The 138,733-nt window shown below is 39.9% G+C and overlaps 9 protein-coding genes and 1 long non-coding RNA gene across 12 annotated transcripts; 3 read left to right on the top strand and 7 right to left on the bottom strand.

Moving 5' to 3' along the window:
- Positions 1 to 10,553: 10,553 nt before the first annotated feature.
- LOC146510276 (tripartite motif-containing protein 16-like) lies at positions 10,554 to 13,995 on the bottom strand. The gene has a single exon (XM_085174174.1). It carries the CDS (start codon positions 13,523 to 13,525, stop codon positions 11,924 to 11,926), a length of 1,602 nt encoding a protein of 533 aa, XP_085030300.1. The 5' UTR covers positions 13,526 to 13,995; the 3' UTR covers positions 10,554 to 11,923.
- A 25,928-nt stretch (positions 13,996 to 39,923) lies between these two features.
- Positions 39,924 to 44,937, bottom strand: LOC146510275 (E3 ubiquitin/ISG15 ligase TRIM25-like). Its single transcript, XM_085174073.1, has one exon. The coding sequence runs from the start codon at positions 41,732 to 41,734 to the stop codon at positions 40,076 to 40,078; it is 1,659 nt and encodes a 552-aa protein (XP_085030199.1). The 5' UTR covers positions 41,735 to 44,937; the 3' UTR covers positions 39,924 to 40,075.
- Positions 44,938 to 48,282: 3,345 nt separating this feature from the next.
- On the bottom strand, positions 48,283 to 53,284 carry LOC146510274 (uncharacterized). The gene has a single exon (XM_085175890.1). The coding sequence runs from the start codon at positions 53,282 to 53,284 to the stop codon at positions 48,668 to 48,670; it is 4,617 nt and encodes a 1,538-aa protein (XP_085032016.1). The 3' UTR covers positions 48,283 to 48,667.
- A 7,468-nt stretch (positions 53,285 to 60,752) lies between these two features.
- LOC146510273 (tripartite motif-containing protein 16-like) lies at positions 60,753 to 62,672 on the top strand. Its single transcript, XM_085175898.1, has one exon. It carries the CDS (start codon positions 60,765 to 60,767, stop codon positions 62,415 to 62,417), a length of 1,653 nt encoding a protein of 550 aa, XP_085032024.1. The 5' UTR covers positions 60,753 to 60,764; the 3' UTR covers positions 62,418 to 62,672.
- Positions 62,673 to 67,485: 4,813 nt separating this feature from the next.
- On the bottom strand, positions 67,486 to 72,508 carry c10h5orf24 (chromosome 10 C5orf24 homolog). The gene is made up of 2 exons (XM_085175900.1): positions 72,198 to 72,508; positions 67,486 to 70,040 (listed from the first exon to the last, which is right to left on the bottom strand). Exon 2 carries the CDS (start codon positions 70,035 to 70,037, stop codon positions 69,414 to 69,416), a length of 624 nt encoding a protein of 207 aa, XP_085032026.1. The 5' UTR covers positions 70,038 to 70,040; positions 72,198 to 72,508; the 3' UTR covers positions 67,486 to 69,413.
- Positions 72,509 to 72,618: 110 nt separating this feature from the next.
- ddx46 (DEAD (Asp-Glu-Ala-Asp) box polypeptide 46) lies at positions 72,619 to 86,451 on the bottom strand. Its single transcript, XM_085175895.1, has 23 exons — positions 86,302 to 86,451; positions 85,972 to 86,130; positions 84,474 to 84,596; positions 83,985 to 84,072; positions 83,643 to 83,811; positions 83,194 to 83,435; positions 82,667 to 82,777; positions 82,337 to 82,502; positions 82,099 to 82,219; positions 81,728 to 81,903; positions 81,396 to 81,517; positions 79,989 to 80,067; positions 78,977 to 79,059; positions 78,596 to 78,760; positions 78,301 to 78,463; positions 77,751 to 77,944; positions 77,488 to 77,625; positions 76,989 to 77,138; positions 76,611 to 76,838; positions 76,167 to 76,385; positions 73,831 to 73,975; positions 73,357 to 73,430; positions 72,619 to 73,237 (listed from the first exon to the last, which is right to left on the bottom strand). The coding sequence occupies exons 1-23, from the start codon at positions 86,316 to 86,318 to the stop codon at positions 73,190 to 73,192; spliced, it is 3,180 nt and encodes a 1,059-aa protein (XP_085032021.1). The 5' UTR covers positions 86,319 to 86,451; the 3' UTR covers positions 72,619 to 73,189.
- Positions 86,452 to 86,797: 346 nt separating this feature from the next.
- On the bottom strand, positions 86,798 to 94,246 carry camlg (calcium modulating ligand). Its single transcript, XM_085175899.1, has 4 exons — positions 93,912 to 94,246; positions 91,961 to 92,403; positions 91,758 to 91,823; positions 86,798 to 90,005 (listed from the first exon to the last, which is right to left on the bottom strand). Exons 1-4 carry the CDS (start codon positions 94,060 to 94,062, stop codon positions 89,814 to 89,816), a joined length of 852 nt encoding a protein of 283 aa, XP_085032025.1. The 5' UTR covers positions 94,063 to 94,246; the 3' UTR covers positions 86,798 to 89,813.
- Positions 94,247 to 97,216: 2,970 nt separating this feature from the next.
- On the bottom strand, positions 97,217 to 122,236 carry LOC146510269 (protein transport protein Sec24A-like). Of its 3 annotated transcripts, none has more exons than XM_085175892.1 (24): positions 121,835 to 122,236; positions 118,331 to 118,954; positions 112,519 to 112,704; positions 112,211 to 112,288; positions 111,648 to 111,710; positions 110,899 to 111,062; positions 110,286 to 110,473; positions 109,939 to 110,041; positions 108,226 to 108,349; positions 107,949 to 108,058; positions 107,494 to 107,606; positions 106,437 to 106,555; positions 106,052 to 106,107; positions 105,634 to 105,840; positions 105,062 to 105,185; positions 104,583 to 104,741; positions 103,640 to 103,813; positions 103,295 to 103,405; positions 101,566 to 101,741; positions 101,189 to 101,326; positions 100,919 to 101,023; positions 100,280 to 100,372; positions 100,040 to 100,143; positions 97,217 to 98,959 (listed from the first exon to the last, which is right to left on the bottom strand). In XM_085175892.1, the coding sequence occupies exons 1-24, from the start codon at positions 121,893 to 121,895 to the stop codon at positions 98,845 to 98,847; spliced, it is 3,495 nt and encodes a 1,164-aa protein (XP_085032018.1). In that variant the 5' UTR covers positions 121,896 to 122,236; the 3' UTR covers positions 97,217 to 98,844. The 3 variants fall into 3 exon arrangements, with proteins under 3 accessions (XP_085032018.1, XP_085032017.1, XP_085032019.1); XM_085175891.1 differs by having other exon boundaries at positions 108,226 to 108,352; positions 121,835 to 122,235; XM_085175893.1 differs by lacking the exon at positions 112,211 to 112,288 and having other exon boundaries at positions 108,226 to 108,352; positions 121,835 to 122,235.
- Positions 122,237 to 124,046: 1,810 nt separating this feature from the next.
- Positions 124,047 to 136,859, top strand: sar1b (secretion associated, Ras related GTPase 1B). Its single transcript, XM_085175256.1, has 7 exons — positions 124,047 to 124,223; positions 127,547 to 127,622; positions 132,354 to 132,473; positions 132,763 to 132,828; positions 133,011 to 133,114; positions 134,692 to 134,823; positions 135,103 to 136,859. Exons 2-7 carry the CDS (start codon positions 127,565 to 127,567, stop codon positions 135,217 to 135,219), a joined length of 597 nt encoding a protein of 198 aa, XP_085031382.1. The 5' UTR covers positions 124,047 to 124,223; positions 127,547 to 127,564; the 3' UTR covers positions 135,220 to 136,859.
- On the top strand, positions 127,629 to 132,032 carry LOC146510268 (uncharacterized). Its single transcript, XR_014876513.1, has 2 exons — positions 127,629 to 131,054; positions 131,094 to 132,032. It is a non-coding gene; the product is annotated as an uncharacterized LOC146510268 (long non-coding RNA).
- Positions 136,860 to 138,733: the final 1,874 nt, after the last annotated feature.

Below are 138,733 nucleotides of genomic sequence, written 5' to 3'. Positions count from 1 at the left end.
ACACCCAGCTGAGATATACCGAGTTTTTAGTTAATAGCTCTTTGAGAATCACCTTGTTGGTGTAAAATTCCTACTTTATGTTATTTTATGTTTGTTACATGCAGACAACGCTGTGAGCTAACCATGAGTTTGGTGTCTTTTAAGCGCTTGAATGCTTCAAAATGGTCAGGTACAAGAACTGTATGGTGTTATTTTTGTGCCTCTATTCTAATCCAGTGGAGTGGTTTAAACTAGATTAAACCAACAATGGTCTGAAAAAATTTAATATTTTAAAATAACACACTAACCAAAAATGGGTTTAGCTACATTCTGGACCATGTTTCTGGAAAGCAGTAGCTAGCGAGCTGATTGGAGACCAAAACAGCCAATCAGAATTTTTGCATCCAAGTCTGTGATTGGTTGGTTTTGAGGCACATTTATAAGTGTACAGAGAGTGCGCACAGAGCAGAGATCTCTGCGAGAGCGGCTGTTATTGTGTCTGTATATGGATAATAGCAAACACTGAAATACATTTCCTGCACGCAGCAGTAACTTCTGTTCGCTCAAATTAAACTTTTCTCCAATCAAAATAATTTTCTCCTCAAAATGCAACATTTGCACTCACACAATTTTTTTACACGTGCTCAGAATAGCGGCACAACAAAAACGCCATAGAACTGGACTGAAAATGAGAGAGAGAAGCCGATGACCGAAGAAAAACTCTGACAGATGCTCAGAAAGTGGAGAACTACGGAGCCCCCCAGGGGACATGGGAGGAAAAAAAATTAAGACGCAAAAACTTTTGCGAGATCTCACAAAACAAACTCGGGATCTTGCAAAAGTTTTGCGACATCTCCCAAAAGTTTTAGCCGCATTCTTCGGAGGCCGCCAGCTCGAAGCCGACCAGGAGGTCGAGGCACGATGTGCCGGAAAACCGAGCAGGTATCTGACGTTTACACAACTACATTCACGCCTCAAAATATCTTAAAAGTGTATTTTGTGACCCAGAAAGAGTAATATTACAACTAAGTAGCTGCCGCCATTGTTGGAATTCAACTTTTGCGAGATCCCGAGTTTGTTTTGCGAGATCCCGAGTTTGTTTTGCAAGATCTCGAAAAAGTCCGTCTTAATCTTTTTTTTTCTCCCATGTCCCCTGCGGCGGCTCCGTAGAGAACTGTTGCTCGGGAGCACTTCTAGAAAACTAACAGAAGGTCTGTGGAAGCAAAATATAAAGAAATGAGGATACAGCTCGACGCTGTACAAGCGCTCATTAACACCGTGTCCAGCCTCTGCGCTTTGAACCTGACAATGGAGACCTCTTTGTCTTAAAAATGTAACCTTTTTTTTATTTTTTAGGTTTTTTTATGTGTAAAAATTGATGGTTCATGATTAATTCATCTGAAAGGCGGCTTAGAAAAGCTACTGGAAGCTGAAAACTGGAGAACCTAAAAATCACTCTGATCAGTTTAATTCAGCTCATATTTATTTATAGATGTTTTTATGGTGTTCAGAGTTCATCTGTAGGTTTGAAATATAAAGAGCACGCTCAGAAACACTGACCTCATCAGAAGTCAAATACAGGACACACATGCAAATCATAAATCATAAAATACCATTTAAGAACGTAGTTTATGATTAGTAGTATAAGAAAACTAGAAAAATTCAAATGTAAAGAAATACTGGAAATAAATTGATTTATTCATGATGCCGTGAGAGGTGATAAAGCTGCTGCTGAGGCGCTCGACTCGTCTTCAGTGGGCTTAAATAAAAAGGATGGTTTAAAGCTGGAGGTGCAGATTTACTCATAATTAACATTCAGTATTTGGATATTTAATATTTCCTGACACAGTTACAGCGGTGATACTGTTGCAGGACTTTAAGGACTTATTTAAAAGTCCTCTGATTGGTTTTAAAGTGTTTTCACTCACCTGAGTCCTCTGCTAAAAAAAAAACAGGCAATAAAGGAAGCTCTGAAGCACCTTTTTTAGCTGTTTCTGGACCCTCAGCCAGCTCTTCGGGGTCACTTCACTGAGAAACCTTCCTGAAAAGCTGAGTATGTACCCACGGCCCACAGAGCGCTTGCTGGCCTGTAGTTCAGCAGGTCTCATAGCGAGCGGAGGGAAAACACGAATAAAAGCTGCTGTTGTTTCTATGAATCCTCACAGAAGAGCTCAAAGCCTCACATGTGCAGACTGAGCTCTGCAGTCCAGGCCTGCCGCCACATGCACTTCCTGCTTTGGCCCCATGGTGGGTCCAGTTCACCACGTGTTTCGTCCCTCTGCTGGATGCAGCTGGTAACTGCAGCGTACATTCAAATCACCACCAGAGAGGCAGGAGTGAGCACGTCATGTGCACGTGCTCAAAAGCAGATGAAATATTCGACACTGCACACCAGAAATTTGATTGGCTGCCCCACCAAAAATTTTGATCTCAAATTACTAAACCCGTGGTTGGAAATGATAGGGGAGGACAAAAATCACTCTTTGTTCCTGCAGGGGGTGCTCTTGAGTGACTGCAGAATGAATAGGGCTCTATGGAGCTGTAAATCGTGTGTGGTAAACAGCCTTCTGGAAGTTTTCATCTTATCAGTTACAGAAGAGGCTGGGACAGCAGATTCAGTTCCACTTTTAGCTTTCTGCTGATTTTAAAGATTTAAATTGAAGTTTAAAATAAATAAAAAAAATTCTGTGACAGCACCACTTTAGTGCTTTACAACATCCTTCATTCTGATTTGAAGCGTGATGCGATCATCTGTGAAGATGTTCACTTCATCAAACACACGATCCACCCAACTTAATGGTATCCAATTAGAGGAGCTATAAAATTAAAATGATCTTCCTGTATGCTTTTATTAAGGAGGATCTACACAGACCAGAGCTGTGCTTTGTATCAGTCTGTAAACACATGTTAACCTGGGAGAACTGCTGGAGCCTCCAGTGGCCTTCAGAGGAACTGCAGTTTTTTTTGGACTTCAGGTTTTTGGTGTTTTTGTGCTTCTTTTATGCTATATTTTGGTAATCCTCCTCACAACCTCTGTTGTGTGCCCCTTTGTGGTTCCTCACTCTCCTTTATCGATCCTCGGCTCAGTCCTCATTACTTTCACCTGCGTTTGTTTCCTAATTAGCTCTCAGTGTATCTACAGTCCTGCTGTCTTTGCTCCTCATCAGGTTTTGAGATTTTAATTTTATTTCTGCTAAGCCCTGCTGTGAATATGATTAAAGTTCACCTGTATGCATGAATATTTCTTATATTTGCTTATCATGCTTGTTATGCTTCCTTACATGTAAATCCTTTGCCTTGTTGAAAGATGCTCAATATTCCTGCCTTGGCTCTATTTTTAGACTTGGAAATGTAGATGCTGTGTACTCAGGAGTCAGAGTCGGTCGCCATGTTTAAACCCTGACAAGTATTTTTACCTGCTGAAAAGGAGACGGAGAGCTTCGAACATCAACCAATGGCTCGGAAAAGAAAATCCAAGCAAGACACCGTCAACGAACGTTCAGTTAAAGAGACAGCTGCAAACATTTCCTTTAACTTTCACACATCTGGAAAAAGGAATGGAGAAAAATAATAATAATAAAAAATCTGTGTACGCACATAAAGAAAATGTTACGTTTTGTATATTTATTTAATCTGTTCAGATTCTTGAATTTGAATCCACACTTTGAAGAAATCTCTTTCAAAACAAGACCAACAGACACACAAAGGAAGCAACGTCATTACACACATGACCAACATGACAAGAAGACGCACAATCCAGAAAACATCTGCCTGTCGAAACGAGAACCATCCAAAGCACCAACGCCATCCTTCAGCTCGCTAACAAAGTCATAACCAATATCATTTCCTTAATGTTGTCAATACAAACTTGGGCTACGTTCCCACTGCAGGCGCATCAAATCCAACTTTTTTGACCCTATGCCACCCATATCCGATCATCATAAGAACTGTCACTATACAGAGATGTGCTTCTGAATGTGGACGATGTGTCTTCTGCTGCAGTGATGCAGTTCTGCTTGTGTTGAGTGATGTAAACAACTGATCGATCTAAACTCTTTAAATGTCAAAATTGATCATTAGATTTTTTTTTTTTATGACACAACAGTGGTGAGTGTTCCCACCTTCTGCTCTTTGTAACTTAACGCGAGCTTTCTGTTGTCGAGTTTTGGACATGACTTTGGAGAATATCTTCGCAGTAGCAATTGACCACAAAGTAAAGCTACCGAAAATGTACAACCCCACATCCGGTCTCTACGGAAGAGGATTAGGACCACTGGGAAAAAACAGAATTGAGGTCAGTATTTAACAATAACACTAACTGTGGATCTGTGGATCTGTGGCTTCGATGGATTTGTTTTTAAAAGCTTGTCTTTCATACAGAAGATAGAAAAGATCCATAAACTTTTGTTATAATCCAAGAAAAAAAAAAAAAAACCTAAACTAAATACGCGATAGTGAGGAAACTGATGAGGAAATACAATAATTTAATGTAAATATTAATGACTGAAAACCATGCGATTACACATCGCAGCTCTTCCTCACCGATGGGCCGATACTGACCCATCATTTATCGATGTTGGCTGAAATTTGTTTACTTAAATGTTCAGAAACTTTGTGAAAAAGAGCTCAACTATTATGAAACGGACTATTTTCATGCCAAAGAGATTCCCGTTACTCCGGGATTTAATGGGATGGAAAAATCTACCAGGTCGTCACCTCAGTCATCGCTGTCATCGTTCACAATCAGTTCCTCCATGATTTTCTGGTCATATTCTGGATATTTGTGTCAGACTTCACGGCGTACATACCCCGCTTTATTTTTACATCTCCTTAACCTGGTTTGTTGCTCTGCTTGAAGAGTTTACGACTGTATTTAGCAGTCTGCACAGTGTTTGGAAACATTTTATGGTAACACGCTCTCTTTCTGCCAATATGTTGACTATTAATCTTGATTTCTGCATTTTCTGCAACGTCATCTTGTTCTCTCGTCGGTATGGTGCTTTTTACTTTGCTTAAGACACTTATGTGTCTAATATTGAGGTTGCAGTATTGCAATCAGTGCTTTTACAAAAATCACTGTAATTATATTATAGCGATATCTAAGAGTGGCACTACTTTTTTTGCAACATAAATAAATTTGTGAAATTGTTTTTCACCTATGCTGTCACAGTACTATTTGATACTGGCTCGCAAGTGAACATCATTGATAGATCATGGAAGGAGACGTTCATTCCCCAATATGCAGTGAGGCCCTTACAAGAACTTCTTGATCCTGGGGAAAGCCTTGACCTGTGTGCAGCAAATGGACAGCCAATCCATATGATGGGTGGGTGGAGCTAACAGTTAATCTCCCGGGGAACACCAATCCCAACCTTACAATGGAAGTACCCTTCCTAATCAGCCAGCTCCCCCTCCCCCAGCCAATACTGGGAGCTAATGTCCTCCAAGGGATGATTAATAGTCATAAGTGTGATGCAGATGCACACACTATGATCCTCAGCCTTCTCTGCAAAGCCCTAGGAGTGGAGGAAGAACAGGCAAGAGCCATGGTCAACTTTATCAATCTGCAGAAAGAGTCAAACCACAGTATAACCACCATTAGGGTAGGGAAGGAAAATGTTTATGTTCTACCTGGTAAAACGGTAAATGTGCAATGTAAAGTACTATCTACCTTTGACATTTCCAACCCTGTTGTCCTGTATGAGCCACTAGAGGATAGCGCCATGCTAGAGCAGCTTAGTGTGGGAGAAGGATTGCTAGAAATCAGTAACAACAAACAACCATTTGTTAGAGTGCCAATTTACAACCACACAAACTACTTGGTTTGTCAAAATTCACTCTGCCAAAGAGGTCCCAACTTGGCTCCATCCAACATGTTGCCAAAGTTCTTGAGCTAGGCGAAGAGATGGGGTCCAACACAAGCTTGTGTATTGAAGGCTGAAGTTAATGTGGCCTCTCCTGGTACTCCCTCTGCTGACCTGTGGCGGCCACCGGTTGACCTCAGTCACCTTAGTTCAGAACAACAGAGAACAGTCGAGAAAATGCTGAATGAGGAATCAGCTGCTTTTGCACGGGACAGCAGTGACATTGGATGTATACCCTATCTCCCAATGTCAATTAGACTCAAAGATGACACCCCAGTCCAAAAGGCTTATGCGTCAGTCCCAAAGCCGTTGTACAGGGAGGTTAAAGAATATATTCAGGAGCTGCTTGTGAAGGGGTGGGATTGTAAAATCACACTCACCATATGCTGCCCCTATTGTTTGTGTGAGGAAAAAAAGACGGATCATTGCGCCTGTGCATTGATTACCGGCTCCTCAACAAAAAGACTGTGCCAGATCAGCACCCCCTCCCCCGCATACAGGACCTGATTGACTCACTCGGAGGCTACAGATGGTTTTCCATCTTAGATCAGGGTAAGGCTTACCACCAAGGCTTTATCGCGGAGGGGTCCAGACATCTGACTGCATTCACCACCCCACGAAAAGTATAAAGCTGTTTAATATGTGAGTGTTAATGACATGTGAAATAGAAGGAAGTTGCCCATGTTATGCAAAAGTGAGTTTCATCTTCAGTGTGCTGTAAATGATGTGTGTTTATTTTTGCTCAATTTCAGTATTCAGAACCGGTACAGTTGTCCACTTTAATTTCAACCAGATATGAGTGTGGTTTACTTTAAATACAGTTGAATATTGCTGTAAATTCACTGTAGATTACAGTGGCTTTCAATTGCTTAAGCAAGAGCATGTGTGTATTTTTGCTTTGCTTTCACTGAGTGATCACATGAAGCACATGTAAAATAGTGGATAGTGTAGAGTGTGAATCCATTTATTTTTCTACTTGTGGAAAATGGACAGATATGGACACTGGGACTGAAAGAGTCATGCACACATGGATATTGTTAATGTTGTTCATGTTTATTGAAACTTGAATAAGAGATGCAATCTGAGAGGCAAACCAAGTGCACTGTCTTCCTTGCTCCTGAACTTTACCTGTATTTGCAGGGATTTCTTCTTTGTTATTGTGGCACCATTCCTTGGGCCCGTAACAAGTGTTTAGTGTATTTTGAGCTAAAAAAGACTGAGAATGTAAAATTATCATTGAGCACCTATACTCTAAAACAGGTGTGAACCAAATGTAACTAGAAAAAGTTGCATTTACTGCGAAAATGCAGTGTGAATGCTGTTATAGTGGAATCTGCTGAAAACAGCTCAAGAAGCTGAACTATCTGCTGAAAAGATGTGAAGAAGCAGAAGTTTCTGCTGAAAAGAAGTAAAGAAGAAGAAGTTTCTGCTGAAAAGAGGCGAAGAAGCTGAACTTTCTGAAAAGAGGTGAGGAAGTTGTAATGTGTTTATAAGCTTAACAGCTGATGTGCTGATGAGACATGACTAATGGTGAAAAGTTATTTTAAGTCTTTTAATCTTTTAGTCTTTTAATGTCTTGAAACATACAGAATATACAGGTTACAGGTCAAGCATTTAACCCTTTAAGACCTACCATAGAACCAAGCCCGCCAGAGCTTATATTATATTTTTGCTATACATCAATACAACCATTACAGCCTAAATTTTAATAATATGTCTGCATTAAGTGCATAGTCATTACATAAATTGCAAAAAAGTGCAATAAACTACAAAAAAATGTAAAATCGTTTTCGTTTTTTTAACATATATTTCTAGTTAGAGAAATTTAAGAGGCTTATCCCTCAAAACTGTAAATACAAAAAAGTTGCACAAAATAGTTTCCCACCACAGGAAATTTATTTTGAGTGTCTTCATAGTTTTATTTTTGAAATACACCAATTTTTATATACTGCAGGAAAAACGAAAATAAATATTATAGTGCAAATTTGCAAAAAAGCAGCATATGCATCAAAATAAACTATTTCCAGCAGTGCAATATGAGTCCTAAGCATCCCAGAAACGACACAGAAAGTCATAAAGTCAAACATAACTTTTAAGAACACCAATAAAGGCTCATGAGGCCCTGATGGTAAAAAACTACATTTCCGCAAAATTACGTCACTTCCGGTTTCGGGCAGGTAATGGCGGACATGCAAAAGTTTGCGCTGACGTCTATTCTAACGTAGGAAGTGTTATGAACAGCTGATCGGATCAGCAAAGTGTGTTTCTGGAATATTATGTTTTTGTTGCTGCAAGTGCTTTTTATGCAGTTTTTGCAAAGCTATCTGTGGAAGGAAACTGTGACCGAAGACAAGCTGATGGCGTAAGATGTAAGTACAACTCCTCCGGTTTCATATGCAAAAAAAATTATTGCGCTAGCTTACGTGGTTGCAGTGCTACCAGGATTTAAAAATAGTTACGCAAAACGGAGCGTATCCTCTCCGACCGGCTTTAAAGGGTTAACATGTAAATAACAAATACAGGCCTAATTACCTATTAGAATGCAACTTTCCAATCTCTGTTTAGGTAAATGTATTATGGATAAAAGATGCTTTGTTATCCCAATAACAATAAAAACTTTTTTAAAGTGCTGTTCTTTCTAGTAATCATAACTGGGTTTCACAAGGGACATATCCATCTCAGGCGTAGAAAGCCAAACATTTCTTTGTAAGATTGACATGATGTAATCATCACATGCGGATTTCTGGTTATAAAACGCAAACAACTGCAAATGAATTATACTAGTGTAGGGACCCTTCATGTCATATTTCCCCACACCTTAAAATTAGGGAGGATTCCTATGATGCACTGAGCATTTCTTCTTCACTCTGTTGACTCCCTTTTTGTTCCCGCACCACTTGTTACAGTCTAGCTGAGTAGCTGACTGTGTGAAGTATGAATAGTAGACCCAAGTGCAAACAAAATGGAACATGGAATGTAACTTGAGACAAAAAGCGAGCCGTTTAAAGTGGCTGATGGAGAAATGCAAAGTAATGCATAAGGCAAACAAAGACGAGAATAAACAATTGAAACTGGGAAAACTAAAAATAAACACGAAACTTGGTGTAGATACAAAAATACCTGGACCATGGAGACATGGCACAAAAGACAACAGACGACCTGACACTGAAAAAAGGAGGACAGAGGACTTAAGTACACAGAAATATAATCAGAGGATGGGAACAGGTGGAAACACAACTGGGATAAATCAGACCTAATGAGACAAGGGGAAGAAAAACTAGATACACTGCATACTGGACAGAGACTTTCACAGTAAAACAGGAAGCAGAATGGAATGCAGACATGACATCACGAACTTAACATAAGACACGCAAACATAAAACAAAGGGCGAGGGAAACTCAAACAGGGGTAGAAGACACAAATTGAATCTAAAAAACAATAAACTATAATGGCAACTTAGGCATAGTAAAAATTAACTTAGATAACCTAAAGGACTTAAACATAAACCATAAACATCAAAATAAGCCAAAACTCAAAACTCAGACAAAAACCCAGGGGCCATGGAGAGGTCAGGGTGGTCAATGAAAGTGTAAGGAAGAGGACTGCCTTTCTATTATTTATATTATAATCTGTATAAAATCATTCAGTACCCTTGTTTCAGGTCCTGCACAGCTGCTGCTCATTAAAAATTGTGGTGGTTGTCTGTGAAAAGGAAAAGGTTGCGATTCAGAGGAAATAAAGTTTACCAGTAAGGAGAATTAATGCAAATGTGTGTGTGCAGGTCTAGAATTAAAGGGGGGTGCAAAGAAGTGATTGTAAGATGTGATTACTCACCTTTCTCTCTTGTGTACTCTCCAAGGTGTTTGGGCAAATGTTTCCCTGAGGGTCCAGACACCCTTTAAAGGTTCCGGGAGAGACCATGGGTTAAGAGAGTGTGGGGAATCTTTTGTGCTTGGGTTTTGGGGTATTTATAATAATGTTTGGCGTAAGATTAAAGTGTAAAATATTTATTAATATGAAAATGTGAAATGTATTTATACATGTATTTATTCAAGTTGATGTGTTGTATACTGTGGTGGAAGGTTGGGATTTAAGAATTTACCTGTGTGTGGAATAATGCTTTAGTCTGTGACAGCTGAAGGTATTTAAGGCTGCCAGTTGTCATTAGGGGAGTGAATTGTTTGTAAGGAGAGCTGTAAGACAAACAAATACTACTTGTCCCCCTGCTCTTGCCTTGATCCATCTCACTGTGATTCCAGCTGCTAAGGGGCACCCTGTTACAGAGAGAAAGAACAGTGGTGCTAAAGAGCAGTAGCATTGAAAAAAATCTGCTGTTGTCAAAGTGCATTTGTGGCGGGGCGTGGCCTGCGGTGCCGCGCAAAGGAGGCGGGCGCACCTGTACGGCATCCGCAATCACGCCCCGCCGAATTAAATATTGTACTGGGTCCTGTGGTTGGGGTTGTTGTTGTTATGTTGAGCTGGCAGCGGGAGAGCTGCAGCTCTGGGAGCGTTGTGAACAGCAACCGCGTGAGCCAATAAAGTATGCTGCAAAGCATGAATTTCCACCCGGGTCTGCCGTGTATGTTTACAGCATTATTCCACACTTATTAAGGTGTTTTTTTCACTTTCTATGTTTGACACATAAAACACAAAAAAGGAAGGAAAAGTTAAAGAAATTAAATCTTTTTGTTAATTATTTGATCTGAAGCTTATGGAAATTTCCTGTTTTGCAACTTATCATATGACTGTGATAAGAGAGGGTGTGCCTAATGCCTGGGGTAAAGAGTCTGTAAACAGAGGGAGGCTTAGACAGGTGTGCTTAATTCCAGGAAAGGGAGTAGTCAGAGTGCTGTGAAACTGAAAGTTACTTTTATAAGATATCTTTTTTTTCTTTTACAAAAGTAGCTTTAAGGTTTCATTCGGCTTCATCTGGGCATCGCTCTATAAGTCGACCTGCTTTGGAGGCGCTGCAGTTTCACACTCTTTGCCTGCCTGCACGGAGCTACTGATAATAGACACAACAACATGAAAGTATGACTCAAGCCCACCTTTTATCAAGTTTAGAGTGCCAATGATGTAATGGTGTGGTGAATATGTTCTTGGCACACTTTGGGCCCTGTAATATTTAAACCCCTCAACCTACCTAAGTAGGCAACTCGCCATATTGTCAATATGGAGCAGAATTCTTAACAAATATATCAGTTTTCCATCTGATACATCAGACAGACATATTGCTAGTAATGGATCTAAATGATCACCAGTTCCAAAAATCTGTTATATCTGTAAAATCCTCAATCAATCCAAAGCCACTACAGCAAAATTTACATGAATAACTACATCTTGAAATAATGATCCGTACATTGAAATATCTCATTTTCATTTTCCACTTTGCTAGTTTACTTCCTGCTTTTCTTATTATGAAAACTTTTTCTTCTCTTATATTTAAATTTCTTTCCAATTCAACTTTTACATCCATATTTTCCCACTTAAATTAGTGTAGACCTACAGTATGTATGTTTTTAAGGTTATACTTTCTTAAATTTCATCATTATTTGACATTATTGAATGCTCCACTTTAAATGTCTCTTAACAAAAGTTTCCATCCATCATGTTAGTGATATTTTATTTCTTGAAACAGGAAACTTTAGTGTACATTGCTCACTTTATTTTACAAACAGCAGTAAATAAAAAAAGGTTCATGAAAACATAACTGAAATTAAACATTTACAATCATTTTCCACCAATTTAAATCTAAAAATGAAAAGTACATTAAAAATGCAAACACCATAATAACCCTGAATCAAACACATCTGATATATAATTACTTTTTCTGTATTTTTAAACATACTGAAGTTATTTTCATATCAATTTATATTTGTGTGAGTTTTTCCTGCTAACATTACAACAAAACAGTGGTTAAATATAAACTATATAAGAAAAATATAGATTTGCCAAATAAACAGTTTTAACTGAATAGCTGGTGAAAACAAGACAATCAAAGAAATTAAAGAATACACTTATATCCATAAAGATTCATCTCTAACAGGTTAAACACATCTCAACATGGCATCAAATTTTACTATTTTATGTTTATTCTCTTCTTGAGCTCACACACCTCAGCAGTGTGTCCAGCCTTTTCTGCAAGCCACAGTCCAACATGGAGAGGCTGAGTGAACCTGGTCTGGACTCTGTGGAGAAGATTCATGGTCTCAGTGATGCTGTAGAAAGAAAGAGTTCCTGCCCTGTGATCCAAATATACTCCTATTCTGGAGGACAGGTGGCCTGGGATGGGAGTGGGAATGTTGTTGTGTTTGAATTCATAACCGCTGCCTGAAACTGTTAATGACCAGGATTTGTCATTCAATCCAAATCCACATTCCTCTCTGGTCCCTCTACGGCCGATATCCTTGTATGCAACAGCTACTCCAACCATCCCGTTGCACTTCACCTCCCAGTAACAGCGTCCAGTCAGACCCTCTCTGCTCAGGACCTGCCACCATTCAAGGAATTTGTCTGGATGACTTGGATATGACTGGTTTCTACTCATCAGTGTTACTTTTCTGTTGCTGTCACTCAGTGACAACAGTGTGTGTGCTGTATTTGGATCTAGAGTGATCTGACAAGAATATTTCAAAAATTGGTCTCTGGTTTTGGGTTCTCCTTGAGGCAGTAAAATATCTGCTTTGGTCGTTCCAACTGAGATTTTGGGCCATTCATCACTGAGAAGAGCCTTCACTTTATCTCTGGTCCGTGACACAGATGCAGTCACATCCTCAAAGTACTGCAGAGTAAGATTGTTGTAGGTGGGTACGTTTGTAGATGCACTCAGATGTGACAGTGAGGAGTAGTTTTTCAGAAAATGGAGGTGATCCTCTGTCAGTGAGAGCTGCTGCAGTTCAGTGTTTCTCCTCCTCAGATCTCTGATCTCCTGCTCTATTTTTTCCTGAAGCTCTTTGACTCTGTTCTGTTCAGATTTTTGTTTGGATCTGATCTTCTGCTTCACCTCAGAGCTCTTTTTCTCAATGAAACTGATCAAATCTTTGAAAACTTTATCACATTCTCTGAAAGCTTTATCAGCAGAAAGATTGATAGCCTCCACTTTTCGATGAATTATCTTCACATCTTTCTCTCTTTCCTGAATTCTTTGAAGAAATTTTTGCCGATTTCTTCCAAGCCCTTTCTGCTTCTCGGCTCTTTCTGCTGCAGCTGACACTGTGACGTGGTCTTTGTGTTCATCCATTAAGCAGAGATAACAGATACACTGCTGATCAGTGCGGCAGAAAATCTTCATCTCCTCATCGTGGCGAGGGCAGATGTTCTCCTGAAGCTTTGAAGTGGCTTTGATGAGCTTGTGTTTCTTTGGTGGAGATACGTTGTAGTGAGGCTGAATATCGACATCTTCAGGTCCACAGACATGATCAGATGAAGCTGTCAGATGTTCTGCTTTCTTTAGGTCCTCCACTAAGTCAGCTAACATGGTGTTCTTCACCAGGACAGGCCACGGTGTGAAAATCTCTCTGCACTGAGGGCAGCTGTGTGTTACCTTCTCATCCCAGTAGTTTTTGATACAGTCCATGCAGTAGCTGTGCCCACAGGGAATAGTGACTGGATCCTTTAGAAGTTGCAGACAGATGGAACAGCTAAATTTTTCTTGATCCAGCGGAATCAGTTGATGCGCCATTTCTCTTCCAGATAAATTAAGTTTCACTTTCCCTTACTAAAGAAAAGCTCCATTCAATGCCTTCTGAAACTGAGACACTGATCCGTGGTGTGTGGTGTTTTCAGCGCTCCCATTTGATCACATGGTGTTTAGATCCATATTTTAACTGGCTGCTGAGTGAAAGGGGAGGGAATGAGTTTGCCTTGATCCAGCTCAATTACTTGCTGCGCCATTTCTTCTCCCCTCACATGACATCTTACTTTCTGTTTCCAGATAAAAGCTGTTTCATGCAGAGACACTCACCTGAGTAGATGGAAATGTTCTATTTTGCATCTTATCACATGACCGGCAGATCAGTAAAGTCTGAAGTAAATACTCTATAAACAGGGAGGGGCTTAAAAAGGTGTGCTTCATTCCAGGAAAGGGAGTATTGGTGTAAAACTGAAAGTGTTTTAGATATAAACAGAATTGTAATTGTATGTTTACATTGGAAAGTGTTACTCACTCAACAATTCACTAGGAATACAATTAGCAATACTAAATATTAGTAATGTTCAACACTGATCCCTTTATGCCTTTATACCTTTGTAGAGAAACATTAAATTGACTCAAATTTATAAGAAAAATGGACTTGTAATTGTCAAAAAATAAACATTTTAGTACATTTAATGTAGATTATATAATTTTAAATACTGGGAATGGATCAGAATAGACTGGAGCCAAAACAAGTTTAGAATAAGCTTAACAGTTGATGTGAGACATCACTAATGCTGAAGAGTTCTTTTAAGTCTGGCTTGAAACATACAGAATATACAGATTACAGGTCAAGCATTTAACATGTAAATAACAAATATGGGCCTAATTACACTCCCACCAGGTTTATATCTGGGACTCTCCACGACCTTAGAACTGAAGAAGCCTCTCGGATGAGAGGTGAAACGTCTTCAAGTAACTTAAAGAAGTCCAGACGCTTTTCTTTGCAAGCTCCTTTGAAAATGAAAAGATAAAATCATACTGTTAGAATAAAGATTAATGCAGAATGGGGAAGGACAGAACATCGGCAAAACTGAAAAAATATACTGCAAACTCTGTAAATACTACTCTAAAACACAAACAAAATAATCCAAAAATAATAATCCAGACTCCAGAAAACTCAAAACACAGGAATCAATATATATGGCTACAGCTGAATCAAAACTACCAACTCATCCCAGAAACTAAATAACAAAGAATAATAATAAACAAAACAAAACTGTGAGACAAAAACCCACGGGCAATGACAAGTTCAGGCCTGTCAATGATAGAAAAAACAGTGGTGCTAGAGGGCAGTAGCATTGAAAAAAATATCTGCTGGTGTCAGAGTGAAGGGCACATTATTCCACACTTAAGTTTATCAACTTTTTGTTTTTCATTTTCTTTGTTTAAAACACAAAACACAAAAAATGAATAAAGAGGAAAAGAGAAATAAAACAAATATTTTTGTTAATTATTTGAGCTAGAGCTTATGGATATTTCCTGTTTTTCAACTTGTCACATGACTATGTTAAGAGAGGGTGTGCCTAACGCCTGAGGTGAACAGTCTGTAAACAGAGAGGTAAATAGACGAGTGTGCTTAATTCCAGGAAAGGGAGCAGTCAGATTGGTGTGAAACTGAAAGTAACTTTTATAAGATTTCTTTTTTTCATTTACAAATATAACAAATAAAAAAACATAACATTGGGGTTTTGCCCACGCGAGACATGCTGCTGTGCAGTCCTCCAAGATCTTTAAGGTGCATTGCTGGAATTCATTCACTTTTATTTATATAACGCCAAATAACAACGGTTGCCTCAAGACCCTGCTGTAAGATGGAGAAAACAGAGAAACCCTCAAAAATAAGAAGACCCCCTATGGCAGGGGTGTCAAACTCAAATACACAGTGGGCCAAAATTCAAAACAGGAACAAAGTCGCGGGCAAACATTAATATTTATTGGAAAAAAAGATCTTCCTCTAGATATAAGAATGAGTCTCTTCTTATGGACTCAAATACGTTTTGCTGGAAAACTGAATATGGATCAAGCAAAGCTTAATACTAAACAATATATATATATTAGCTGTATAATACCAGTAGGCCAGCTCTGATAGTAAGAGCGGGCCAGAGTTTGACACCTATTACTTATGGCAAAGTTACAGTCTCAATGTTATTCTTTATTTTTTCTCAGTGTCTTCTTGAGGGACAGTATGTGTATATGTGTACGTGATATTAAATAAATGTTTAAGTGCAGGTTATTGTGCAGACTCAGCACAGAGCATCAAAGAGGTGATTTGTAGTGTGTCACATCAGTGTGGTGGCAGCTGTCCTGGCAGCCATTTTTGGAATTCCATAAGATACTATGATTCATATCAGTATGTCACACATAGAAGCATCATAACATCAAGAAAACTGGGCAGTTAAAGGATTTTTCTTTTTACATAAAAAAGAAAAAAATGTTTGATGATCTGAAATGTTTAAGTGTGACAAACATACAAATAAATAGGAAAACGCTCTTCACACCATTGTCATATAAAAGACTTACTTCCTTCATTCTGTTCATTGACCCCATTGTGGACCACTAAAATTTTTTATACTATGTAGTATATACCTTATTTAATTTATTTATTAAATTTTGGGTTTGTTTTGTTTTTTTGCACTACATTAGACAAGATCAAAATAGAGTCGTCAAAAATGACAACAGCGTTGGCATTTTTGTTATTTGTGTTTTGTAATCTTTATAAAAACCTAGAAAAGATCCACCTCTTAATCTTTGGTATCTGGCGAGGCGCTGTGGACATCCAAGTTTGTGATAGTGTAGATTTTTCAAATCAATACCATGGTTGCATCTACTGAAAATCTCTGTGAAGCTTAAATCTCAGTGACCTTGACTTCAAGGTCAGAGGTCAACTTTTCTGAAAATCAGAGGAGTTTCACATTTATAACACAGGTATGTCTACTGGGAGGCTGAAGGGTAGCACTATATATTTATAAACAATCAAAAACAACAATTTATTTCCAATTTGTATGGAATTTATTTCTGTAAACATGGTGTTTTAGGTCGGATTAAAGGACTGATGTGATGGTAAGGTGTCCGCTGCTCTGCTTTGAATATTGGTAGGCTTTTTTTTTTTTTTTAATTTTCACAAGAATTGCCAGTTCCCCTAGAGTTTTGGCCACCCCAGCAATCAGAAGATTCCCTATGAGCAAGCATTTAGCGACAGTGGGAAGGAAAAACTCCCTTTAAAAAGGAAGAAACCTTCGACAGAACCAGGCTCAGGAAGGGACAGTCATCTGCCACGACTGGTTGGGGTGGGGGGAGTAGAAAATTTAAAAAAAAAAAGCCAAAGTGATAATTATTGGAGCAGCTTAATTAATATTTCCAGTGTAATTTGCTGTTAATATCCTTTTCCAACCCCAGTTTGTGTTTTTATTACTTTTGTCCAGGGTGGAAGATACCATGCTGGAGATTGACTCTGTATGGTTTTTCAATGTTGATACTTGGGAACCTGTTGGAGAGGCCAGGGTTGAAAAAGGGATGCCGTAGAACCTGAGAGGGTGTTATCCGCTGGTGTGCATCCAAGGCCAACATCTCTTTAATTAGGCTGACAAATAAGCGTTGGCCATCTTCTGGTCCTCGTCTGAACATCATTATTTGTTCGAGGTCATCCAGACATGTCAGTTGTATGTATCTTGTCTCCAAAGATTCATATCCTGTCTCGTATTTAAATTGTTGGGCGGTCTTAAATGTCCAGTGTTGTTGGTTGTAGTTGTAGTTGTCTTTTGTGAAATAGTCTTCAGTGTACACGCCAGGATCGAGAACATGATCTGGTGGCTGACCCTGAGTCTCTATGATGAATTTCAAAACATCATAATATTTTTTTCCAGGGTAGAGTGGCACCCCTGTAACAAGCTCAACAGCCACCAGCCCTAGAGACCACATGTCACATGCTTCGTTATAAGGAAGGCCAAGCATAACCTCAGGTGCACTATAACCAACTGTCCCCACACGGTCACCAGGCATCACTGCAGACGCAGGACATGCGAGGCCAAAGTCTATAAGTCTGACTTTGACTGGAGACTCCCAGCGATTTACAACCATGATGTTTCCAGGTTTGAGGTCAGCGTGCACTATTCCCAAAGAACCCAGGTGGGACAGAGCATTAGTGAGTTGACCTAAAATTGGCCTGACTTCGCTTATGGGGAGACGCCGGTTATTCAGGTCCCGTATGTAGTCCCACAGGCATTGATCAAGGAGTTCAAATTTCAGGCAAACCCGCTCTCTGTCAAGGAAAAAGCCGTTCCATTGAACAATGTTGGCGGCATCTGGATCCAACCTTCGCAGCTGCTCCAGGATGAAAATTTCCAGTTTTGCCTGTTGCAGAATATCAGGGCGGCTCTTGTTCACCTTAATAGCCACAGCTTGGTTGGTTTTGGTATCACGGCATTTGGCTACAATACCAAAGCCCCCTTCTCCGAGGAAAGCCTCTACCTTGTAGTGGTTTCCCAAAATGCTCCCTTCAACTATTTCAACCTCATCTGAGCTGAAGGATGGGCTGGCTGACGTGTGGACGAATACTTGCTGAGAAAATTCAACCGAGTTTTGAAAACTGCAGTTGATTTTCTCTGATCTCTTGCATTTCAAGTTTGAAGGGTGCTGAAAGACCACAGGGTTTTGTGGTCTTTCAGCACTCATGTCAATGCAAGGGGAACTCTTAGGGTTGAAAAAGGGATGCCGGAGAACCTCCGACGGTGTTATGCGCTGGTTTGCATCCAAGGCCAACATCTGTTTAATTAAGCTTACAAACAGACGTTGGCCATTTTCTGGTCCTCTTCTAAACATCATTACTTGTTCGAGGTCATCGAGACGCGTCAGTTTTATGTATCTTGTCTCCAGGGACTCATATCCTGTCTCGTACTGAAATTGTTGGTCAGTCTTCAATGTCCAGCGCTGTTGGTTGTCGTTGTCTTCAATGAAATAGTCTTCAGTGTACACGCCAGAGTCTAGAAGATGATCTGGTGGCTGACCCTGAGTCTCTATGATGAATTTCAAAACATCATAGTCTTCATTTCCAGGGTAGAGTGGCACCCCTGTACCAAGCTCCACAGCTACCAGCCCCAGAGACCACATGTCACTTGCTTCATTGTAAGGAAGGCCAAGCATAACTTCAGGTGCACTATAACCAACCGTCCCCACACAGTCACCAGGCATCACTGCAGACGCAGGACATGCGAGGCCAAAGTCTATAAGTTTGACTTTGATGGGAGACTCATGGCGGTTTACAACCATGATGTTTCCAGGTTTGAGGTCAGCATGCACTATTCCCACAGAACCCAGGTGGGACAGAGCATTAGTGAGCTGACCTAAAATTGGCCTGACTTCGCTTATGGGGAGACCCTGGTTTTTCCGGTCCCCTATATAGTCCCACAGGCATTGATCAAGGAGTTCGAACTTTAAGCAAACCCGCTCTCCGTCATGGAAAAAGCCGTTCCATTTAACAATGTTGGCGGCATCTGGATCCAACCTTCTCAGCTGCTCCAGGATGAAAAGTTCCAGTTTTGCCTGTTGCAGAATATCAGGGCGGCTCTTGTTCACTTTAATAGCCACAGCTCGGTTGGTCTTGGTATCACGACATTTGGCTACAACACCAAAGCCCCCTTCTCCAAGGAAAGCCTCTACCTTGTAGTGGTTTCCCAAAATGCTCCCTTTAACTATTCCAAGCTCATTTGAGCGGAAGGATGGGTTAGCTGACATGGTGAAATGTGTCGGCTTGGTCAGTGAATTGCTAAGTAACGCGAAATTCTCTCAAAACTCTCCAAAAGGGTTTGCTTACTGTCAGGTCAAGGTCCGTTGAGCAGCAAAGTTTAACAGAGCAAAGCTCCTATTTAAGGGTTTTTTCTCTCATGACATCACAGGGGACATCACAGAAGATGATGACATCACAGGGGATCACAGGCATTCTATTTTTTTTTATCAATGGCATTCTATTTTTTCAGTTGAAACACTGAAAAAAAAATAGTGTTTCAACAGGGCAGGCTGGCGCCCTGTGGGAGGCAGAGGTGATAGGGTAAGGATGCAGAGGATAAGAAAAGATCTTATCTGTCAGCTCATCAGCGAGCAGCCGCAGAATCACAGGTGCAGCTTGGCAGGGGATGGAGAGTGAAGACAAAATCAACAATGACTTATGGCAGGGGTGTCAAACTCAAATACACAGTGGGCCAAAATTCAAAACAGGAACAAAGTCGTGGGCTAACATTAATATTTATTGAAAAAAAAATCTTCCTCCAGATATAAGAATGAATCTTTTCTTATGGACTCAAATACGTTTTGCTGGAAAACTGAATATGGATCAAGCAAAGCTTAATACTAAACAATATATATATATTAGCTGTATAATACCAGTAGGCCAGCTCTAATAGTAAGAGCGGGCCAGAGTTTGACACCTATTACTTATGGCAAAGTTACAGTCTCAATGTTATTCTTTATTTTTTCTCAGTGTCTTCTTGAGGGACAGTATGTGTATATGTGTACGTGATATTAAATAAATGTTTAAGTGCAGGTTATTGTGCAGACTCAGCACAGAGCATCAAAGAGTTGATTTGTAGTGTGTCACATCAGTGTGGTGGCAGCTGTCCTGGCAGCCATTTTTGGAATTCCATAAGATACTATGATTCATATCAGTATGTCACACATAAACACATTGTATTGAATGATACAAAAACAGAATCTTATGAGAATTATAACATTCTGCTAACATTCTGTCCACATTTGATAACCTGCTTAGTGATGTGAAATCATCATCAATGTGTGTGGGCAAAACAGAAGCAACTTTCAATTTCTAACTACAAATCCATTCTCTCTTCTTTCTTTTTGTCTTTATCCCACTCTAAAAGTTGGATGTAACAGTGAGACCAAATTCACAACCCAATAGAAACAGATCCAGGTACATTTACTGCAATATTCAAACTGATTACAGGCTGCTGGCCATTGACATGTAGTATCCTTTTGACTTGAAGTCACCTGGAACTGTAGCTGTGCTGTAAACAAATAATAAAGCACAGTTTGACCAGAATAAGAACTAGAATCTTTAGCACACTAAGATAATAAAATACACAAGCTATTTGGCTGTTAACTGGCAATAAGCCAGAGGACTAATGGCCCAGAAGGCCCAAATGAAACTAGTAATGTCCAGACATCTAGCCTATATTACTTAATATTCATTAACCTATTTAAAAAGCACTTTTGCTCTGTTTCAGGTAAAGTGTAAATCTGCACCTCTGATTTGTGTGATTACATTTTCTCTTTGTCTTTTTCTGCTGCAGCAGCCAAAGTCTGATTTATTAATGACAAACCAGTGGCAGAAGCATCATAACATCAATAAAACTGGACAGTTAAAGGACTTTTCTTTTTACATAAAAAAGAAAAAAATGTTTGATGATCTGAAATGTTTAAGTGTGACAAACATACAAATAAATAGGAAAACGCTTTTTCACACCATTGTCATATAAAAGACTTACTTCCTTCATTCTGTTCATTGACCCCATTGTGGACCACTCAATTTTTTTTATACTATGTAGTATATACAGTGGGGCAAAAAAGTATTTAGTCAGCCACCGATTGTGCAAGTTCCCCCACTTAAAATGATGACAGAGGTCAGTAATTTGCACCAGAGGTACACTTCAACTGTGAGAGACAGAATGTGAAAAAAAAATCCATGAATTGACATGGTAGGATTTGTAAAGAATTTATTTGTAAATCAGGGTGGAAAATAAGTATTTGGTCACCTCAAACAAGGAAAATCCCTGGCTCTCACAGACCTGTAACGTCTTCTGTAAGAAGCTTTTCTGTCCCCCACTCGTTACCTGTATGAATGGCACCTGTTTGACCTCATCATCTGTATAAAAGACACCTGTCCACAGCCTCAACCAGTCAGACTCCAAACTCCGCCATGGCCAAGACCAAAGAGCTTTCGAAGGACACCAGGAAAAGAATTGTAGACCTGCACCAGACTGGGAAGAGTGAATCTACAATAGGCAAGCAGCTTGGTGTGAAAAAATCAACTGTGGGAGCAATCATCAGAAAATGGAAGACATACAAGACCACTGATAATCTCCCTCGATCTGGGGCTCCACGCAAGATCTCATCCCGTGGGGTCAAAATGATCATGAGAACGGTGAGCAAAGATCCCAGAACCACACGGGGGGACCTGGTGAATGACCTGCAGAGAGCTGGGACCAAAGTAACAAAGGTCACCATCAGTAACACACTACAACGGCAGGGAATCAAATCCCGCAGTGCCAGACGTGTTCCGCTGCTGAAGCCAGTGCATGTCCAGGCCCGTCTGAAGTTTGCCAGAGAGCACATGGATGATACAGCAGAGGATTGGGAGAATGTCATGTGGTCAGATGAAACCAAAGTAGAACTTTTTGGTATAAACTCAACTCGTCGTGTTTGGAGGAAGAAGAATACTGAGTTGCATCCCAAGAACACCATACCTACTGTGAAGCATGGGGGTGGAAACATCATGCTATGGGGCTGTTTTTCTGCCAAGGGGACAGGACGACTGATCCGTGTTAAGGACAGAATGAATGGGGCCAAGTATCGTGAGATTTTGAGCCAAAACCTCCTTCCATCAGTGAGAACTTTGAAGATGAAACGAAGCTGGGTCTTCCAACATGACAATGATCCAAAACACACCGCCCGGGCAACAAAGGAGTGGCTCCGTAAGAAGCATTTGAAAGTCCTGGAGTGGCCTAGCCAGTCTCCAGACCTCAACCCCATAGAAAATCTGTGGCGGGAGTTGAAAGTCCGTGTTGCTCGGCGACAGCCCCAAAACATCACTGCTCTTGAGAAGATCTGCATGGAGGAATGGGCCAAAATACCAGCTACTGTGTGTGCAAACCTGGTAAAGACCTATAGTAAACGTTTGACCTCTGTTATTGCCAACAAAGGTTATGTTACAAAGTATTGAGTTGTATTTTTGTTATTGACCAAATACTTATTTTCCACCCTGATTTACGAATAAATTCTTTACAAATCCTACCATGTGAATTCATGGATTTTTTTTTCACATTCTGTCTCTCACAGTTGAAGTGTACCTCTGGTGCAAATTACTGACCTCTGTCATCATTTTAAGTGGGGGAACTTGCACAATCGGTGGCTGACTAAATACTTTTTTGCCCCACTGTACCTTATTTACTTTATTTATTACATTTTGGGTTTGTTTTGGGGTTTTTTGCACTACATTGGACAACATCAAAATAGCATTGTCCAAAATGACAACAGCGTTGGCATTTTTGTTATTTGTGTTTTGTAATCTTTATAAAAACCTAGAAAAGATCCACCTCTTAATCTTTGGTATATGGCGAGGCGCTGTGGACATCCAAGTTTGTGATAGTGTAGATTTGTCAAATCAATACCATGGTTGCATCTACTGAAAATCTCTGTGAAGCTTAAATCTCAGTGACCTTGACTTCAAGGTCAGAGGTCAACTTTTCTGAAAATCAGAGGAGTTTCACATTTATAACACAGGTATGTCTACTGGGAGGCTGAAGGGTAGCACTATATATTTATAAACAATCAAAAACAACAATTTATTTCCAATTTGTATGGAATTTATTTCTGTAAACATGGTGTTTTAGGTCGGATTAAAGGACTGATGTGATGGTAAGGTGTCCGCTGCTCTGCTTTGAATATTGGTAGGCTTATTTTTTTTTAATTTTCACAAGAATTACTAGTTCCCCTAGAGTTTTGGCCACCCCAGCAATCAGAAGATTCCCTATGAGCAAGCATTTAGCGACAGTGGGAAGGAAAAACTCCCTTTAAAAAGGAAGAAACCTTCGACAGAACCAGGCTCAGGAAGGGACAGCCATCTGCCGCGACTGGTTGGGGTGGGGAGAGTGAAAATTTAAAAAAAAAAAAAAGCCAAAGTGATAATTATTGGAGCAGCTTAATTAATATTTCCAGTGTAATTTGCTGTTAATATCCTTTTCCAACCCCAGTTTGTGTTTTTATTACTTTTGTCCAGGGTGGAAGATGCCATGCTGGAGATTGACTCTGTATGGTTTTTCAATGTTGATACTTGGGAACCTGTTGGAGAGGCCAGGGTTGAAAAAGGGATGCCGTAGAACCTGAGAGGGTGTTATCCGCTGGTGTGCATCCAAGGCCAACATCTCTTTAATTAGGCTGACAAATAAGCGTTGGCCATCTTCTGGTCCTCGTCTGAACATCATTATTTGTTCGAGGTCATCCAGACGTGTCAGTTTTATGTATCTTGTCTCCAAAGATTCATATCCTGTCTCGTATTTAAATTGTTGGGCGGACTTAAGTGTCCAGCGTTGTTGGTTGTAGTTGTAGTTGTCTTTTGTGAAATAGTCTTCAGTGTACACGCCAGGATCGAGAACATGATCTGGTGGCTGACCCTGAGTCTCTATGATGAATTTCAAAACATCATAATATTTTTTTCCAGGGTAGAGTGGCACCCCTGTAACAAGCTCAACAGCCACCAGCCCCAGAGACCACATGTCACTTGCTTCGTTATAAGGAAGGCCAAGCATAACCTCAGGTGCACTATAACCAACTGTCCCCACACGGTCACCAGGCATCACTGCAGACGCAGGACATGCGAGGCCAAAGTCTATAAGTCTGACTTTGACTGGAGACTCATAGCGATTTACAACCATGATGTTTCCAGGTTTGAGGTCAGCGTGCACTATTCCCAAAGAACCCAGGTGGGACAGAGCATTAGTGAGTTGACCTAAAATTGGCCTGACTTCGCTTATGGGGAGACGCCGGTTATTCGGGTCCCGTATGTAGTCCCACAGGCATTGATCAAGGAGTTCAAATTTCATGCAAACCCGCTCTCTGTCAAGGAAAAAGCCGTTCCATTGAACAATGTTGGCGGCATCTGGATCCAACCTTCGCAGCTGCTCCAGGATGAAAATTTCCAGTTTTGCCTGTTGCAGAATATCAGGGCAGCTCTTGTTCACCTTAATAGCCACAGCTTGGTTGGTTTTGGTATCACGGCATTTGGCTACAATACCAAAGCCCCCTTCTCCGAGGAAAGCCTCTACCTTGTAGTGGTTTCCCACTCCCAAATGCTCCCTTCAACTATTTCAACCTCATCTGAGCTGAAGGATGGGCTGGCTGACGTGTGGATGAATACTTGCTGAGAAAATTCAACCGAGTTTTGAAAACTGCAGTTGATTTTCTCTGATCTCTTGCATTTCAAGTTTGAAGGGTGCTGAAAGACCACAGGGTTTTGTGGTCTTTCAGCACTGATGTCAATGCAAGGGGAACTCTTAGGGTTGAAAAAGGGATGCCGGAGAACCTCCGACGGTGTTATGCGCTGGTTTGCATCCAAGGCCAACATCTGTTTAATTAAGCTTACAAACAAACGTTGGCCATTTTCTGGTCCTCTTCTAAACATCATTACTTGTTCGAGGTCATCGAGACGCGTCAGTTTTATGTATCTTGTCTCCAGGGACTCATATCCTGTCTCGTACTGAAATTGTTGGTCAGTCTTAAATGTCCAGCGCTGTTGGTTGTCGTTGTCTTCAATGAAATAGTCTTCAGTGTACACGCCAGAGTCTAGAACATGATCTGGTGGCTGACCCTGAGTCTCTATGATGAATTTCAAAACATCATAGTCTTCATTTCCAGGGTAGAGTGGCACCCCTGTACCAAGCTCCACAGCTACCAGCCCCAGAGACCACATGTCACTTGCTTCATTGTAAGGAAGGCCAAGCATAACTTCAGGTGCACTATAACCAACCGTCCCCACACGGTCACCAGGCATCACTGCAGACGCAGGACATGCGAGGCCAAAGTCTATAAGTTTGACTTTGATGGGAGACTCATGGCGGTTTACAACCATGATGTTTCCAGGTTTGAGGTCAGCATGCACTATTCCCACAGAACCCAGGTGGGACAGAGCATTAGTGAGCTGACCTAAAATTGGCCTGACTTCGCTTATGGGGAGACCCTGGTTTTTCCGGTCCCCTATATAGTCCCACAGGCATTGATCAAGGAGTTCGAACTTTAAGCAAACCCGCTCTCCGTCATGGAAAAAGCCGTTCCATTTAACAATGTTTAATAAAGCCAAGGGGACAGGACGACTGATCCGTGTTAAGGACAGAATGAATGGGGCCAAGTATCGTGAGATTTTGAGCCAAAACCTCCTTCCATCAGTGAGAACTTTGAAGATGAAACGAGGCTGGGTCTTCCAACATGACAATGATCCAAAACACACCGCCCGGGCAACACAGGAGTGGCTCCGTAAGAAGCATTTGAAAGTCCTGGAGTGGCCTAGCCAGTCTCCAGACCTCAACCCCATAGAAAATCTGTGGCGGGAGTTGAAAGTCCGTGTTGCTCGGCGACAGCCCCAAAACATCACTGCTCTTGAGAAGATCTGCATGGAGGAATGGGCCAAAATACCAGCTACTGTGTGTGCAAACCTGGTAAAGACCTATAGTAAACGTTTGACCTCTGTTATTGCCAACAAAGGTTATGTTACAAAGTATTGAGTTGTATTTTTGTTATTGACCAAATACTTATTTTCCACCCTGATTTACGAATAAATTCTTTACAAATCCTACCATGTGAATTCATGGATTTTTTTTTCACATTCTGTCTCTCACAGTTGAAGTGTACCTCTGGTGCAAATTACTGACCTCTGTCATCATTTTAAGTGGGGGAACTTGCACAATCGGTGGCTGACTAAATACTTTTTTGCCCCACTGTACCTTATTTACTTTATTTATTACATTTTGGGTTTGTTTTGGGGTTTTTTGCACTACATTGGACAACATCAAAATAGCATTGTCCAAAATGACAACAGCGTTGGCATTTTTGTTATTTGTGTTTTGTAATCTTTATAAAAACCTAGAAAAGATCCACCTCTTAATCTTTGGTATATGGCGAGGCGCTGTGGACATCCAAGTTTGTGATAGTGTAGATTTGTCAAATCAATACCATGGTTGCATCTACTGAAAATCTCTGTGAAGCTTAAATCTCAGTGACCTTGACTTCAAGGTCAGAGGTCAACTTTTCTGAAAATCAGAGGAGTTTCACATTTATAACACAGGTATGTCTACTGGGAGGCTGAAGGGTAGCACTATATATTTATAAACAATCAAAAACAACAATTTATTTCCAATTTGTATGGAATTTATTTCTGTAAACATGGTGTTTTAGGTCGGATTAAAGGACTGATGTGATGGTAAGGTGTCCGCTGCTCTGCTTTGAATATTGGTAGGCTTATTTTTTTTTAATTTTCACAAGAATTACTAGTTCCCCTAGAGTTTTGGCCACCCCAGCAATCAGAAGATTCCCTATGAGCAAGCATTTAGCGACAGTGGGAAGGAAAAACTCCCTTTAAAAAGGAAGAAACCTTCGACAGAACCAGGCTCAGGAAGGGACAGCCATCTGCCGCGACTGGTTGGGGTGGGGAGAGTGAAAATTTAAAAAAAAAAAAAAGCCAAAGTGATAATTATTGGAGCAGCTTAATTAATATTTCCAGTGTAATTTGCTGTTAATATCCTTTTCCAACCCCAGTTTGTGTTTTTATTACTTTTGTCCAGGGTGGAAGATGCCATGCTGGAGATTGACTCTGTATGGTTTTTCAATGTTGATACTTGGGAACCTGTTGGAGAGGCCAGGGTTGAAAAAGGGATGCCGTAGAACCTGAGAGGGTGTTATCCGCTGGTGTGCATCCAAGGCCAACATCTCTTTAATTAGGCTGACAAATAAGCGTTGGCCATCTTCTGGTCCTCGTCTGAACATCATTATTTGTTCGAGGTCATCCAGACGTGTCAGTTTTATGTATCTTGTCTCCAAAGATTCATATCCTGTCTCGTATTTAAATTGTTGGGCGGACTTAAGTGTCCAGCGTTGTTGGTTGTAGTTGTAGTTGTCTTTTGTGAAATAGTCTTCAGTGTACACGCCAGGATCGAGAACATGATCTGGTGGCTGACCCTGAGTCTCTATGATGAATTTCAAAACATCATAATATTTTTTTCCAGGGTAGAGTGGCACCCCTGTAACAAGCTCAACAGCCACCAGCCCCAGAGACCACATGTCACTTGCTTCGTTATAAGGAAGGCCAAGCATAACCTCAGGTGCACTATAACCAACTGTCCCCACACGGTCACCAGGCATCACTGCAGACGCAGGACATGCGAGGCCAAAGTCTATAAGTCTGACTTTGACTGGAGACTCATAGCGATTTACAACCATGATGTTTCCAGGTTTGAGGTCAGCGTGCACTATTCCCAAAGAACCCAGGTGGGACAGAGCATTAGTGAGTTGACCTAAAATTGGCCTGACTTCGCTTATGGGGAGACGCCGGTTATTCGGGTCCCGTATGTAGTCCCACAGGCATTGATCAAGGAGTTCAAATTTCAGGCAAACCCGCTCTCTGTCAAGGAAAAAGCCGTTCCATTGAACAATGTTGGCGGCATCTGGATCCAACCTTCGCAGCTGCTCCAGGATGAAAATTTCCAGTTTTGCCTGTTGCAGAATATCAGGGCAGCTCTTGTTCACCTTAATAGCCACAGCTTGGTTGGTTTTGGTATCACGGCATTTGGCTACAATACCAAAGCCCCCTTCTCCGAGGAAAGCCTCTACCTTGTAGTGGTTTCCCACTCCCAAATGCTCCCTTCAACTATTTCAACCTCATCTGAGCTGAAGGATGGGCTGGCTGACGTGTGGATGAATACTTGCTGAGAAAATTCAACCGAGTTTTGAAAACTGCAGTTGATTTTCTCTGATCTCTTGCATTTCAAGTTTGAAGGGTGCTGAAAGACCACAGGGTTTTGTGGTCTTTCAGCACTGATGTCAATGCAAGGGGAACTCTTAGGGTTGAAAAAGGGATGCCGGAGAACCTCCGACGGTGTTATGCGCTGGTTTGCATCCAAGGCCAACATCTGTTTAATTAAGCTTACAAACAAACGTTGGCCATTTTCTGGTCCTCTTCTAAACATCATTACTTGTTCGAGGTCATCGAGACGCGTCAGTTTTATGTATCTTGTCTCCAGGGACTCATATCCTGTCTCGTACTGAAATTGTTGGTCAGTCTTAAATGTCCAGCGCTGTTGGTTGTCGTTGTCTTCAATGAAATAGTCTTCAGTGTACACGCCAGAGTCTAGAACATGATCTGGTGGCTGACCCTGAGTCTCTATGATGAATTTCAAAACATCATAGTCTTCATTTCCAGGGTAGAGTGGCACCCCTGTACCAAGCTCCACAGCTACCAGCCCCAGAGACCACATGTCACTTGCTTCATTGTAAGGAAGGCCAAGCATAACTTCAGGTGCACTATAACCAACCGTCCCCACACGGTCACCAGGCATCACTGCAGACGCAGGACATGCGAGGCCAAAGTCTATAAGTTTGACTTTGATGGGAGACTCATGGCGGTTTACAACCATGATGTTTCCAGGTTTGAGGTCAGCATGCACTATTCCCACAGAACCCAGGTGGGACAGAGCATTAGTGAGCTGACCTAAAATTGGCCTGACTTCGCTTATGGGGAGACCCTGGTTTTTCCGGTCCCCTATATAGTCCCACAGGCATTGATCAAGGAGTTCGAACTTTAAGCAAACCCGCTCTCCGTCATGGAAAAAGCCGTTCCATTTAACAATGTTTAATAAAGCCAAGGGGACAGGACGACTGATCCGTGTTAAGGACAGAATGAATGGGGCCAAGTATCGTGAGATTTTGAGCCAAAACCTCCTTCCATCAGTGAGAACTTTGAAGATGAAACGAGGCTGGGTCTTCCAACATGACAATGATCCAAAACACACCGCCCGGGCAACACAGGAGTGGCTCCGTAAGAAGCATTTGAAAGTCCTGGAGTGGCCTAGCCAGTCTCCAGACCTCAACCCCATAGAAAATCTGTGGCGGGAGTTGAAAGTCCGTGTTGCTCGGCGACAGCCCCAAAACATCACTGCTCTTGAGAAGATCTGCATGGAGGAATGGGCCAAAATACCAGCTACTGTGTGTGCAAACCTGGTAAAGACCTATAGTAAACGTTTGACCTCTGTTATTGCCAACAAAGGTTATGTTACAAAGTATTGAGTTGTATTTTTGTTATTGACCAAATACTTATTTTCCACCCTGATTTACGAATAAATTCTTTACAAATCCTACCATGTGAATTCATGGATTTTTTTTTCACATTCTGTCTCTCACAGTTGAAGTGTACCTCTGGTGCAAATTACTGACCTCTGTCATCATTTTAAGTGGGGGAACTTGCACAATCGGTGGCTGACTAAATACTTTTTTGCCCCACTGTACCTTATTTACTTTATTTATTACATTTTGGGTTTGTTTTGGGGTTTTTTGCACTACATTGGACAACATCAAAATAGCATTGTCCAAAATGACAACAGCGTTGGCATTTTTGTTATTTGTGTTTTGTAATCTTTATAAAAACCTAGAAAAGATCCACCTCTTAATCTTTGGTATATGGCGAGGCGCTGTGGACATCCAAGTTTGTGATAGTGTAGATTTGTCAAATCAATACCATGGTTGCATCTACTGAAAATCTCTGTGAAGCTTAAATCTCAGTGACCTTGACTTCAAGGTCAGAGGTCAACTTTTCTGAAAATCAGAGGAGTTTCACATTTATAACACAGGTATGTCTACTGGGAGGCTGAAGGGTAGCACTATATATTTATAAACAATCAAAAACAACAATTTATTTCCAATTTGTATGGAATTTATTTCTGTAAACATGGTGTTTTAGGTCGGATTAAAGGACTGATGTGATGGTAAGGTGTCCGCTGCTCTGCTTTGAATATTGGTAGGCTTATTTTTTTTTAATTTTCACAAGAATTACTAGTTCCCCTAGAGTTTTGGCCACCCCAGCAATCAGAAGATTCCCTATGAGCAAGCATTTAGCGACAGTGGGAAGGAAAAACTCCCTTTAAAAAGGAAGAAACCTTCGACAGAACCAGGCTCAGGAAGGGACAGCCATCTGCCGCGACTGGTTGGGGTGGGGAGAGTGAAAATTTAAAAAAAAAAAAAAGCCAAAGTGATAATTATTGGAGCAGCTTAATTAATATTTCCAGTGTAATTTGCTGTTAATATCCTTTTCCAACCCCAGTTTGTGTTTTTATTACTTTTGTCCAGGGTGGAAGATGCCATGCTGGAGATTGACTCTGTATGGTTTTTCAATGTTGATACTTGGGAACCTGTTGGAGAGGCCAGGGTTGAAAAAGGGATGCCGTAGAACCTGAGAGGGTGTTATCCGCTGGTGTGCATCCAAGGCCAACATCTCTTTAATTAGGCTGACAAATAAGCGTTGGCCATCTTCTGGTCCTCGTCTGAACATCATTATTTGTTCGAGGTCATCCAGACGTGTCAGTTTTATGTATCTTGTCTCCAAAGATTCATATCCTGTCTCGTATTTAAATTGTTGGGCGGACTTAAGTGTCCAGCGTTGTTGGTTGTAGTTGTAGTTGTCTTTTGTGAAATAGTCTTCAGTGTACACGCCAGGATCGAGAACATGATCTGGTGGCTGACCCTGAGTCTCTATGATGAATTTCAAAACATCATAATATTTTTTTCCAGGGTAGAGTGGCACCCCTGTAACAAGCTCAACAGCCACCAGCCCCAGAGACCACATGTCACTTGCTTCGTTATAAGGAAGGCCAAGCATAACCTCAGGTGCACTATAACCAACTGTCCCCACACGGTCACCAGGCATCACTGCAGACGCAGGACATGCGAGGCCAAAGTCTATAAGTCTGACTTTGACTGGAGACTCATAGCGATTTACAACCATGATGTTTCCAGGTTTGAGGTCAGCGTGCACTATTCCCAAAGAACCCAGGTGGGACAGAGCATTAGTGAGTTGACCTAAAATTGGCCTGACTTCGCTTATGGGGAGACGCCGGTTATTCGGGTCCCGTATGTAGTCCCACAGGCATTGATCAAGGAGTTCAAATTTCAGGCAAACCCGCTCTCTGTCAAGGAAAAAGCTGTTCCATTGAACAATGTTGGCGGCATCTGGATCCAACCTTCGCAGCTGCTCCAGGATGAAAATTTCCAGTTTTGCCTGTTGCAGAATATCAGGGCAGCTCTTGTTCACCTTAATAGCCACAGCTTGGTTGGTTTTGGTATCACGGCATTTGGCTACAATACCAAAGCCCCCTTCTCCGAGGAAAGCCTCTACCTTGTAGTGGTTTCCCACTCCCAAATGCTCCCTTCAACTATTTCAACCTCATCTGAGCTGAAGGATGGGCTGGCTGACGTGTGGATGAATACTTGCTGAGAAAATTCAACCGAGTTTTGAAAACTGCAGTTGATTTTCTCTGATCTCTTGCATTTCAAGTTTGAAGGGTGCTGAAAGACCACAGGGTTTTGTGGTCTTTCAGCACTGATGTCAATGCAAGGGGAACTCTTAGGGTTGAAAAAGGGATGCCGGAGAACCTCCGACGGTGTTATGCGCTGGTTTGCATCCAAGGCCAACATCTGTTTAATTAAGCTTACAAACAAACGTTGGCCATTTTCTGGTCCTCTTCTAAACATCATTACTTGTTCGAGGTCATCGAGACGCGTCAGTTTTATGTATCTTGTCTCCAGGGACTCATATCCTGTCTCGTACTGAAATTGTTGGTCAGTCTTAAATGTCCAGCGCTGTTGGTTGTCGTTGTCTTCAATGAAATAGTCTTCAGTGTACACGCCAGAGTCTAGAACATGATCTGGTGGCTGACCCTGAGTCTCTATGATGAATTTCAAAACATCATAGTCTTCATTTCCAGGGTAGAGTGGCACCCCTGTACCAAGCTCCACAGCTACCAGCCCCAGAGACCACATGTCACTTGCTTCATTGTAAGGAAGGCCAAGCATAACTTCAGGTGCACTATAACCAACCGTCCCCACACGGTCACCAGGCATCAGACTGCAGACGCAGGACATGCGAGGCCAAAGTCTATAAGTTTGACTTTGATGGGAGACTCATGGCGGTTTACAACCATGATGTTTCCAGGTTTGAGGTCAGCATGCACTATTCCCACAGAACCCAGGTGGGACAGAGCATTAGTGAGCTGACCTAAAATTGGCCTGACTTCGCTTATGGGGAGACCCTGGTTTTTCCGGTCCCCTATATAGTCCCACAGGCATTGATCAAGGAGTTCGAACTTTAAGCAAACCCGCTCTCCGTCATGGAAAAAGCCGTTCCATTTAACAATGTTTAATAAAGCCAAGGGGACAGGACGACTGATCCGTGTTAAGGACAGAATGAATGGGGCCAAATATCGTGAGATTTTGAGCCAAAACCTCCTTCCATCAGTGAGAACTTTGAAGATGAAACGAAGCTGGGTCTTCCAACATGACAATGATCCAAAACACACCGCCCGGGCAACAAAGGAGTGGCTCCGTAAGAAGCATTTGAAAGTCCTGGAGTGGCCTAGCCAGTCTCCAGACCTCAACCCCATAGAAAATCTGTGGCGGGAGTTGAAAGTCCGTGTTGCTCGGCGACAGCCCCAAAACATCACTGCTCTTGAGAAGATCTGCATGGAGGAATGGGCCAAAATACCAGCTACTGTGTGTGCAAACCTGGTAAAGACCTATAGTAAACGTTTGACCTCTGTTATTGCCAACAAAGGTTATGTTACAAAGTATTGAGTTGTATTTTTGTTATTGACCAAATACTTATTTTCCACCCTGCAACATGTTGCTGTAATCTGATTACTTGAAAAAAGTAATCAGATTACAGTAGTAATCTGATTACTTGGAAAAAAGTAATCAGATTACTACTGTAATCTGATTACTGGAAAAAAGTAATCAGATTACTACTGTAATCTGATTACTTGGAAAAAAGTAATCGGATTACTACTGTAATCTGATTACCTGGAAAAAAGTAATCGGATTACTACTGTAATCTGATTACTGGAAAAAAGTAATCGGATTACTACTGTAATCTGATTACTTGGGAAAAAGTAATCAGATTACTACTGTAATCTGATTACTTGGAAAAAAGTAATCAGATTACAGCAACATGTTGCTGTAATCTGATTACTTGGAAAAAAGTAATCAGATTACAGTAACATGTTGCTGTAATCTGATTACTTGGAAAAAAGTAATCAGATTACAGTAACATGTTGCTGTAATCTGATTACTTGGAAAAAAGTAATCATCTGATTACTTTTTACAGTAACATGTTGCTGTAATCCCTGTAAATTAAGGGATTACTATTGCAAAAAAGTAATAAGATTACTGTTACTTTACCGTAAGTACTCTTCATTACTGCATTACTAAACTGTCGTGATTTTGTTTGTGAGAGTGTCTCATGACAATGACGTACGAGCGGCGTCCGTGGCAGCAACAGACGTGTGCAGATCAACAATGGATAATGTGGAGTGCAGGAGAGAGGACGACCGTGCAGCATTCACAGCGTGGAAGTACTGACATTGGTTTGAGTTCGGTTCTGTAAAAAGTGTCAAAAACATTAGCGTCTGCTGTGCACTCTGCATGGGAAGAAAACTTTCTACAGCGAAAAATAAAACACCGAGCGCGCTGCCACGGTGAAATTCACAGAGAAACCCCCGGATCCCCCCACTGACATGACCGCTGCAGCACCGGGCAAACCTTCACTAATGGGGGTGGAAACATCATGCTATGGGGCTGTTTTTCTGCCAAGGGGACAGGACGACTGATCCGTGTTAAGGACAGAATGAATGGGGCCAAGTATCGTGAGATTTTGAGCCAAAACCTCCTTCCATCAGTGAGAACTTTGAAGATGAAACGAAGCTGGGTCTTCCAACATGACAATGATCCAAAACACACCGCCCGGGCAACAAAGGAGTGGCTCCGTAAGAAGCATTTGAAAGTCCTGGAGTGGCCTAGCCAGTCTCCAGACCTCAACCCCATAGAAAATCTGTGGCGGGAGTTGAAAGTCCGTGTTGCTCGGCGACAGCCCCAAAACATCACTGCTCTTGAGAAGATCTGCATGGAGGAATGGGCCAAAATACCAGCTACTGTGTGTGCAAACCTGGTAAAGACCTATAGTAAACGTTTGACCTCTGTTATTGCCAACAAAGGTTATGTTACAAAGTATTGAGTTGTATTTTTGTTATTGACCAAATACTTATTTTCCACCCTGATTTACGAATAAATTCTTTACAAATCCTACCATGTGAATTCATGGATTTTTTTTTCACATTCTGTCTCTCACAGTTGAAGTGTACCTCTGGTGCAAATTACTGACCTCTGTCATCATTTTAAGTGGGGGAACTTGCACAATCGGTGGCTGACTAAATACTTTTTTGCCCCACTGTACCTTATTTACTTTATTTATTACATTTTGGGTTTGTTTTGGGGTTTTTTGCACTACATTGGACAACATCAAAATAGCATTGTCCAAAATGACAACAGCGTTGGCATTTTTGTTATTTGTGTTTTGTAATCTTTATAAAAACCTAGAAAAGATCCACCTCTTAATCTTTGGTATATGGCGAGGCGCTGTGGACATCCAAGTTTGTGATAGTGTAGATTTGTCAAATCAATACCATGGTTGCATCTACTGAAAATCTCTGTGAAGCTTAAATCTCAGTGACCTTGACTTCAAGGTCAGAGGTCAACTTTTCTGAAAATCAGAGGAGTTTCACATTTATAACACAGGTATGTCTACTGGGAGGCTGAAGGGTAGCACTATATATTTATAAACAATCAAAAACAACAATTTATTTCCAATTTGTATGGAATTTATTTCTGTAAACATGGTGTTTTAGGTCGGATTAAAGGACTGATGTGATGGTAAGGTGTCCGCTGCTCTGCTTTGAATATTGGTAGGCTTATTTTTTTTAAATTTTCACAAGAATTACTAGTTCCCCTAGAGTTTTGGCCACCCCAGCAATCAGAAGATTCCCTATGAGCAAGCATTTAGCGACAGTGGGAAGGAAAAACTCCCTTTAAAAAGGAAGAAACCTTCGACAGAACCAGGCTCAGGAAGGGACAGCCATCTGCCGCGACTGGTTGGGGTGGGGAGAGTGAAAATTAAAAAAAAAAAAAAGCCAAAGTGATAATTATTGGAGCAGCTTAATTAATATTTCCAGTGTAATTTGCTGTTAATATCCTTTTCCAACCCCAGTTTGTGTTTTTATTACTTTTGTCCAGGGTGGAAGATGCCATGCTGGAGATTGACTCTGTATGGTTTTTCAATGTTGATACTTGGGAACCTGTTGGAGAGGCCAGGGTTGAAAAAGGGATGCCGTAGAACCTGAGAGGGTGTTATCCGCTGGTGTGCATCCAAGGCCAACATCTCTTTAATTAGGCTGACAAATAAGCGTTGGCCATCTTCTGGTCCTCGTCTGAACATCATTATTTGTTCGAGGTCATCCAGACGTGTCAGTTTTATGTATCTTGTCTCCAAAGATTCATATCCTGTCTCGTATTTAAATTGTTGGGCGGACTTAAGTGTCCAGCGTTGTTGGTTGTAGTTGTAGTTGTCTTTTGTGAAATAGTCTTCAGTGTACACGCCAGGATCGAGAACATGATCTGGTGGCTGACCCTGAGTCTCTATGATGAATTTCAAAACATCATAATATTTTTTTCCAGGGTAGAGTGGCACCCCTGTAACAAGCTCAACAGCCACCAGCCCCAGAGACCACATGTCACTTGCTTCGTTATAAGGAAGGCCAAGCATAACCTCAGGTGCACTATAACCAACTGTCCCCACACGGTCACCAGGCATCACTGCAGACGCAGGACATGCGAGGCCAAAGTCTATAAGTCTGACTTTGACTGGAGACTCATAGCGATTTACAACCATGATGTTTCCAGGTTTGAGGTCAGCGTGCACTATTCCCAAAGAACCCAGGTGGGACAGAGCATTAGTGAGTTGACCTAAAATTGGCCTGACTTCGCTTATGGGGAGACGCCGGTTATTCGGGTCCCGTATGTAGTCCCACAGGCATTGATCAAGGAGTTCAAATTTCAGGCAAACCCGCTCTCTGTCAAGGAAAAAGCCGTTCCATTGAACAATGTTGGCGGCATCTGGATCCAACCTTCGCAGCTGCTCCAGGATGAAAATTTCCAGTTTTGCCTGTTGCAGAATATCAGGGCAGCTCTTGTTCACCTTAATAGCCACAGCTTGGTTGGTTTTGGTATCACGGCATTTGGCTACAATACCAAAGCCCCCTTCTCCGAGGAAAGCCTCTACCTTGTAGTGGTTTCCCACTCCCAAATGCTCCCTTCAACTATTTCAACCTCATCTGAGCTGAAGGATGGGCTGGCTGACGTGTGGATGAATACTTGCTGAGAAAATTCAACCGAGTTTTGAAAACTGCAGTTGATTTTCTCTGATCTCTTGCATTTCAAGTTTGAAGGGTGCTGAAAGACCACAGGGTTTTGTGGTCTTTCAGCACTCATGTCAATGCAAGGGGAACTCTTAGGGTTGAAAAAGGGATGCCGGAGAACCTCCGACGGTGTTATGCGCTGGTTTGCATCCAAGGCCAACATCTGTTTAATTAAGCTTACAAACAAACGTTGGCCATTTTCAGGTCCTCTTCTAAACATCATTACTTGTTCGAGGTCATCGAGACGCGTCAGTTTTATGTATCTTGTCTCCAGGGACTCATATCCTGTCTCGTACTGAAATTGTTGGTCAGTCTTCAATGTCCAGCGCTGTTGGTTGTCGTTGTCTTCAATGAAATAGTCTTCAGTGTACACGCCAGAGTCTAGAACATGATCTGGTGGCTGACCTTGAGTCTCTATGATGAATTTCAAAACATCATAGTCTTCACTTCCAGGGTAGAGTGGCACCCCTGTACCAAGCTCCACAGCTACCAGCCCCAGAGACCACATGTCACTTGCTTCATTGTAAGGAAGGCCAAGCATAACTTCAGGTGCACTATAACCAACCGTCCCCACACGGTCACCAGGCATCACTGCAGACGCAGGACATGCGAGGCCAAAGTCTATAAGTTTGACTTTGATGGGAGACTCATGGCGGTTTACAACCATGATGTTTCCAGGTTTGAGGTCAGCGTGCACTATTCCCACAGAACCCAGGTGGGACAGAGCATTTGTGAGCTGACCTAAAATTGGCCTGACTTCGCTTATGGGGAGACCCTGGTTTTTCCGGTCCCCTATATAGTCCCACAGGCATTGATCAAGGAGTTCAAATTTCAGGCAAACCCGCTCTCCGTCGTGGAAAAAGCCGTTCCATTTAACAATGTTGGCGGCATCTGGATCCAACCTTCTCAGCTGCTCCAGGATGAAAATTTCCAGTTTTGCCTGTTGCAGAATATCAGGGCGGCTCTTGTTCACTTTAATAGCCACAGCTCGGTTGGTCATGGTATCACGACATTTGGCTACAACACCAAAGCCCCCTTCTCCAAGGAAAGCCTCTACCTTGTAGTGGTTTCCCAAAATGCTCCCTTTAACTATTCCAAGCTCATTTGAGCGGAAGGATGGGTTAGCTGACATGGTGAAATGTGTCGGCTTGGTCAGTGAATTGCTAAGTAACGCGAAATTCTCTCAAAACTCTCCAAAAGGGTTTGCTTACTGTCAGGTCAAGGTCCGTTGAGCAGCAAAGTTTAACAGAGCAAAGCTCCTATTTAAGGGTTTTTTCTCTCATGACATCACAGGGGACATCACAGAAGATGATGACATCACAGGGGATCACAGGCATTCTATTTTTTTTTATCAATGGCATTCTATTTTTTCAGTTGAAACACTGAAAAAAAATAGTGTTTCAACAGGGCAGGCTGGCGCCCTGTGGGAGGCAGAGGTGATAGGTTAAGGATGCAGAGGATAAGAAAAGATCTTATCTGTCAGCTCATCAGCGAGCAGCCGCAGAATCACAGGTGCAGCTTGGCAGGGGATGGAGAGTGAAGACAAAATCAACAATGACTTATGGCAGGGGTGTCAAACTCAAATACACAGTGGGCCAAAATTCAAAACAGGAACAAAGTCGCGGGCTAACATTAATATTTATTGAAAAAAAAATCTTCCTCCAGATATAAGAATGAATCTTTTCTTATGGACTCAAATACGTTTTGCTGGAAAACTGAATATGGATTAAGTATTTGGTATGGCTTTGCGGGCCAAATGCAATTAGGCTGCGGGCCACATTTAATTAGGCTGCCAAATTTGGCCCGCGGGCCAGAGTTTGACACGTATGCCCTATGAGCAAGTGGTTTGGCAACAGTGGGAAGGAAAAACATCTTTTTAATAGGAAGAACCCTCCAGCTGAAGGGCTTGTGTACACACAAACCCTGAAGAAATTCATCATTTTTTTTCTAACCACGTGGATGGAGAGCTTTAAGGTTTAATTCATCAGGCTATCACTCCACGACAAGATCTGCTTTGCAGGTGCTGCAGTTTCACACTCTTGGGTAGCTCTTTACCTGCCTGCAGGGAGTTACTGATAACAGATACAACAACATGAAAGTATGACTCAGTCCTGCCTTTTATCAACGGTTCAGAGTGCCGATGATGTAATGGTGTGGTGAATATATTCTTGGCATGCTTTGGACCCTGTAATACCAACTGAGCATTATGGAAAAAAATCAGCCTAACTAAGTAGGCAACTCTCCATATTGTCAATATGGAGCAGAATTCTTAACAAATATATCAGTTTTCCATCTGATATATCATACAGACATATGGCTAATATAGAGTAATGGATCTACATGATCATCAGTTCCAGAAATCTGTTAAATCCCTTTTTGAAAATCTTTTATGAAATGAAGTAACCTTGAAGAATCCCAAAATATTCGTGTAAAATCCTTAATCAATTCCAAAGCCCCTACAGTAAAATTTACATGAATTACTAAATAATAACGGCTACATTGAAATATCTTATTTTTATTTTCCACTTTGCTAGTTAAATTCCTGCTTTAAATTTTGCCTTATTATGAAAACTCGTCTGTTATATTTAAATTTCTTTCCAATTCAACTTTTACATCCACATCCTCCTACTTAAATTAGTGTTGTAGAGCTATGTATGTTTTTAATGTTATACTTTTTTAATTTCATCATTATTTGACACTATTGAATGCTCTATTTTAAATGTCTCTTTACAAAGTTTACATTCATCATGTTAGTGATATTTTATTTCCTGGAACAGGAAAGTTTAGTGTACATTGCTCACTTTATTTCACAAACAGCAGTAAATTAAAAAAAAGTTAATGAAAACATAACTGAAATTAAACATTTTACAATCCACCAACTTAAGTATAGAAATAAAAAGTACATTAAAAATGCAAACACCATATTAACCCTGATTCCAACTTATCTGATACATAGTTATTTTTTTCTGTAATTTTAAATACACTGAAGTTATTTTCATATGAATTTATATTTATGTGAGTTTTTTCTGCAAATGTTACAACAAAACAGTGGAGAGAAATATAAACTATATAGGAAATATAGTTATATATAATATAATATATTGTTTTGCCAAATAAACCGTTTTATCCAAATAGCTATTGAAAACAAGACAATCAAAGAAATTAAATGTTATTCTCATATCTATAAAGGTTCATCTCTAACAGGTGCAGGATAGATAAACACATCTCAACAAGTAGCACATGGCATCAAATTTCACTATTTTGTGTTTATTCTTTTCTTGAGCTCACACACCTCAGCACTGTGTCCAGCACTTTGTGGAAGCCACAGTCCAGCATGGAGAGGCTGAGTGAACCTGGTCTGGACTCTGTGGAGGAGATTCATGGTCTCAGTGATGCTGTAGAAAGAAAGAGTTCCTGCCCTGTGATCCAAATATACTCCTATTCTGGAGGACTGAGGGCCTGGGATGAGAGTGGGAATGTTGTTGTGTTTGAAGTCATAACCGCTGCCTGAAACTGTTAATGACCAGGATTTGTCATTCAATCCAAATCCACATTCCTCTCTGGTCCCTCTACGGCCGATATCCTTGTATGCAACAGCTACTCCAACCATCCCGTTGCACTTCACCTCCCAGTAATAGCGTCCAGTCAGGACCTGCCGGCAATCAAGGAATTTGTCTGGATGACTTGGATATGACTGGTTTCTACTCATCAGTGTTACTTTTCTGTTGCTATCACTCAGTGACATCAGTGTGTGTGCTGTATTTGGATCGAGAGTGATCTGACAAGAATGTTTCAAAAATTCGTCTCTGGTTTTGGGTTCTCCTTGAGGCAGTAAAATATCAGCTTTGGTCGTTCCAACTGAGATTTTTGGCCACTCATCACTGAGAAGAGCCTTCACTTTATTTCTGATCTGTGACACAGATGCAGTCACATTCTCAAAGTACTGCAGAGTAAGATTGTTGTAGGTGGGTACGTTTGTAGATGCACTCAGATGTGACAGTGAGGAGTAGTTTTTCAGAAAATGGAGGTGATCCTCTGTCAGTGAGAGCTGCTGCAGTTCAGTGTTTCTCCTCCTCAGATCTCTGATCTCCTGCTCTATCTTCTCCTGAAGCTCTTTGACTCTGTTCTGTTCAGATTTTTGTTTGGATCTGATCTGCTGCTTCACCTCAGAGCTTTTTTTCTCAATGAGACTGATCAAATCTTTGAAAGCCTTATCACATTCTCTGAAAGCTTTATCAGCAGAAAGATTGATAGCCTCCCCTCTTCGATGAAGCATCTTCACATCTTTCTCTCTTTCCTGAATTCTTTGAAGAAATTTTTGTCGATTTCTTCCAAGCCTTTTCTGCTTCTCAGCTCTTTCCACTGCAGCTGACACTGTGACGTGGTCTTTGTGTTCATCCATTAAGCAGAGACAACAGACACACTGCTGATCAGTGCAGCAGAAGATCTTCATCTCCTCGTCGTGGCGAGGGCAGATGTTCTCCTGAAGCTTTGAAGTGGCTTTAATGATCTTGTGTCTCTTTATTGGAGCTACGTTGTAGTGAGGCTGCAGGTGATGCTCACAGTAAAAGGCCATACACACCAGGCAGGACTTGGAGGCTTTCCGCTTCCTCCCAGAACAGGCCATATCTCCAGGTCCAGCATAGGCATGATCAGGTGAAGCTGTCAGATGTTCTGCTTTCTTTAGGTCCTCCAGTAACTCAGCTAACATGGTGTTCTTCACCAGAACAGGCCGCGGTGTGAAAATCTCTCTGCACTGAGGGCAGCTGTGTGTTTCCTTCTCATCCCAGTAGTTTTTGATACAGTCCATGCAGTAGCTGTGCCCACAGGGAATAGTGACTGGATGCTTTAAAAGTTGCAGACAGATGGAACAGCTCAATTTTTCTTGATCCAGCTGAATCGTTCGCTGTGCCATGTCTCCTCACTGTAAATAACGTCTCCCCAGATAAAAGCTGCTCTTGTCTCTTTTATATAGAGACACTGAGTGTGGAAATTTCCTGTTTTTCCACTTATCACATGACTGTGATAACAGAGGGTGTGCCTAACGTCTGAGGTAAACAGTCTGTAAACAGAGAGGGGCTTAGAAAGGTGTGCTTCATTCCAGGAGAGGGAGTCATCAGATTTGTGTGAAACTGAAAAGTTTCATGTTTTTGATTAAGATGTATTTGTATGTGTTTCCAGTCTTTGTGAAATACCTACAGGCTGGTTGGTAGGTTGGAGCCCATTGGTTTTCCTTACTTATTTGCAATGTATATTATGGGGTTATTTCATGTTTTATTGTTCTATTACTGAAAATGATGAATTCAATTAGTATTGTCTGTATTTTCTATCTGTTAATGTGACTTTTGTATTCTGATTTAAACAAGAAAACAAGCCTCTACAGCTGTTGATGGGGTCATTTAGAGGATAATTTTCACTGTAAGGTTTTAATTGTTTTTTTTAAGAATTCGATTTGTTCAGAATAATAATAAAGAATAATAAAGGACCTTTAAATATATTTGTACTTTGTCTTGAGCTCATTTTGCCACACACACCACATATGAATAATGGCAGTCACTTAGTTTTTGCAGTAGTTTTTAATACAGCTCATGCAGTAGATGTGCCCACAGGGAATAGTGACTGGCTCCTTTACAAGTTGCAGACAGATGAAACAGCTCAGTTTTTCTTGATGCAGCTGAATTACTTGCTGCGCCTTTTCTCCTCATTCAAATGGTCTCTCTTTTCGTCTCTTAATGCCGAGACACTGAACTAAAGCATATGGAAATTTTCTGTTTTGCATCTTATCACATGACTCTGTAAAAGAAGAGGGTACACGTAAACAGTGCAGGGAGGAGCTTCCATCCAGGTACTCAGATTGGTGTGAAACTGAAAGTGTTTCGGATGAAAACAGAATTGTAATTGAATGTTTACACTGGAAACTGTTACTCACTGTTTATCTACCCGCTGTTGTCAAATGCTTGTTCATAGTGAGTGAAGCAAATACAAATAAAACTGAATTTAACTGAACCTGAAGTCATCATGGGCATGAATTTGGACCTTAAAGACTTCAGTAACTTTTCAACTTCAAACTTTTCATTCATTTGTTAAATCCTGGCAACACATGTCACATTTTTTTAAAATTTTCAATCTGTGTTCAGATCACACCACAAAACTGAAACTGCTCTCATCAAAAACACAAACTACCTCCTCACTGCTGCAGACTCTGGCCATATAAGTATCCTCACTCTCCTGGGCTTATTACATTGTACTTAACTCATTTATAGGGCGATCGTCACTGAAGAGTTGGCAGTTCGTCTTGTAATTGGAAGGTTGCTGGTTCCAGCCCCGGCTCGGACAATCTCGGTCGTTGTGTTCTTGGCCAAGACTCTTCACGTACCGCCTACTGGTGATGGTCTGAGGGGCCGATGGCGCGATATGGCAGCCTCGCTTCTGTCCGTCTGCCCCAGGGCAGCTGTGGCTACAACTGTAGCTGCCTCCACTACTGTGTGAATGTGAGACTGAATGAAGAGTGGAATTGTAAAGCACTTTGATGGTCTTGATGAGCGCTATATAAATACAATCCATTATTATTATTAATGCTTAGCGTTCATCTTCCAGCTTCACTGTGTTTCTATTATTCTAACCATAGCTGTGTGGCTAGCTCTAAAAATACTACTCTAAAACACAAACAAAATAATTAAAAAATAAACCAGACACCATATAACTCAAAACACAGGAATCAAAATATAGCTACAACTGAATGAAGGAAGACTACCAACTCACCCTAGAATCTAAATAAAAAAGAATAAGGAACACTGGGACAAAAAAACAGGGGCCATGACAAGTTCAGGCTGGTCAGTGATAGAAAGAACAGTGGTGCTAAAGGGCAGTAGCACTGATGTCAGAGGAAATGGCACATTATGTCACATTTATTACGTTTATTTTCTTTTTATTTTGTTTTTTTGACACACAAAACATAAAAAAGGAAGCAAGAGGAAAAGAAAGAAACAAAATCTTCTTTTTATTATTACACTGTACTCTGTCCAGTTAGCAGTGTTCTTATATGCTGTACGTTTACAACACAACTGTTAGTGTCAGGACCAAAGCTCTGAGTAGTAAACACTACTGAGACAGTGTTTAGTGTATTTTGAGCTACAAAAGATTGAAAATGTAAATCACAAGAGAGGATTGAGCACCTTTACTCTAAAACAGGTGTGAACCAAATGTAACTACTTTGCCGTAACAACTTATAATAACTAAGGATTATCTATCATCATGAAACACACAAACACACCCTCCATCAAACCACCCATCCATTGTGACTCTGTAAAAGTCCAAAGTCCATCAAAGTCCATTCAGTGTAGATATATTTATATTTTCCCCTTTCATTAAGTAGAAAGAAAATCTTTCAGACTTTTACAGTCATTGTGAGGAGACATGGAGCAGCAAATGACTCAGCTGGATCAAGAAAAAATGAGCTGTTCCATTTGTCTGGATGTCCTTAAAGATCCAGTCACTATTCCCTGTGGGCACAGCTACTGGATGAGCTGTATCAAAACTACTGAGATGAGAGGGAAACACACAGATTTTCACACTGAGGCCTGTCCTGTCCTTCCACAAAGCGCTGGACACACTGTTCAGTTGTGTGAGTTCAAATAGACAGGAGAGCATAAATTGTGAGAGTTTAATCTCTGTATACTGCCATGCAGTTGTTAGAGTGTGTTTGTCTACACTGCATCTATTGAAGATCAAACTTTTTAGATTTCATCTTTGTTTCTGTTGGCAAACAACTGTTGTTTCTTTCAAATAAATAATTTTTTTTGCTAACAAGATATCGATTTAAATGTAATAGTAAACGTTTTTTGTGACAGCAGCAGGAAAATGTATCTACTGCACCTTCTCAACAGACATATTACATGAGAAATACCAATTGGTTGCAAAATGACAACAACAAAAAGATTTATCATAAAAACCCAGGAGAGAAAAAACTGTTATGTATAAAATATATTGATTTGTTTGAACGGACAGTGGAGTTGTTCTTGTCTTTTTGTTTGATGTAATTATCGTAGAGTAAAGTCAGTAATATTTAGCCAATAAAATTTGCTATATAACAAAATCATGTACAAGAGAAATCACTGATGTATAGTTATTTTTATCCCAGAGAAATCAAATCTTTTGCAGTTTTAATGTATAAAAATTTTCATGGGAATTATTTAATTATTTAATTAAATTATTAATTATTTAATCTTTTTTTTTTTTTTGAGGGAAAACAGTTTTTTAAATTCAATTCCATTTTAATTGATTTCAGTTTTTATATATAGCACCAAATCATAACAACATTTGCCTCAAGGTGCATTATACTCTACAATAACACAGAGAAAACAGAGAAAGCCCAAACAACAGATGGCACCCTATGAGCAAGCAGTTTGGTGACAGTGGGAAGGAAAAACTCCCTTTTAACAGGAAGAAACTTCCAGCAGAGGCAGGCTCGTGGAAGGTCGGCCATCTGCTGCCACGATTGGAGGTGAAGGGAGAAAGACAGTAAGACATGCTGTGGAAGAGAGCCAGAGATTAATGTGATCATAGTTAAATGCTGAGTCATGTATAAACACATAATGAGTGAAAAGATCATCATCAAGATTTCTTATTTTTGCTTACATACATAGTGAAATGCTGATATTTAGCTTCCCAACAATTTCTCCTCCCTGGCTTGAACTCAAAGCTGAAGGATTTCTGCTCAAATCAGACATGAAACCAATCATAGCTCTGTCATAAAATACGTAACCATGCAGTAATGGTTTTATTATCAAACGTGTAAATCATTTCTTTTGACTGTTCAAATCATGTGCTGGGAAGATAACAGAGAATGCTGATTAAAGGTTGAAAGGAGAGTGGTTACAGAGGGTAGAGGAACGCTTATTTTCTTGATCTGCTGACGTGTGTGAATAGTATATTGCTATCAGGTAAAAGCAAAAGCCCAGATGAGCAGGTATGAAAGTAGCAAGACCTTTAACTTTAACTTATGTACATTTACACGCTAAAAAGATGAAGAAGAACAATATGTTCTTTGTAGTATAAATTAATATAGAACTGGCAATCAAAATCCAGATCAGAGCCATGGTCAAATGACAATACCTGCGCCATTTGAGTGCAGGAGAGCTGAACGGAGGTGGAAAAAGGACAGGTTATAGGTTTCTCTTGAGTTCTAGTTTATGGTGGTATCAGAAAGGTGTGAAAGCTGCTAGGTAAACATTTTTCTCTGATATCATTGTGTCTAACTCTCACAAACCCTGTGTCCCTTTTAACACACTCAGCTTGGATCTTAATGTTCATGAACCTTCACAGCTAGAAGCTTCCAGCGTAGTTTGAGATAAATTTCTCCACTTTCTCCACAGAAGGTTGGAAGTGCTAGGGCCCTTGACTCATCATCCTCTTATGATCTGCCCATCTTAATACCCTGTTTGGCTTTCTTTCACCACTTTGAGCCTGTCTCCCTCTTTTTTTTATAGCAGCTGGTTTCCAGTAGCCATCAGGCTCCCCATTTGATGTCGTTTCTCCTTGACTTCTTAAGGAAATCTTTCCTACCCTTGGTCTGTTTATCCCAGCCAGTGTTGGGGAGTAACAGAATACATGTACCGCTGTTACGTATTTAAAATACAAAATATGAGTAACTGTATTCCGTTACAGTTACCGTTTAAAAAGGTGGTATTTAGAATACAGTTACTTTGTTGAAATAAATGGATTACACGGCGGTACTTCCCTATTTCATATTGTGGTGGGTCAGGACTGTTTGGGTTTTGTTTGACAGCTGTGATGTTCTGTTGTTCCAGGTGGCAGCGTTTCGGTTACCATGGTTACAGGGTGACGCTCTCTCTGTGCGTGTTTCCTGGGTGAGAGAGGCCTTTTTGTTGTTGTTGTGCTAAGCTAATAGGCAGAATGCTACAGGTATAGCTCTAAAGAATGTAGCATCATAGGCAGTGTAGTCCGTGCTGCAGGGAGAATGTACGGTGACCCCTAGAGACAAAGCACGTACAAACTCCAAAACACTTGCAAACTCCAAAACACTTGCAAACTCCAAAACACTTGCAAACTCCAAAACACTTACAAACTCCAAAACACTTGCAAACTCCAAAACACTTGCAAACTCCAAAACACATGCAAACTCCAAAACACATGCAAACTCCAAAACACATGCAAACCCCAAAGCACATGCAAATTCCAAAACACAACGGAAGTGCTCCAGGAAACTAGGGGCAGTGTTGAGCTCGATTTGCAAAATAAACGGCAAGTTTGTCTGTATGGGACGGTAGCGAGCTAACTCCCTGCTAACTTCTAACTCCGTTAAATTGTGTTTTCATGGATGTCTGGATGTTAAACTTAATTGTTACGCCTGGTAGAGCAGCCACACTGATCATTTTATTACAGATGAGAGAATTTAGACAGTTTTTAACTCTCAGTAATGCTGCAGTGATCATTTGACTTAGGGACTTGCAGCGGAGTTTGAGCCCAGACATGGGCAATGACCTCAGACTTAAAGACCGGACAGGAAAACATTTTTATTATTCTCGAAAATCCCCCCAGACGCTCCGGACGGAACGTGAAAAGTGGACATGTCCGGGGAAAAGAGGACGTTTGGTCACCCTAATCCAGCGGTCCCCAACCCCCGGGCCTCGGACCGGTACCGGTCCATAAGTCGTTTGGTACCGGGCCGCGAGAGTTGAGGCTCAGGTGTGAAATGTATAGTTTTCAGGGTTTTTATCGGTTTTCAGCGTTATTTTGTTATCGTTTTTATCGTTTACTCGGTTTTCCTTGGTCTTTTCACGTGTGTTATGAATAAATTTTCTTTTTTTCGGTACCGGTACGAGTTTTATTTTGTTGTATTTGTGTACGACACCTTAAAGGCCGGTCCATGAAAATATTGTCGGGCATAAACCGGTCCGTGGCGCAAAAAAGGTTGGGGACCGCTGCCCTAATCAACTTACCTATGTCACTATACTTAAAAATATGTAGAATTCTAATACCTGGGAATACCTTAAACCTAGCTGTGGAATGCACAGGGTTCTCAGGGAGAGCAATATTGAGAGACCTGTAGCTTGCTACTGTCAACAACCTTCTACTACATAGCAGCATTTCTTATTTAGCTTTCTGTTTTTCTTCTTTTTTTCCACATATAGTGTACATACAGTGTAATGACTGTGAATGCTTGGTGGGATGCTCCTATGCTGGTAAGGAGATTACATTTTAGGACTTAAACCAGACTCTAAGGAATTGCTGTGTCTAATTTTGCGATGCTGCGATTAACAAACTGGGTTCTGTTTGGAGGTTGAAGAGGAACTTTCCCTCACGACAGCCGTCAGTGCCACAGTTTATCTCATGCAGCGCAGTGTTAATTTTAAAATGATCAAATACTTTAGACAATGTATATTCTTCAATGACAAAAAAATACAAGTGTTCATTTAAGTAAATAAACAGAGCCGTAAGAGATGTTTTTCAGAAATTGTTTTCTTTATTTTTATTTGCAACTAACAAATTTTTAAAAAATTTGTAGTTTTTGTTGTGCTCTCTATTATGTGAACCCCTCACCTAATTTGTTATGTTTTTTAACAAATTAAACCCCAACAATCAAATGATCCCCTGTGAGCAAGCACTAGGCACAGTGGAAAGGAAAAACTCCCTTTAAACAGGAAGAAACCTTTGACAGAACCAGGCTCAGGAAGGGGCAGCCATCTGCCACGACTGGTTGGGGGTGAGAGGCAAAAGAAAAGAAAAATGAGAGCACAAGTTAGCTAAATGTTGCTCATGTTGTCTAACATGAACAACGTATGGTTTACTGGACTGTGGATGAAAAGCAGTCCATCATTACTAGTCTTTAAAAGGGAACTAATCCATCAGCAAGGTAGCAATATGGCAATATGACAGAGTTAAATAGGCAATCACTGCCAAGCATTGAAAAGCCCCAGTAAGCTGCAGGTATAATAAGGCCTACTGCGGCAACACCTAAACCTATTTTAAGTAGGCATTTGGCACCATGATGCCATGAACCACTAGTCGGAACCACGTCAGGAGATGGTTCTGAGACAGGAGAATCAAGCTCTTCAGGTTGAAGACCAAGATTCTCCTGTGTCGGGACCACATCAGGAGGTGGTTCCAAGGCAAGAAAAAAAAGCTCCTCAGGTTCAGGAGCAAAATTCTCCAGCTGCAGAGCCTCCAAAGATTCCACCCGTGACTGTTTTTCGTCCTGAGCCTGGCTCACCCTACACTGAAGAATACATATTTCTTTTTTCAACTCAACTATCTGTTCTGTCTTGTGATCTATTTCGCTATTCTGTTTTTCTATTATCTCATTTTTTGTTGTTGTTTCAATATGAGCTTTTTCCACTTGGTGCTCAAGTCTCTCTAACGCTTCCTTGAGATCTGCGTTCTCTTTCTTTTGTTCGTTTCTCTCACTTTCAATCAGTGACAGCTGAGCAGCAATGCTGCTGTTCTGCTTGAGGAGATTTTCTTCTTTTTCCAGAAAGTCATGGTGCATCGTCTGAACGGTGTTAACCTGTTCCTGCATTTTAGCCTCCAGAGATTCCACCTGTGACTGTTTTTCGTCCTGAGCCTGGCTCACCCTACACTGAAGAATACATATTTCTTTTTTCAACTCAACTATCTGTTCTGTCTTGTGATCTATTTCGCTATTCTGTTTTTCTATTATCTCATTTTTTGTTGTTGTTTCAATATGAGCTTTTTCCACTTGGTGCTCAAGTCTCTCTAACGCTTCCTTGAGATCTGCCTTCTCTTTCTTTTGTTCATTTCTCTCACTTTCAATCTGAGACAACTCAGCAGCAATGCTGCTGTTCTGCTTGAGGAGATATTCTTCTTTTTCCAGAAAGTCATGGTGCATCGTCTGAATGGTGTTAACCTGTTCCTGCATTTTAGCCTCCAGAGATTCCACCTGTGACTGTTTTTCGTCCTGAGCCTGTCTCACCCGACGCTGAAGAGTACATATTTCTTTTTTCAGCTCAACTATCTGTTCTGTCTTGTGATCTGTTTCTCTATTCTGTTTTTCTATTATCTCTTCTTTTTTTGTTATTTTATGGTGAGCCTCTCCCACTTGGTGCTCAAGTCTCTCTAACGCTTCCTTGAGATCTGCGTTCTCTTTCTTTTGTTCATTTCTCTCACTTTCAATCAGTGACAGCTGAGCAGCAATGCTGCTGTTCTGCTTGAGGAGATATTCTTCTTTTTCCAGAAAGTCACGGTGCATCGTCTGAACGGTGTTAACCTGTTCCTGCATTTTAGCCTCCAGAGATTCCACCTGTGACTGTTTTTCGACCTGAGCCTGTCTCACCTGACATTGGAGATTGCATATTTCTTGCACCTGCTCAGCTATCAGTTTCTGGTTTTGCACTATTTCCCTATTCTGTTTTTCTATTATCTCATTTTTTGTTGTTGTTTCAATATGAGCTTTTTCCACTTGGCACTCAAGAGTCTCTAAAGTTTTCTCGAGTTTTGCATTCTCTTTCTTTTGTTCGTTTCTCTCACTTTCAATCAGTGACAGCTGAGCAGCAATGCTGCTGTTCTGCTTGAGGAGATTTTCTTCTTTTTCCAGAAAGTCATGGTGCATCGTCTGAATGGTGTTAACCTGTTCCTGCATTTTAGCCTCCAGAGATTCCACCTGTGACTGTTTTTCGTCCTGAGCCTGTCTCACCCTACACTGAAGAATACATATTTCTTTTTTCAGCTCAACTATCTGTTCTGTCTTGTGATCTGTTTCTCTATTCTGTTTTTCTATTATCTCTTCTTTTTTTGTTATTTTATGGTGAGCCTCTCCCACTTGGTGCTCAAGTCTCTCTAACGCTTCCTTGAGATCTGCGTTCTCTTTCTTTTGTTCATTTCTCTCACTTTCAATCAGTGACAGCTGAGCAGCAATGCTGCTGTTCTGCTTGAGGAGATATTCTTCTTTTTCCAGAAAGTCACGGTGCATCGTCTGAACGGTGTTAACCTGTTCCTGCATTTTAGCCTCCAGAGATTCCACCTGTGACTGTTTTTCGACCTGAGCCTGTCTCACCTGACATTGGAGATTGCATATTTCTTGCACCTGCTCAGCTATCAGTTTCTGGTTTTGCACTATTTCCCTATTCTGTTTTTCTATTATCTCATTTTTTGTTGTTGTTTCAATATGAGCTTTTTCCACTTGGCACTCAGGAGTCTCTAAAGTTTTCTCGAGTTTTGCATTCTCTTTCTTTTGTTCGTTTCTCTCACTTTCAATCAGTGACAGCTGAGCAGCAATGCTGCTGTTCTGCTTGAGGAGATATTCTTCTTTTTCCAGAAAGTCATGGTGCATCGTCTGAATGGTGTTAACCTGTTCCTGCATTTTAGCCTCCAGAGATTCCACCTGTGACTGTTTTTCGTCCTGAGCCTGTCTCACCCGACGCTGAAGAGTACATATTTCTTTTTTCAGCTCAACTATCTGTTCTGTCTTGTGATCTGTTTCTCTATTCTGTTTTTCTATTATCTCTTCTTTTTTTGTTATTTTATGGTGAGCCTCTCCCACTTGGTGCTCAAGTCTCTCTAACGCTTCCTTGAGATCTGCGTTCTCTTTCTTTTGTTCATTTCTCTCACTTTCAATCAGTGACAGCTGAGCAGCAATGCTGCTGTTCTGCTTGAGGAGATATTCTTCTTTTTCCAGAAAGTCACGGTGCATCGTCTGAACGGTGTTAACCTGTTCCTGCATTTTAGCCTCCAGAGATTCCACCTGTGACTGTTTTTCGACCTGAGCCTGTCTCACCTGACATTGGAGATTGCATATTTCTTGCACCTGCTCAGCTATCAGTTTCTGGTTTTGCACTATTTCCCTATTCTGTTTTTCTATTATCTCATTTTTTGTTGTTGTTTCAATATGAGCTTTTTCCACTTGGCACTCAAGAGTCTCTAAAGTTTTCTCGAGTTTTGCATTCTCTTTCTTTTGTTCGTTTCTCTCACTTTCAATCAGTGACAGCTGAGCAGCAATGCTGCTGTTCTGCTTGAGGAGATTTTCTTCTTTTTCCAGAAAGTCATGGTGCATCGTCTGAATGGTGTTAACCTGTTCCTGCATTTTAGCCTCCAGAGATTCCACCTGTGACTGTTTTTCGTCCTGAGCCTGTCTCACCCTACACTGAAGAATACATATTTCTTTTTTCAGCTCAACTATCTGTTCTGTCTTGTGATCTGTTTCTCTATTCTGTTTTTCTATTATCTCTTCTTTTTTTGTTATTTTATGGTGAGCCTCTCCCACTTGGTGCTCAAGTCTCTCTAACGCTTCCTTGAGATCTGCGTTCTCTTTCTTTTGTTCATTTCTCTCACTTTCAATCAGTGACAGCTGAGCAGCAATGCTGCTGTTCTGCTTGAGGAGATATTCTTCTTTTTCCAGAAAGTCACGGTGCATCGTCTGAACGGTGTTAACCTGTTCCTGCATTTTAGCCTCCAGAGATTCCACCTGTGACTGTTTTTCGACCTGAGCCTGTCTCACCTGACATTGGAGATTGCATATTTCTTGCACCTGCTCAGCTATCAGTTTCTGGTTTTGCACTATTTCCCTATTCTGTTTTTCTATTATCTCATTTTTTGTTGTTGTTTCAATATGAGCTTTTTCCACTTGGCACTCAAGAGTCTCTAAAGTTTTCTCGAGTTTTGCATTCTCTTTCTTTTGTTCGTTTCTCTCACTTTCAATCAGTGACAGCTGAGCAGCAATGCTGCTGTCCTGCTTGAGGAGATATTCTTCTTTTTCCAGAAAGTCATGGTGCATCGTCTGAACGGTGTTAACCTGTTCCTGCATTTTAGCCTCCAGAGATTCCACCTGTGACTGTTTTTCGTCCTGAGCCTGTCTCACCCTACGCTGAAGAATACATATTTCTTTTTTCAGCTCAACTATCTGTTCTGTCTTGTGATCTATTTCTCTGTTCTGTTTTTCTATTATCTCTTCTTTTGTTGTTATTTTATGGTGAGCCTCTCCCACTTGGTGCTCAAGTCTCTCTCTCTCTTCCTTGAGATCTGCGTTCTCTTTCTTTTGTTCATTTCGCTCACTTTCAATTTGAGACAACTCAGCAGCAATGCTGCTGTTCTGCTCAAGCAGAGATGCTTCCTTTTCCTGAAATTCATGGCGCATCATCCGAAAGGTTCTAAGCTCTGCTTGCAAATTTTTATTCTCTGCAACAATTTGAGCTTCGATGTCATCTGACTGTTGAGTCACTTTTTCAAGCTCAACCATGCTTTCCCTAAAATGGAAATTCCTTTCATGCGCATCTGTACTATTCTGTTCACGCTCATTTTTAAAGCGATAGTAATTTTTTTTGTAATAATTCTTTTTGCGCTTTAGGGTGCTTAACTCCAACTGGAGTTCTTGTATTTTCATTTGAAGCTCCCTAGGCTCCGATATTTCTCTCTCCATCATCCCATACAGTCTTTGTGATTCCTCTCGAATCTCTCTCTCAGACTGTGAATTATTAAATGTTTCGTGTGACATTTCTTTAAACGTTTAATGCAAAGTGTCGACAAGAAAAAATGTTTGCTTAATTGTTTAAGTTTAAAAATAGTCCCTTTCTGAAAGGTTTCTGGTTTGCAAAACACAACTCGCTGTTTCTGAAAATGTTCCAAGTAAAACTGTGTTTGCGAAGGTGAAGAGGGGGTATTTAAGGACTTTTGTGGCCGCGAATTTGACGTCAGCGCTCTTTGAGCCTTTGATCCTTTGTTCGATCACAGGACAGCTGTGCGTAATTCTGCGCATGCTCAGAATATACCCATTGAGATGCGCGGTTTTGTTTTGTTTTGAATTTTTTTAAATACCCTGAAAACAGTCCAAACAGTGTTGCCAACTTAGCGATTTTGTCGCTATATTTAGTGAATTTTCAAACCCCCTTAACGTCGTTTTTTTTTCTAAAAAGCGACCAGCGACAAATCTGGCGACTTTTTCTGGTGTTATTGGAGGCTTTTTTATGACGACTTTTGACGTGAAAGCGCTTGTTGCTCTTACTCTCAACAAGCAGCGGGTGCTGCCGTGGGCACCTCGCTCGTGCCAAAGCGCTCACAGGCGGAGGATAGTCCTCCTCCAGCCGCTATCGGGGCAGGAGATGTTCACGTGCGTCCAAACTGCACGAGCAAAGCCGCCGTTCCCGCACTGACTGTAACGCAGTCAATTCTTCTTTTACTGTTATGCTGTTTTGTGGATCACAAGGTTTAAAACTACTTGTAAACACACACACACACAGTAACTCCACCCTAACCTGCAGCTGCAGCGCAAATAACAACGAAAATTGTTTGTAAACGTGTCCTGGAGTTTACAGGTGTAGACTGTGCAACAGCTTCCAGGTCATTTATTCTGCCAATATGGCAAGAAAGTCATAACTGCTTCTAGCACTGTCTACATCAGGGGTAGGCAACGCCAGGCCTCGAGGGCCGGTGTCCTGCAGGTTTAGTCTCTGTCGCGCTTCTCTCAACCATGATACTAACCGCTGGAAACGTGTCATACAACTTTGTTTGACAGAAATGAAGGAAAACATATTTTGTTCATTTGTTTGTTTGTTTCTACAAGAGCTTTGTGTGATTTGATAAGTATCTGAGGTTAAGACCACAGGACAGTAAAACATGATTTTTGGGCTTCATTTCTGTACTGAACAGTCATTTAAGATTAGTTAGTAAATAACAATTAGCTAATGTTGTTCATGAGACTAAAGTCATATCACTTTGGTAATGTAAATATAATATGGCCAATATTATAGTTATTATATTCATCATTATTAGCTATTATAGCAGTGAACATGAACTCTGTGTCAAATACTGAGCCTCAGTACAGATTCAAGTTGCAGTTATTTATAGGTCTTATCACCTTAAATCTTCACTCAAAGACAAGTATCTTTGACAGTGCATATATAGGTGTATCATATATAAGAGAGAAATGTTGTTCCTTCAGTATGTTGGCATTACTAAATTTGGCTCATTGCTTACATACGTGTGTAAAAAGAAATTATATGAGCTGTGATAACTGTTTCTGATAAAATGAAGAGTAGACTGATATATTGAATATTCCTTTATTGGGTGAGAAAATCAGACCATGTCATAACTGCTTTAAGTCATACAGAATAGATATCAGAGCCTTAAACAGGCTGACTTCTGCTAAATGGGTCAAACTGGGCAGAAAGTATACAAACACATAGCATCATTATAGAATATGATGTAACACTATAGATCAACTTACCTCAGAATATATAAAGCATATAAACAATTACAGCAATATGATGCAACAAACACAGCACTGCTACTAATCCAAAATACTCAAAGCTTCATAGAACTGAAACAAACATTTATTTTTAGGTCCATTCAGCTGCTGATACATACTTTAGGTTTCTGAATATTAAACTTGTTTCTTCCTTTCATAGTGTGTAACTTGAAGGCCCTGAGTACTTTCTCCCACACTGCAAACACTGGAATGATAAAATTATTTGAACATTACCTAATAAGACTGATTCAGGACAGACAATTAGTTATGTTAAACTTTCCTAGCAGTCCTTCACAAACAGGGAACAGTCTGTCTATTCTCTCCATCTGTCAGCTGCTGCTGGCTCTTCCTCCTCCTCTTCCTCACACACTGCTGAGTCCTGGTGGATCATCAGGGGTGCAAAGCCTCACAGATGATGTGCAGCAGTGAGTCCCTCAGTCTGTCCTCACTCTGGACACTTGCAGTTGTCACACATGGAAATCAAATGCGTGATAAGCTGCAGGATTCAAACACAAGTGTAACTTATAAATACATGTTCATACTTTTATTCCACAATCAGAGAGAAAGAAAAAGAGAGAGAGTGCAGGACAGACAGACAGGTGACAGTCTCAGGTGTATACACTGCTACAAAACAGCACAAAAGAAGGAGGACTGTGTTATTACGAAACAAGAAGAGTTCCCAGATGGTACAGTGGACACATGTGTGACTCCTGTGATTAAAGCACCTTTCTTTCAGCTTAACGAGTGAACCGTCAGCTCGTTCAAACACACGTTAAAGTCCTTTTGGCTCGACACCACCGAACAGAGGCAGCAATATAACATAGCTAACATTAACAGTGCAGTGAATCCTGCTTGTGCCGTGATATTCAGGACTGCAAACCGAGCAGCATCACTGACTTTCAGCCTGTTGTGTTTGTGGATATATGACTGAGTTTAATTATCCATAAAATCATCACATTCTCTGTAAGATTAAAGTCAACTATTGAACGGCTATATTTTGGAGTAAAGGCTTTAAAACCAAGTTAGTACAAACATCGCTAATGTCACATAACTTTCCCGACATGTGGCCAACAGTAATGTTTTAATGTTCTTCATTATAAAAAACATTTGCGCATAAATAAGTGACATAATATTCAGTACTTACTTCTGAAAGTTTACTCCTCGGCGGCTTCCGCCGTTTTTTTCGGCAAAATTATCCACACCACAGCCGCGCTATGAAATCTGGGATATGTTGGGCCATGAAGGCTACACTGACCCATTCTTAAAATTCAGGAAAATTAAGGAGGACGCATTTGAGGGCCGCATTTCGAGCAGCCTTTGAATTGGGACAGCCTTCGTCGTGTCGCTGTGACGTAATCGGCCTTAAAATGCGGCCTTTAATGCTGCAGACCCCAAATGCGGTCATTGGTACATCCTGGCTTGTGTAGTTACTAGGTAACAAAAGCTCAACACTGCCCCTAGCGTCCTGGAGCACTTCTGTTGTGTTTTGGAATTTGCATGTCCTTTAGGGTTTGCATGTGTTTTGGAGTTTGCATGTGTTTTGGAATTTGCATGTGTTTTGGAGTTTGCATGTGTTTTGGAGTTTGTACGTGCTTTGTCTCTAGGGGCCACCGTAAGAATGGACTGCCATACCCGTTATGTGTCTGTGAGCGAGGGAGGTAGAAAAAGTAAAAGTACGAGCTGTCATCGAGCAGAAACGGGAGCTGGAAGCATGTAAATATAATAATAACCACTGCAGCCAAGAAGAGTGCCTGACGAGCCCAGTTGTAAGTAAGCTATTAAGACTCGACTGTACACCGTGTTCGTGTTTTAGCTAGTTGTAAACAGCATGATAATATATTAAGTAATCCAAAGTATTCAGAATACGTTACTCTCATTGAGTAACGTAACGGAATACGTTACAGAATACATTTTGGGGCATGTATTCTGTATTCTGTAATGGAATACATTTTAAAAGTAACCTTCCCAACACTGATCCCAGCAGACCCATCTCCAAATTGTCATACCTCTCTGATAGAAGTTTCTATGTCAGTATAGATAGTTTCTCCTCCACATCTGCTGTTCTGCCCTAGGGGGAGACAGCGGATGTGAAGATCTGAGCTTTAGAGAAGATCCTTCTCTAAAGCTCGATTCTCACATGAACACTGTGGTAAAATCCTGCTTTTTCCAACTGAGGCAGCTGTTAAAGATCAAGCCTCTTTTGGTCAAACGCAACCTTGAAAGAGACATACATGCTTTTATAAGCTCTCATCTCAACTACTGCAGTGCACTTTTCATCCAACTCACCCAGGCCTCCATTGCTCACTGTTACGGCCCTAGCAGGGCCTCCTCCTGAAGGTGCCTGTGTGGGCGTGTCCCACCACCTCTTCTGCCTGAGGTGCCACCTTTCCCTTTTGTGCAGCTGACTCTCGTCAGTAATCAAGGAGATGTAAGCCCAGGGAAAGGTGAGCTCGGGGCCAGAGTGCCATTAGTGTGGTTACAGCTAGTGAGCTGAGTGTGTTGCTGTGTTTGCAGCTAGTGAGCTGCACTCTTTTTGACTTTGTGCTTTATTGACTAACATTTGAGTTTTGTTTATTTCTTTAAATGGTGATAGCGGCTTGTCTGTCTCTTTTAGTTGAGCTACTTTAATAAAACTCTTTAATTTACCCTCATGCCTTTTTTGTCTCCTTTTTCTGACCCGGACACTTTTTGTTACCTCCCCCTCACCGCCTAGACCCCTCAGGGGAACGTAACAAATGGGGGCTCGTCCGGGATCGTTGAAAAGGGAGTTTTGAGTTGGAATTGGTTTTTGATTATCTTGCTTTTTTTCACCTTTAGAGATTCAACTTCCCAGTTAAGTTAGGTGAGTGTCCAGCTGAGCTTATTAAGTTCTTCCTTCAGGCACTTTTTTTGTTGTTTTGCCTTTTTTATTTTCGGAGTAATCCTGGGTGGGGATTAGTTCCCTGTTGGGGGTAGGCGATTCAGGGCTCCGGTCGCTGGAGTTTTGCCTTTAAAGTTGCCTCGAGCCCAGCACGCTCCAGAAGATAGGTAGGTAAAGTTTGTTGTGCTTAGGAACTGGGTAAGTTGTCTTTGTTAATGTGTGTGCAGCAAAAGGTAAGTTGGTCAAGAAGAGTAAGTTGTTCGGTTACCATTAATTGTTGGCTAGCCTGTGAGAAAATTGGCACAGGTGTGTGGTAGTTTTCTTCAGGCTGAAATGGCGTTCCAGTTGAATCAGCTGGAGCTGACGAGCACTGGGCCTACATCTGTTGGTGAACAGGTGTCCAGAAGCTCATTTGTGAGCAATAACATCCACCTGGTTCCAGTCTTCTGTGAATCCAGTGTTCAAAGCTTTTTCAGTGTATTCGAACACATAGCAACTGCACTGCAGTGGCCTCAAGATGTGTGGGGGGTGATGTTGCTGTGTAAGTTGACAGGTAAGGCTCAAGAAGCTTGTTCCAGTCTGTCTATGGAGGACTGCTTAGTTTATGAAAAGCTTAAAAGTGCCGTCCTCCAAGCCCATGAACTCATACCTGAAGCCTATAGGCAGCACTTTCGAGGTTTGGAGTTGGCACAGGGTCAGTCCTATCTTGACTTTGCTAGGGACAAGGCGAAGCTTTTTGATAGGTGGTGCTCTGCAAGCCAGGTTAACGACTTGGGGTCGTTACGTGAGCTTGTGCTGGTAGAGGACTTTAAGAACACAGTGCCTGAGTGTGTTGCTTGTTATTTAAGTGAACAGAGGGTTTCCACTTTACAGCAGGCTGCCATACTGGCAGATGAGTTTACCCTAACTCATAAAACAAATGCTGTAGAATGTGATACCCCTCTGTGCCATAGTACATCTTGGCGAGGTAAAAGTGGGCCAGCTAACAAGGCTGAAAAAGTTGTGGTTTCAAGACCCAAAACAAAGCTTTGTTTCTTCTGCCACAAACCTGGACACTTTGTTGCTAACTGTTTGAGGCTGAAACTCAAACAGAAAGCCCACTCAAAGCAAAAAGGGCCTGCTTTGAGAAAAGTCAGTCGTGGCTCTCAAACCGACAAGGTTGCCAGGCCTACTAAGAGGCTAAACTTGGAGCACAATTGGTCAGTAGCGCCCTGTAGTAAGTGTAAGAGGTCAACTAGCCCTGAGCTGCTGCTGGTTGACAATGTCCCAGTTCCTCAAAATGACCTGCAGGTGGACAGATCATGTATAACCCCACCACTCAGACTTGTATCCCTGACTAACAAACATGCCTGTACCCGTGACCTGAGCAATCGTCTGAAAACTGTTGCAGTAAGGTCTTCTGACTGCCTGCTGTGTTCTCCACATGTGATGGCTCAAAAAAGCCCTGGCTATCACAGGAGACATTGTTTTGAGGGTCTGCGGCCACCTTCAGTAAGCATTTTGAACCCATTGAGATGGGGTTGGCAGCTTCCGCAGGCAATGCCTAACCTTTGCTATGGGGTTTGGTAGGTGGAAAGCCTGCAATTTGTTAAGGAGACGGTTACGGACTTGATTTGTAGTTTTGTTTATCATAATCATTTGACAAACCACAGGTTTGTATTTATGGGAGGGGGTGTTACGGCCCTAGCAGGGCCTCCTCCTGAAGGTGCCTGTGTGGGCGTGTCCCACCACCTCTTCTGCCTGAGGTGCCACCTTTCCCTTTTGTGCAGCTGACTCTCGTCAGTAATCAAGGAGATTTAAGCCCAGGGAAAGGTGAGCTCGGGGCCAGAGTGCCATTAGTGTGGTTACAGCTAGTGAGCTGAGTGTGTTGCTGTGTTTTCAGCTAGTGAGCTGCACTCTTTTTGACTTTGTGCTTTATTGACTAACATTGAGTTTTGTTTATTTCTTTAAATGGTGATAGCGGCTTGTCCGTCTCTTTTAGTTGAGCTACTTTAATAAAACTCTTTAATTTACCCTCATGCCTTTTTGTCTCCTTTTTCTGACCCGGACACTTTTTGTTACCTCCCCCTCACCGCCTAGACCCCTCAGGGGAACGTAACACTCACCTTCAGCTGATGCAAAACGCCACTGGTGGATTTTTATCTTGTGCAAGTAAGAGCTCCTTCACTCACCGTTTTAAAACACACTTTTACTCCCTGTCCTGCAACCCAGTGTCAGATGTCTGTGATCTTATGTTACTTTTATGTACTTGTTTATTGTTTAACTCCTCTTTTCTGTTTCCATATCTTTTACCTTCTGGTGTGTGCTGTTTGTCTTTTGTATTTGATATCATTTTACAGCACTTTGGTTTGCCCTGTTGTTGTTTTTATGTGCTTTATAAATAAAGTAGTACGGTAACTGTATTTGTTTTAATTACATACTTACAAGTCACCATTTTAGAAAATACAAGATCAAATCAAAAATGAATTACAAAAATACTTATATATTTGCCTTCAGTTAGCTGTATTATAATATAAAATACTTAAAAACATAACTATTGGAAAAGGAGTGAGCATCTTTACTCTCCAGGCAGAACAAAGCAAGTAACATGTTGAATATTTTCATGTTTTGAGACAGGTGAGTTCACATGAAACAACTACTTCACCTTAACTCAAAAAATATATACCTAAGATCGTCTACAATCATTCACCGCACAACCCTTCCCTTCTTGCCCTGCTATCAGAATCAAAGTCCATTCAGTGTAAATATCTTTGTACCCTCCCCTTTCACAGACTTCCCTCAAAAGGACTTTGGGTTCGAATTTCAGTTCATATTTGCATTCTTGTAACGGAAAGGAAAGCTTTCAGACATTTACAGTCATCGTGAGGAGACATGGCGCAGCAAGTGATTCAGCTGGATCAAGAAAAATTGAGCTGTCCAGTCTGTCTGGATCTCCTTAAGGATCCCGTCACTATTCCCTGTGGGCACAGCTACTGCATGAGCTGTATCAAAAAATATTGGGATGAGAAGGTAACACACAGCTGCCCCCAGTGCAAGAAGACTTTTACACCGAGGCCTGTCCTGGTGAAAAACACCATGTTAGCTGAGTTAGTGGACGACCTAAAGAAAGCAGGACTTCCAGCTGCTTCATCTGATCATGCCTATGCTGGACCTGGAGACATGGCCTGTGATTTCTGTTCTGGGAAGAAGCTGAAAGCCTTCAAGTCCTGCCTGGTGTGTATGGCCTCTTACTGTGAGCAGCACCTCCAGCCTCACTACAACGTAGCTCCACTAAAGAAACACAAGCTAATCAAAGCCACTTCAAAGCTTCAGGAGAACATCTGCCCTCGCCATGATGAGGTGATGAAGATCTTCTGCCGCACTGATCAGCAGTGTATCTGTTATCTCTGCTTAATGGATGAACACAAAGACCATGTCACAGTGTCAGCTGCAGCAGAAAGAGCTGAGAGGCAGAAAGATCTAGCAGGGAATCGACAGAACCTCCAGCAGAGAATCCAGGACAGAGAGAAAGATATGAAGGTGTTTCAGGAGGAGGTGGAGGCCATTAATCTTTCTGCTGATAAAACAGTGAAGGAGAGTGAGGAGTTGTTCAAAGACCTGATCAATCTAATTGAGAAAAAAAGCTCTGAGTTGAAGCAGAAGATCAGATCCAAGCAGAAAACTGAACAGAACAGAGTCAAAGAGCTTCAGGAGAAGCTAGAGCAGGAGATCAGAGATCTGAGGAGGAGAGACACTGAACTGCAGCAGCTGTCACTGACTGAGGATCACCTCCATTTTCTGAAAAGCTACTCCTCACTGTCACATCTGAGTGCATCTACAAACGTACCCACTATCAGTGTTCAACCTCAACAGTACTTTAAGGATATGATGATGGAAGTGTCACACCTTAGAAATAAACTACAGGCCATTTTGAGTAAAGAGCCGGCAAACACCTGTCAGAAAATGACTCAAGTGGATCTAAAAGAGCCCGTAACTAGACATGAGTTTTTGAAATACGCCTGTCAAATCACACTGGATCCAAAGACTGCAAATCCATATTTATCTCTGAGTATGAGCAACAGGAAGGCAACGCTGACGCAAGTCGAACACTTAGTTTCCATCCATCCAAAAAGGTTCTTACCATGGTGGCAGGTGATGAGTTCTGATGGTCTGACTGGATGTTGTTACTGGGAAGTAAAGTGGAGTGGTAAAGTTTTAATTGCAGTTGCATACAATGACATTTGTAGAACAGGAAACAGGACTGAATGTGGATTTGGAAATAATGAGAAATCTTGGGCACTAGAATGTGAGAACGGTAGTTATGTTTTCAGACACAACAGCATTTCCACTTTAATCTCAGGCCCTCAATCCTCCAGAGTGGGAGTGTATTTGGATCACAGGGCAGGTATTCTGTCTTTCTACAGCATCACTGAGACCATGAATCTCCTCCACAGAGTCCAGACCAGGTTCACTCAACCTCTCTATCCTGGTTTTTGGCTGTCAGCATTTGTTGGAGACACTGTTGAGTTGTGTAAGTTAAAGTAGACCGGAGTGATGGCTGATCTGTGGTGAACAGTAAAATAATATATGCTGAGATGTGGCTGCACTGCTGAGGTCAAACTCTGTGGGTGAGAATTTAAAAAAATTGAAAAATACTGCATTTATAAAAGCAGGTATACTTATAACATATGCAGATTTTATAAGAATAAAACTTGCATTAGAAAGTATTTTGATTTATTCATTTAAATAAACCTATTAATTTCTCTGACCACAATCATCTCCAAAATGAATGTATTATAATGTAAGAAAATGTCATTATAATTTATATATTAATTAATTTAATGTCTATATTTGTTGCTTGGTATTTCATATGCTGTGTATTCTTCTTGTATATATTATAAAGCTGTTTTAATGATATTACAAAATCACAGCAGTATTAAATGTAAATTTAAGCACGTTTAATTTAAGCCATTCTGAATAATGACCAAATTTACTTTTGGTAGCTATAATGTTAACACTAATGCTCTCAATCTTTACAAATGCAGGATTTTTAATTGTTATAGAGTATATTTAGTGTAAAAGCTCAGGTTATTTTTTCTTCCACTGAGCAAAACGGTCCAGTTTTGTGTAACCTGCACAGCAGAAGAGCCACACCTGAGGGTAATGGGAATATTTAAAGTTGTCCAATTGTCCTGTCCATGACCATTTAAAATAAATCTTTGATTCGTTCCACTTTTATGATTCTCAATCTCTTTACTTTTATTTTAATATAACAAATAAGTAAAAGGTCATTTAATCCGAAACAGCACACATGTAACAAAAGTAAATAAAAGTAAACATTTCACCAGACAGTGTTACTTTCAGATTTATTACACAACTTGTTTAAACATTCCACAACAATCATGCAGGAATAAAATGGGAATTATACAAAGCTTTACACGCTTCTCCAATCACACTTCAGGAATAACTGGACTTCTGATCATTGTCTCAAAAACACTCAAAATGTGAGGTAATTTTTAAAAATCATTATCTACAGACGAAAGACCGTGTGTTGACTGAATGCTGAAGAGGGTGAAAGAAACAAAAACACTCATTATAGGGTAATGAAGTCAGCAATTAACTATACATAACTGTGCACTGCGTCAGCATTGAGTTCATTTGGAATATTAAAGTTTAAAATGCCAGGAATGTCAACAAATGCACCATCAATTCCTTATCCCTTATTTGATGTCCTCCTTAGAAGTAAAAAAAAACATTACACATCAGAAATTATTAACATAACACCTTGTCCTTTTTTCTTTTGTACAACAATTCTACAAAAGAAATAAAAGCTACAGTAAAACAGACGCACAAAGAAAGTCAGAGCGCTCTGGGATCATTGGACGTTTATCATTTCATTCCCTTAAATTCTTACCATTCAGAAAAAATCTGTAAAGGTGCAGAAAGTGTCTTACCTAAATTCTGACTTTGAAAGGTCAAATACTTGAGAGTCAACCATAAGCATCTCTAATCCCAGCCTCAGCATATATCTATACTTAAAAATATCAAAGCTTGAGATAATTAAGATAACGGTTGTTATAATTACCTTCTGTTCTTTTAACGCCTGTAACACAAAAAGCTTCCTGTCTTTTTTTAAGAGCTGAAACATGTTTTGAGGGTTTTCCTTAGTCGCATACACTATACACACTTTATGGACAAACGTATTGAGCCACAACTTTCAGTCTTTCAGTCTCATTGCCACAGGTGTGTAAAATCAAGCACCTACCCACACAGTCTGCCTTTTGTGAAAGAATGAGTCATTCTGAAGAGCTCACTGTATTCAATGGTAGTGCTGTGGTACCTCTGTAACAAGTCAGTTTTCACGCTAGATATATTCAACAATCAGCTGTAAGTGGTTTTATTGCAAAGTGGAAGTGTTTAGGAACCACAGCAACTCAGTCATGAAGTAGTAAGAGCAGAGGAGGCATAGTGTTTAACAGTCACCAACGCTCTGCTGAGTCTGCCGCGCTCCAAAACTCCTCTAGCATTAACATCGCCACAAAAAGCTGAACTGGGAGTTCAAGGCGTGGGTTGCCAAACACAAAAAGTCCCTTTAGATATAACATGCAGGTGACCAACCTTTTGTCTATATATGTATGTTCTAACACAGCAGTTTTTTTAAAATACTCATTAAACATGGGCAGCACGGTGGTTAACACTGTTGCCGCAAAGCAAGAAGGTCCTGAGTTCAATTCCACCATCAGGCCAGGGTCTTTCTGTGTGGAGTTTGCATGTTCTCCCCGTGTTTGCGTGGGTTCTCTCCGGGTACTCCGGCTTCCTCCCACCGTCCAAAGACATGGACTTAGTGGAGATAGGTTAATTGGTTAATCCAAATTGCCCATAGGTGTGAATGTGACATAATTATTGGAATTCAATCCAGATAACAGTTTCCCCCTTACTTGCTAAAAAAAAAAACGCATATGAGAGCTCAATAAAAATTTGAATATGCCTGATGAGGATTTTTTACACATAATCTGGGTGTTTAGCGGTGAAATACTGTTGTTATTAACAGATTTTAAAAAACGCAAAGTTTCCAAAACCCCACTGTCTATGTGCAAATATCTAGCTTTTAGCCGCTAATAGCAAACTAGCAAGATGTAAAAGTCTATTGGAGCTGCTAAAAGTGAACAAAGCAAATTTTGTATGTGTGTGTGTGTTGCACATGAGGCAAAACATACAGTCATCCTATAATCTGAAGAAACACAGTTCACTTTTTCAGTAAGTTGCAGATGTTATAAGAACAGAAGTTACCCAGAAGATTGAAGAGCAGTAACAAAAAGCCATATTTCACAGCTTTTACTAAAAGGTGACTTAAACATGTTATAAGCAACCTTAACATGTCTTCAAATCTCCCTTTAAGTCACTGTGAGCAAACTTCACAATAGCCATTGTGTATGCTCTTATTTATGCTTTTTCCGCTGTGTCATATATCAAAATGTCTGCTGTGAGAAAAGCTCCCCAGTTATGTTGATCCTATCAGGGTTAGAAACAAATAATAACAATTTAACAAACACTTTAGCCACAAATACTGTGTAAAAAAAAAAGTCAGATCATGAGAAAAACAGGCACCATATCCACCATAATCTCAATGGAAAATATCAGGTAAATATCAAACATGACTATATAAGAATTATGGATAAAAAGAAGTCTAATTTTGAAGCATATAAATAGAAAACAATGAAAAGTAAAGTTTGTATTATCAACGTGTACTACTTTACAGTGTGCTCATTTTAAACACATACTCTCCCAGATGTAACAATGTAACGATAAAGCCAAACAATCATCTTTTATGGGTTAGTGGTTTGTTTGTTTTTTAACTTCCATTTACATTTTCATGCTCCGGCTGTTTTGTGAGGTTGTTCGAGTATTTTTAGATCAAGTCAGATGAGATCATATTCTTTGGTAAAAGGAGGGTGAAGAGGATGTTTGTATGAATTACCTCTGATAACACTACGCACGTCAACAAACCAATGATAAAAGGCCTTATACACAAGTTTAAAAATACAATGATAAAAAGTGATAGTATCAAAGTTTCCACAGTACAATACATACAACAGATTATTGCACCAAATGTAACTATTTTAAATGTTATCATAGCAGAGCGACTTAGTGACACTGTTTCACTTTCTCCACTCTCTGGATTTAAATCCACCCATAAATGAATAATACAATTAAAAAGCGAATGTTCAGTAGGGAACGTTTTAAAGACCAAAAATTATTATTTGGTGAATGATTAAATAAAGAAATTATAGTGGCAAGTAGTTACATAGCCAATCGGTCATTTTGTATCAAAATTCTCATTAACTATATGTGTATTACACATGTTGTAAAGTCACAAATATTAAACCAATAAAGCTTTGTGCATCTTACATTTACACTAAACTGTCATTTCAGAAAACATCGCTTTCGCCTACGGTCGGCTTCAAGTGCGTTACAGGGTTATGGTAATATACCTAAAAATGCACAAACCTTAAACAATAAGCATGATCGGACTTTGTCATCGCTTAAAAAATAATGAGCTGCTTAAACTTTTCCTTTAGGAAAGTTACATTTTAAGTGATGATTTGCTGTGAGTCTCACAGCAGTGATGGTGTGATCACCAAATGTTGCTATCAGCTCGTCTTTCCTCTGGAGGAACAGCGCCCTCTCTCTGCAGATTTCCCACTAAAACCTAGAGGCCTGTAGTGGGAGACAGCCTCATTAGATGGTCTCATTTGTTTACTTTCAGCATTTTGTCCATACACTGCCTGGCCAAAAAAACAAATTTTACAAAGCAAAAAAAAAGAAAAATTTTCATCCATCATTTTTCATCAAGAATGTTGGAAGGGTCGAATTATTGGCCTCTTTCAAGCAAAGAAAACAACTAAAGAGACTGATAAAACGACTAAAACCGGGTAGGGGCTTTCCAAGTTCTCATTACAATAAGGCAGTAAGAACAGAGTAAAAAGAACAGGACTAAGCAAAACCAAAAAGGTTTTGTTTAAATAAAATAAATCTTGATTTGTAGATGAGCTGTTAGCTTAGTGAGCTACACCTCCTACTCAGCTGCAGCTGGAGCCTTGTTGGCTGGACTGATGAAAAGGGTAGAAAAGGGTTCAATTTCGTAGGAAGTATAAAGATTGGACTCAGCAATGGAAAAATTGCCAGATTTAACCCTTTAACGCCTATTGTTTCATATTACATACATTCAGTTTTTTGTGAGTTATATCATCAGTGTGATTTTTTTTCCCAATAACAAACCTAAAAAAATGCATTTTTAAGTATTTTCTTTGAAGCCAGATGTAGCAAACACAATATAAATTAAAAGTCATATATAGAAATTAAAATGTAATTCATTTTTCAAACAAATTTGCTAGATAGTTCAATAAACTCTCCATTTTCAAAAAATTCAAAGAACTTTCTAGCAATTATTTCATATTTCAGGCTTTCATAACCCTCCCAAAGCATGCAACTGTGTACAGACAAAAACGTGGTGACGCTGCATAAGCTTATCGAAACAATGCCATGGTGAATGCAAGCTGTCATCAAAGCTAAAAAGGCAGTGCAAGATATTATTAGATTTTTTTTGACAGGCAGTGTATTTTCTGATCTGTGAGCAAGGATGCCAATAAGACTTTTGAGTCTTTAGCTGGGTAAGTGTTTAACTTTTAAAAGTCATATCATTCGAACTACATTCAGCAACACATTCATAGCAGATGAGATTCTGAATATCTGTGAATCTGTTCACTATCTTGGGACAAATGTAACACTGACGCAAGTTTTCATTATTTTACACCAACAAATGGACCCTGTGGTTTGACACAAAACAAGAACACAATAATAGGTAACAGATTTTCCTCTACAATGTGAGCCTTTTAGAATAAAGCAGTGTACCCTTTCTCTTACTTTATACTGACATCTACACACTAAAAACAGTCACACGGGTTTACATTTTGCCGTAGGAGTGATAAATGCAAAGCTAAAAATGAAGCTTTTAGATCAATATAAGGACATTTAAGCTGCGTTTCAAACACAAGTGCCTCCTAAAAACGAAACAAAACATGTCTAAAAGTTGTTCCAGAGCAGGAACAGTGAGGAAGGTCATATTTTTAAATGGGCATGTTGCTTTTTTAAGACATTAAGTTTGCCATTCTTGTAAAAGTAAGCTGTGTAGAAAAAAGAGCGCATTAAAAAAAAAGATTATTTTGGTATTTGTGCTGAAATTTGCAAAAGAATAGCAGACAAAAGCAGAGAGTGGAGAAACAAGTCCCACCACAAATAAGCCAGCAGGTTGCTGGGACTAGCTAGTGGCTGTGAAGAGTGATCAAATACAAAAACACCATCCATCCAAATGTCTACAGCTTCTCTGTGCCGAATATGTAACAAAAAAGGCAACCACAGTCCACATCAGCCAATTTGTAGCAGGTCATCAGAGACGAAGGGTGTTGCTGTGAAGGTGTGTACATTTTTTTTTTAAGTTTTATACTTTTAGTTAAAAAAAAAATTACAAACAAAACCTTAGCTGAATAACAACGATCTGCATGTTGAGTCAGTGGTTTTGCATGCAAATAATATGTAGATATTTTGCAATGTGACATTTAGAGAATAAAATCTGTTTTTAGGAGGAATTCCTTTTTTGTGTTACATGAGGAGCTGAGTGGAACTGGATCAGTCAGATTTTAGTTCTGGGATGCTGAATAAATATTTAGATTTCTACTTTTGAAGTGCCACTGAGCAAACCACTAGACTACCAACCTTTCCTCTATAACTATATTTCTTTACTTCCTATCAACCTGCCTGTTTTTCATGACGGCAGCTCATTTAAATTACAAACTGTAGTTGAGCAATAATGTCCTTGTTTACATCAAACAAGATTTTGAATCGTTTCCATTAGAGGTTTCCTCGATAATTTAAAAATAAATGATCAATATCACATCATACATTATTGTGTAGCTGTTCTTATTCTATGCTTTTGCATGGCTATGGTTACATACTCTCTTGCTACCTCCATTTATTTGGAGATTTAATTAAATTGCCTCAAAAGAAATTATGCAATAGACAACGGTATAGATGAACTTGCAAAATTGCAATGATATTGTCGTTATCGGCAATAATCGTGAAGAGAAAATCTGACAGGACAGCCCGAGTTTCCAACATTTGTTGGTGTTAAAATGCTACATGTAACACTCTAAGACTTAACTACCACAGTAGCTGCTGGATAAAAGCCTCTTGTTCAATGAATATCTGGTATTTTTTTCTCCCCAGAAAACAGATACAGCAATGTGTACACTGTGTAGTGAAACCTTTCGCACACTATAGATCTCTAGCACTGAAAAACAGTAATTTTATCAGCTGGCAGGCACACAAAAGACACAAACACGAATAATAGAAAAATCCTCCTCTCTCTCTGCCTCACAGCAGACTAGGAAAGTTTGCAATCACCCTCAATATGTGGCAGGAAACCTGTGCGTGTCTGTCTGTTATTCCAGAGACGAAGGGTGAAGTAGAAACGGGGTACAGGCTTTACTCATTAGCGGGCTTCTCTTTGCAGGAAGGTTCACAGAGGATTTCTTTGTGTGGTAGTGGATAGGGGAAAGCTGCTCCGCTGCAAGTGCTACTGTGAACCAGTTTGTTGAGGCGAGAGAGGCCCTTGATGCTGCCAGGGGGCCTCCCGGGGCTGACCTTATACCCCGCCGCTCTGGTCGTACCGAGCGGCCTTCCAGGACTCGTCTTGAACCCGGCAGCTCTGGTGGTGCCGAGTGGTCGCCCTGTGCTGGTTCTATAACCAGCTAGCTTGGTGGTTCCCAAAGGCCTCCCACGTCTGCCCGTCTTCCCGACAGACTTGTTCTTCTTCTTGGCATCATCTGTTGCTTGATTGGTGTTTTTTAACCCTGCTAGCTTTCCAGACGAGCGGGGGTCTCCCCCAAGAACTTCCTGTCTCTGGCACACCATGGGCTTGTGGCTCTGGGTGGGTAAGGCCATGGGAGCCAGTGTCATCTGGAGGGATGATGGAGGGGGAGGAGGGTAGAACTTGCTGGCCTGTGAGGTGCACAGGTCAAAGTGAGCAGTGGGGTGGTGGCTGTCCTCTGCTAGGCACGACGGCCTGCTGTTCATGCAGAAGTCACTGGTTGTCACCTGGCGCATCATCTTCTGTTGGGGGTTGGAAATAATGCATCAGCACTCAAACATCAGGACTAATGTTTTCTGGATAGTGAAATGTCAGGTTAAAGTTAAAAAGCAACTCTACAGTTGAAACTGATCATACCCATATTTGCATGAAGACAAGAAACATGGGAACACTAAGACTTCAGTGAAATATTCTGAAAGCATCATCTGGTCTAATCCAGATCTACACACGGTGGATCTAATCCCATCCCAACAGATTATTCTCATAAGAAAGGTCAAGAAAGGGTGCTGCTTATTTCTGAAGTGAGCTTCACTTTTGTGCTGCTGGTCAAAGTTCAAATTTAGTGTCAGCGCTAAATATTAAGGGCTCATTACTGCCACGCTGAGAGTAGAGGGCTGAAAGCATCCACTATGACCTGCAGTTATAGTGGATTTTTCCCAAATGACCACATTGCACACTGAAAAGGGAAACTTCAAGGTGCATGAAGGTGGGAGACGATGCTATATCTGAAACATTTTAACAGGAGAAAGGACTTGAGGATTGTTTTGCTCTGCAGAGAAGGAGCAGCAGCATACTGTAATGTGGCTGTGTGCTGAAGTCGAGGTTATTACAGTAAACAAACTACACAATAACAGTTGTCTCATGGTGTTTGTACTATAAGATAAAGACCCCAACAATCAGACCTCAAATAAAACGTAGACTCAAAAAGAAAGGCAAACTAACAGAAACAATAATGGACTTACAAAAGTAACTATAATCAACAATATTGAGTAAATATGCTTAGTCTTAGTTAACTTGCACTACTTCTAAGCACTTTGTTCTGCAATGCGTGCCTTTCTCTTGTTTTCTATATGTTCCTCCAGTTCGTATATATTTCTCTTGTTTCTTATTTATTCCTGCTGTCTTACTCTTTATATTTTGTTCCTGCACAGTTGACATGGAGGACTTATAACTTTGTTCTACATGTACAGTGACAATAAAGGGCTATTTTATTTATTTTCAACCTGAGGAGGCATTGGTTAATCTGTTGGGTTGTTTGTTTGTTTTATTATAATGACTGTGAGTCAACTGCCTTCACACAGTGTTGTCCTTGTTTTATAATACCAGCTTTGAACTTCCTAATCTGCCTTTAATAATAATTAGCATGGAAACATACAAAACTAAACTAAAAGTAAACAAGAAAAACAAGCAAATCCACTCTGAAACTAAACAGAATTAAAACCAAATTAGACATTTGGATTCATACCCTTCATGCAACAACAACAACACTTAAAAGATTTTTTTTTTTAAATACACTCCTGGAAATAAAAAATATTATTGTTATTATAACTACTACTACCTATATAACCAGACAAATACCCTTCATATAGCAACAACAAAAACAAGTGCTGAAGCTAATAAAATAAACAAGAAAAGCCCCTCTGAAACGAAACAGAATTAAAAGTAACTTATTAGAAATACTGAAATAACAATAAAAAACAAAAACTATAGATCTCGATGAAAAATGCTTTGTTTAGAAACTCAAGTTCACATCTAGTTCACTTGTTTACACGCAGACTTTCTCGTGTTATGTTAACTCGACCATGAAAAGCTGTTTCATAATTTAACAAACAGCATATGATTATATACGTCCCGTAAACAGCTTCGACCTTAAGAATAAGGATAGACCTCACCAAAGTGGTGCTGAAGTGCCTTAGAGCAAGACCTCTCCTCTCGCCGGTCATAAAACCGTGTTAGACTGAATGCATTTGGCTGCTTTGCACACTTTAATTACAGTATTGAAGAGTGTAAATGGAGTGAAGTAAAGAGTGCACACAGCTGCTATCGCCTTTTCTGCAGAGGAAACGGGACGCAGGGAGGTGTGGACTTTCACCATCACACACGCTACACTGTCAGTAGTAATATTCATTCACAAAAAACAAAATGCACATGGATTCCGCATCTTTGCGTTCAGACAAAACCTCCAGCTCCCCGTTAACGAGCAGCACCGAGGGCTGAACGTAGCCTCGTCCCTGGCCCGAATAACGGGCTTTTTTTTAAAGAGACACAGAGACTGGTTTACACTGTTTACAACATGGCAGCTGACCGTGGACAGAGCTGATTTATGTGCTCGCATTTGAGCCGCATAACGAATCTAAATGCCCCTCCGGAGACCCGCGTTAGCGCTAACGTTACTGTACCTCGATTGTTCGCAGATCTCGGAGCAGAAAGGGTTAAGGAGCAAAATGATCTTTCATCCCCCTCAAAGCGCGAGTCGATCCATTTTCCAGAATATTTTCTCGCCACAGGACATCGGTTCGCTAACACACGATCACCGCATCGGGTAGTTTCGACGCGAGCGACGGTGAGAGGTGAGATGTGGTCAGCTAGACGGCTCCTTTTTTCATCTCCCAGCTCCAGCGGTTTGGATAAGAAACGCAGCCATTTTCCATTAAAAATTAATAAGACAGCAGCGCAGTCTGAGCATGCGCACAACAGCAAACTGGGGATGTGAGGAGGTTATTCTCCTTCCCCTCCTCCTGAACTGCTTTGACGACCGAAAACGCTTTTTTTTTGTCTCTCAAGTCCTGAAAATTCTCATTTTCACCAAACAAGCGGGAGTAAAGGCTCAAAAAACGACTTTATTTTTCAGATTTTTATCCTGAAACCGAGCCATGAAGCAGTTTTAATGCTCACCAAGCATCACTTCCCACCACTGATGAATAATATACAAAGAACTGCTATTAAATAATTAACATTAGCAGTCTGAACAAATACAAAGCGCCTTAACAGACTGGAAACAAGTTTATTTTCTTAGCAACATTGTTTTCTTGGATCTTTCATAAAGATGATGGTTGGTGTGGTGTTCCTACATAAATGTGACTAAAAACATCTTATTAATGAAACCAGGTCTTACACTTAAAGACATATTGTGGGTAGTTCACTGCAGCATCGTGCTGGTTTGATGGTATAAAAATCATTGGACATATATATGTGTGTGTGTATGTGTGTGTATGTATGTGTGTGTGTGTGTGGGGGGGGGGGGGGGGGGGGTCAAAAATGCAAACAAACAAAATACAACTAAAGTTGGACACATTACAAAAAAAATATTGACTAAAATATTCTTCAACAACTTGGATGAAGCTATGGAGATGAGGAATGGAAGCTCCTCCGGTGTGCCTCGGTTCATCCTCTACAGCACTTTGTACCGGCCTTTGCTCGTCGGCTGGTAGGAGTTTTGCTGGGGGAAAAAAAGAAAAGAAAGAAACGGGAAATAAAATTAAACATTTTCGGCATAAAGTCACTGCATAATAAGAGTGGATGACATGTTTTAACATGTGTGAGCAAAAAGATACTTACTAATCGGATGAGCTCTTCCTTGATTAGCCGTGTAATTTCTGTTTTGGCTTTCTGCACAGCCAGTTCATTTGCACCTACAACACAAACAACATGTTAATATTCAGTATAGGCTGCTCTGTTAAGGAAACTGGACACTCCATTAGGAAATTCATTGCCCTGAGGTAATTAAAAAAAAAAACTACCAAAATAGAGGGAGGAGTTGTATTTTGCAAGAGGCACTTTTAACAGCATGATTTAAGCCAACAAAAGCTTTTTTTCCTTCTTTAAAACTTGAAAAGTCAAGATTATCTGCTCCGTGTGATAACTAGTTTATAAACTTCCTGCGTTGTGCTGTTCTCAAGTTATCATGTTCATTGTTCGTGTTCACTGAACCTTAGAGTTCAGCAATCGTACAGCTGCCCTAAAAATATCTTGTTATATCAAGTGTCAGGACTTTAAAAAAAAAAAAAAGGACAGACGTTCTTTGACACATACTCTCAATAGCCAGGTAGATTTTGCGCTCTCCTTCCTTGGGCTCTTTGCCTGGAGGGAAGTACGTTCCTCTGATGGTGATGGCAGCTTCAGAGTATTCACCGATCCTCTGCAAAGCTTCTTTAGATGTCACCTTCCACCTGGCAGTCTGAGGGAAGGAAGAAAAGGACGATTTTATAAGGCCTTTTTTGTCTGCTTTATGTTCAGAGGAAGAAACAAAATACTTTGGGATTCTTGATTGTTAATCAGTCGTGACAAAAACCACAAAACGCTCAGTTTAAGCATCTGTCGTCTAAAAGATAAGCCCCTCTCCCGGACAAAAAGCATTTGTATTGAGCATAAACATTTTGACAAAAATTAGAACAGCTTAGCTTTTTTAATCAGAGATTAAAAGAAAGTTATTTTCTTAGTAGCTTAAAGAAGTCGAGGATTTAAATGTCAAGTATTTTTTTAATAGATGGATTTGCTTAATTTTCCACTCAAATTTGCATATGTTAGACTTTACATCATGATGCACCAACTACACGCCGGAGGTGGATTTTAAAGGAGTATAACAGGAATGAATGACTACTAGGCCCTCAGGTCTCCAGCTGTCTGCGTCCGTGTTCGCAATGGAGAATAATCAAGACTTACGTGTAAGCAAATCAGGAACATTTTAAAACATTCACAGATGTTTTAAAAAAAAAGTACAACTGGCTTTCCAACTTTAAATCTGAAATTGCATTGCTAAAAAAAGCGACAGTGTAAGTCTTACATAAACACTTAGAGCAACAACGTCTCTGCCAGAAAAACTTGAACCCGTTTCACTTGAAACCACAACCAGGAGATGGGTTTGGTGTGGTGTGCAAATCACTAAAAAGAAAGCAAAGAAAACACTCAAAGACGTGTAAAGTGGAACTGATGGTATGTATAGGTAGAATGCCTGCAGACTAAAAAGTGAGCAGACTCTAAAAATGGGAATCATCTCTCAGTTTTATAGGGGTTTTAGCAACGTTCACTCAACACAACGTATAAAAAAGCAAGATGAGAGAAGAAGGAGGTCTTACAATAATGCAAAAAGAATGACAGGATATCTGTGCATTTGGGAGGAAAAATTACTTTTGAAGGAATTTTGCTGGATTTTTGTTATTACTTCCCACATGAAAGTACACTTAAATGATGGTAAATCTGGGTGTTGGAGGAATTGTGGCTCCCAAACTGCAGAGCATTATGTCTGCTGGGAATGTCAACACATGCAAAACTACTGGATGGAAACAGACAGGGTGTGACAGGGTGGATCGTCAACACTCACATATGACCTTATATCTGGATAACTTTCCACCAAAGGAATCAAATAATCATATTGATGATGTTGTTTCATCACCTTATGATGTATTATGATCCTTAGATTTCCCCATCACGCATTATTTATTTATATACAAATGTATGGATAACCAGGTAGCTGCAGGTTAGTCTTACATGTCTGTAAATTTGCTGAAAAGTTTTAAATAATAATAGTTTTTGTGTTTGTTTTTTAAAGTGGGCTTGAAAAACAAAGGGAGCAATAGTAGAGCTCAGTTTAACAGGAAGTAGTCAGGAAAAAAACTGCAAAAGCAAAAGTTTGTTTTATGTTTTGGTTTTGTCTTCTGTTTGGTCTTTTACTCATTTTTAAGTCCTTACACGGCCTTGCCCCACACGACCTCTGAGCTGTTGTACTTCCCAGTTGCTCAAATCAGCAGACCAGCTGCTCCTGGATGTGCCGAGGACACAGTGAAGGCTCGGGAGAACAGGGATTTGCCATGGCGGCTCCCAAACTGAGGAATTCTTTGCTGTTAAAAAGACAGGCCTCTTCACTACCAGTTTGCGCTTATGACCCACCTCTTCATCTTGGCTTTTCCCCAAGTGTGAGATGTTGATTTTACTTTTTGATTTTAAAGTTTTACTCGTGTTTAATTCTGTCTTGATGCTTTTGTTTTACATTGTAATTTTAATTCAATTTTTTTTATTCTAACATATCTTTATTTTTGTATCCAGAGGTTTTATCAGTGGTTGCTGTTTTTTTAAAGTGCTTTAAATGAAGTTGGCTTGGCTTATCAGCGGCACGGGCTAAGCTAACAATCCAACAACAGCACAAACAGAAATAAGCTAGCATGCAGACAGCTGATCCCTATATTTTTGACACAGACTCCTGGTGACAATACACAGCAACAACATCCAGATTCATGATTCCTTCCCTATGCTGTTTTGGGGAAATGACTTAGTCGAGTTAAACTACTGAAACCCAGCGGCTGTAAAGAGAAAACCTGAGTCCCAAAAACAAACAAATATTTCAGTACAGTCCTGCGCTGTGTGCTGCTGACCTGAGGGAAGTCGTTGATCTCCAGCTCCTCTTCATATCTCCTGACTGTCTCAGCCTGCTCAGCCGCCTGCCGCTCCTCCTCCAGCTTCTCCACCGGGGTGTAGTTGAGCTTTGCATTGATCTTTTCTGCCAGCTGCTCCGCGATGGTTTTGGCTGACACTGAGGGGGTCATGATGGTGCCGCCCCGCAGGATGGCGTTGGTTGCCTGTTGCATCACATCCTGTAGACAGAGAGTAATTGTAATTGTCACAATGCAAACAAAGTTTTAATTACCAGCTGAGGTCCGAGGATTTTTGTGGGTTGTAAACTCAACCCTAAGTATTGGACACAATAAAAATGAAACCTAAGTGGTTAGTCTGAAAAACCACAAGTCCAGCAATCTCAGCTGTGTCATGAATACGCGCACAACCGTCCAATTCACGATGGCACTGGAGTCTTGACGTACCTGAGCCTCAGCGCCCAGGTTCTTCTGAGCGTTGATCTTGAGCGCCAGCCTTTTGGCCATTTCCAATTTCTGGATGTTACCAGCAGACGTAGGCCCGAGTCCTGGCAAACCACCGGGGGCGGCCGCTGTGGCGGCAACAGCTCCAGCTGGACCAGCAGCCGCGCCAGGAGCAGACAGATCCTTCACCCTCTTCTTGGAGTTAAACATACTTTCAATTTGCTCCTCAATCTAAGAAGGAATAGCAGTTAAACATGTTTAGTAATTATATAACTGCAATTAGAGGACAAAAAAAAACTTATAAGAAGCCAAGCAGTTTAGCAGAGGTTAGTAAATAATTAAAATAAAAATTTAAATCTCCATTATTTAAAAGTTACTCACATCCAGGGCTCCGTCCTCATCGTCAGAGTCCTGCAAACCGAGAGCAGCTTTCTGCAGCTTCTTCCTCTCATTGGCCAGAGCATGCTCAGTCTCATCAAACTTGAAGCCTTTTCCTGAGAAACCACTGCTGCTCTTAATGGTCTTACCCTCCTGCACAGAGGGAGGAAAGAAAGAAGCTTTTAAGTTTGTCACGTTGTCTTTCTAGATCTTTTTTAATCTGCTTACTAACCGAGACACCAAAGATCAATCAAATTTTATCCCAATTAATGTTAAATATTCATAATAAAAGAAAACGATAAATAAATGAAACATGAAGTATAAAAGCAACAAACTAGCACCATGTAACTGTAAGGAAAGCATAAAAATGAACACGATATTTAAGCTGATGCATTACATGTGCAGAAAGACGTTGCTAATTTCAGAAACTTCAACATACGTTTCTCCCTGGCAGTAAGTACTGCTAAAATATACGATTGCCTACTGTGGGTCTTTATCTTACCGCTTTCTGTTGGTCTTTGAAAGAGGCCCAAAGCTGCTCCAGTTCTGGTGGGACCGGAGAGCCCGACAGCTCCAGAGCTTTAATGATATCGCCAGCATAGCGAACCTGATCCTCAGTGATGAACGTGTAGGCGTATCCCTGAGAAGCAAATATGTACAGATTAAACATGATTACCACCAACAAACAAAACACCCCAAATGTCAACATGAATTTCCTAGTTTTTGATGTCTAAAATTAAATGAGCTTCCTTTAAAACGGCTGACCTTGTTGCCTGCTCTGCCCGTGCGCCCGGCCCTGTGAACGTAGTCCTCGTAGTGGTTGGGACAGTTGTAGTTGACCACCAGGATCAGCTGCTTCACATCAAGGCCTCTGGCTGCCACAGAGGTGGCGACCATCAGACGACACGCTCCATTCTTAAAATCGTTGATGATGCTGTCTCTGTCGTACTGATCGATTCCTTGGAGACACAGAGAATTACTACTTTGTAGTAAATGTGGCCATGACAGAACAGAAACCTAAAAATATAACTGACAGATATAAAACTGACTGATTGTATATTCACATTAGGAGGACAAAAAAATATGAATTCATGTGGTTTGATGAGACTTTTTAATATTCCTGGTCATTGTTTAAACAGACCAGATCATCCCAAATACCTGAAATTGAAAAGTGATTGACAAGCTGATAGCCAATGAAAATTCAATATGATGAAAAAAAAACTAATGAGGCTTCTAAATGAGACTTGAGAGGGTGATGTCACAGTAGCTTTGTTACTCATTATATGGCTGTCAAAGTCAAAGTGTGGCTCAGTACCTCCATGTAAAGACATGCAGGGGTACGAGGCTTTCATCAAGTCTTTGAGCAGTCCGTCTGCGTGCTCCTGTTTGTCCACAAAGATGATAACAGATCCTTTTTCCTGGTAGTGACCCAGAATCTCCAGCAGCTTCAAGAATTTCTTGTCCTCATCGATCACTAGCTGCAGAAATAAAAACAGATACTTTAAAAAAAAAAAGGGGGGGGGGGGGGGGGGGAATTAAAACTGAACTAGTAAGCAGAGAAACTGAAAGGGAAAGTTACTGTTTAGTGAGATGTAGTGCAGACTGCTTACCACGTGTTGCTCAACATCAGAGCAGACGACACTGCGGCCTCCCACCTGGATCTCCAGGGGCTTTGACAGGATCCTGCGAGCCAGCGCCTCCATGGCTCTGGGGAAAGTTGCTGAGAACATGACCGTCTGACGATCTGGACGCACGTTGTCAACGATACGCATCACCTGGTGTGTGAATCAGAGAGCGAAAAATATATCTGCGAATTTTTGTCACTGAACACTTTCTCTTGCAGCGTTTGCAGGTTCAGAGTTGATTTGTCCTGGCTTTATAAAACATGTTGGACACAACCATTCCTCAAGTGCTAAACATTATACACTAACAATGCTTCATTTGATGCTGCTCATTTGTGAAAAGCTGTATGTTAATGTATAATCACCCACCTGTGGCTCGAAGCCCATGTCAAACATCCTGTCTGCCTCATCCAGGACCACATATGTGACTCTGCGGAGGTTGGTTACCCGACCTACACATTAAGGAAGACGGGCATAAGGAAATCAGTTAAATATGAACAACGTCAAGGCTTAACAGGCATCCTGCCTTCTTCACATCACATGAAACTAGTCTAACAAAACACAGAAAAGCTTTTTCCATGATACAACTACTTGATACAACTGGACAATAAATGAAGGCATCCTAATTTCAGCACATTTTTCAAGTGGCCAGAGTTTTATTGCATTGGTATTTTAGGCTGTTAATTTCTTTGCTCGTCTTGCGTACCATCTCAGGGGCAACTGGGACCTGTAAAACATATAATACAAGAGATGGAGCCACATCAAGCACTATCTGAGCGAGCGCCTTTTCACCTACAAGGGAAACATATTACAGATTACCTCGCATGTGTGGAAGCAACAAGAAACCCCTTCTATCATACTAACTGCTACACACATGTAATAGCTACTTTCTAAGTACACTAATAGTGTGTTTTTTTTCACATTTCTATGCAAAGGCTCAGTGCTGCGCAGGACTCTACAATCATATTTACTCCCAGAAGCAGCACATTAAGTCAAAATAACCTGACATGATGCAAAACTCTGATATAATACAGTGCATACCCCTGACCACCTTACATCCATGTTACGATACACTTATCAAACATTACGATTGTTTCCTGCTTGAAGTCAGAGGAACCGTGGAGGCAGCACCAGGTCCACCTACCTGTACTTGGCCTCAGCTTCGGGAATAACACATCAGTCTTGTAGATATGAGTGATCCCAAAGGTGGTCAAATAATGCCAACAGTTTAGTAAGTAGTACTGATTTGGTTCATTATGTACTGTATCATACTGTCACATTTAATCCATGCAAAGCAACAAGAAAAGGCATCAAATGTGCAGATTTGCATTTATGTCCTATAAGGATAGAGAAGCGACACGACCAAGAGTGATGAACTCACCGCTGTTGGCCCCCAACATGTCAATCATTCTTCCTGGTGTGCACACGATGATCTCAGCTCCTCTCTTCAGCTCAGCAATCTATAATACAGAAGGCAGCGTTAAGGAAAAATACACATTTTCTTTCTGTTGCAAGAGTTTTGAGGGAGGAACAATGTCCAGAATTTAAACACTTATAATACCAACACAATAAAATGATTATGGTGCACGAGGAGCGTATACAATAATGAGCAACTTGAATTTGGAAGTTTCTGCAACTGGGTCTCAAATCGGTGTTTCCTCCAAACCTTTTCAAAATTCTTCAAATTATTTTACAATATATTTTTTAAGAAGTCTCAGCCATGCATGTTTTGGTTTAAATATATACAAGAATTGCAAAATAGTTTAGAAGACCAATTTTAGGTTGGTATTTTATGCCGTTATTTGATAGTATAAAAGATAGACGCAGCCACAATGTCGTCACCTGCTGTTTGGTGACGTTCAGTTTGACATCACCACCTTGGTGTTTTGAAATTAGATGTGAAAAGTGAGACTCAAACTGAGGATATCACCACCTGGTAAACAACCTGGATAATCCAAGTCGTTAGCCAGTGAACATAACCTGGATATTCCTCCTTTCTGACTACGAATGGCCATCATTTAGACTAAAGTCTTCAGGAAAGTGCTTACAGGTAACAGAGTAAAGGAAACCAAGGGCTGTTATAGCACAGACTCTACTACTTAAAATCTTCTCGCAATTGGAGGAATCACCCCCTTGCTGCCCATAAAAAGAAGCAGGTTTAATCTTCTACTCCACCTCAAAGTTAAAGTGGAATTTATGGTTCAGCAGGGAGAGCTCGCTTACAATATGCTGGAAGTCCACGGTCTACCTGCACAGAGCTTTCTGTCAATTGAGGCAGCGAACAAATAAGTGCTACAGCCGGTCTGTGGGCCACTCTTCTTGTGCTGTTGATATACAGTATTTTTTGACATGCACTACTGGCATTTTGGAGGACTGCATGGAAGTGTTTTGCAGTGGGTGAAAACCCTTCTCTCCACTCACTGTCCACACAGAAACCTGTACGTGGATGGAACAAGCAGAACCACAATTTGCTCTGAAGCCTGTGTTATACTGTCAATGTTGACAGCAGTCCTGTAAGCAGTTATTATAGCAGCAGTTGTTCTTGTTTGTTTTTTTAAAACAACCTATTGTAGTTTCCCACACTATTACATCAACATCAGCCTGAATCATTAATGCAAGGCAGGATGGATCCATGCTTTCAACTTGTCTATACCAAAATCTAACCCTACCATCCAATATATAAATCCATTTTTGGTTCTACTGAAAAGCATGAGCTGCTATGTCAGATGGACACTATAGGTCTATTAAACCTCTAAAATGATGTAGTTGTGCTACAGCGCACACTTACCTGTTCACTGATGCCCGTGCCTCCATAAACGCACACCACCCTGAGTCCCAGCGGTTTAGAGAATTTCTTACACTCCTTTGTGATCTGCAGTGCCAGCTCTCTGGTTGGAGTCATAATTACAGCTGTGTAAAAGGGAGGAAAAACAGGATAATTGGATTGTTGTCGTTAGGGAAAAAAAAAAAAAGAAAAGAAACTTGACCATTTGGTCTTCATCTGACCTACAGTTGGGTTCTGAACCTGGACTATGAAAAGCAAAGGAATCAGACAGGATTCATATGTTTTTATATTTTAGCGGGAAGCCCAAAGGAAAAATAAAAGTTCCTGTTGCTTACAGATTGGGCCCTCGGATTCCTCCAGGGGTCTTTGGTCCATGATGTGTCGGAACATGGGCAGCAGGAAAGCTATGGTTTTCCCGCTGCCGGTCTTAGCAATACCAATGAGGTCTCTGCCCGACATGATGGCAGGGATGGCCTGGGCCTGGATGGGTGTGGGTTTCTCATAACCGTGCCTTTAAAAGAAAACCATGAGCATCTTGTCAGAAAGAGTCATACGCAATCCCAATATATTAATTATATATTTGTGGCTAGTCTTGAGTGAATATGAATGGTCATATTTATTGGCTTATTATTGGATTTTATATAAAGAGAAAAGACTGCTCACTGCACAATGATTTTCAAACATGCACACACAGAGACACACTCACTTCTTCAGGGCGTTCAGGATCTTCATCGACACTCCACACTGCACCCATGTCTTGATGGGTTTGGGACAGCCTTTCCCTTTCACCGTAATGCCTTCCAGTTCCAGCCTGTACGCATTCACTTCTGTATTTATTTAAAATAAAATAAATTAATAAATTGAATAAAGAGATTTTAAACAGGTAATTAAGCATGAAAAAGACAAGTCGTTTATCATAGAACAGATATGGTTTTCTCACTGACCTTCTGTAGTCATCTTGGCCAGCTCGGGCACCTCCACGTAGAAGTTTTTGCGGTACGGTTCATACTGGATCTTTGTGTGGTCAACAGGCTCCAGGATCTTCCTTTGTTTGGTCTGGAAGCCTGTGAGAGCCGTCTGGAGATCAACCTCTTCCTCCTCTGAGGAGTACTGTCAAACACATGAGCATCATTTTAGATTGTTAAAAGATGATCCCATCAGCAGAAAGCAGATTAATTACTGAGGATCTCTGTTTCATTCATCTCAGCTTCTCGGGCAGCGAGAGAAGAGGTTTAACCTTTATTGTTTAATCAAAGCAAGCATTAAAATCTCACCTCCATGGCATCCTGGTCATTCTCCATCAGTTCTCCCTTCTTTTTGTGCGTGTGAGGTCCTTTCTTGGTTTTAACGACTGTCACCACTTTGGTCACAGTCATTGCACCTTTCTGCAGAAGAAGAGAAGACACACATATTCATCAGCAGAAGAACAAACATCCATAAAGGCAGCATCTGGTCTGACACTAGTAGATGAAACGGATGATAACAGGAGATCCTTTCCAGTCTATTTTTCACAATGTTTAATCCCTGACACAATGTTTAATCCCAAACATCAGGAAAATGTTGACAAACTTCTATTGCATTTGACCATTTTTTCTAAGATTTTTAGTTGAGGTGTGTTTTTAGAGCTGATCCTAATGACTTTGGGGAGGGTTGGGCAATAAGGATAACACTGCAAAAGATGCAAAAATCCGACCTTCAGATCAGATATTATGTCTCAAAACACTAGATATCGGAGAAACCGACCTGGTCTTTGGGCCACATTATTAAATTTTACCTAACTAATGCGGGATTTTGTCCTCACCTTATCATTTCCTCTCATGGCTCCAATGTTGAACTTCTTCACTTCCTGTTTCACCTCCTCCATGTAGGCATCCAGGGGATCTATATCATCCTCCTCTGTCTGCTGCTCCATGGGAGTCTCCTTGTCCTTATCGTCATCACCCTCTTTCTTACCATCCTTTAACTCCTCTTTCCTTTCCCCTTTCCCGTCCGCCTCCTCGTCATCATCTCCCTCCATTACAGCAGAACCGTCCTCATCATCGTCTGAAATGAAGAGTTAATTACGATGCTGGGCAAAGATAAAGCTACAGCAAGTATTGGTCAGTTAGCTGATAAAATTAAAGCAAATAAAGGGTGACTGATTGGTTTATCACACAGATAAAGTTTCGTTAGACACAGTTTAAACAATTTAAACTGCTCGTGAAGTCCAACGTAAAAATTCAACAGTGTTTCCTTCAGTTACTTCCTCACCATCATCGTCCTCCAGGCTCCATTTCTTGCCCTGCTTCATCTCCTCCAGTTCTTTCTTGATCTCTCCGATGTTTTCGATGGCCTTCTTCCTCTGCTCTTCCCTCCACTTCTCCACCCGCTCCTTCCTCTTCCTCATCTCCTCCTCCAGTTTGTTCTGGTCAAAGTCTTGCTGCATGAAAACAAAGGAAAAGCACAAATATTTTACTTCTCGTTAAGTTCTTTACTTCTTGCTTATTATTTCAAACAAAGAGGCAGTTAAAGTTCTTTCTATGGGCAAAGAAAAACATGAAGAAAGGACAATGGCATTCAAGCTAGCAGAAGTAAACATATCAACCAACTTACATCCTCAACCTTTTCATCTTCTTTCTCCTCTTTAATCTTTTTCTTTTCAGCTACAGGCTCCAGGGTGTCCTTCTCTTTGCTTTTAGCCCTGCAAGGGAAAAAGAAAATAAGACAAAGTGTAATAGATGGGATTATGGAATTGCTCAGATTAAGCAAATCATGCAAATCATCCATCCAATTTACAAGGTCTTCTGTACCGTTCACCACTTCTAGAGGACAGTTTAATCTTTATAAAAATGGAAAGCTCCATATATTATATGGTGTTTTTTTAACTGTCGCCAAGCTCTGAAAATATGCCTCACATCCTGGCTGCTGATAGCATCTTTACATGACATGTAAAAGAGCTACAATACTCTAACCTTAAACGCAGCCCCTTTCACAACATATAATTATTTATCACTCTGCATGCCAACAAAAGAACACAGAGGAAGTACAGAGTAGAAGACTCTGTGTGTTTTCAATTTCACAGATGGGAATTTAAAGCCTCACTTTTCATCCTTTTTACTGCTCTTGCTGGGGCTACCAGAGCGGGACCTCCGGGCTCGGCTTCTGCTGCCCGACCGCCTCCTGTCTCGGCTTCTCGACCTCCTCCTCTCCCTGCTCCTGGAGCGCCTGGAAGCCAAAGGCAAACATATCACATATAAAAGGACAAATCAACAGGGAGACAACAGTTTTGTCAGTTTCAGCTTTTTAAGTGTGCTGATGCGCATCTGAAAGTAAACCTCACAATAGCTTAATCATGATAAAACTGTATCATAAAAAAGTGCATGAGAGTTTTCATTGTCTCGATTTAAAATGATTCTTCGCCATCACTGAGATTTTTATCCACAGTCCTACTGGATTTGCAAAATTCAACACATGTGAACGTTTTAGTTCAAAATAATTTTCAAATCTATGGATGCAATTCTACTGAAATTAAAGATAATTACCAGACAGAGCAACAGCAGTAAACAGTTTTGTTAAAAACTAAATTTGGCTTCTATTCATCACCGTATGGCTTGGACATATAGCCTGTTGTTTTTTTCCCCCATTAAAGCAGGCTATTGTCTGATGGAGTTTATCAAAGAGTTTTTGGAGGACTAGTGAATGACTAAAGTGCCCTAATGTCTCTGAAGGAAGAAAAAAAAATTGAGAATGTGCCCTTCTCCAAGCAGACAATTGACCTTTTCTCATTGGCGCTGGACAAGAACTGTAATGTTTGCGAGTCAAGTTACTCATCTTTGCAAGTGGGAAAACAAAAGAGTATGAGATTAGTGAGTGCCCCAGGAGTGATTTATTAACAGAATACCTGCATGCTGAAGCTGAAATGGGACAACAGGCAGGCTACAACCAAAACCATGTCAGACTTTTGAAACAGATGCAAGATAAAGTGACTGAAATGAACCCAGAACTGCAATTGGTATTGTTGCATCGTATTATAGGTCAGGAAGTGTTGTGCAAGTCTGCACGAACCATGTTGTTGATGTTGTAAAAAATAAATAAATAAATACATTTAATAATGGGCCAGGAGCACTGAATCACAGACAGTTTGCAGCTCTTTGGATTCACTACAGGGAAAGAAGATTTTAAGTAAGCATCACTGCTGGGTTTTGGTTTGTTTGTTTATTCTGCTCTCAAACAGGAGAGGTTTCCACATATAAGTAGACATGCTCATAAGATGCTGGATCTTATTTGGATATACCTTTATATTTGAACAAACCAATACAGATACAGATCCTCTCTGAGCAACAATAACATGTTCAGTGTCATTTGTATTTCCACCTACAATATTAACACACACTAGCCAAAAACACAATATATCTCTATGAAAAAGGAGACGGTCATTCTGCCTGCATATGGTTGGAAAGTCAGTATTGTTACATCGGATCAAAAGAGTGACCAGAAACTTCCATTTGTGTTCAGGCTGTACACCAGAAGAATTCAGTCCACTTCAAAATGTATTTATTTACGTGTACACTTAAACGTGTACACTTAAACCACCACACACCTGGCTCGTTTTCTGTCTCTGGAGCGCGACCTGCGGCGATCCCGGCTCCGTGACCTCTCCCTCCGGCTCCGCTCGTCTTTCTTGGAGCGCTTGTCCGGGGAGCGACTCTTTGATCGGCTACCCGACCGTCCCCGAGATGCGGAACGTTTCCGGTAATGCCTGTTGATTAAAAAAACACATGATATGAGAGATTAGCTCTTGGTTAACGTGCATAAACATCAGTACGCTTTTAGCCAGCATGCTAACGCTAATCTAAAATCGCTTCCTCAAACACAAGTTAGTCACACTCGATTCACCAGCACCAGACTAACCGGAAAAGTCCAGACATACCTCGACTCACGTCCCATCTCGAACCCACGCAGATAAATCTCGCAAAAAAAGTGAACTTAGTTCTCAGAAAATAAACGAGTCTTGTGCGTCGAGTGGATGTTTGTGTGTTTGAACCCGCACGTAAAAAAAGTGCGACTCTACAACTCCTAAACTCCACGGGTAAAAGGTTGCTGCGCCACCAAGTGGTGGGAGGTCAGAATACCTCAGCCTTATCACAGGCTGTGTCGCATTTGTGAGCGGTTCCCGAACTTTATGAAGAAGATTTCATTTTCATTTATTTCACCTTATTCATCTCTTTATCTTTCGTGGAACTGAAACATTTTAAAATTCTCTCATTCTTAAATATAAGTTGTATTAATTGGAGGATCAGTGGTTTATTGGTTCCACCACAGAGTTATAAATGAAAAACCTATTTATCTTTCTTGTTTTCCACATTTTAAAGCTGAGACTTACATGAGAGATCGCACTGGATTTGAAAAGAAAATATTTTTTTAAAAAAAAAATCATCCAATGGCAGCTTTTTGTCACTACTGGGGTGAATCTGAATGCAAAATGTTCAACATAGCAAATATTTGCCAGAAGATTGGTTAAATTTCAATATGAACCATAAATAGTAAAGTGAAAGAAGAGTAGTAACCATAAAGACAAGACATATAACAGCAGATCAAATGACTCCAATAAGTTTTGGGGGGGGTGGGGGTTGCATATTTGTCACATGTGCATGTTTCAGATGAGCAAACAAATGTTAATATTACACAAAGATAACCCGAGTAAATACAAAATGCAGTTTTTAAATGACTTCATGTACTTAGGGAAAAAAAGCTAACCAAACTTACCAGGCCCCTACTAAATACTACACCATTACAACCACAGGAGCGTGAGCTGTTGAAGGCAGAATGGATCCATGCTTTCATGTTGTTAACATCAAATTCTGACCCTACACTTTCAATTGTGCAAGAGTTTGCTGGTTTGATTCCAGCTACAGACACAAATACCCTTTAGGGTTACATCCTGTCTAAAACGCTGCCAAACCAAACATGCTTGACCATGCTTACATGGCTATACAGGCATTTAGTTACTGCCCTGTGATTGCCTGATTAGATTAGATACATATTTTTAATAAGCTAAATTTAGTAATTTCAGTTCCCTTGGTCTTTCAAATTAAGGCTTTTTCAAAGTGTGGCTTAATAACTGATGCCAAAAAAAGAGGTGATTCACACAAGTAGTATTTATTTGGTATGAATTGTTCGGTTGCTCATTCATCTTTTGGAGCAGAGACTGTTTACATCACATCAACACTACATTTGTTACTCACGTTCAAATATGTAAGATACCGCAAGAGCCATTAAAAACAGTATCTGCAAATTTACGTTATCAAAAAACAATCAAGTAGGTCAGACGAGTTGTAGGATAAATTACACCAAGTCATTCACATGGAAAAAATATTCACATTCATAAATTAATCAGGTTAAAATTACAAATATGAAACAAGGACAGCACAGAAGTAGAGAGAGCATACTGTATATTTATGCAAGTATGTATGAGAGAGGCTTGAACAAAGCAAAGCAGGATATGACACCAGAATTACTCAAAACAAATAAGCATACAAAGTCCCACTGCCTCACACAAAACTGCAGTGACAGCACTTTCTAGTAAAACCCCCCAAAACACTCTCAGCGTGTATAAAGTTCAACGCGGTTTTAAGCTCATGACCGAGCGTAATAACGTACACTAAACATACAAGGGCTAAACTCTTCATCAGACGTAAACAAAGAAGGAAATTGTTTGTAACGTAAGTGGACCCTTCCCAAAGATCAGAGAAAATGTGATTTTTAAAGCAGTGCTATGAGGAAAAGAAAATCCCTCAGAAATGGGAAGGTCCTCAACACTCGAATATCTTTAAAATCTCTAACTGAAGGTTGGAGGGCCATCTATGTAAAAGTTTGTTTTGTAGAAAAATCAAAGAAGCTCACAGTTTGAGGCAATCCAGAAATTCTGTCATTCTTCCTCATTCCATTTATACCAGAGTAGTTTTGTTCTTCCCGGCCTCTTGTACCTCTAAGATCTCCGTCTTTTTAAGCCAGCTCATTCTGATGGACAGAAATGTTTGATACGGCTCTTTATACAACAGATTATTAGTGTGGTTAAACGATGTCTAACTGCTGGCCTCTTTCTCTCCTTCTTATTATTTGTTTTAAATAGGCTGTGCAGCAGTGTCGGAGGTCATCCGACCCTCTCCACTCAGAGAGGAGCAACGTAACTGTGAGATCTCTGAGATTAATCACAGTATTCACAAAAAAGCTGAATTAATAAACCTGAGAATAAAAGTCAGAAAGCAAATTTCTGAATCTTGTCATTAATCTCAGGGCGAGTATTTTTCCAACGCTGCTCGAGTTAAAAGTTTCTCACACTTTTGTTTGCGGGAGATTTTTCTACTGGGCTGCTATGATGATCTGTGACACAGCTGTCACGTCTCTATCTCGTCTACAGCTCTGGTGCGGACACTGCAATCTGCAGGCGTGTTTATGTACCGTATGAGAAAGAACAGAAAACTGCTGCTTCTGTCAATGTCATTCATACTGTCAATTGTAACGGATCTAGAAACTTTCCTTGCAAGGTTGTACCAACGTCACTTTCACGATGTACAAATGAAGCACTTCAACCTAAAAGGCCAGCAGTGTTCTGCGTTTGATTTGAGTGGCATGAACTGAAAGTGAGTTGACCCTGTGCGATGCCCTAAGTTGACAAAAAGATTACTATAGTGTTGTAGACTAGCTACCTCCAAAATTCTCCAGCAGTTTTCATCGTCTTGACAGCAGATTTTGGTTTTACAGAAGAGTTAGAACCATGCTGAGGAATCTGGCTGTGGCATTAGCTGAAAATAGGACACCCTGCTCAGACTAAGCATCACCTTTGGAGGTTATTACTCCGCAGAATGACTCAAGGGCTTGGCGATAATTCAAAGCGTTCTGACTCAACATCTTGTTCAGCAAACAATTGTTCCTATCAGGTGTCAGATTTAGAATTATGACCCAGCCTTTTAGGAGACTCCAGTGTTTCCCCTTCATAAGTTAAATGCAATCTGTGGCTGCCCACTGGGATGTCAGACTGATGACTGTACAGTAATCCAATCTTCGCCGTGATACTTCCCATTTTCCGTGCTAATAAATATCCTTCTGCGCAATAAATGGCAGTACATTCTTTACACACAGGTAACACAGGTTTCACAGCTTCTGTTCAGAGAAAAATTAACCTGGAAGTCTGTAACAAACACCGAACTTTGTGGTCGGGCGTAGCTTTAGCGTTAGTGAAATCCCGAAGAGCTCAAATGACGAGCACTCGTCCAGCTGGCGTGTGCGGGCCTGATCAAAGGCAGCAGGGGTTCACCTCCAGACTGTCAATGATAAAACAAGCACCTGAGGGTGCAAATGAGCATGCCTATGTTGCTATGAGAGATGGGAGGGGACAGCAAAAAAGGAGGGGTGGGGGTTTACAGAGGTCCTTGTAACCTATCAGGGAGTCTCTGAGCCAATGAAGAGCAGTATCTCATGCGAGAGGATGAAGGTGAAGAAGTAGACACAGAGGTCAGCGAAGACGTCACCCATCCTCCTGTAGGTGTCCATGGAGCGATTGATGACCTCGGCAGGGATGCCGGACAGTAACAGGGCAGCAGTTAGCACAGTGGTCTGGGTCTTCTTCTCAACCTGCAGAAACAGGAGAACCCAAAGCACATTATATGCAAATATATGTGCTTACTTCTCATTATTAATCAATCTATTTTTGCACTAAATAAATCAAGATTAAAATGTTCAAAAACTAAAACTCTTTTAGAAATTTGTGCCAAAAGTTCCTTTAGTGGCCACTTGAGGCTGGCTCAAAGAGCAAGTCAATCCCCATAGACTCCCATGTTAAAATGTCCAGCTTTGCAGCAGAAAGAAACATGTTTACAACCTGCTTTGGTTGCTAAATTAAGTGGAGTCACTGAACTGGACCTCTCCAACCTCTCCATCTATTCTTCTGGTGATGACTTAACAATCCACCAGCTTTTCCAAATATGATCACTTCTTATTTAAAAACAAGAACAGCAGCTGTTAAAATTAAACCCTGAGCCTTCAAAATGAGTCCAAAACTTGTGGGTGATGTCACAGTGGCTTTGTCCATGTTTTAAAATATCACTGGACACTTTCTTTAGTACCAGTACCAGTTTGGACCCTCTGTGGCATAGATTCAATATGCTCCTGGAAATATTCCTCACATATTTTGGACCATACTGACATTAAAGCACCACACTGCTGTGGATTTGTTAGCTGAACATCTATTATGCAGATTTAAATATGCAGATCCACATCATAAATGAGTACAGTGAACTCAATGTCATGTTCATGAAAGCAGTTCAAGAAGATGGGTGTACTGTAGTCATAATGGGATGGGCATGGTTGGCAACAGTACACCAAAATCTGACCCTACTATCTGAATGACACAGCAGAAATCCAGACTCATTGGAGCAGGCAGCATTTTTCCAAACTTCTATTGTCCAATTTTTGAGACCCTGTATGAGCTGTAGCCTCAGTTTCCCTTTCTTAGCTGACAGAAGAAGCACCCGGTGTGGTCTTCTGCTGCTATAGCCCATCTGCTTCAAGGTTCAGGGTATTTTGCATTTAAAGGTGCTCTTCTGTATACCTTAGTTTTAACAAGTTCTTTGAGTTACTGTTGCCTTCCTATCAGCTCAAACCCTCAACATGGATTTTTCACACAGAGAATTGCTGATCATAAGATATTTTCTCTTTTTTCAAACATTATCTGTAAACCCAAGAGATGATTGTCTGGGAAAATCTTAGTAGATCAGTTTCTGAAATACTCAGACTGCCCAACTGGCACCAGAAACCATGCTATGTTACATTTAAATCATCTTTCATTCCCAGATTTTCTGATGCTCGGTTTCAGCAGGTTGTTTTAATCTGTCTAGTTGTTGAACAGGTATTTGTCTTTTCCTTATTAACAAATAGTTTTTTTTCCTTTCTTTTTTTTTAAAAAAGGGGGTGATGGGTGAGGCAACTTCCATCGCCTGGATACAATGTCCAGTAGATTTGAAATCCTGTTTAACTAATAATCCACTGAGAAGTGTAAACATAATCTTGGCTAGCTATAACTTGTTAGTCCACTCTGACGGGTTAGTCCTCTCTGAAGACACAGCAGTGTAGCAGAATTAAGGCTGTGAATTCATAGGCGTGCTCCAAGACCTCATGTTCAATTTAATATTGTACTTTGTATGAACTTGGCGTTGGTTGAGAAGATTGTGGCTAAAAAGACTGGGCTGTCAGAAACAGCACAACTACATCGGAACAACTGCAATAGGTCATTGTATTTAATTTTCCATTTATACAGAGAAAAACAAAACTAAAATATTATTCGTAGTGCTGTCCAAGAGATGAGAGTCTTAAAAAATAAAAACTCACCTTTGGAAAGTATTTGGACAACCCCATGTAGGCCAGTTCAAGTGTCAGAAATGGAGCAAATATTGACTAAAATAAAACAAGATAAATGTAGCATTAACAAACAAACAAATAAATACATATTTGGTACTGATACTGGCATAAAATGTAAAAACGAACTCCTTACTAGTGAACTAACAAGTCTGTGTTAAAAGCTACAGGCTCACCAGATACTTGCAGACAAAAACCCTGACAAAAACAGCAAGGAGGACGCTGCCGATGAGCCTGAAGACCCTGAAGGGATCAAACTCCTCTGAGTCCGACCTTCCGTCCTCGGCCGGCTTTTCATTGGCCAGCTGACCCCGAAGCTTCATGGCATCATCAAAACGAGAAAAGTAGGATGCAGAGAGAAAGCCTGGACGAGGAGAGCCACTGACATCATCTGATGGCCGCTCGCCCCTCGGTCTCCGACGGACTCCTCCGATATCATCTTCTGAGGATCCTCCAGGTGGCTCACTGGAGAGCTCTGGCAGGGGTGAGCCTCTCCTCTCCGGGGTGGAGCTGTGGGAGTGACTGCCAATCCCTGGAGACGGTCTCGAAGAAGATGAGGCAGTGGACCATGGCTCTAGAGGCAGATGGAACCGGGGTTCTGCAGGACGGCGTGATGCTCCTGACAATGAGAAGACAATAATCAGTAATATGACATTAGCTAGTGCTAAAATTATTAGTCAGCTCCCCCCCCCCCATCCCAAAAAAACGAATCCAGGTGTGACGTAACTGCAGTTTTAGCTTTAATTCAAAAGGATTTAACAAATTAATTATCTTTATAAACCAATTGCAAGCTGTTTAGATTTTGTACAGGGGACTATGGTTTTACTTCAGTTCAGAGACAGCATAATATTGATAACAGATTGTAGTACCAGTAAGTTTCCATTAAGTTTTTTTTTGCTGGGTCTGATGGCATGAAGACACTGATGAGTTCCAGCTTGTCTGTGTTGTTTAAGTTAAACTGGGAAGTTAATGTCAGCATAATTTTTTAAACAGCCATTTTCAGTGCCTAACAGGCACAGTTCAAGAGCACAGGAGTGAGTGAGAACAGCGAGGTCTGAGCAAAAACAATCAGGACTTGTCAAAACTCATAGTACGTTCCACAGAATTGAGAATTTCAACACATTCAAGTCTGGGAAGATTGATTTTGGATATTTAGAGTAAGATAACTTCAGCGAGGGCACTCATGATGATGGAGGAGGACCTGGGCTCGGTAGATATGGCCACACTGAAGAAGAGGGCTTGAAGAAGTCAATTAAGAAGAGAATAGTGACTGCTGATGATGGTCGCTTCGATCACTTTTTGAAACATGATAACTATGATGTGTCGCCAAAGAAAGGGAATGAAATCTGTACTGTCAGGAGCTGATCTTAGACAGTACTGCTGGTGTTGTGCCATAGAGTGATTGTCTGCCACTTCTGATTTTTCTATGCATTTTCAATGTATAATATCTTTGCTTATTGTACCTACATTATAATAAATACAGTCATTTTTGGCCACTTAAAATATCTCAATAATTATTTGTTGCAATTTCAGCTCCCCTTTTGGCCATATCTCTCTATTCTTCATGCCAATGACACTTTTTACCCTGATAAATAAAGGATATATAAAAGTCACAGCCAAAAACCAACTGCAGCTTTTACCTTGTCACTCACTCCTGTGCTTTCTGGTTCCAAATGACTAGATATTTTGTTAGGCAAGATATGCTTGGCATATATGTATTTTTTGTTTCCTTATGTACTGACTACTGCAGCTTCTCTGCAGGTGTCTTAAAGCCTGTGTGCAATAGGACAGGTTGGCTGAGGTACCTTCTATCTACACTGCTGTATTGCTGTGTATTAATTATTCTGTTTATCAGAGCTGAGCAGCCTGTGAGCCACCCTCTGATCTCCACCTGCTAATGCTAACAGCATTTAGCATGATTTGAATCCCAAGCTGCTGCCATTTTCTTCTTCTAGTTAATATATCTGCAGTGAGCCCGATTATTTACATAGTAAGTTATGGTCCTAAAAGACAGCACTAACGTCCCAACTGCAGCCGCAGGATGAGGCGGGTCTCTGTCACGACAGCGTGTTTCAATAGGAAAGACACGCCCAGGAGAAATTCAGAGGATCGTTTGTTACCGATTACCGTTATTTTCAGGCTCGTTTTTGGTGATTCCCACGATCCTGTTCATCCTGTCCTCTGAATTCATGAGCAGCCTTTTCCTCCGGATCTCCGCTCTTTTCTGTGCCGCCGACATGGAGCCCGTCTTCTCCTCGCTGGCCTCCCCGGACTCCATGTCGATAATTAAGTAAATGACCCTTTAATGCAAACTCAGCCCACAGTACATAAAGCTAGTGCTTCAGTAGCTCACGGTACACGACACAGAAGCCTCAGACCACTGAATTAAACGCTTAACACGAAAGAGCGACGAGCCTTAACTGTGGCGCACAGTGATGATGTCAGCACGGCTTTTTTAGATTACGTCAACGATATGCGATGATTTATTACGAATAATAATAAAATAATAATAATGAAGAGGCCAGATGGGTATATTCTGCAAAAAGGCAAATTTACAACAAAACGGGTCATATATTTAAAAGAGAAAGGTGATATTTAAAACAAATAAAAACAAATGGCAAGTTTACAAGAAAAAGGTAAAAAAAAAAAAAAAAAAAAAAAAAAAAACCTATATAAATTTATGGTAAATAAATTTATTTGTTCTTAGTTTGCTTGAATCCTCAGCCTCTTTATGCCTTTAATCGGCTCTAATACGCCTTCATAAAACTGTATAACAATATTAGCATTTAACGAGCATATAAAAGTACAAAGAAACACTAAGGAAACAGTGTGTTCTGAGTGGCAAAGCATAAGCATAACAAAGCATAAAGCATAAAAAACGGGATAATTTCATTTTTGTTTTTCGAAATGGCACCAAATTTTAGATTATCTCTAGACCTCAAGAGGCTGGAAGTGACAAATTCTGCCTTTTTAAAAAAAATCCATTTCTGAATGGTCTGTAGTGTTAATAGGAAAAATAGCTCTAACCTCTAGGTTTGGAGTATTCTTTACTCAAGCTGAAATAAAAAGTGCATTAACGATACAACTAAAAAAAATCAGACCTGAAATAACACATTTTTTCAGTTAATTATATAAAAGCAGGGCATATTAATTTAAATAATTGTAACTGAGCTATGGAAAAACTGAAGAAATGAAACAACTTGATCATTTTATTTGTTTCATCTTTTGGTCATTGGTTATATTAAAGCAATGAAGTGATATAATAAAGGTCTGAGAAAAATGCTTATTGCAAATGTCAACACAGCACATACTGATGCTGAAAAACAGACAGACAGATATCATTAAAAGCCTGAACTTACCACAACTTTCATACCCTTGATGGGTGTCTGTACATCTCAGACTCTATGGGCCTCTGTTAGCATGTTAAAGTTAATGACAGCACAATTTTAAAAAACAACCGAACAAGAGGGGAAAGCTTCTTCTCTCTGAAATGAACACATCAGCACAGCTTACATTTGCAAAGTTGCACCTGAACAAACCACTTCTTCTTCTAGAAGAATCACCATATCAATACAAATGTACTAGCACTGTAGAGAAAGGTGGGATTGAAGTCCACTCGGCTAACCTCTCACTACATAGGAGATGTAATAATTATAATCCTATAATTCCTATAATTTATCATCTTTATACTCTCTTTCTGCTATTTGCACATTTTTTACTGTAAACTCCTAAGTTAATTTGTAAATTTTGTAGTAACCTGTAAATTGTAAATACTGTAAAACTTTTTTTCTGTCATTTAATGGTCGGGCATTGTACAGCTACAAGCATTTCACCCCCATGTCATACTGTGTATGGTTGTGTGTGTGTGTGTGACAAATAAAATTTGAATTTGAATTTTGAATTTGAGATAGGGTAAAAGGTCTTAACATCCAGCCTTTATGATAACAGTGAAACAAAGTTCTAGAAAAGAGCTTATCAATGTGTTTTTAATTTGTATCAAAGTTATAATCAAAGTATACGTCTAAGTAATATGATGAATGAGAAATCAGTTTGAGTAATGAAACTGATTTAATATTTAATCTCCTGACCTTCTGCTGTGATTTGGTGTGTGCGTGCGCTTTTGTGCTGAGGTTGATTGTACCAGCAGGGAATCTAAATATGGCACACAGCCTAGAGCTTGTCTGAGGTCTGTAGCGCTTGGTCAGAATGACTAAGCAAATACTCAGAGAAAGTTTGATTTTTAACATTTATGATTTCATTAATTTAATTGATAAAACAAAATTATATGAAGTAAATTGTGATTGACAAACTGAGTTTTAAAGAGTAAAGATGAGATAAAGCATTTCTATATAATGAGCTGTTTGGAAGATTGGATCTAAGCAGATCCAGCAGAGACACCAGAGGGATCTATCGCTGAGCCGGGGACAGAGGCTGACTGGAATTTATTCTTTATTGACAAAAAACAAACAAACAAAAAAAGTCTGGTGCTAAGAAACAAATATTTTATAGCGATAAGTTAATAAATTTTCACTCAATTGTCACTTTTCTCCCCTTTAAATATCTTATACCAACTATAAAGCATGATGGCACAGGCATGATGATTTGCCCTTGCTCTGCCGCCACAGGGCACTGTCATTGCTGCTGTCATTGAGTTGACCATGAACTCTTAATAAATACTAAAGTATTCTAAGGTGAAATGTGAGGCACAGCTAAAACCTTACTGGAATTGGGTCACACAACAGGACAATGACCCCCAGAACAAATTTCCAACTGAGTGCCTCAAAGCCCAGGCCTCCACCTGACTGACTATCCACAAACCTCAATAATCCGAAACAACATTGTAAAGAAGAGTGGACCAGAAGTCATATGGAAAATAATTATTTCAAGTTATTTCATGTCAGGCTGATGTTCATCTGAGGTTGTATTTAAATCCTTTTAGAACCTGTAAGGACAAAATGATTTTTTGTTACATCCTGATTACATAAAGCCTAAGAATTAAAGGAGTGTGTACTTTACTTTTTACAATGCCTGTACAATTAGGGAACACAGAGTGGGTCAAGAAGACTCAGAGAAGCCTCTCAGATTAGAGAAAAAAACTAAAATGAGTCTACTTTCCTTCAACATGAGTACTGAGACTGAGGTCCTGTGCACAAACACCGATGATACAGAGGTAGAAACTCATCAGTGCTGCTACTGTTTTTGAACAGTGTATAGATGTGGGGCAAAGCCAATATTGAGGTTCCACTTTATACTCAAGACACAGCTAATAACTAACAGGTAAACCTCCGCCCACCCTCCAACCAATTTTAAAGTTTCAAATTGAAACAACTTCTGCTGTGTAGAAAATGAAGAGTTGATTCATCGTAACATGTAGACAAGGTCTATTCATGTTATCCATGTAAGTCAGAAGAGAAGTCACAGGTCAAGTCAAATTTGTATTATTTTCTACTTTATTTTTTGGGTGTTAAATTAATTCAATTTCTTGTTGAAAGGTGAGGTCATTCTAAATAGCCAGCGGCATTACATCTGTTGATTTACTCCACTCTGTCCACACTCATGAGCGGTGTTATTTTAGCTGTAGTCATGTGACTGACATCCAGTCCTCAGCAAGTTAACTCTGTACAAAAACAAAGCTGCTTTTTATTTTCATCAGTATTTTTTTTATGAAAAACAATTTTTCTTGTGCATGAAGACCAAAACATATTTGTCTGTTCCTAAATACATTTTTGTTGATATAATACATAGATTACAAACTGTATGAAATGAGACCAAACCAAATTAAAAAAAAAAAAAAAAAAATCTCAATTCAAATGCATTCAAGAGAAATATTGACTGATTTGGTCCATGTTGTCTTTTGTAGTCTTTGTGTTCACAGAATAAACACTGTTCACCCACCAAAACACAAACTACACTTAAAAAGTCCCAACATTTTATTTTCTTAGCGTCATTTCACCTTATTTGTACTAAAATCATCAGCATGTCTTTACCTTTATATAATGCAATCTTTTAATATACAAGTATCAATAAGCATGATTAAAAGATCACAATGGCTTTGTTATGTCTGTGTTAAAGAATTTCCCATATCCTATTATATTAAAATATTTCATATATAGAGTCTGTATTTAAACAGAGGTTTTAATAATAAAAAGTGAGTTCCCATACAAGGCAATTATAGAATTTAATCAGATTGGGAGTCTCATAAATTAAACAATCAGAAAAAGAAACAAACAAACAGAACAGCAATGTCGTCAGAGGTGTTCTGAATGTCCAGAGAGAAAGAGCGAAAAGATGAGCGACAGACCAGACCGATGAAACCACCTTCCGCTGCCAAATCCAAACATTCGAGGCAGCGACGGCAACGAGGCTGATCTGCCTTCAAACACCTTTAAAATTCAGGCTTTCAAACAACAGAGTCTACAGATTTGTTCAACACACAAGTATAATGACTGTCAAATAAAAAGCACACGCTCTCTCCTTCAGGTACAATATTAGAGTGTTGTTAGAGCTCAGCTGCTGTGTGTACAAATACTCCAGGTGACACCCAAAAAACAAAACAGTCTTTTTGCCGGTTCCTTCCTGTCTTATAAACTAGTCTTAAGCGTACGTACATATGTTTGACTCGTATTAATAAAGACTGTGCTTTTTCCAAACACAAACACATCTGTTTTCCTGCACTGTTTCTGAGCACTACCTCAGTTAGACAGCATTGTTCTGTGAGAATAAACACTGATTCATTCGATCATTGACACAATAATCATCCTGGATTTCTTGTTTCTTCAGCAGGGTTCAAAAGTGCCCAATAAGCATCAGAACCAATTATTTGTCACATCCTCGTCACATGACTTGATTGGGCTGATGCCTCGTGTTAAGTTCAGCTCGGGTTTTTCCCCCCCTCAGAGATATGGTGGACCACAGCTGAAGAAGGACCAAGAAGCGACCTTGAGTGTAGTCTCACTCACACGCATACACACTCTCACACCATATACATATATACTCGCACACGTACACTGACGCACATGTTCGCTTCAATGTTCCCTCGTCTCCGCAGCCACACTGAAGATTATTTGGAGATTTGCTGTTGGAGGTGAAGGAGGAACTCGTAGTACGACAGGGCCGACTCTGTTCGGTCCTCGATCATGTTTTGCATAAAGCTGGCTTTCAGCTGGCTCTCGTCCCTGAGTCACATGATAATGGGTGGGAAATAAGAACACAATGAGAAGACGTGAGTTGGGATTGCGCCTACATATTCAGGTACTAAAGATGTGCAATATAAGATACTTTCGTTCATTTTAACAGGGAAGAAGAGGAGATGCTAAAGTTTTTCAGAGAATTTCCTTCAACATAGAACAGTTGCAAAGCCTATATTTTACTATTTTGTTAACATGAAGTCTGTACTATAAAGGAGGGTTAGGAGGCCTGTTGACGACCGTCTGGGACTTTCCCATCAATAGTCGTCAAAGAAAAATTGATTTTTACTGACCAGTTGAAAAAGTGTGATGCAAACCAGAAACATAGACTATGGGCTTTCAAAGTAAAAGCTGTGCTTCAGCAGTACAATCAACATGTTTCAAAAGTAGCAACTTTTACACTGAAGGCGAACGGTCTCCGTTTGCGTTCTGCACCACACTTTTCAGTTTCTTAACTGCTCAGTGAGTAGTCAATATCTGCCCTGCAAACTAGAGGCAGCAACTCCATGCCCACCAAAGCTACTGTAAGGTGGTTTTCGATGCTGCTCTGTAAACCTCTTTGCTTGTTACACAGATAGCAAAAAGGTCTATTGGTTTAAGAGATCATCTGCAGTTTTTGTCTTTACTTATCAGCCTCAACAGGAAATACAGACCCTCATAAGCCACTTGCCTTACTTGATTTATTTCTTTTTTGAGTACATTATAGTTAGTATCATAAGCGTTAAAGTGCTATAATCCTAAAGGCACAGGGTGGCTTGTATTTTTTAGACCCTTTTGTTTTGCTGGGTTCTGAAAGATCAAGTCTGAAACAGTCTTATATGCCCTGAGAAAACATTAAGTCAACACATCATCCTATTAAAAACAGTTACTATAGTGAGATTTTAGCTGTTATATAGATAAAGCTATAAACTGATCTTGATCTTTTACCTGTGGAAGAGTGTGGGAAAAACTGACAGCACTACAAAAAGTATCGGTAGTTTATAACAGTTCTTAGCTAGACCACCAGGGAGCACACTTTTTACTTTTGCAATTTCATTCATTCTTTTCTAATACCCAGTGAGGTCCCACCTGATGATATGCAGGGAGGGGAAAAATGGCCTCTGATCTCTCAGCCAACCAATGAAAGCTCTGGTTCTCTGAGACTCTGCGGTGTCCAGTTCCGGGAGCAAATACTGTGAGAGGACAGCAACAGTTTTTGTTACCAGCAAGTAGGGGAAGGCGTCAACATATGGAAATGTAGCTGTGCTGCATGTTTTGAGAAGTCTTGTTACAGAGATAGAGCAGTTGACCCAAAGTAAGAAATCCTACCAGATTATCAGGCACAGCAGCGTAGTTTGGAACTCCTAGGACCTGTGTGAGGAAGTTGGAGTGGCAGTTTCGTCCAATCCACAGGTACATCACCTTTGGGAAGAGAATGACGTTCATTTAAATATCTTTAACTGAAGAGCAAGAAGATTACAATACTGAGAACTGTCACTGAAGAGCTGAACACCTTTAAGTACAGCTCAGGAAAGCTCATAACTGATGTTTTAATCTAGAACTGTGCTACATGGTTATGTAAAATGTTGAGTGTACAAGTTATTATCAGGCGTGGGGGGAGAATGATTAGTGTCATGGAGAAAGCTGGAGTAAGGCTTCATCACAGAGCTACACATTTGCATAAGTCACACAGAGAAGAGGCACTAGTGATACAAAATGTACAATTCAGTGATTTCTCATTATCCAGAAAAGGAAATCTCTCAATCTCTCTCACTATGCCAATATTAGCACCTTTTAACATACAGCCACAGAAAGAAGCGCCATCTAAAGAATCTTTAGCACTGCTGCTGATAAGTAGAATGTAGGAAATAAATTAAATGAGACATTCAGGACGGGAAATGCCAAGCTGTAATTTCGCCCGACATTGAAAATTGTTAGCTTGTTCTAAGAGCCCATCTTGAAACCTACAATTCCAGCATCCATGAGGAAAGCTCCCTCCCTGCTGAGCTTCTCCACAGACAGCTGCAGCAGTCTGGGCTGAGGGATGGTCCGCTCGTTGATGTTTAATGCTCCCTGAAGATGGAGAAAAGAAAAGATCACTTAGTAATGAAGAAAAGCTGAAAATAAATAAAATCCTTCCTAAAATGGTTTTAGTCCAGTCATGTAATCTTAAAATACGCATTACGCATATAAAGAAATAAAACACAGGGCTTTGAAACTTAAATTCATCCTCCTCACCTCGTCAGTCAGGTCGTCGACACGGTACAGAGCAGGATGGATCATCAGCATGGCGTAGGCCAGTGGCTGGTACTTCAGCTGAAGCATGGCAAACACCCGGTCATCCAGCCTGGTGCTGGTGCCTGTCCTGAAAGCTTTCTGCAAAGCGCACATATAAACCTTCAATAACAACTCAATGGTGGCGTATTCAAGAAAGGCCTCTGGAAGTAGAGCCAGTTAGTGTTAATGTTCATAAAAATTCGTGAATTTAGCAAGGAGAGGATATAGTAGATCGATTTTTACACCAAACAAAAGGTACGTTTAAGCACAGGGAAAGGTTGAAAATCAGTCAGTGGAAAAGATTAATGGCAGTGTAGCAGTTGTGTAAACCAGCCAACCTGTTTGAGCAGCGCAAGAATGTAGAGCGGGAAGAGTCTGAGGCAGGCTGGAACCAGCAGGCCAGGCTGCTGGATTGTCAACACAGACTGCCGGTAAGACATCAGCGAGTCAATAGCAGCGTTGGTCATTGCGTCTCTTGCATCGCTCAGACTTGCCGTCACCGAACGGTCCACAGCTGTGGAGAGGGACATTAAGAACCTTTAGGCAGATATTTGTGGGATTAAATAGAAGGGCTGTCTCTACAAACAACACAGACTACCAGAGTAGTTTAAAAGAGGCTCCAGTCTCACACCAGTTATGAGACAATCATGAATTTTAGGTCTGATATTGTAATATGAGGGGCGCTATTCCTACACCATGTTCAAAAGGTAAAAAAAAATAAATTTGTGATCAAGACCTCAATAATTACACTTTTTAAGACAAACAATGTTTTTTTAAAATCAGACTTTTATGAACCTTTCTTAAATAATTTAACTGAAACAGAAAAATAATACTTCTCTTTACCAGAATATGGTCAACTAAATATTTGTGTGATTAAAAGATGAACTTTCTAAAAAAAGATTCATTAAAATTTTATTATCAAATGAGGGTTTTATCTGCTAATCTAATTCACCTAACAGCAAAATTGTTACTGTTAAAATTCACAATATGTGTGACTTTACAAAAACTTATTTTCCTTCATAGTAACGCTCTTCTAATAACATTTCAATGGAGACTATGATGTGAATTCAGTGTGAGGAAATTAAATAAATTTGTGTTTGTATAAAATTGTGTTTGACAGAATGAATGACCTGCTGGCCTGTGGCTCTATTGGTTCTTGTGGGTAAGCGACAGTTGTCTTGGTGGGCCAGTAAAACCCAGAGGGGGGAAAGAAAAACATGCTGAACACTGCTAAGTGGCCCGATTTTATGCAGTAGGACATTTAACTACCAAATGAATTTTCTGTGAATTTAAAATGAAAAAATATGTCCATCTTTGAGATGTTAATATTTATGACATGACCTGTAAAAAATGCTTAGATTTCCTAGCAGAGCTTAGCATTAGGATTAGTGTGTATTAATCTTTTTGAGTATTAGCCTTGTGTATATTACAGTTGTGAGTTGATAATCATCATTCACATGGCATGGCTGCGCCTTACTATGCATTTGAAGTCACAGTGCTAAAACAGCCATGCTCCACCTGATTGTTATAAGATTAAAATGAAATAAACTCTTCTGAAACATAATATCAGTATCTGTTCTCCAAGTTAACATCAGATGAGCCAGCACAGATTTGAATGCTCGGTATAGAATGGTTGCTAGGACACCGCAGCTGTCACCACTCATCACCATCTGTCAGTGCTTATAACAGCGAAGACGATGAAAACCCAGTGAGGATTCAGGATCCAGCCAATTAAAAGAGTATTAACTGTCACAATGAAGAATAATCGCCTAGTTATGCTTTCCACAAATCCAAGTTTATCCATATTTTACAAACACACAATCACGTATCCAGAAATTTACAACTGGTGAAGACAAAGCTCTCACACTGTTACTTCACTTTCACATTTCTGTCTACAATTATTATATACAAGTCTCAAAACAAACATAACTGGTAATAACTCTTAAGTATGCAAAAGAGATGTGCAAACTGACCAAATAAAATTAAGTATGAGTGGTAACAAATAACAAAAGAATTGTAAAACTTTATTATCTCATGTGAAATTTTAGAAAACAGTTTAGCACGTACCCATGCAAGCCAACAGCCCAGTGATGGCTTGAACATCAGCCCCAGCAAAGATATCTGACAGAGAATTAACCACAGGGAGACACAACGTGTGCACGCGGATCCTCCTCTCTCCTGTAAGGGACCATTCATGTTATTTAAACATATTTTAGTTCTACCCATTTATTGCCTATAAAAATGTGTAAATAATAACATCTGCTTTTCATTCGATAAAATTACACTAAGTAGTTCCATCTTATATAATAATTATCATAAGTCACTATTTGCATGTATGTTTTTTTTCCATTTCTCAACACTATTCTGCAAAAAGATAAGGAACCAAACAGGCTCGTCTGAGCATGTGCGTACCTTTGCTGGAGGTGTAAAGCAGCGCAGCCTGGAAAGAGACAACCTGCATGTCATCAAGGTTTTCCTCAATGGACATCTGAACTGCGAAGCCGGCGTCTGGGTTGACATTGGGGAGGGACAACAGATCTGTGGAGCGCACAAAGAAGTTTCCGTGGAACGTGTGGATGGACAGACCTGCATAGGAACAGAGAGAAATAAAAATCAATTAAACTGGACTGCATAATCTTAAAAGGTAGCCAAAAAACAGAAACCACGGTTGTGTCCAGACTCTAGAAATGTGTTTTCCTCTCTATAATGACTCAGAGTTTAAGCTTTTATGTCCAATTTCCATGATGAGCAAATACAGGGCTACAAAGGCTGGACTGTTTGTAAATACAGCAAAAACTGAACACCATCGGGCAAGAAAATTTGTAAAGCAGATTTCTGGTTCATTCAACCTGCTGTAATTTCCACTGTCAGTTTTGACTCTGTAAGTCATGCTAACTTTACACTTCCCACTAAAGCTGGAGAGACTTGGGAAAACTACAACCCCTCACACTTGCCTTGAGAGGTAAACATTAAAGTTTACCCCCCAACGCAGACCTTGGTGTTAGCAACAGTAAGCATATACTACTAATACTTTTACCAATAAATCAAACATGTAAAGAGAAACTTGAAGTTCTGTGACTCATATTTGGGAATTTATAGATGTAAGGAAAGGTTTTGAACCAATTACCAGGATTTCTGAAATTTATTTTTGAGTGAAAATCAAAACTATTTGCATTATTATTACTATTACAAGTGTGTTTATCTAATTGTGCCTTGGATGATGATGATTAGACCACATTTTATGCCAAATCAGTGCAGAGTTGGTAATTCCAAAGTTTACAAACAACATCTTGCAACGGTAACCTTCACGTCTATTCAACACTCAATCATCTTTAGCTCTTTTGTGCCCACAGACCTTTGGTGCAGCGTATCCTCATGACAGCCTCAAAGCCAATTTTCCTGGATAAATATCTCTTCAGATCCTTCTGGAAGCGCTCAACCTGAGCTGGGTTATGCTGGTGGTGGTAGGATGGGTAGTAGTAAACGCTCCCTGCTGAATATCTGGATATGCATCCTGCAATAAAGAGAGAACGCACAGAAATGGAGAGAAAAAGCTTTAAAGTTTTGAAGAAACAGACTGGTTAAGAATTTCTATCAATTTCCATCTCGTTAGGGAATAAATAAAATCTGATAGCATCGATTCTGTAATCAGATTTTCCCCCATTAACAACAAATATTTTTGTGCTTAACGTTTTTACCACTCAAGAGTTTTAAAATCTAGGAATATGAGGGGATTTTTAAGCAAGAGGTTAACATGATATAAACAATAAAAGGTCCACTGCATCCATCTTTTCCCTTCATTGTCCCCCTCCAGTCCATTGAGGTGAGACTTACCAAGAGATGCCAGGTCACAGTACTGAGCGCTGAGCAGGAACAGGTCTACAGCCACCTGCTGGCTGGAACAGTCCAGAGCCAGCTTCTTGTAGAAGTCTGTCGCCGGCGCTAAGTGCTGGATATCCTGAAAGGAATGCACATCAGATAGCGCCATGAACATAAAGTGTAAATGTAAAGCAACAACTCAAAAGTCGTCCAAAGTAAAACAAATTTTTACAGTTTGTGGAAAAGCTGACATTTTTAATCCTGATTTAACCCTCTGGTTTAAGATCACCAAAATCAAATAACTCTAAACATAAAAATGGAAATCTTCTCTCTCTCTCGGTCTCTGAAAAGTTAGTTTTTCTACAATAAATCTGATCTTATTCCAAAAAATTTGCTTTTATTTTGCATTTACTAGAAAAGTTTAAAACTAGCTGTCAAACATTCGTCACGTCCATTTTTGTTCTATGACTGACTTGAAACACTAGTCATTAAGACTTACTTTGTTTAATATAGTTATGGCAACTGGTGTCTACATATAACACTATTTAAATCCCGCTGTATACCATTCAGCACACTTCTCTCATTACCTTGGCAGATGCCCGCTGGTTGGGGTCCTCTCTCGACTGCAGTGCCCCAACACCGAGGTTAGGCAGCTGCGTCTGAAACACTGACATGCGCCCTCCAGTGGGGGACAACAACTTAAAGGCTGCTTGCAGAGCTGAACCCAGGGCGGACTGCGTCTCCATCGTCTTCTCAAATAAATTTGGCAGGCTCTTCAACAGATCCTGCACAAGCTGAAAAGCAAATGGGTGGACGTGAGTCATATTTTTATGACGTGTTATCGCTATTAATCAGAGAAAACGGATATGAATATAAAGCAGCAATCAATTTTACTTCCTACATAGTGTAAACACATAGTACACTGTTACACTGAATCTCAGTTTCAGAATACAGTCATTTATAAATTAAACAACACAGGACTTTAACAAAATGTGCATTTCTGACCTCTTTGCTTTCATTGAGGTTTACTAGAAGGCTGTCTGGTGTTGGTAAAAAGATATCTGTAGAGAACAAAACGTAATTATTTAAACAAATATAACAGTAGGTAATGACAACCATAAATCAAACAGGCGAGCAACCATAAAGTGGTTTCATTAAGAAATAGAATCACTGCATGTATTGCGACAGTTTTTACAAAGTTTCACTTAAAATAAAGGCGAAAAAACATAAATGTACTAATTTACCAACATGGCATTCATGTTTAGTGAGCCAGTAAGTCTGTGACCTTATATGTTTGTCGGTTCTCGATTCCTGCAGCAAGTGGGCACACAGCTGATGTCAAGTTACTGTGATAATGAAAGTGTGGCCTTTGCCGTCAGCTGCGTCTCACCTTCTATGTCAGACACGATTAGCATCTGAGGCTGGGAAAGTCCTTCCTGGAGGTTGTAGAAGTGGATGGTGCTGTCAAAGGTGATGAAGCCTACCTTAGTCCGTGAGTCTCCAGGAAGTCTAGGACGCATAAACACACACTTCAGTAAAGCTTGTCAGGGATAACCTATTTTCATCGAAGTTTGCAATGAACCAAATTAAGATCCTTGCATTAAGATATTATGTTGGATCGTGTTACTGCACATTACAGAAAATAACCATCTGTTGATCAAATATGTAGACAGGTGGTCAGAGTCAGCCTGCCAGGGGGTCCTGTTTGTCCCACAGGGTAGTTTTGTAAAGAGAAAACCCCTTACTTCAAAGAAATAAGAATCTATGGAGATTTTTTAAGTCTACACAAATTATTTGAACCATCTGAACAGATATCTGTTCTTTAGTCACAACTCCATAGATCCCAGGGGCTCTATATAAAAGGGATCAACCTTCATATGCAAATATTAACTGTACATGTTTAATATGAGTATCGTCCACCAGAACGGTGTATGACAGAAAATAAGGTACACTATGTTGCCAAAATTATTCGCTCATGTACCTTCACATGCATATGAACTTGGGTGACATTTTATTCTAACCTATAGGTTTTCATATGATGTCAACCCACCCTTTGCAGCTATAACAACTCTTAAACTCTTCTGGGAAGGCTTTCCTTAAGGTTTAGCAGTGTATTTATGGGAATTTTTGATCATTCTTCCATTCAATGAAGCTCTCTACAAACTGTTCTTGAGCTAATCTAAAGTTCAAATAAAGGTTGGAGATTTGTAGCGAATGACTGGAGAAAGTCGGTGACCTCTGTGCACTATAAGCCTCATTGTTGCAAAGGTGGGATCCTATCACAGTACCATGCTGGAATTCATGGACGACCCATTTTTTCACAAATGTTTGTAGAAGCAGGCTGCATGCCTAAATGCTTGATGTTATACTAAATACGGAAAATTACTGTTTAAAATGCTATTTTGTCAAAAGGACTCTAATGAATCAAAATTAAAGGTTGTACATACGAATTGATGTTGTCCAGCAGTGACTGACAGAACACATTTAGGTAGCCTGTCTCCACTGCATTGTGGGAAACGTCCAGAACGAAGAGGTAAACAGCAGGCTGGGGTGGCCTCAGCTGAACAAAATCAGGGCAAAAACAAAATGGTTGTTACAGGGTTAATAAAAAGAGACAAAATTACTATCACGTACACAGAAGACTGCACAATTTCCAACACTCAGAATTTAATTTAGCAGGTTAAAATAGCAAGTTAAAAGCTTAAAGTAACCACTAACTGACTTTGCCCTGAGACAGAGTCCTGGAAAGTATTTTCCCTGCAGAAGGCTACACCTCTCCCACCATCTTTGAAATCTCCCTCAGCTTTCAGATCATAATTCTTCAATTTTACATCACTCGGAAAATGCCAGTTTTATAATAGCATGGATTTAACTGGTGACAGATACAATGTTAAACACCTACCATGTATTCTGAAGGAGCAATGAACTCAATGGTGGCATTCTGGACCTCAGGTCTTTTGTGTGGTTCTCCATATGATCTGCTGACAGGGTTGTACATGAACTCCTCTGGAACTACACACAAACACACAAAACCTCCAGTGAGAATTTAGTACTGAGTCAGATCTTCTACCTGAGGTGAAAACACATATAAACTAACAAAATCTTCTTTCCAAAGTAGGTGACATTATTCTCTCTTTGTACTTAATCTGTGGGTGGAAAAAAACCCTCCTGTTACTTACCATCATTAACCCGATAGCAAAGGTTGCACTTCCACCTTCTCTGGTCCAGGAAAGAGACAAAGGGATTGATGTAGGTTCTGCAGAACCGACACCTAACAATCGTGCTGGATGTCACAACAGGAAGCTGCTGTATTTATAAAAGCAGATGAGAAACAACTTCTGTGAGATGAGAGCCTCAAGGCAAAAATATCTGGTTTGCAGCTTATTTTAAATGGCATTTCAATAAAGACGTTTCTTGTTGCTGTCCAAGCTGTAAAATGTCTCTGGAATTCGTGTCCTCAATTAACAGGGAAACATAAACGTAGTTGCTGTGATAGATTTTGCCCAGGGGTGTATTAAGTCAAACCCTACTGGGAAATAAACAGCTGTTAGGAAGACACTGTTTAACCAATACAAATTTGATGCAGCTCATGCATCTTTTTAAAGATAATATAGCTGTTATATGTTGGTGTTATATGAGGATGACACATTTAAAAAATAGCTCTGGGAATGCCTCATTTTTAAAAGCACCACTAATGAGATTAAACAATTAGCTCCTGTAACATATATATGATTTTTGTGGGGAATTCATTTAATGAACTATCAGTCACAGGCATATGTTTAAGGAAGAAGCCAGAGGAATGAGGCACCTATTCCAGAAAGACACAGAACAAACTCATTCACTCTGAGTTAAGCATGTGTGTGCCACTAAATAAAGAGGAAAGTCTGTTCCACTGAAGGGAGACATTACCGCACTTTTACCATTCAAACCAGACATGCAGCAGTATATGAACCAGAGTTAAAGCAGCAGAAAGAGTCAATATCCTAACGCTACATTTTATTCAGTGCAGTCCTTTTATTTATAATTTAGTCTTTTGTCAATGTGTGATAAGTGTCAATTGCCAGGTTTGACCCAGTGATAATGATGACATAAAACTGCATGGAAGCGTTTAAGATCAAGACAAATTCTTATCCACTTCAGATTAGAGAAAAACAGACAAAAACAGAAGTTAATACATGCAACCTATATTCATAAACAGTCTATAAATATTCTCACCATATGACATAGCTATGACAGCAATATATGGAGAGAAATTCGTCTTAAAGTGTTAGTGCGTGGAATGATTAATACATGTGCAAATGCATAATACTGCAACCCCTGCATTCATGTAAATAACCAAAATAAGTCACTGCTTCGAAAGAGATTTGAATGCTGGGAGAAAACTGAGACATCTGAGCTTTGGGTGTAACCCAGTATCGTTTCACATAGAGCAGACCTTTTTTCTAAACAGGCAGAAATACCTCGCCACCCTCTGTCTAAAAACCATTAACCTACACACTCTAAAATTACCTCTAATTGTTGATACATGATAATGACTACACACATTTGTGACTAAATTGTCTCCTATGTGTCACCAATATTATGTGTATAACTACTTAAATGTGAGGACAGAAATCAGTGCTGTCTCCTCACACTCAGGATTGATCATAAAAGTGGTAATGATAGTAAACATAGGCCCTGGGTAACAAATCTCCAGCTGGGATTGTGGTGATGTGTATGACATGTAACTAATGTTCTCTGCTTTGAAATAAACGAAAGATAGACTCAGCACTTGTTGCCGAAAACCTGCTGGCTTGCAGGTGAGGTTCACAGTGGAAGCTGTTGGAGTAACTGACCCAGTTAAACTGACTGATGACTGAGAGTGAACATTCAATATTAAATTGACACGTTACCGAGAGGTCTTTGAATGGGTGAAGCAGCAAGCCCAGTGGCATCTTGGCTTTATTGAGCAGAGACTGGGTCTGAGGGATGCTGGTCAGTGTAGAGCGAAAAACTCTGGAAGCACACAGAGTGATAAATTCAGTGTTTAGGCTGTGTGCATTTAAAACAAAACAGTGATATGATTAATGTCCCACTTTAAATGCAGCATTTCTTAACTATTTATAATTTTGAGTTTAAAAACATAAAAACTAAACAGAGATAATTTACAGTATTACTAGCTGTATGAGATAAAAACACAATCAATTCAATGAAAGACAAGAAATGCAACAACACAGAAAATTAGTTCATTATGACTCACTCTGGGCTGCAGTTGAGTTTCTGCAGGTCCTGGGTGAGGCAGGGAGTCGGGGCAGGGACTGGAGCCGGTGGCAGCAGGTTCCTCTCTTGCAGGAGGTTGACCACTCTCAGGGCCTCCGGGGTGCTGGACTGGAGGCTCATGGCTGCTAATGATGGGCTTAGCTGAGCTGGCCCCATGCCACCAGGTGGCTGAAACAAAAACAACAACAAACAAACAAACAAACAAAAAAATACATTAAGCCTAATAGTCTAATAATATTTACTTGACACAATAAATGTGAGAATTTTGAAGTCCACACGTGTTCAAGTGCTTTTTCCTAAAATTGTATCTTGAAATGAAATTAATTTAAAATTGATTTAAGCATTGGTTGCAAACTGTTCCCTCACAAGCCCTTTACTATAATTCACCAAAGTTTCTTTAGCCATTCCAGTTCTATAACCAGTTCAACCCTATGCAACAGTGAAAAAAGCAACCCAGTGCTGGTTATTCTCCTTTCCATAGAACCAGCACGTGTTTTGCATTCATGTGCAAGTCAATGACAATTCGAACAAACAAACAGTGTATGCAAAGTGTTCTAAAATTATGTGGAACTGGGTTGTGACCTTAGGCTCACCTGCTGATATGGCTGAGGTGCTTGAGTGTAAGGCTGCGTGGCGGCTTGCATCGCAGGGTGGATGGGAGGGGTGGCGTGGGGAACTGGGGTGTTCTGGTACCCAGGAGGGAGCGAAGGGTAGTGGCCCAAGTGCCGACTGGGTGGTCCAGGCTGAGTTGGGCCAGCTATGGAAGAAACAGTAACATTAAAAACATTTACACTTACAAAGGCTTACATGAGAACTCAAATAGCAGACATCACTAAAAATGGGAAGCTCTGTGGCTGACAGGTACACACAGCGGCAAGGCATATTAGTCACCAACTTAAATAAAACCCAGTGGCAATGTTTCGTGGATTTGAATGGGTTTCCCTCATAAATGTGTTTTTATAGGCCTAAGCTACTTAATGTTTGTCTACACAAACAATAGCTGTTAGCAGAAGTTGTTTATTGTGGATTTTGTTCTTTTCATGGGATTTGCTGATGATATGAAAAGTATATTACAAATTCCGAGACGCCTGCTGGTATGGAACCAAAGGGAAAAAAAGAAAATAAAAGACTGTTCACCACAGCTGACAGTCACAGTGGGATTTGTGACAGTTAATATTTAGATATTTGTACTGAAAAGGGAATCCAGTTGGGATTCAAGACATACATCACACAATTAAAGATTGTACAATAAAATGTAGCCTCATATTCGTCAAAAACTGCAAAGACAGACATTAGCAAAGACTGCAAATGTGACAGGTGTGTGCACAGAAAACCGCCTTACCCATTTTGTTGTCAAGATGATTATAGCTGTTTGATGCTTGCGGGCCATTGCCAGCCACAGCTCCTGTTTCAAAGCAAACACAGACATGATATGAATAATTTAAGCAGCACTTTGCCAACCACAAACAACAGGGATGGAACAAAATGAACTACAAAAAGGGTCAAAACAATGACAATACTAATGATGACGCAAATTAAAGAGACACTAAAGATGTTTATGGGAAGTATTTTTACATTAGTGATTTTAATATTTAGAAGTTGAGCCACATGGGAGACGTGGTGAGCCTAGATGACTGAAAAGGTAAAACACACCATCAAGAAATAATTGTTTCCATGGATGCTCAGTTTAGCACTAAAAAGATACAGAGTTACTATGAATGCCATTACAATATCTCTGGATTAGTTTTCATTTTATATGCATTATTCTTTAAGACTATGAGATGAAACCTCTGTATATGCTCAATAGTGCATCCAGAGATACAAGCAAGAACTGTACAGATGAGACAGGACTGGCAGCACAGCACTGACACAACATCTAAGAGCTGAAAACTGATTTTGCCACACCTGGACATTCAATATCTCCCTCCTGGTTGTCGGGCTCAGTGGGGGAAAGAGTGCTGTTAACAACACCCCCACACTGAGCTGGCATGTAGTGGCAGGAGCGGAGGGAGGGAAACAATGGAAGTTGATCAGGAAAAAATATATAGAGAGAGATAATAACACGTTGGCTTATACAAAGGATATGCAGTCATTAAATATCACGATTATCACATCTGTGGGAGTAAAATGTTTAATGATTATTCTAATGTTTCCAAATGTGCTGAGATCTGGGCTCTGTATTTTAAAAAAACTTATAAAAAGATTACACATACCATCTGCTTTAGGTGGTGGAGGTGTGGCGTTTGCCACTGGAGGTCCAGTGGGAAGCGGTGTGGGTTTCATTGTTGGTGGTGGGCCTACAGGTGTTGGACCTGTAGGTGGAGGCCCATAAGCAGGCCTGTTTGACTGGCCTTGGTATGTATGGGGCGCCATGGGATTCGTTGGTGGAGGTGCCACACCTGTAGAGAAATAAAGACTGTAATTCGTCATGATTTCCTCTATTCAATGTATAATGAGCTAATTACTTTGCATACAAAATGTGAAAAATTTGTGAGGTTTCTTTGACACAATAACTGGAAAACTTTAAAATTAAAAAGCTTGAATCAATGACTATGTTTATCTTTTCTTCTCTTTAATAAATGAGTAATTAATCAGAAACCAGTGTAGCTTGTTTCTCTGGCACACAGCCGTGACTTTAGCAACATCTTTTATCATCCCTGTGAATCTGCTGACATCATGTTACAGCTTTCAGCTGGTCAGTTATCACTTCTAAAATTATGTCAAGGTTGCAGTCTATGTAAAACAACTCCAACATGCTATCATGTACAAGACATCAGAGTGTACTGTACCGCACTAAGCTCCAGGCTGTGGTGACAGCAGCTGGTGGCGCTACTAACCTACAGCAAGTTAACCTCAGAGCACAAGTGAATTTATCTGTACTAACACACCAGCTAGCTCAGGACTGTCTGTGCCCAAACAAACACTTCTTGATGAACTTAGTGATGACTGAAGACAGCAAGTATGTTTACTCTTTTACTATGTTAATTACGCAATTTCCTAAGCTTGTATGCTAAGGATGGGCAACATTTGCTTTCTGTCTTGAAGAAAGAGTCCCGTTTTACCTACTTAAGTTAAACTCATTACCTCCTTTACAACAGGTCTGGCTGAGACGTTTCTATAAGAAACAATTTTTGTTTGTTTTGTTGTTGTTGGGGTTTTTTTTTTTTTTCATTAATATGAGACACTCCAAACTAAAACAATCCACCTAAACACTTTTATTATTTAATTTTTGTAATATTTACTGTTGTAGAGCAGGTGTTTGCAGCAATGAACTAAGAAAATATAAAGGTTCACAGACACAAATTAGGAACAAATATTTAGTCAGAAGAATGACTCGTGAGAATTTAATCATTTTGTCTATGACTTGGACAGGTATCTGAAACTTTAAAACCGCTGCAGTAGAGACCTGTATCACCAAATTAGAGTGAATTAAGACATCGACAAAGATTACTAAATAGATTAAGTTATTAGTCTTTATGATGTGTGTCAGAAATGTGTAATTTAGTTTAATGAGAATAACTGCACCATCAAATCATGCCATCGGATGTTAAAAGGATAGATGTTTCAAGATCAGCTAAGAGCTCTAACATGATGTCATGTCTTTGTCGCCTCACAGAAAAATTTGTAGAGGTGGGAATCACCATACATCCCACGATACGATATTATCACAATACTTAACGCACGATACGATATTATTGCAATTTTTTAAAATATTTTGCGATATTCAGATTCTGTACATAAAGGTAAACTTTATCAATATTCATTTTATCTAATATCAAAGTCTCACACTCAGTCTTTCTCTCATTTCAGTTTTATTGTTGACAAACTGAACGGTTTATATTACAGTCTAGTCCAACTTAACTGAATTCAACCATCTGGTACAATTATAGCTATTCTGAACTATGCAATTTATGAAAACTATGCAGCCCCTTCAGCAACTGAAGAATTTGAAAGTAAATTAAAACAAAATATAATTTTACATTAAATAAAAAAGTTTTAAACTTAATTAAAATAAAACATGTCTTAAATTAAAATAAGTAAACTGTCATGTTTATTGCTGCCAAAAAAAAGTGAAACACATTTGGACAGTGAAGGAATGTCAGGATTCTTGCTCAGAAAAAGGATCAACATGCTCTGAAGTCAGAGCACAAAAACCTTTTTTGTAACAAAATATCGATTTCTGCTGTCCCTGTATCGATACATTATTAGCAAACAAAATATCACGATACTACACAGTATCAATTTTTTCTCCCACCCCTAAAAATTTGCACACCATCTGTTAGAACTGGGCTTAAAAGCACTGCAGACCAATTACAGTCTAGTCTAGGGGTGGGTTTTTATAATCGATTTATCGATTAAAATCGATTCTGGCTTGGATAACGTAAAATCGATTCATTAAAATCCTGAATCGATTTTTTAATATAAATTTATTTTGCCCGAAATGCCAGAATCTCAGGTGAAATCTCACAAAATTTCAACAACCACCAAACAGCTAAGACGGTAAATGAGAGCAGGAACACGGATTCTGCACAAAGACTTAAACACACAGCGCAACCAGCGGATCAGAATCAGTTAGATGTTGCCTTTCTCACGGTCGGGGCTGAAAGCCGACAGCTCGCTGATTCTGATCTGTCGGCGGGTCCGCGCTTTGTGTTCACGCCCTTTATGCGCCGATTCTAAACTGTTAGTTTGATGTCTCTCCAAACAATATTGACCGAACCAGCAGCAAAAGAAGATCCAAACTACGCTTCACATAAACATCGTCATGTATTCACTCTGACTTTTACTGTTTTGCTTCGACCACCATGCACAGCTCTCTCTCTCTCTCTCTCTCTCTCTCTCTCTCTCTTTTCTCTCTCTCTTTCTCTCGCACAAGACTACCGTTGTTTACAGCGCTGTCGGCCGACGTTTTTTTTTTCGTTTTATATACTTCCGAAAAGAAAACCTAATTTCTGCCGTTCAATACTGAACAAATTTAAACTTTTTAAAATTATGCAAAATGCAAAACGCTTAGCCGTGTCTCTAATAAAACCGCTGTAACTTCAGAGGTAATGTTCATGTGTTATGTATATTTTTATAAAATCCCAGGCCAGGAAAAATCACCTTCAGGTTTTTCTGTGTTTATCTTCAGCTACTTTGACACAAAGACATCTGCTGTGATGCGCCCACCTTTGATAAAGTCTCGAAAGTGTCAGCTTTCTTTTTATAGATACAAAAATATGTAAATGCACTGATCTGAATTATAATATTTCTGACTGTCAAAATTTCCCAGATTCAAATCGAAGTTAATCGAATCGTGGATCGAATCGATTCGGGACCTTGTGAATCGGAATTGAATCGATTCTAGAAATCAGTGACGATACCCAGCCCTAGTCTAGTCTAGTGATTCAGTCACATTCAGTGCTCTTTAATGATTTGGGGGGATTTGTTTAGACTTCTTTTTTAGGGATGCCTGTCTGTCAGGCGGATGTATTTGTGTGTGCATGTGCTGTATAGGTTGCACACACAATCAGTGGCTGTAAAGGTTTCCATTGATAGCTAGGACCAAATCCAATCCACTGGAATTATATGCCTGACCATCTCAATTCCTTTTATTAACACTGCAGTGGTTTTCTAACAGTTCACACTGCAAAGCAAAGATTTTGTTCCACACTGTGGAAGATAACACAATAGTTGCACTGATGCTGGAAACCTATGTCCTCCTACTTTTCTTCCCAAAAAAACCTACAAAAACAAAAAACGACCTGACCTATATGAAGAAAATCTTAATAATATCAATCCTTAATGAAGTTTTAAAATACAGTTTGGCAGGTTCATTATGTATATAGACATAAAATGGCTTCAAGTATGCTTTTGCAGACTGGAGCATGATCACAAGCATTTTTTTTTTTTACCACTTAAACTAAATGTTGGCCTAAATAATGCCCTTTGTGCCCATACAGAGTTCATTAAAAACTGATGTAGTAAAAGCATAAATAGACTTAAACTTAGACTTAACTTAAAAAAACCTTTCCTTTACAATTTTCAATGTTACAGAAAATGTTTCACTAATAATACTACTACTACTTCTACTACTAATAATAATAATAATAACAAGAAGAAGAAGATATCAACACATAGTTCTGATGGGGCAATTTTAAATCAAAGTTGACTGAAAAATTAAAGACTAAAGCAACTGTTTGACCTCTGCAAGCACTGCACTAAAACAAACAAATGAAAAAAAAAATCTAGGTTAAATTACAGAAATGCTTTGTGAAATCACTTTGCCTCTGTGGTCACATATTACACAACCAATTTATGTCAAGCTAAATCATGTAACAAAGCCACTTCCTGTTACTAAGATTCTTTATGAGTGTTTTTTGTTACCGCTGTGAGCTAACTGAAGGCTACCCTTAACCCTCACAGGAAATTAAAATATAACCAATATCCTTGAGATACAAATGAGTGCAACTGGTTAATATCAAGAGCATTAATTTGTGCATTTTTTATTTTTCATCATTATCACCAGAGGCTGTGCCAGAAAGTAAAAGTGGTCCCAAAAGCTAAATTATATTCAGTATAAGAAACAATATAGTTTGTATTTGAACTTTGTATTCAGACTAAATGAGTTTCTGTTCTTGGGAGGAAGCCAGAGGCCACAGCAGGCCAACATGTTCAGTGTAGGAGCAGAGGGCAATGTCCAGCTCCAACATATCAGCATTCTAGATATGCATATCTCCAACACATATCAATGAAAGAAGACAATGACAGGGAAAAATTAAAGCAATCACGCCACAGAAAAGATACCAGAAAGGAACAGTGCCAAACTTAACACACACTACAGTATGTATTTTCAAGTAATTAAATAGGCAATAACTGCATGATAATAATTGGTTAAAATTCAGTGCTTTCAGTGAAACCCGACAGGATGATTCATCTATTTACTGATTTGACCCCAGGACAGGGGGCATCATTATGGTTTCATTTCCAACAACAAAGAATTGTTGCCTCACCACTGTGTAATTACATCTTTTTTTGTAAATGAAATTGCATTGGGTTAGTGCAGTGGCCTCTGGAAGTTCAGTGTTGTACACAGAATTCAACTGAACAGTGCATACAGTGGTGTGAAAAAATGTTTGCCCTCTTCCTGATTTCCGAGTGTTTTGCACATTTGTCACACTTGTTTTAGATCATCAAACAAATTTTAATATTGGACAAAGATAACCCGAGTAAATACAAAATGCATTTTTTAAATGACGATTTCACTGATGATGGGAGAAAAGTTATCCAAACCTTCCCAGTCGTATTTGAAAAAGTAATATCTCCTCTTGTTAAACATAAACTAACTGTCACTAAACACAATTTTTTGGAAAGCAGAATTCAGTTTCACTAAACTCAGGCCTGATTACTGACAGACCTGTTGAAACAAGAAATCACTTAAATAGAACCTGTCTGACAAAGTGAAGCAGGCTAAAAGACCTCAAAAACAACACATCATGCCAAGGTCTGAACCTGAGAAACAAAGTCACTGACAGTTACCAATCTGAAAAGGTTTACAAAGCCATTTCTAAGGCTTTGGGACTCTATTGAAGCCATTATATACAAATGGAGAAAACTTGGAAGATTGGTGAAGCTTCACAGGCAGCCACTCTACCAGCAGCCGGCCTACTGTGGAAATCTGCTGGTAGAGTGGCACTCTACCAGCAGATTTCCACACCAGAGCAAGGACTATAGGGCAAGAGGCTCAAGACAGCTCAAGTATAAAAGGCTGGGACAAGAGCAAGTTAACCAACTCACTTATAGGAAAACATGGAAAAACTGGACGCAAAGGACTATAGGTCAATAGCACCTGAACATTTGAAATACGACTGATGGGATTGTCAATTTATATATTAATCACAATGTTGTTTTGGATGAAAACAACACTGAAATAATTTGCAAGAAAAAATTATGTCTCTGTCAGTTTGTCCAGGTTTCCCAGCCACGTAAAGTCTATGTGTGGGGAAACACTGAGTATCTCTTTGTTATATGCCTTGATGTACTTACCTGGCTGTGTATAGCCGTGCAGAGAGGTGGGAGGCATTCCTGGGCCCGGGGGTTGGGTAGTGCTGTAAGACATGTTGGGAGGTGGTGGTAGTGGTGCTGCTGAGCTGTAGGATGCTGATGATGGCAGTGATGGCCCTGCTATGGTTGCAGCTGGATTCACATGATTTGCCACAGGGCCCATTGGAGGCGCACTAATGGAGGTTGCTGGCCCCAGTGGTGGTGTAGGTGTGTTGTACTGCCATGCTGGAGTCATGGGCTGCTGAGGGTTGGGGTAGTAGCTACTAGAAGACACAGCAGGAGGAGGTGGTGTTGCCTGTGCAGGAGGCATTGGCATCCTAGGACCAGGACTGGGGCTGGCAGACTGAGGAGGGGTATGTGATGGATGACCTCCCATTGGAGGCCTGGGCAACAGTGGCTGGCCTGCAGAGGATGGGTAGGAGGTGGGTGGTGGGCCTGGCTGATATGAGCTAACTGGGGGAATAGGCTGGTATAGCCCAGCTGGGTAAAGTCCAGGGCCAGGGGGTACAGGAGCTTTGGCCTGCACTGGATTGTATGGTGGTTGATTAGTTATCCCATAACTAACCCCTGGTAGCTGCTGGAGGGCAACAGGATTTTGTGATGGACCTGGAGACCAGAGGAGGATAAATACAGACAAGTTAATACATTTTCCTCAAAGTTTCCTCTTTGAGTAATTAAAATCAGACATGACAATCATTTAATTCTCTGGTTAATTTTATGTCAATTTTATTTTTTATAAAAACTATTATTTCAATCCCTTTGTTCAGGGGAAAAGATCTGCCCGACTACTCGCCAACATTTCACAATGGCTGCAGCTCTTTAAATAACAGTATTGTCATGTAGGATAAGAGTTATATCTGAAATTTAGCCTTAGGTTCAAAAGCAGTATAGCCTTTAGCGTTACAGAGAGATGTAACCAGCAATGTTATAGATTTCAAACTAGGGGCTATTGTTTGAGATTTAAGTGCGTTTTAATTAAGGCAATCCACTTGCTTTAAATGTTTTTATATGAAAAACAGATGGCACAGTGCTGGCAGTGAAAACCACACGGATGTATCAAATGACCAATGAGCCGACAGCCCAGAGGAGTAATCTCTTTACTTGGATTTAATTTGCTGTGATTTTCCCTCAGTGACAGTGGGTTTCAGGCTGACTTACTGAACACAGCAGTGATAAAAGCTGACACCTGTACACCATTAAAACGATGTGTTTACTGTGCAGATACTAGGCTAAAAATGTAACACAAACATCTCAGTTTCAAGAGTGTCAAACATTAATAACAATAGGCGATGTAAGATCTTGTTATGAACAGGAAACAGTTATAAGGAAGAAGGAAGGAAAGCAGGACAAAAACTACCAAGAATGATCTAATCAGCACACTTGAATTTGAAACATCAATGCGATGCAGTTTGTGGCCTAAACAATTATGTAATGCAAGCAGTTTCACTACTATGCATTTATTCCTTTACTTTATAACTGACAGCAGAGCTAAGTCAGCAGAGTGAAAAGGGATTAGAAAACTTTTCTCAACATGCAAAGATAGATGACGGAACATAATCCAGTAATCTTTGCCCTTTCTAAGAGCAGGGAAATTCTAAGAAAGTCAGAAATCATAAAGTGCCGAGTGTGATATCAGACCTTTCACTCCATTAAAAAAAACAAAAGCATCTAATGGTAAAACAAGAAAAACTTCACTTACAGAGTAGGAAAATACAACCCATGTAAATCTAGACTTGAGGGTGTAAATATGCATTACAATGATTAAGATAATGAAAGCAGCTCTAAAGACCACTTTATGACAGCAAGTTCAAATAGTGAGGCTGTTAATGTACTGGCGCTGTTTAACTCCAAACACAAAACTAATAATTTCAGTTTAAATGGGAGAATGACACAAGGGTACGTCCTGTAATGAAATTATTACTAAATTGTCTTCAGAAGTTCAACCCTGTGCTGCCAGAAATACTAATACTCAAGACAAGAAAATGAACCAAAGATACAGAGACAGCGCAGACTGTCAGCTTTAACTTGAATACTAGTAAGGCAGTCAGGAAAGCCTTTTGAGTCGAGTCCACTGCAACTTCTGGCTTTAACAATAACCGGGTATAATATACTGATACTGAAGAAAATATAAATCAGTCAAGGAAAAAACAACAACAACAACAACAACAAAACACACACACACACAAAAATCACACCCTCACCTATGAGCATATGCAGGGGCTTGTAATGGACAGGTTCCTTATAACTGCCTTTAGTCTTTATACACGAAGCTTAGCATTATAATATGACATTTCTGTCCATTCATAAGGGATGGGAATTACACCTGATATATGGAAACATTTTTTAAACAAAGATCCATATTCACATATTAACATTTCATTCGCATAAAGATAACCCAGGATAACAAATATTATTCAAGTCATGCCACCCAGCTTTATTGATGTGCTTGATGTTTTTTTTTCTTGTTGGTAATTGGCATTGTTTATTTTCCACTGCGGTATTTTTAACTGAACTGCAATTAGAAAAAAGAAAAAGAAAGAAAAAAACAATGCTATATTAAAATGACCAATATCACGTGTACTCATTTACAACTTTTGAATTGGAGCTGAGGTATTATGACCTAGGGATGCTGTTGTCTGCACAGAAGAAGAAAGTTATTTCAAGTGCAGACTAATTTGATTGTGAAATATCAGTGCTCCACTGGAAAACCATAAAAAGATATGAATAACCTGAAATTAAGACATTTATCTGTTTCAGCCTTCGGAACGCTTTGCTTTAACATATTTGGATGGTCCCCAACGTGCCACATGTACAGAAAAACGCAAGACGCAGACAAGCCAGAGCTTTTAAGCCAGCTGAAAATCCGTATTGCACAACAGTGAAAGAACTAGTAAACAAGCAAATGTATTTATTCACTGCCACTAAAACTACATCGGGAGTTTTTTTTTTTGTTTTTTTTTGTTTTTTTAAAAAGGAGGGGAAAAGGTTCAGGTAAATCCAGCAGCATGAAAGGAAAAAAACAATTACTTTTCAAGTTATCAACAAGCTCGCATTATATCTACGTATATTATATTATGTTGTGTGAAGAAAGGTCGGACAATTGAACACCTGTCTCTATAATTTATGGTGCCTGATGAGTCCTATAATCAACCTGTTGGGCTGCCACCTCGACAAAGGAAAAGTAGCAAACATCCAAACACTAACTAAATGTGTATATATAGCGTAACTTAAAGAAATAAACTATTTTGGTCATGTTAAGTCATCAAGGTGGCATAGATCAAGATTAACCTCAGCTCTACACCTGACAGGTCGCCCCTACTTAGCTACCTATCGTTACAGTGTTACTAAGCAAGTCAGTTAGCTAACAACTAGCATCAGACACAAGATCCAAGAAGTGCCGCTAATGCTCGTTTGTGACTACCGAAAAGCCAGTTAGCTGTTAGCTACTTCGCCTTGAAGTAAATATATTTAATAAAAGTTACTCACCATTTGCGTATGTCTGCCCTGTCCCAGTCCCGTTCTGAGAATTGAACCCCGCAGTTGACATCTTGAAACAGACACCAGGATCTAATTTAGAGGTGCTTGGTTGGCGAAAAGCTAGCTACGACTTTAGCTGGCTAACTAGCTGGCTGACAGTCGCGGGTAACGTTTAAACCTGTAGCTCTGACGGCGCGTAGCCTGCTCAAAGCGTCGTCCGCGGCGACGTCTCCTATTATCTCAACAAAAAAAAAAGTTGATTAGGTGACTTGTTGACGATTACAAGCCCATCGCCATTATCAAAAAACCCGTTCGGCTATCTACGGGTGAGTAACGATGGGCCTGGTCAGAGTAATCGTGTCAGACACTTCTCCCCTTTCACCGGAAGCTGGGATCACCCAGCAGGATCAACGTAGAAACTGTTGGGCATGCGCAGTATGTACACGTGGCATTTCCTCCGGTGCACAGGATTTTCCAGTGTACTAGAAACATCATCGAGTTCATGGACAATCACTGTGCATTTTTTTGAGAAGCTGCTCATTTAATTGCACGTGAAATACAACCTGCGATACTTTTTCTAACGTATGGTGGAATCCACTAATCCAAGTTAAAGCACTAAAAGAATATGCTATAGTTTGTCCCCAGGTGAATTCTTTTGGACATAACTGTATGGAAAAACAACCACACATAAACCTTGGTTTGTTGGGAATAAGCTTCATCTTTATAATAGGGTTAATGTAGTTTAATTCACCTTTTTTGCATTTGATTAAACAGTCAAGCACTGGAAACATTTAGACTTGACATTGAGTTTCCTTACAACTTCTATGAATTCCGAGCTATTTGTTTTGTCCTTGCATGCAACTGGGAAAAATCCAGCATCATTGTTTTGAAAGTGATAAGAAAGTCAAACGGAATACATTTGTACATTACTGTTTTTAATCACTGGGGAAATTCCATATTAATAAGAACTGGTGGACAAACTCCAAATCAGATGTTTGACCATTTTTGTCAAGAAATGCAGAAATGTGACAACAAAACTTTAAGAATAATAAGTCAGTTAAATATAATTTGTTAATTTTCTTTTTTCGTTTTTGCCAGGACTTTATCCTTCTAGTCATATGCACATAATATGATGTAGCCTATACGTTTTGTGCTTATAATATAAAATGAAATAAGAATTGCTGAATGTAAAAATGGTCTACAAGTCCTATACATTTCAAATAAACTGCAAAATAATTACATCCTATATGACCTGTGTCTATCCTGGGATATGATGTTAGTGTTGTGGGTGTCTGACCTGAAAGACCAACACAAAAGCTGTATACAAAAATGAAATGAGCAGACTCTGTTTCATAAGAAAAAATAGATCCTTCAGTGTGTGCAGATACATGATGGAGATTCTCTATTACTCAGTTGTGCAAGCACAATTACTTCGCAGTAGTCTGCTGGAGGGTGGCACTGTGACTGCCTACAAATTTAACACTTTTGAAGCTGGAGAGCAGATCATTGAACAAACTGTTCCCATCATGGATTAATCCGGACCACCCTCCGCACCGGTTACTGTAGAGAGAGCGCGAGAGAAAGCACCTTCTCTAACAGAGTGATTAAGCTCTGCTGACATAAGTACAGCTACAGGGTATCTTTCATACCACATCACCCTCTATAATAAAATACACCTGCCTCATAGAGAAAGTATCTGACGGGTATTTTTTATTAATATTAATATTTTATCATCCTTAAAATCCTGTTCTGTTCACTCATGATATTGAGTTTATTCCTTCAACTTAGAACTACTATGAGATATCATGTGATGATTCACTTGATGGATAAAGTCCTCCTTAGAATGTGCCCAGAGCCCAGGACTACCTTCTGCACCTCCTGAATAGAGTGCAAGATTTTATTAGTATAGTTTTCCATTTCTTTCTTTCTTATTATTATTTTACTATTAATTTGTACTGCTTTAAACAAATGATTTTCTAAATATAAGATAAACAAAGTATTTCATATCAGAGCTGACATGGACTTGCCTAACGAGATTATTTGACTATAATAATATGAAAACTTGGAGCAAACCATCACACCGATGAAATTATTTAATTTAAAAAATGAGCAAAATGTGTCCATGTTGGCTCTGAAACAATAAGAAATCCAGAGCGGAGCTAGATTTTAGTTCCCCTGCCGGAAAGATGACTGTGAAACATAAACAGGAAGCGGCAGGGCAGAGTTTTCGGGGAGTTGCTGGACAGCCATTGCAGTGTCGTGGCTCAGTAACAAAACACGAAGGAGGAGAGAAGGACCTGGCATTTTGCAGGCTCTCTGGTTGGTTTGAGCAAGTGACCAATTTGCATGAGTATTAGAGCGAACATACTTGTTATATTAATCTACACCTAGATAACGGGTAAGTTTTTTTTGTTTAATGTACTTGATATCTGAAAAGAGTCCCGTAAACGTTCGACATCTAGGCTAGCAATTTCTCCCGGCTGCTAATGTTGCTACGTTAGCATTTCTTACACCAAGTTTACTGTTACGGCGCTGGGAGTGGGGTGTACATTTAACTTGACCCGTTGTCATATTTATTTAAACATTGGTGCTTATTTCAGAGTTGAAAAACAGTCGGAGTATTGCACAAATTCCATGGTTTTAGCACGTCGAAGAGCCGCTTTTGTAGCTAACTGCTAGTTAGCTAACGTAGCCATCGATGCAACGTCGCCTAAGTGATAGAGAATATGACACGTAGCTAGAAGCTTCCTGCTAGCCGGTTAGCCGGCCTCGCCTTCTCTTTTCAAACTGTACTTAACCAATATATATATAAGCGTGGCATGGTTTGTTGGTATTCTTAAATACAGTCCTCGTTGTAGTTTTTTGGCTGAAGTGTAACCTGGCAGAGACCATCAATTGCTGTAACATTAGCCGTCATATTGAAGGTTAGCTCACTTCACTGCTACGTCGATACTGGCTGTTATAACCCGGGGTTTTTGACAGCCGAGTCAAACCGCATTCGTTGTCTTTGCAGTGTTATGTTAGTTGACAGGTACTGCCTGAAACCTAAATGTGATAATAATTCATATCTTCTCAGAGGAGAAAATGTACCCCATCTTAGTTTGGTAACACACTGCTCTGATAGGCTTTATCTAAGACATGAGCACTTTGCTACTAACACGCTGAACTAGGAGTTCAAGAGGTAGATCACGTTAGTGTTTGAGGTAAGCGGTCTACATGGGTGACCATTTTTGATAAGACACCCCTCTTACCCATTTAATGTTGACTCAGCGTTATTGCAGTGTATTTAAATGTCACATTTAATTATAATAGACATCTTAGTTATAACGAGTTTTTCTTTGAGGGCACGTTTGAGTTCCTGAAGTCATATTTTTTGTTGTCACAAGTTAAAAGTTCAAGCTAAAGGAGACAAATAAATATGGAGAAAATATAGTGGCCAATGAAATTAATTGCCTTGTTGTTTCACGTAACTTTGCAAAAGCGAACATTGGTAGCATAACAATTTTAATATATGTAACAACTAATTTCAAAACATACGGCTGTTACAACCTATGTCTAAAAATGTGTAGTTTCATGCATGGGTAAAACACTGGACTCCAGATATGACGCCCAGCTGGAAACACTTCAGCTACCCGAGATTCACAGAATTTACAGAAAATGTTAAATTTTTGTGATTTATATCGTTATCGGACGATAGATGTTTTAGATCGGGATATGAAATTTTGGTCATATCGCACAGCCTTAGGCCCACCTAATAGTTTTTGCCTTTTCCTCAATCGTATGACATGAGAATGGATTTTTAAGAAGTTGTTTGTTAGGGGGTGTTCTTTTAAGGAAACTTGTTGTCTATTAGATGGCCAGGAAAATTCATAAACTTCTGTTAAGATAACACAGGTAACGCTGACATCTTAAGTGGGGACCATTCGTCCTAGAGGCCCTTTATGAGGAAAAAAAAAAGGCTGTAATGGTTCGGAAACCTTCTTCGTGGATAATCAATTTGATCAGAGTAATTCACCTTCATCTTTGCATTACATTTTTATTTGTTTACTCTAAAGACCCATTCCTATTTTCCCTTTATTTTGATAGTGTCTGTGTCTTTCTTAGGGCTACCGTTTGGTTTGGGTGAGCTCTTGTTAGAATATTGTCATTGTTCATTGGACTCTGAGACAGACGGCAAATGACAGAGCAAGTCAACAACAGCAAAATGTAGTAGAGCCTCAGCATAGTCTTTTACAGTTGTTCATGTGTATTTTTTAGGGCAAATATTTACCCGTCAGTGTGTCAGAAAGTCTTCTGAGATTTACCGACCAAACAGAAGATCTGTTGGCATTTGGCTTTTCATTTCAGACCCTAGTAGTAGCAGTTGGTCATGCTTGATGATCAGTTTGCACATCTTGTAAACGACACTGCCAGATCCAGTTGAAACAGGGTAAGGCAGCAGCCTTCAGGCAAGCTTTTTTCTAGCCACATGCATCTTCTGCTTGCCGAATATTTTACAGTCACTGAGGCAGGCATGGGAGTATATCGGTCCACAGTGTGGCACCAGCTGACGTGTAGTTCAGCTGTATTTGCATGATCTTGACCTTTGTCAGCCTTATACTTTAGCCCTGGAGTTGTTTTCATGTTACGTAATTGGGGCCAGAGGTCTGTACCAGCTTACCTTGCTGTGATGCTGTGATCAGTGTGCAGAGGATTGAAAAATGAGATGAAGTTGGAAATGGAGTGCAAAAACTTCTTATTGGAGAGTGGATGTTTGCTTTTTCTGTCCTCCCTTTTATTGGACGTCATAAGCATAGCACTCACATATTTGATTGGGTCACTTAAATGGGAGACAAAAAAAGCTTATGTGAAGTAGAAATAAAAAATGAAGACTGTAAGAATGTGTCTTACCCAGAAAAAAAGAAGAAAAAACATCTGTTACACAACAGAAACGGGTACCTATTGATTTCATACTTATAGTAGTTATCGGAGTCTGTTTATTTATTTATTTATTTTAATTGGACAAACAATTAGGCTACCCCCATTTGAACGTCTTAGACGGCATAATTTTCAGATTAAAGCTCATGTTGTCTGTCAAGAAACTGTCAGATGGTATGTGATCAGGGTTCTGAATCTCCTGTCCTGCTGGAACAAGATAATCATTGGCTGTAGAAAGGCACTCACTGTTCTTATCAGCAGTTGCTAGTATCTGTGTGATAGGTTGATGCAACTGGCATATTTAGTTCTTAAGTTATGTGTTACCCTTTAATTGTGTTTATCACTTAATGTTTTCAGATACTTTTGCAAGTTGGTTTTTGCCCTATTTAAAAAAAACAACAACAAAATCACAATTTTACAACTTATCTCATTCAACAGTCCTTTTCAAATTTTATAAGATATTTTCTTTAACTTAGCAGAAATAATTTCCTTTGGTGCAGAAGTTAAATAAATTAAGGTAAGACACACTTACAAAAGGTTCTAGAAAGTGTAGTTTAAATTTCCAATCTGAGTACCATATATTTATCCCCCCAAAAAGAACACACACACACAGAGGCTAAATTCTCTTCCAGGGCCACTGAAATCTTCTTTATGCAGAAGGAAAATAAAAGGGAGGACTGAATTTTGCTTCACTTTACAGCACTTATCAGTCCAAGGGGGGGAAAAAATACCCTTCTCTGTGAATTAATTTGTTCTTTCCTTTGTTTTGAATCCTCTTTTTTGGGGGGTGGGGTTGTTTTTCAGGATTCAACAGCTCCGGATATGTCATTCCTATTGGAGTGGATTTCTAGCGGTTTCAATAGCGTACTACAGTTTTTAGGTGAGTACCAACTAGGGATGGGAATCAAGAACCGGTTCCCAGTTGTCCATTTCCTTGGACTACTGGGAACTGTTAGTCTCGTTGGTCTGCTTGTCTATCGATCCAGTTATCGGTTCTTGCACTTGCAAATAGTGACACAGTCTATATTGTGGATATGACATTACTTTTATTGTTATTGCACAATAGGATGAGAATGCAATGGTAAACTGGAAACTGCATCTAGGACATAAACACCTGCATTATGTTGCTAACACAGCTTCGACTCTTTGCAAGCATCTAGTCAGACAGCATGCTAACGCTAAGCTAGCCAAGAACGCAGGGTGATGTTAAAGCTGAGTGACTGCTGACCCCAACCCAGACAGACAGACCCTAAACTTCAAAGGTAACAAACTGATGCGCAGACAGGCTGCAGCCTCCGTTTCAACAATAGAATTACCGTGCTGATCGCTTTGAAGTGTCTTTGTGCTGGTGTTCATCTTTGCTTTGTGTTGTCAGTTTTGTGTTCATACCTAAACACTGAGAGAAAGATCATATTATTATCATTATCTTATTCCAGTGTTTTTCTAATTTTTCTATGTAACTTTCTGCTGTAACAAAACAAATTCCCCACGTGTGGGACTAATAAAGCTTATCTTATCTTATCTGTGTGACCTTATTAGGATAGCGATTTGTGTTGGTGTGTGAAACTGTAGCCTCTGTTTGTATTGTTAAATGGTAATTATGAGTCAATGCATTTCAACTATGTTACAGTAACATGAAAGTAATGTTACAAGTAAAATTAATTACTTTCTCCTGGGAGTGAAATTACTTTTTTGAATTTTGACTAACACTGATCTGCTTGCCGCTTGGCAGATTAGTGTTACGAGAGTCCATCTGTTAGTCGAACCTCGGATACAGGAGAAACAATGCGGTTTTCATCCTGGTCATGGAACACTGGACCAGCTCTTGGTCTGCATAACCGGCAATAAGTCGGACTCGTGGTGATGGGATCCACCAGGGCTGCCCTTTGTCACTGATTCTGTTCATAATTTTCATGGACAGAATTTCTAGGTGTAGCCAAATAGCGAAAGGCTTTCACCTGGGTGGTTTCAGAATCTCATCACTGCTTTTCACAGATGATGTGGTTCTGTTGGCTTCATCGGGTGATGGCCTCCACCTTGCACTAGAGCTGTTCACAGCCGAGTGTGAAGCGCTGTGAATGAGAATCAGCACCTCCAAATCTGAGGCCATGGTCCTTAGTCGGAAAAGGGCGGAATGCCCACTCCGGGTCAGGGAGGAGTTCCTGCCCCAAGTGGAGATTGAAGTATCTTGATATCCACCTTCAGTTATATGTGCTGTTCAAGTATCTTGTTCACGAGTGAGAGGAGAAGGGAGCGGGAGATCGACAGATGGATTGGTGCTGTGGTTGCAGTGATGCAGATGGTGTACCGGTCTGTTGTGGCTGGCCGCTGGCCTCTCCTTTAGAGATAGGGTAAGAAGTTCGGCCATCTGGGAGGGGCTCAGAGTAGAGCTGCTACTCCTCCCCATTGAAAGGAGTCAGTTGAGGTGTTTCAGGCATCTGACAAGGATGCCTCCTGGACACCTCCTGGGTGAGGTATTGGTCTTCACACGGCCTAGAAACTACACATATAGAATCCCTAGGAAAATACAGCTTAACCCCCCACCACCACCACCACCAAAAAAAGAATAATTTTTTACTCCCCATACCTTGAATTTCTGTTGTGTACAATACTGCGCTTTGTGACTAGAAATCCCTCTCTGCTATCGTAGACAGTAACGGGAAGAAGCATAATTTCTCTTTAAAAAGTTTAGTTTGTACTCCCAGACACAAATGTGGGAGTATACAGACACAAACTCAGGATGCACTGATCTGTTTGGATGTCGGCCCAATTTTTAAAACTGAAAATTTTCAAGGAAGGATGCTGGCCAAAGTGTAAAAATCACTCAGTTGTTTGGTGGTGGCTATGGCGGAGCTTCCACAGAGGCCAGCAGGTGGATAAGGGGAAAGGGGAGGCAGGAGGAGGAGAGACTCGAGGCGGCCGCCTGTCTGAGTGTCAGATAAACTTCAGGTAAGAAGTTATGACCTGCAGTCTATCTGGGTCAGATATAAACCAAGTTTAGGTGTATTTTATTTTCGGTGTGCTGACTTTTTACAGTCAGTTACAATAACTCGTACTGCGTACTGGCTAGCATGATGGAGTTTCTATACAGCTGGGTGGGTGCTATGATGTTACTGATAGTGAACTTTATTTTATTCATTAGGTTAGTTAGTAGAGTTGCCAATCGTCCTGTAAAAAAACGGAATCGTCTCATATTCAGAGAAAATATTATGCGTTTCATATTGAGCTGAGAAGGAACACAGTTTGTCCCGTACTTCAGCTAGAATGGAAAAAGACACAAAGCTGGAGTTATTCTGTGTCTTCACGCTGTCAGCTGCCTCTTCTTCTCTCATTCTCTCCCCCTCCCTCTCGTGTTGCTGCTTCAATCATGAATCTGATCAATGATCAGCTGATTGTCTTTTCTGATGCAAGTCCCGTCTCTCGTTTGTTTATCTCCCATTTTGCGCCAGAAAGAGAAAACCAGCAGATGTCGCGTTAAACAGCAGCACGTTTAAGCGTGATCAGCTGTTGTTAGAATTTATTTAATATTACTTTCTAGTATCAGCTGATGTTTGCTGGAGCCACAGCTGTAAAAGCTACTGGTCATGATATCAGTTTGGATATGTGGTCAGGAGATGTCCTTACTGAATCATCAGAGCTGAACAGGTGAAGGAGAAACAGGTTTACCTTTTTAGGTGACATGAATGAGTTGAAGGGAAGTTATGAACTGTTTCTGAGAGACAAATAATACCAGGATCCTTTTCTAAGTAGCTGACAGCTGGTAACTGTGCAGGGGCGGGTCTAGCAAAGTTTTGCCAGGGGGCCAGGTAGGGCATTAACAGGGAAAGGGGGGCACAAAGAAATACTTTTCTTTCTTATTCTCATTTAAAATGTCTCGCTTTTAATAAATAATTATCTGAATCTTACAACCAAAGTTTTTATCTGACGTAAAATGTATAGAAATCATACATATACCAACAGGACAGTGTACATCACTGTCACAACAGCATTTATTTTCATTCTAAGGCTTTATGGCTTTAATACCTGGTGGGCCGGTCTCTAGTCAAAATGCCCAGTCCAGCCCTGAAGTCAGCTGTGACGTGAGGACTATATATACTGGCTGAGAGTGCTTGAGACTCGCTGCAATATCCACCTAAACAAATGGGTGTTGTCCCTCAGGCAAAACCTTTCCAAAGTTTCACACAGAAAGTCTGATCTTTCCAGGCTGTTGCAGCATCTCCCTCTGTGTAATATGGATATCTCTGAGCTTCTGCACCAATATATGAAATGGTGGTTAAAAACTGACAGGATTGCACATGTATGTCTTCAACCTGTCTGCACCTCCATGCAATGCAAGGTAACAAAAATTGAGAGGTGCATGACCAGGAAAAATGCACCAAAGCATGTTTTAAACATCACCTCTGGCGTCTGCCGCCATTTGCTAGGGAGACATCAGGTATAATGGGCCATTTATTCAATCCTGACCCTGTTGACATAAGAGGGACACCGTGGGTAGTAAAGCTTTAGTTGAGATCTGATATCAAATATAACTGAAGGTAAGGTATCAAATTAGAAATGGAATACGTTGGATTGGTACATCCTCACTCATTATCTCTTAATCCACGCTGCAAAATTTTATTGTTGTTCATAAAATATTTTTCAGCTGCAGCACTTGTCAGGAAAATGCTTTGTTTTGTTTCACGTTCTAACATCCATTTTTACAGTCTTACACTTTTGATTGTATCACCATTTTTTGGAGTGGTCATCATTTTTCAAATTCTTTCTATTGCTTCAGTGTATGTCTTTAGTTCCTGGTTAGAGCTCTAACACACGGTAGCCTATGGGTTATGGCATTGCCATTTTGGTCCCTGAAAGTTGCTCAGCTTAAAGCTTTCAGTGATGTCCACATGCTGCGTAAACATGAAAGCCTCATAAAGGATGCATCTCTCAGAAACATGACAGAATTTTCCACCCTTCTTTTTTCCCCCTGTCTTTTCTTTCTCTCTCTGAGTGTCCATTTGAAATGTGTACCAGCAGCTCTTTTCCCCAGGGTGTGCTGTTCTAGTTTCTGTGTTCGAACTGCTTATATGAAACGGGCGTTCTTGTTCTCCCAGTTAGACAGGTCGCATAGTGCTGCTGTGAGTAATGATGTCATCCAGCTGACTGACTCAGAAATGTTATAAATCCACCAAGTATCACTATGCTGACTCAGAGTTGTAAACACAAAGGCTTGTAATCTTGTTAGGAAAGTTGATCAAGGAGTGGCATAACTTTGCACCTTTTACCTTTTGAGAAAAGGTTTTTGTTTTTTTGTTTTTTAATGTAAAAAAAAAAAAGAAAGAAAGAAAGAAAAATAGTCAAATCAGTCCATCAAATTGGAAACTAACCACTTCCTTTTAAATAATCATTGTGTGAATTTGAGAAAACCAAAATGGTGTTCTGATTTATATTAACTTATGTGGATTAAATATCCCCTGTAGTTCTAAGAACAGGTCTGAGCTTGACAGCCTTTGTTTAGTGTCACTGATTTGCTTTAAAGACAGAAAAAAAATATATAATGTGATTCAGCAACTTAAAAAAAGAGTAGTAGCGTACAGGCTTGTGTTCTGAAATACTTTTGGCTTTCTTTCAGGACTGTATAAGAAATCCGGCAAGTTAGTATTTCTTGGCCTGGACAATGCTGGCAAAACGACGCTACTGCACATGCTCAAAGATGACAGATTGGGACAGCATGTGCCAACTTTACACCCAAGTGAGTTGGTGCTTACTCTGTCACACGCATGCACGTTCACACATGCTCATTCGGTTATGTGTCAAAAGACTATCAATACAAAGAAATGGAGGCAGCTTTTACAGACATTTATATCTGTTTTCTTGTTAACAGACACTTTTAAAGCAGATGCTGTTGATTGGATGTAATATCATAAATGTAACGTACCTATGTGTAACATGCGCTTGGATATTCCATATGGAATTGCATTAAACTGATGTTTTTTCAGTATCTTTTGAGGTGCTTGACTAATTCATTTCCTCCCCTCCAGCCTCAGAAGAGCTGACGATTGCTGGTATGACTTTCACCACCTTTGACCTTGGAGGCCACGCACAAGGTGTGTCTGTGTGTGTGTTCTGATAGTTTTTGTATTTTACTGATTGCATTTTGTTTTTAAGGGAACAACAATATTCATTTGTATGGCTAATGTACTTCAGTTTTCAGTCTGGTTAGCCCAAGGTTAAAACAGAAGAGAAGTTGACAAATAAGATTGAAATTTTTGTTTGTTTGTTCACTCAGCCCGCAGGGTGTGGAAAAACTACCTCCCTGCCATCAATGGCATTGTCTTCCTTGTGGATTGTGCAGACCTCGGGAGATTGGGTGAATCAAAAGCAGAACTTGATGTAAGTACCCGCAACACACGTGGTCACCATCACACCGCTAAGCGTTGTTTTTGACAGCTTTTAGTATAATAACAAAGAATGAAATAAGTGAAGTTTTGGTTATTCATTTTGCATGTTACCTTTTACCACATGTATTTGATAATTATGCAATTTGAGAAAAAAAATGAGAGGAGATAATAGTTTGTTTTTCCCCAGTAAGTCCATATAAAGATACAAAGAGCAGCCAACAAAGGGACCATTAAAGGACTACTCATAAAAGGGATTATTTCTTTCATAAAACAAGTAATCATGTAGAAAAAGAACAAAATATAATTAATAATTATTTTAAAAATAAGAGAAAAAGGAAACATGTTGAAAAAAGTGTGTTTGTATGTAAGCGTCACCACAATATTATTGATCACAATTGTTTGCCCAATGGGTACCAATATTATGGGAATTATGCTAGATTACACAAAACAGAATGGCAGTTTTTCTTTATTCAAATGTTTAAGGGTTTCAGTTTGTGGTGCATTAATCTAATATGTCTCGGATGTTTCTGAAAAATCTGCTTCTAGCCTCGCTTCTTAAAAGAGAGGAGTTCATTTCTCTTCCCTACATGTTCTAATCTACTTTTCAACTAGCAGACCAAAGGGATATTTCTCGTAACTAATTTTCCAGTTTTAGAATAGTCTGAAAGGCAAAAGCTGCTCACAGAACATCACAGAGCAAATTCTAAATGACAAAGTGTAACATTGGCCAGTCAAATGTTTTGTTTGTATTTTAGGAGTTACAGGAAAATGTTAATCACACTCTTTATTTTTCTAATTGTTTCACAAAAGCATGTTTTTTTGCTGGCTTTTTTAAATGTAATTTTTAAATGTACTTATCTGGGTGAATGATCAATGACCTGGCATGGCTATAAGAATCACTCCTCCTCCTTGTATTGGAAGGAATTTAACCAAACTTGTGTGCAAGTTTGGTTAAATTCACACCAGCTGGGTTCAAGGTCACATTTTAGTTTTACAGGCAGTAACCTATGAACAGTGATGGTTCATAAGCCAAATGAGCTACTACGTCATTGTTAGTGTGGTCTCCTGTCTGACTTCAAGTCACTAAAAACTCATGCTATTCAAAGGCTACTACTGTCTACTAGTTACATATAACTTAGTCAGTTAGAGGACAATCAAAGCAATAACTGTGAGAACTTACTAGAAAAAAAATATAATAGCCATAAACTCTTCATTCAAACACCGCATTTTAAATATTTTTTTTTTTAATATATCTGCTCGTGAATTAATTTTTAATTTAGAAGGGACGGTGCATATTATTGAAGATATCAATGTAAATATACCTGTAAATATATGTATGTAAATATAGTTAGCTAAAAGGCTGCTCCTCATCTGTGGTCTCTGACAGGTCAGACAAAAATAGTGAATAAGAAATTTACCCCACACTGTCAGAAAATGTACAACAATTTATTAGCCATTGTTTGAGATGAATTTTAAATGTGTAGCGCATTGTCTTACTTTTTTAATATGATTCCAAATCTACCTTTACCTACCAATACGTCATGTTGTCACTCTCATTGACCCACCCAGGCATTAATGACAGATGAGACCATCGGAAATGTGCCTATTCTGATCCTGGGCAACAAGATTGACAGGCCAGAAGCCATCAGCGAGGAGAGGCTGAGGGAAATCTTCGGATTGTACGGACAGACGACAGGAAAGGTGAGACCCCGTCCAAGTGAACCAAGGCTTTAAAGCTCTAAATGCTGAAGAACAGAAAAAAATATATATAAGGTAATATATCAAAATATGAAAGGACCAGCAGTCCTAGATAAATCCCTGCCTGGTTCTTTTGCATAACATGTCAGATATTTCATCAATGTAAAAGACATAGAGGATCATGTGCAGTAAATGAGCCTTGTACCAATGTGTTGTGGTCCCAAAGTGGATTTGGTTTAATTTTTCTTTCTGCTTTTTTTTTTTTTTTTCTTCCGTCCTCAGGGCAACGTTCCCTTGAAGGAGCTGAACACAAGACCACTGGAGGTGTTCATGTGCAGTGTGTTGAAGAGGCAGGGCTACGGCGAGGGCTTCCGCTGGCTCTCCCAGTACATCGACTAAAGAAGCCAAGCCCCGTGACACGCTGACACCACCACCACCACGATTATCAGGGCGAGCGCTAAATCCAACCATTCGAGTCGCCCACCGTTGCCACCAGTACCATCATGCTCAGCCCCACGTTCGGTTAATCAAGTCTACATCCACCTTCAGAGAAACCAGTACAACTTGATCCCAATAGACTTTTATTGGTCGAACATTTGGTTCTGCACTTACAGCATTCATACCTGTACATGAACACAGTTGTTTCCATCTCTCGCTTTTTTTTCTTTCTTCCCCTCTCTTTGAAAGAGTAACATAGCATTGGTTCCACAGCAAAGGGTGTTCAATTTCAAGCGGATGAATCTTTTCTATGTTGTCTGTCCTTTGCTGCCCCTTTCTCCCTCGCTCCCTGCGATCTGTTGATAATGATGATAGATGCATTATAAGTGTAAAACTGTACATGATTCCATTTATATAATCAACAATCCAATGCCTCTCCCCCACCCCCTCTTCAACAACATGTTAAACAATGAGAGAGAGCAACATAGTTGTATACATTGCAGTACACTTTTTTAACAGTAAAGACATTCAACATCGTATTTAATCGCAGTCTTTTTGTTTTTGTTTTTTTGCCTTCCCCACATGGTTTCAATAAATAACTGAAGTGGCCACATGCACACCCCCCACTCTATACATGTGGCTGTTTTACCCATTTATTAAAATGGAACAGTGCATTGATTTTGGTGTATCAGAAATGTGATGAGTTTCTTTAGGTTATTTGGAAGTTAAAATACTCTCATCCCAGGCTTTGTGGACACAGTCAAATTATATTGAGTCAAAATAGTCAACAACCCCCCCCCCCCCTTCTTTTTCTCTTTTTTTTCTTTCTTAAATTTACATAAGAGAAGCATGGGGTGGTAACATAACTAACAAGAGGAACGTTTTAATAGAAGTAATACTGGCTGTAACTCTGATAAGGTTTGAAATTGTGTAGGTAGCACAATGGTCAGTTGATGCAAGGAAGACTATTTAAATAAATTAAATGAACTTTGCAATAAATATCTTTATAATAACATGCAGTAAGAAATGAAGCGAGGAATAAAATAAACAGCCAGATGTAACGTCTAGTAGTCATCACTGTTAGAAGTTCATACTACAGATGTACGTTCCTGCTCAGACCTTTTCACAGGGTTAATCTAGTGACCAAGCAGAAGACACGTCCCACAGTGGGAACAGGTAGATAGGCTTAAGACACCTAAGAAAGGGACCATATATATGAAATGTACACAAACATCGTACATGGATTTTGTATTTATAAGTGGTATCCTTTGATCTATGTGCATTACCAGATACTATTATGCATGCCTTGTTCTTTTGAGTTTTTTGTTTTATTTACCATTACTCCACAATACAACAGGAGAGAAGGAGATGCCAAAATTCACTATGAGATGATTGTTATGTTTTTGTTTTTATTTTGTAAGGAAACAATGGAATTGCGCATAATACATACTTTTTTTCTGTCCCTGTCCCTTTGTGTCTCTTTAATTCCCTCATGACAAGATGATGAGCTATTCCAGCAAGGGTGGGACTTAATGTTGTTTGCATCATATGAAATGTAATAAATGTTTGCAATGAATAACAGGCTAAACCTTGATCCCCAATGTAGACTCCTTTTTTCCCCCCCACTTTTCTTTAATATTAATGTTTTTTCCATCAGCAATCAATTGGTGCTTCACACCCAAGCGCCTTATAAATCAATGGATTTTTTTCTTCTTCAACATTTTCCAGATGTGGTTCTTTTTAATTCACATTATATTTTTGTGAGTTAATAACATTCGAGAGCCTTCATAACTTTAGTTCAGGGGAGACAAGGGGCTGAAAAACTCATTGAGGCCCTGCAACCTAGTCAGTCAAATCTCTCCAAGTGTCATGTTCTAAATGATAAATCTAGTCTTGTTTTTGTTCATTGTTTATTTCTGTAACCAGTATTGGTGTCATGGGATTTGCCAGTCTTAACGGCACCAAATTAATGTCTGATGTAGAATAATAGAAACTAACATTGGTACCCTGGATGTTTTATCCCTTTTCTGATCATTCACTGGCTAAAATCTTAATTTGAGGTCAACTTTCAAGGGCCAATATCACTTTGTGAGACGAGTAGTAGTCAAAATGAGTTATAGTCCATAAAAGGCCTACATTTTTATACCTCACTTATCTCTGAGGTAAATTAAGACATTGCACAAAAAACACTTGATTCTGAGAGGGTCAGGTGCGAAGTTTTTTCCTTTCCTTTTTTTATGTAATGGTCCAATTTTGTCCCTTTTATTCAAGTAAAAGTGTCAATCCACCAATATTAACTGATCTAAGAATATAAAATAATCTTAATTTTAAAAAGTAACAGTATCAAAAATTTATTTAGTTAGGGTACAAATTCAAAAATAATGTTGATGAATTACTGTTTGCCAGTTTAATAGTCAAGTTCAATGATCTCTAAGATAGTGATCCCTTCAGGAAAACACAAAATGGGATCTCATGATCCCATTACAAATGGGGCAGGGGGGAAAAATCATATATTGAGGTTGCAGTTTAAAAATGCTTAACAAGCAAGAATGTTAAGAACATTCAACAACTCAAAGAAATTCTGAATGTGATGAAGGGTATGAAATGAAAATGACTTTTTATTACTAGGTCACAAGACAGGTTGGTTGGCAATGACTGTCACAATGAGCTTTTGGCTGATGACTCCACATATGCGCATACAATGTTCTCAACAAGTTTATATTATTATGATTCATGACCATTTGATAAAATAAACATGAAAAAAAACCCTAAACAAAACTCCAATTTATAAACATTGTTAAAAAAAAGAAAAAAAGATGTTGCAGTGCTGGTGATTTTCCTCTGACTAAAATACCCCTGGGTAGGATGTGACAAATGTGACAAATATGACAAATATGTAGGCTGCTTACAATGTAATGTGCCCTGAGATAGCCATTGATGCTACCTAAAAATGCAATGATTTGATTTTGTAACTACAGTCCAGAATTCCCTGATAAAGTAACAAGTAAAAGTAGATGAAAAATAACATCAAAAAACAAAACAACATATTCACCTAAATTTTATCCTCCACATCACCTTTATGGGTGGAAGAAGTATCTCCTCCCAATATTAAACAGCATACCTCAACATGTTGTGCTACTTGAGTTATTAAGCTGTCGTGATTTACATTACGAAGTTTGTGGGAGCATTACGTAACTGTGGACAAAAAACATTTTGCCTTTATGTGTATCAGTTTCAGCAGAAGCGTCGTACTGTGTAATGCCACTAGATGGCGCAGTCGACATGAGAGAGTATATTTGAAGGATCTCAGTAAATACTAGAAATAACAACAAAATAATAGAACAATGGGGGGTACAATAGAGTCTTTGAAGGAAAGTGCACTCATAAGCGCTTTAAAGTTCTTTTAAATCATTTAAGAAAAATAAATATAAAATTTTGTCAAAAGAGATTTAAAAGGTACATTCAAGAGAAGGAA

The sequence above is a fragment of the Neolamprologus multifasciatus genome, chromosome 10, assembly GCF_963576455.1.
Source record: "Neolamprologus multifasciatus chromosome 10, fNeoMul1.2, whole genome shotgun sequence".
Classification (NCBI taxonomy): domain Eukaryota; kingdom Metazoa; phylum Chordata; class Actinopteri; order Cichliformes; family Cichlidae; genus Neolamprologus; species Neolamprologus multifasciatus.
Note: the sequence above shows the minus strand (reverse complement) of the source record. Positions and strands in the feature narration are given on the sequence as shown.

Bases quoted from the DNA above. Each gene is read 5' to 3' on its own strand.
- LOC146510276 (XM_085174174.1), bottom strand. From the start codon at position 13,525: ATGGCGCATCAACTGATTCCGCTGGATCAAGAAAAATTTAGCTGTTCC.
- LOC146510275 (XM_085174073.1), bottom strand. From the start codon at position 41,734: ATGGCACAGCGAACGATTCAGCTGGATCAAGAAAAATTGAGCTGTTCC.
- LOC146510274 (XM_085175890.1), bottom strand. From the start codon at position 53,284: ATGTCACACGAAACATTTAATAATTCACAGTCTGAGAGAGAGATTCGA.
- LOC146510273 (XM_085175898.1), top strand. From the start codon at position 60,765: ATGGCGCAGCAAGTGATTCAGCTGGATCAAGAAAAATTGAGCTGTCCA.
- c10h5orf24 (XM_085175900.1), bottom strand. From the start codon at position 70,037: ATGATGCGCCAGGTGACAACCAGTGACTTCTGCATGAACAGCAGGCCG.
- ddx46 (XM_085175895.1), bottom strand. The intron at 81,518-81,727 runs GTAAGCAACAGG...CCTTTTACACAG, and splicing joins GGAATCCGAGGGCCCAATCT to CTGTAATTATGACTCCAACC. The intron at 77,945-78,300 runs GTACTGAGCCAC...TGTGTCTCCAAG, and splicing joins CTGCATGTCTTTACATGGAG to GAATCGATCAGTACGACAGA.
- camlg (XM_085175899.1), bottom strand. From the start codon at position 94,062: ATGGAGTCCGGGGAGGCCAGCGAGGAGAAGACGGGCTCCATGTCGGCG. The intron at 91,824-91,960 runs GTGAGCCTGTAG...GTTTTATTTTAG, and splicing joins TTTTTGTCTGCAAGTATCTG to TCAATATTTGCTCCATTTCT. The intron at 90,006-91,757 runs GTGAGTTTTTAT...CTGTTTCTGCAG, and splicing joins TGTCCAAATACTTTCCAAAG to GTTGAGAAGAAGACCCAGAC.
- LOC146510269 (XM_085175891.1), bottom strand. From the start codon at position 121,895: ATGTCAACTGCGGGGTTCAATTCTCAGAACGGGACTGGGACAGGGCAG. The intron at 107,607-107,948 runs GTAGGTGTTTAA...GATTTTGTTCAG, and splicing joins TTGCTCCTTCAGAATACATG to CTGAGGCCACCCCAGCCTGC. The intron at 98,960-100,039 runs GTGGGACCTCAC...CATGTGACTCAG, and splicing joins CCCTCCCTGCATATCATCAG to GGACGAGAGCCAGCTGAAAG.
- sar1b (XM_085175256.1), top strand. From the start codon at position 127,565: ATGTCATTCCTATTGGAGTGGATTTCTAGCGGTTTCAATAGCGTACTA. The intron at 133,115-134,691 runs GTAAGTACCCGC...TGACCCACCCAG, and splicing joins AATCAAAAGCAGAACTTGAT to GCATTAATGACAGATGAGAC. The intron at 134,824-135,102 runs GTGAGACCCCGT...TTCCGTCCTCAG, and splicing joins ACGGACAGACGACAGGAAAG to GGCAACGTTCCCTTGAAGGA.